General features: G+C 50.7%; 2 protein-coding genes across 2 annotated transcripts; one reads left to right on the top strand and one right to left on the bottom strand.

The window, feature by feature from the left end:
* Nucleotides 1-7,442: 7,442 nt before the first annotated feature.
* Nucleotides 7,443-82,220, top strand: ADAMTS14 (ADAM metallopeptidase with thrombospondin type 1 motif 14). The gene is made up of 22 exons (XM_087824367.1): nt 7,443-7,749; nt 9,379-9,821; nt 32,534-32,690; nt 37,524-37,714; nt 51,486-51,569; nt 52,379-52,526; nt 54,590-54,695; nt 56,419-56,562; nt 57,139-57,271; nt 58,347-58,460; nt 60,456-60,604; nt 62,534-62,709; nt 65,010-65,143; nt 65,518-65,641; nt 66,596-66,676; nt 70,954-71,117; nt 72,563-72,728; nt 73,172-73,304; nt 74,907-75,114; nt 77,835-77,964; nt 78,105-78,197; nt 80,212-82,220. The coding sequence occupies exons 1-22, from the start codon at nt 7,443-7,445 to the stop codon at nt 80,706-80,708; spliced, it is 3,882 nt and encodes a 1,293-aa protein (XP_087680493.1). The 3' UTR covers nt 80,709-82,220.
* A 12,097-nt stretch (nt 82,221-94,317) lies between these two features.
* TBATA (thymus, brain and testes associated) lies at nt 94,318-105,905 on the bottom strand. The gene is made up of 9 exons (XM_016221679.2): nt 105,859-105,905; nt 104,112-104,344; nt 102,020-102,175; nt 101,110-101,189; nt 99,572-99,745; nt 97,630-97,711; nt 96,681-96,825; nt 95,059-95,111; nt 94,318-94,412 (listed from the first exon to the last, which is right to left on the bottom strand). The coding sequence occupies exons 1-9, from the start codon at nt 105,903-105,905 to the stop codon at nt 94,318-94,320; spliced, it is 1,065 nt and encodes a 354-aa protein (XP_016077165.2).
* Between the last annotated feature and the right edge of the window lie 15,991 nt (nt 105,906-121,896).

Here is a 121,896-nt window from a genome sequence, read left to right as displayed (position 1 = left end):
CTGTAGAAACAACTCCACTCTACCTGTGTAGCACAACGAACCAGAGATGATGTCAACGGGTGGAGGTGGCTGGTGTCCCGACAAAGCAGGCCGCGGGCTGGGCTTGGCCCTGGGCGTAGTTGGCCCACCGTGGTCCCGATGAAAAGATTCGTCTGAGCTACGTCAGCCAAGTGCAGTGTGTGGACTTTGTTTAGACCCTGATTTGAACAAACCAAATCTTAAAAACTAAACAAAACAAAAATGTTGTTGACAGTTGGCGAAATTTGAACAATGCCTGGATATAAGATCATTTTAGAGATTATGGTTAATTTTGTTAGCGATGACAAAGACGTATGGTTTTCGTTGTCGATGTTTTGTTTTACAGATGAGAGTCTTTACCCATTAGCTACTGATACTAAAGGGGACATGATGTCTGAGATTTGCTTTAAAATTGCGCAGGAGGTGGAGGGGAGGGGGTAAAAGGGAACAGGACTGGCCATGTGCTGAAAACGATTGAAGCTGGTTTATAGGTAAATGAAAGTCTTCATACTATTATGTCTTCTTTTGTGTATGTTTGAAAATTGGCATAATAAAAATTTCCAAAAAGAGGGGACAAGAAAGAACTCCCTCTTCCATTGCCCCTGGTCACTGTTGCATCTGGTGAACGTATGTTGCCTGGTGTTAATGCAGCCATTTTGCGACTAAGAGGGGACAAGCCCGAGGACCAGGCTAACCACCAAACATGGCAGAGTGGGAAGAGAAAGGAACTGGGGTGCTAGATGATTCTGCTGAGTTGCCAAATTAACCAGGCAGGAACAGGCCTGTTTCAGTATTCCATATTATGTGGGGTAATAAATTAAGCCCTATTTAATTTTTTGTTTTGTTTTGTTACATGTAACCCAACTAATCGAGAGAAAGGCAAAGAATGGAGGCCTGGCCCCTCTTTGCTGCAGGATGCCACTCATGGCATCTAAGAGGACACCAGGATAAGAAAGGCTTGTGTGAAACGAGTCTTTGACAAATCCCTCTGAGTCCTGGGAGAGGTCTCTGCTTTCTGCCTAGCTTCATTGAACCCCAAAGAGTGAATGTCAGGGGCTTCCCTGGACTTTGGTTGGAAGGATGCTGATGTTGCAATCATAGACCTACAGTTTCAGAAGAGGAAATGGCAGAAACAGTTCCCGAAGGACAGCTGGCCTTTCTGGCATCCTTCCTTACTAGGACAAGGACACCTCCTCTCCCTGAACCCTTCCATACACAGTAACCACAACCACACAGTGTCTGCACACAGGGCACAAACAGCATTGTTTCTAACTGATCTCATGGTTCAGCTGGTCTCAGGGGTATCAGCTGTTCCGTAATGCATGACAAATCACTGTGGTTAACTTAACCCGTCTGAGTCTCCTAGATACGGGCATTAGACACTTGCCAAAAAATGTGCAGAGGGAATGCTGGGGGGCGGGGGAGAAGGGCCACCAGGCATGGTCTCTGGTTCCTTTGGATGCTTTTGGAGCTCTGCCCAGACTCAGAGTGCAGATGCAGCTCCAGCCCAGGCTTAGGAGACTAGATGGGAGGTGAGAGCAGCAGCCTTTATTTTGGAGCAGGTCACAGATCCTCAGTGAGTTTGTTCTCAGTCCTAATTTGGCCCCAGTTTTAAAGGCTTTCCTCAGAACCATGACTCTTAAATTTGAAGATTTGAAGATTGCAGCAGAATCCCCTGGAGGCTTTAAAACACAGATAACTGGATCCCAGCGCCTGAGTTTCTGATTGAGTGGATCTGGGGCCTGAGAATTGGCAAATGTAACAAACACCCAGGTGATGCTGATTCTGCTGGTCTGGCGGACCCTGATTCGAGAACTACTGGCCTAGAACTTCTTAGCAGGACCTTGGCTCTCAGGTTTCAGGAGAAAGAGATCCAAACTTTTCTTCTTCTTTGGGCAGTGGTGGGAACCAACGATGAATGGCCAAAGGGCCTGTGGTCCTTGGATAAGAGAGACGAAGAGTGGTGATGCTCTAAGATCATCTGACCAGGAAGCAGGAGTCTTGGGGTGTGATCCTGTCCTTGAACAATCTCATTGTGTGGCCTCAAGGGTCACTTCTGCTCTCTGGGCCTCAGTTTACCTCTTTGTAAAATGGGCACTTTTCTATATGTGTTCCAGTTTTCACAACAGAAAAGCTTTTTGAAAATAAAAAGGAAGACAAAATGAAGTGGGTGCCCTCTAGGTGATGAGGGTGGAAGAATCTCATGATGGCACCATCGTGTCCTCAGAAGCTTGGGGGTTTGAATCGGACTTGGGTGTGTCAGTGTGACTCTGATATTAACCAGGTGTGAATACTGGGGCAAATCGCCTAACCTCGCCGAGCCTGTAAATGGGGAGCAGGAGACCGACTTGCAAGGTTTCTGTGAGAACGGAGGTAAGTATGTAAAGTGTCTGGTGGATGAATGGCAGCTAAGTGACTGATTTGTTGTTTATTATTTTTTTGTTAATCTTCACCCAAATATATTTTTTCCATTGATTTTTTTTTTTTTTTTTTTTAGAGAGAGTAGGAAGGGAGGGATGGACGTAGGGGGGAGGGATGGGGAGAGAGAGAGAGAGAGGAACATCGATGTGAGAGAGACACATCAATTGGTTGCCTTCTGCACGCGCCCTGACTGGGTCCAGGGATCGAACATACACCCCAGCATGTGCCCTTGCCCGGGAATTGAACCCATGACCCTTTGATGCGTGGGCCAATGCTCTAACCCTGAGCAGTATCAGCTCAGGCCGATTTTGTTATTTTTCACAGCTTGTCAAGGCTTGGGGGAACACAGAGGCAACCCTTCTCCCCCATCCCTGCCCCACTGTGAAGCCTGTTGACATTCACGTTGATGGTGGAATCTGAACGTGTGTGTCTCTCAAGTTTTCCCCTAGCGTGATGATTCTGGGAAACACTTAACTCCCCCAGTTTTCCATGAGCTGTTCCTTCTCCAATTCCCTTTCCTTTGATGATTAATTTAACTAATATTGACTGAGAGCGCACTAGGTGCCAAACACAGGACAGCCACTGGGGATACAATGAGGAGAAAAATCTGGACACGGTCCCTGCTCCCTGTGGACTCATCGTCTAGTGGGCGGGGCGCATATTAACTTGGAATAGCATAGAATCAGGGGAAACTCAACAGCGACAAGTGCTGTGAGGTAGACAGAGATGGTGCAACAAGGCAGGGATTGGACCTCGCTGGTGGGACTTCAGGAAGTGATGACTGGGAGGATGTCCCCAAAGTGAGAAGGGTGAAGAGGGAGACTAGGGCTTTCAGGGCAGAGGGAACAGTCTCTGCAAAGGCCCCGAGGCAAGGTGAACATGTGTATCAGGAGCTAGCTGGGGGAATGTGGAGGCAGCAGGGCTGGCAGGACTACCCCATGCAGGGCCTCGTGGGCTGGATTAGGGAGTCTAGTCCTTATCCCAAGAGCAGAAGCTTTGCAGGTTTTACAGTGGAGGCAGCTACACGGTCTGAGGTGTGTTTCAGATACCTCCTCTGGATGTATTTGGAGAGGAGGTTTCAGGGCCCAGAGAAGAGTGGGGTGATCTGTTAGGACAAACTTGTGGCAGCGTCCAGAAGGGGCACTGGTGGCCTGGGTGTGGTGGGGAGTGCATTCGAGATGGAAGGAAGTAGCTGTATTTGGGCAGCGGAGGGGTCCTTTAGAGTAGACACTTTAGGGCTTAGAGGTGATTGATGTGGCTTGTGACAGAGGTGTCTAGGGCGGCTCTGGCTGTCTGGCTTCCTCACTGGGTGGATGGTGGTGGCTTTCCCTGAGTTAGGGCAGAACTCCCTTTCTCCTCTCCTGACTATGTCAGAGCCCAGATGGTCACTGGTCACACCAGAGGTTATGAGAAAGGGACACTTTGTGTATATTTCAGGGAAACATGTAAAGTGCTTAGCATGGCAACTGGTACCCAACTAATGACAGTCACCTGCTGGACTCCCTGAGCTGTAACAACTCTGTGACTGCCACTGTGTCACCCATGAACCCATCTCTCAGGGGTTCCTGGCCTCTTGCCACAGACACCAGGCTGACGTTCTTACTTCCTTGGGGAGGGAGGCATCTGTGCCTCCCCCGAGGTGGGGAGATTTTGTTGTGTCAACCTCAAACCACCTCCTCTTCATCCTGGAAGGTAGAGCAAGGGAGGAAGAGCTGGTGCTTGGGGGAGAGGCTGCAGGTGAGAGGGCAGGGGCCTTGGTTTTGAAGCCCGTGGGTCTGGCCCTACTCTAAAGTAGCTATATGACCAGGGGCAAGTTCCTTTCCCTCTCTAGAACCTCAGTTTACCTAATGTGTATAATGCAGGTAAACATTGGATTAGAGACTTGTCAGAGCACCTCTAGTTCCAACTCTCTGGGTTTTGGGCTCAAAGGAAAATCGACTGTAGGTCAGGACTGCCTTCCTCTGCAGGGGGTGCTCACTCAAGGTGGACTGTTCCCCCCTCCATGCCTGTGCTCGAGCAGGAGCACGTCCTCCTCTCCTCTCCAGTGGGCTCAGTTCGGAGCCCTGTCTTCCATGGAACTTCCCCTGAGCCCCTCTCCTTCGGAATCCCCACGCCTGGTGGCCCTGCTCCTTCATCCAGAGCAGGCTTCTCTCTCCCTGTCTTACCCGCTCTTCAGGCTTCCTCATGCACCTGTCATTCCTTCCAATTGATCGCAGACTGTGTGCAGAGCAAACTGCGTCTCTCCCTCTCCTGCCGGGGCTGTGGACCGAAAGAGTGCTGGGAAGTGTTGGATATGGACTGTCAGTAAGAGAAACACCCAAGTCTTCCTCCCCTGTGCAAAATCCCCAGGCAAGAAACTGGGACCCAGAACTTGCCTGTTTAAGAGGGTCGCCGGCCGATGCCAGTAGATTTCTTTGCTTTGGCTGTGTTCATCTCCAGAAAAGGGCTGGCCACCCAGCCATTTTCCCCACCTTCTGGCCCAGACTCTGAGCTATGTCCCTATGCCCCCTCTTCCTAACAAAGGCTTCCTCAGTAGAAAAGAACTTGGACATACAATACTTGCCAACAAAAGCAACCATTGTAGCCCCGGGGAAGGGGGTGGGGGTAGAGAATCAGGGTGAGGTTTTGCTCTCTGCTTGCCAAGACTGGCTCCAGGGAAGGCCCCAGCCCCACTGCTCCTGAGTCAGGCTGCTGGGGCTTACCAGATCTAAGGTAGGAATGCGGTGGAGTCTGGGGACAGGGCTCAGACCCCTGAGTTTTCCAGGCAAGCTTCTCTGGGATGGCCCCGTAGTAGGGAGAAAATCGGCAATCACATGCCATATCTTTTCCCTCTGTCCTCACAGGGTCCCCACTCTGCACCTGGGAAAACTGAGACCCTGAGAAGGGAGGCTGTTTTATCTTGAGCTCTTTTAGTGGGTTCATGGAGGGCCATAATGGAGAGAGTCGCAGGCCTGGTCATCTCACGGCCTCTCCTCCACGTTCCTACTAACACACACACACCCCTCACATTCTTGCTCCATCAGCCTTCACACACAAAACCATAGTCTGGCTCTTGACCTCACAGATCTTAAAGGAACAGAAAATGGAGAAAGAAGAACTCCGTTCTTCCGGAACTAATATAGATCAATTTGGTGGTGCCATTGCCAAATACAGTCAGCTGTTCATAACTGCAGGTTTTACATTCGAGGGTTCAATCAACCACAGATAGAAAATATTTGGGGGGAAAATTCCAGAAAGTTCCAAAAGCAAAAAATGAATTTGCCACGTGCTGACACTATGCTGAATCCATGTGAATGAAATGATGTACAGGCATACTCGGCTGTAGCCTGTGTGCAAATACAGATCATATGCATATACTATGCCATTTTATATAAGACACTTGAGCATCCATGAATTTGGTGTCTGTGAGGCTCCTGGAAACATCCCCCAAGGATACAGAGGGAAGACTGTCACCAGATGCTCTGATGTTGCTTGGAATAGAATACACTCTTTATTTCCACAAGACTCTAGAGTTTGTGTCTGTGACTCCAGTGATCCTCACGATTTTCCCTTCAACAGAGAGAGAGATACTGCAGGCCAAAGGCAAATGAATTGCCTATGGCCTGTACATGCCAAAGGCCGGCCTAGAACAGTCCCCTGACTGCTGATCTTATCTCTCTCTCTCTCTCTCACTCAGCACTGGACTCCTGTGTCCTGATCCCAGCTCTGCTATAAATGAGCTGTGTGACCTGGGACACATCACTTCAGCTCTCTGAACTTGCTTCACAAAGGCACTGGCCCTTCAAAACCTCAATGCCACTTTATTCATTCCACAAGCATTACCTCTCAGGAGTCCCGGAGCCAGGAGCTGGGGCCATGAGGATGAACACACTGGCTCTCTGCCCACAAGGCAGGAGCATATTCAGAGCCAAGCAAGGATGTAGATTGGGACACCTCTTGTGGGGTGAAGAGGGCAGGAACCCAAGTCCTTTCTTAGGGGACTCAGGGGTTTCCAAGAGAAGTGTGGTTAGAGAATTTCCATCCACAAGTTGGCCTCCCAATGTCTGAACTCAAAGGCAGAAAGATTACACAAAGATTACACTTTACACAAAGATTTTTTATTCTACAGTTCTTTAAAAAATCTCCAATTCCCTCCTCTGGAGGCTTGAAATATAGTTCATTTGCAAGTCATTAGGAACACATTTATAGAATAAAGCTGGAGAGCAGAGCAGGAGTTGGCCTGTTTGCCTGACTACTGAACTGGTCTGGGCAACTTTGCAAAACCAGCACCCACTCTCATCTCTCAGACTTTTGCAGTTTCCCACCTTGGGGTGTGTGGCAGGTGCTATTGGTGCCAGGGGTGGAAATAGAGAACAGTTATTTATTGAACACCTACTATGTGCTACAATTAACACCCATTTCATGGATGAGGAAATGGAGGCTCAGAGCTAGGGTTTCTGTCAGGGCTGTCTAACTGTAAAGCTAGGGCTCTCTCCTCACCTTGCTCAGCCCTACTCTTCTTGACTGGGACACTCCTTGGAGTCCAGGGAGCTGCAAAATAGGTAGATCCAAGTGGTCTGAAGGTTTGTGGGAGCATCAAGGAGACTCTCTCTGGGAGATGCTCAGAGTCTCCCCACTCAAATGCAGTCGGACATCCCTTCTGCTCGGTGGCTCTAGAGAGCCGCCCTGCGGCCAAGCAAGGGGAGCAGAGGAGCCAAGTAAATCAGCTACGGGCTCTCGCTCCGGTACTCCCCGGGCAGCTGGTGGGACCCTCGCTCCCGACGCTCTGAGCCGCAGCTGTGGCTCCGCGTGGCACTTCCGATCCGGCGGGGCCGCTCGCCGCCGCAGTCCCCGGCCCCGCGCCCCGCCCCCGCGCGCTGCGCCCCCGGCTCCTGCCCGTGCGGGCCCCGCCCCGCGGGAGTGCCCACCCCCGGCCCGCCCCGCCGGCCGCTCGCCCGGCTCCCGCGCGTCCCGGGGCATCACGGCGCGGGGGAGCCGACCGCCGACAGTTGGCACTGGGGGCCATGGCACGTCGGCTGCTTCGCCCTCCCGCCGGCAGCCTCGGGCGCCCGGAGCCAGCTGTCCCGGCGGCGGCGCCGCGCTGGGGACCCGGAGCGGGCGGGCGGGAGGCGGCGGCCGCGGAGGCCGGCCGGTCGGCGCTCCCGCAGCCCCGGGCGCGCTCTAGCCTCGCCCGCAGCCCGGACCTCGGGGCTCCGGCGCCCGCCCGGCCTGCGTCCCCGCGCGGCCACATGGCTCCGCTCCGCGCGCTGCTGTCCTGCTTGCTGCCCCTGCACTGTGCGCTCTGCGCCGCCGCGGGCAGCCGGACCCCAGGTGCGTGCGGGTGGGGCGCGCAGGGGCGCGTGGGGCCTGGGGTGCACGCGGGTCAGGGTGACCCGACGGTGCCTGAGGAGCTGGGCAGCGTGCTAGCGGGTGGGAGGCGGTGCGCACGCTCGGGCTAAGCTCTCTTTTCTTCCCCTGTGCCATCGACTCTGTCCCACGATTTCTGTAACTTTCTGGCACAAGTTTTGGAGAGAGACCCCAGGAGAGGATTTGGAAATGCGGATTCTCTTCTTAGGGCTTGTACATCTGTCTCTTTGTCTCTGTGGTTTTTTTCTCTCTGTCTCACTCTCTCTCCTGTGCATTTTTCTCTTTCATTGTCTTCTCTCTCCAACTTGTATGCATGTGTGCGCGCGCGTGTGTGTGTACATCTGTGCAGATGTCTGTCACACACATAGAATCAGGCTGGCAGGTGGTTACCCTATACCCCAGTGAACACTCCTGCACAGAAACACATATCCCGCTCCCCAGCATTGTCACGCTCTGTGCAGACACCCTGTCACACACAGATCAAACACACTCCACCCTCACCTTGCAGTGTCAGGTGAGTCCTGGGCTCTGAGCATGGGGAGGTGGCTCCCGTGATTTCCAGGCAGGGTGGTTGCTTGTCTGTGAGCTCTGTTCATGTACCAGTTGGATCCCTCTAGCTGATGTCTTGGGGTTCCTGTGCTGTAAGAGGTAAACCAGAGGAGAGTTGGACATGGGGGATTTTCAGGACACATCATTTCCCAGGTTTTATCAGTGCTGTGATGGGGGCTAGAGAGGCAGGAGATAGAGCTGTGTGGAAATGAAAATTCCTCCTAAACTCATATCCATGAATCACCAGGCCTGGCAGCCAGGGAGCTGTCATTCCTGCCTGGCCTGGCTTGGGCTGTGAGGACGGGGCCGCTGGCATGCAGCCTGGAGCATGGGGCCATGACCTCACACTTAATTCAGTCGGAGTGGGCAGGTCACCCTGTGCGTCTTTTTTTATTTTTGAAGATCTATACTTACCCGGCTTGGGTTGGGCCATGTAGAAGTCTCGGCAGCCACTATGCTGCTTAAAAAAGTTTTCTTTCTAAACTTGGAAAAATATAGAACTTGTATTCCCTCCTTTCCCTTTCCAGCTCCTCCTTTCTCCTTGACACGTGCCCAAGATCCCCAGGGTTTCTAGGTGTGTTTGTTTTGCCAGCTGCGTTCAAGGAGCTTGTGGAGGAGGGCCCTACCCCAGGCTGGTCTGGTGACTTCAGCACATTGGGAATGTTTGGGCAGACCCTCTCTTTGCCCTGGGGGGTTTCGGAGGAATTTCAGTGCTTTCTTCTGCAGTGCCCAAGGTTGGAAAGCTTGTTACTAGAGTGACAGGACTCTGCTTGGCATTATTTGTTTTCTTCTGCTAAGTTGAAAAAGGACCTGGGGACTCCTGGAAACAACTTATGTCCACAAAGTACTTGAACACCATTCATCCCAATGCAGAGATCCAAGGGCTCAGGAAGCAAGAGATAAGAAATGGATGAACTTGGGCTAAGGGATCCCTTCAAGGTGACACTCAGAGTTGCAGATTGCTCCCTGCCCCAGTGGGATTTCTGGCTTTCCTTCATCTTTGTACAGCCTGTACTGAAGTAATTCTTTGTTTACCTCCAGCAGAGCTGCCTCTCTCCCGAAGGCTCAGTGGCTATGGTGTGACAGTGCCCTGCAGCACAGATTTTCAGGGACGCTTCCTCTCCCATGTGGTGTCTGGCCCAGCAGTATCCTCTACAGGGAGTGAGGCAGTGAAGAGACCACCTGCACCACTCTCAAAGTCCAGTCACCTACGGGTGGCCCGCAGCCCCCTGCGCCGCAGAGGAGCCACCCCACAGCCTGACCGAGTGGAGCGCTACTCCCTCTACTTCAATGTCACTGTTTTTGGGGAGGAACTGCACTTGCGCCTGCGGCCCAACCGGCGGCTGTTGGTGCCCGGGGCCTCTGCAGAGTGGCAGGAGGACTTTCAAGAGCTCTTCCGACAGCCCTTGCAGCAAGAGTGTGTCTACACCGGGAGTGTCACAGGCATGCCAGGGGCAGCTGTCGCCATCAGCAACTGTGATGGATTGGTAAGGGACAATCCTTTCCTCAAGCCGCATTTTGCCCTTCCCTCCAGCCCCTGGCTGCCCCAGTCTCTGAGCCTGGCAGACCTGGTTTTCTCCTAAGCTCCCCTATGTTTGGGACTCCTGTGGGTACATTGTGTGGTCTGGGCTGTGCTGCTTTCCAGAGAAAACCCCACAAGCCCTGCTGGCACCAGGTTTATGCTCGCCAGGTGGGTAGTGGCCCAGCTAGCATGATGCCTTATCTTGTTCGTCCCCTCACCATCCGCGGACACAGTGGGGCCACAACTTACCTGGCAGGGATCTCTGAGCCCAGATGCACACGGGGGCTAGGAAGGCGGGCTCTGTTGGGATTGGTTCTTGGCTGTGGCGCTTACTAGCCACAAGGCTTTGGATGAGTTACTTACCCTCCCTGTGATTCTTTCCTGTGTGTAAAGTGAGGCTTTATTCTTTCTGCACATACTGCCTGTGTCCCATACGCCCAGCTCCATTCGGGCTCTGGGGGCTACCGCAGGGCCTGAGGCAGACACAGTCCCTGGACACATGGAGCTGACACGCTGGTGATGATCACATGACCTGCCTTACTGGGCAGCACAGTTGGCAGTCAGCACCTGCCTGGCATGTGGTCCAGCCTCTGGTGGTGTTAGCTGCTCTTACTTTTACCCACTGTCTCTGATCCCTGCAACCAGCCTGCTGTTTCCCAGTGCTTTGCTCGGTGAGTCCCCTCTCTTAGGACCTGCTCCCTCCTCCCAGGCACCACACTGCAAACTAGAAAGCCATGAGCGGCTTCTCTCTTTCTCACGCTCAATTCCTGCTGGCTCTTGGCCCCCTCACTGCTCCTTCCTCAGTGTGTCAGGCCCTCCTGAGTCCCTGTGGCAGCCTCAGAGCAGTGGGCACTCTTTTCATGGTCTCTACTTTGTCAGATATGAGCTGATGTGTCCCAGGAAAGGACCCACTTGCCCTTCTGCCTTTCAGCTTTAAGAGAGTGGTGAGTCATATGGGGGCAGTCTTTCCTCCCTGGCAGGGCTGGGAGCACTTCTCACCATCTCCCCATCCTTCAGAGGGATCTTCCTGCTGAGTGTCATCGCTGCCTTTGTCTAGGCCAGTGCTTCTCAATCTTTTTTCATGAGGCCCCCCCCCGCCAAAGAGCTTTTTTAGACATTCTTCCTAATTGCCACCCCCACGAAATTTTCATACCACAGATATACTGACTATATGTTTATAAACTATGTATATCTGCGCTTTATATATAAAGACTAATTTTTTTGCCTTCCAAAGAACCAGATTTTGCCCATTGGAGGGGATAGGGCTCCCGCTGAGAGACATGGTCTAGGCAGCAGTTGGTTTTCAAAGTTGAGCGTTGGGGTGGAATCGCCTGGAATGCAAGGGTTCCATGGAACGGACTCTGGGAAACCCAGGATGTAAGTACAGCTGCAGAAGGCGAAAACCTTGTCCTGGTGCCAGGTGAGCCTTGGCTGCCGGCCCACCCTGGCTCAGCATTTCTGTGCAGCAGGAGCCCTCAGTCAGCCTGCTGGCTAGCGCTGTGCTGTGGCCACACATTTTGGTAGAAAATCCAAGGTGACAGATGTTTGAAATCACCCAGGGATGCAGAGTCCATGCAGATGGAGAGACAGAAAGCGCTGGTGCATACCGGTGGCTTGGCTGAATGACATGTGAACTCCTTCTATAGTCATCAGCCACGGAGGCTGTCAGCTGTGCAGTGACTGGACTGGGTCTCCTACTTCTTTGACTGCCACTATAATGGCACACTGGGGACCAAACAAAGGTGTCAGTGAATGGTCGTCACTATTAATAAGTAACTGATAAGTAACTGTCCACTCGCTTTGCACCCTGAAAACTTCCCTGTCATTGAACTAGTTGAGCAGCCTGTTGATAAGTGGTCACCGACTGGTAGATTGACACAGGGATCGGGGTCACGAAGGACCTCACCCGGCACCCATGAAGCTAGAGCAGGTGGCCACAGGCTGTGGTGTATGGTGACAAGCTGCACTCTGGTTGTCTGGGGTGGGAGGCTGCTTGGCGGGCCTGGGGCTAGCCATTGCTTGGCAGATGTTGCTGACTTTTGGTGGCCTCTGGGTAAGTGTTCTCATCAGCTGTGTGACCTGAGCAAGTTCCAGCCCATGTCTGGGCTTTATGCTTCTCGTTTGTCCAAAGAGGGGTTGCGTTTGATGCTCTCTGACAGGTGGAAATCAATTCAGAATGATGTTTGCAGAAGCCAGGTCAGGTCTCAGAGGCTGTCCTGTGCATGGGCTTCCAGAGGCCTGTTCTGCAGTGGAACTGAGGCTCGCCTGCGTCCCATTGCCCTTGGTGAGGGGTGGAAATGGATCTCACAGGGCTGAGCCTCAGACTGGGCCCGTGTTTACACCAGGCCACTGCTTGTGCCCTCGACTGTCTCCAGGGGCGAGTCCCTCAGTCTGAATCCCAAGGGCCTCCACATCGAGCTTCCTGACTGGCCACAGCCTGGCACAGAGGCCTCCTTAGGGCAGAACTTTCTTCACTTCTACCCCATTCCAGAGACCTGCGTGTGAGGGTGAGGAACTGTTTACAGTGACCCAGCGGGGCCACCTTTGGACTCAAAGGCTACAGTGCAGCATTTCAATGATAAGGTTTAACTCTGAATCTTCATGTGGTCTCTGGGTTTTAACCTCATTTTCTTCAACATCTCAAATGCCGAAGCCATTCATTCCAAAGAAAATATGAACTGAGCACTGGCCATGAGCAAGGCCCACAGGGAGATGAAAGTGACACAAATAATAACAGTAACAGGAATGAGTCCCGCCCATGGCCCAGACACAGCATGCATATTGTCCCAGCATGCGTACTGCCCCAGAACACATGATGTCGTGTGCATTGATTACCTTCACCATTGTTTAGCTGAGGAAACTGAGCCATGGGAGGAGATCTGAAGATGACGCAGAGAGCTTCCAGTGGCATAGGACTTTATAGTTTGCAAAGCCCTTCAGTGGAATGGCTGTGTAGGCAGATATTGCTATTACCTTGCTTTGCACAGAGTCAGGTCCCTGCCCTCGAGGAACTTGAGTGCCAAGCAGTGAGGACCCCACAAGTAGATTCAACATTACCTTGTTGGTTTATCAGAACACAGTGGGGAGGGTACTCAGTAAATGGGAGCAAATATTATCTGTGCCATCAGAGAAGATGATATTTGAACTGGGCCCTGAAGGATGAGTAGAAGTTTGCTGGGCCCAAAGAGTAACGCAGGCATTCTGGGAGAGGGAAGAGCTTGAGCAAGCAATTGACGGACCACCATGCTGAATGGGGTTAGGGAGGGGATCAGAGAAGACACACTGGGCAGGTGGGCCTTGGTCTGACCGTGAAGGAAGGGCAGAATGGGAGAGGGGGGCCGGGGCAGGAATGCGGCAGTCTGCTACCTGAGAAGAATTTGGGCTGGGAGTTGGGAGATGTGGCTGTGTGACCCTGGGCAAGGTGCCTTCCTTTTCTGGGCTTCACTTGCCTCCCAGGTACATCGCAGAGGTGGAAATGGATGAGCTCAGAGCCCCTTCCAGCTATGGTTTTGGCTCTTGGTTACACAGGGCAGGCCTTGTTGGAGGAATTTGAAGCTAGGCCCTTGTAAACCCATAGTTGGCTCCTCTCTTGCTGGTCAATCCTGGGGCCTACTCCTTGCCAAGCCTGGGCTGGGCTGTAGGGGAGAGAGTAAAGATACCAGTCCTGAGCTTGACCCTCACAGCCGAGCAAACCTGCCTGTTGTAAGATGGTCTGAACAAAGCCCTGTTGCCAGCCTCGCAGCCATTTGGCACCTTAACTGCTCTGGTGAGAAGCACTGTGTCTAAACTGGTGGCTCAATCTTCATTTCAACTGGAACCTGCAGTGTGGGGCAGTGACCATCACCCCTTCCAATTCTGCCATCCATAGCATCACTCACCACTGGGCACCTGGGACAGACCCTGGGAGGATTCTAAGCACTGCGGTTAATTCATGCCTAAAACTGAGCAATGGGCACTTTACCTTACTTCCCACCTCTCTTCTGGAGGGCCTGGTATCACAGCTGGGCGAGGGGGTTGGGAGGGATTCAGGATTGAGGGAGCCAGGATCCAGCCTTGGATGAGTTTGTAGGCTAATGGGGACCCAGATATAAAAGCTGACAAATGACAATCTTGTGTGAGGCAGCAGCAGGAGGACCCATTTGTTTTAGCTACAATATCCAGGAAGACTCCCCAGAGGAGGTGGCATTGGCTCAGGACTGTTTAAACATTGTGAACAAGGAAGAAAGTGTGGGGCCCCTGGCCAGCAGAGAGAGCAACTGACTCAGAGAAGCTTGAGGGCGTTTAGAGGATGAAATAAGGGATGTGGGAAGACCAAGTCCAACCGCAATGCTTCTTCTGGGGTCAGGGGTGGCTGTCAGACCCTAGGGTCCAGATTAAGAATGTGCCCAGGTAGCAGTAGCAACCTATGCTCTTCAGAGCCTCCCTCGGGGAGCCTGGCCAGTTATTACAGCAGCCTCCATGCTCAGCCTCCGAGGGCCTGTGGGCAGGGAGGCCTGGGCAGGACCCCTGACTGGGGCTGGGTGCAGAATAGACCCTCTACTAGTGACTGTGCCTCTGAATTCCTGGGAGGAACATGGAGGCCCGGGGTGGGGGCCAATTCCTTGTGGGTCCTACAGGGCTTCTGAAGTATAGGAATGGGGTGCGCAAAGAGGGGTCCCTGCTTCCTTGTGGGGCCGTGTGCTCCCTGTGCCCATCTAGAACCTGGACTGCCAGACTTCTCTGCCTTCCTGGGTCCTGGCCTTGCTGCCCGGCATTGGGGCGATGGGGCCTGGCTGTGCTGCCTCTGTGAGTCACAGGACTGGTGCGGAAGTGGCTGCACGTGTAAGATTTGTCAACCATCTGGTTTTATTTTCCACTCTCTGCAGATGGTGCATTTTTGTTGTTATTGTTAATCCTCACCAGACGATATTTTTTCCATTGATTTTCAGAGAGACTGGAAGGGAGGGAGGGGGAGAGAGACAGAAAAAGAGAAACATCGATGTGAGGGAGACAAATTGATCAGTTGCCTTCTGCACACGTCCCAACCGGAGTGGGGCTCCTGTAACCCAGGTACGCGCCCTTGACAGGGAATTGAACCTGAGACCCCTTGGTCCATGCACCCATGCTCTAACCACTGAGAAAAACTGGCCAATGCGATGGTGCTTTTTTTTTTTTTAAATTCTCCCCCGGGGATATGTTTTTATTTTTATTTATTATTATTATTATTTTTGGTTTATTTTTGTTTAAAATATTACAGATGTCCCTTTTTCTCCCCCAGTGACCCATTCCACCCCGTCCCATCCCCCTCTCCAGCCCCTCTCCCCACCATTGTCTGTGTCCTTGGGTTGTGCATATATGCATATAAATTCTTTGGTTACTCTCTCCTCCTCCACCCTCTCACTCTCCTCCATCCCTCTAACATTTATCAGTCTGATCTATGCTTCCATGTCATTGAATCTATTCTGTTCATCAGTTTATTAAGTTCTTTAGATTCCACGTATAAGTGAGATCATGTGATGTTTGTCTTTCTCTGCCTGGCTTATTTCACTTAGCATAATTTTCTCCAGGTCCATCCATACTGTCCCAAAGGGTACGAGATCCTTTTTCATAGCTGCGTAGTATTCCACGGTGTAAATGTCCCACAGCTTTTCTATCCACTCATCTACTGATGGGCACTTGGGCTGTTTCCTGATCTTAGCTATTGTAAATTGCACTGCCATGAACATAGGGGTACATATATTCTTTCTGATTAGTGTTTCTGGCTTCTTAGGATATATTCCTAGAAGTGGGATCACTGGGTCAAAAGGCAGCTCTATTTTTAATTTTTTGAGGAACCTCCACACTGTTTTCCATAGTGGTTGCCCCAGTCTGCATTCCCACCAGCAGTGCACTAGGTTCCCCTTCTTCTGCATCCTGGCCAGCACCTGTCATTTGTTGATTTGTTGATGGTGGCCATTCTTACAGGTGTGAAGTGATACCTCATTGTGGTTTTAATTTGCATCTGTCTGATGATTACGAGGATATGTTTTTAGAGAGAGGAAGCGGGGAGGGAAGAGAGAAACAGTGATGTGAGAGAGAAGCATCCATCCATTGCCTCCCGTACACACACTGAACCCGCAACCTTTTGGTGCATGGGAAGGTGCTCCAACCAACCGAGCCGCCTGGCCAGGGCTATAGATGCTGTATTTTTAGCAGGTTACACTGAGTAGGCCCCTGGCCAATGGTGTCAGGAGGGAACAGGGGAGGCTGAGTCCTAGCCCTTCTTTTTACCTCTATATAATGTTGTACAAGTCACAGAAGCTCTCTGAGCCTCAGTCCTTTAGTTTTTAAAATGGTATTACAATGGGAGTGTGGGGTGGGGTTGGGATTGATAGCTAAAAGGTCGGGTATTTTTATGCAGTGTTGAAATGCTCTAACATTGATTGCAGTGGTGGTTGCAATAACTCTATGCCTATAACTAAAAGCCGTTGAATTCTATACTTTAAATGAGTGAATTGTATGGTATGGGAATTATATCTCAATGAAACTGTTACAAAAAGTGCCTGGCCCATAGAAAGGCCAGTGGCAGGCATTGTTAGTAGTAATTAAGAAGCTGCAGTCTAGGGTGGCAGAAAGTGAGGGGTCTCTTTGCTCTGATACAGACTAGCTGTGTGGCCTTGAATAAATTTCTAAGTCTGTCTGTGCTTAGATTCCTCATCTGTAAGGAGGGAGAAGAGCCATCAACTATCAGGTTGTTCAGAGGATCAAATAAGATAGTATAAAAAAGTGGCCGGGCTAGGCATGGCTCAGCGGTTGAGCGTCGACCTAGGATCCAGGCGATCGGGGTTCGATTTCCGGTCAGGGCACATGCCCGGGTTGCGGGCTCGATCCCCAGTCGGGGGTGAGCAGGAGGCAGCCGATCAATGACTCTCTCATCATTGATGTTTCTATCTCTCTCTCTCCCTCTCCCTTCCTCTCTCTGAAATCAATAAAGATATATTTAAAAAAAAAAAAAAAAAAAGTGAGGGATCCGGTATACGGTGGGGCCTTAAGAATGGAGGCTATTATTAATAGTAATATTTATTTTTACAGTAATGACTACAGTAATTACAGTAATTGTTAATGGTGAAAAATACTACAAATATTGTTAGAGTCCCTTGTATCGCAGCAGTACATAGATTATCAGTGTTCTTGATGTGAGTCTGAGGCCACCTGCGGTGCCCAGGCTGGCCAAGGCCTGCTCTCTCTGCCGCAGCAGCTTTCTCTGCTGAGTGGGTCAAATAGCGCAGTACATGGAGTGTGACTTCTACAACTCATCTGTGCTACCCCACTACCTTCCAGGACAGGAGGATACTGAGAGGTGCCAAATGGAGTCTTCCATTAACAACCTGTGGGGCCCTGCCCAGGCGCAGGGCCTTGACTAGGTCCTGGGAGTGCAGGGCTGCAACGGAACCCTCTCTGCCTGTGCTCCAGAAGCCCACAGGTTAAAGAGAAGGTCAACACGCAGTAGGTGATGTGAGACAAGACCGACCACACTATGCTTCGGTGTCTTGTGGAAATGCAGGGAAGCGTAATGCACTCAGTGGGTGGCCTGGAGGTGAGTACTGAGAAGGGAGGTGCTTCCTGAGAAGGAAGGCTTCCCAGGGGAGGGGACATTTGGGCCTGCTTTTTAAGCATCGGTAAGAGCTTTTAAAGCCAAGAGGTAGGAATTATAAGCATTCTGCAGGGAAGGAAATCCTATGTCTTCACAGGATTCAGGGAATGGTAAGGCATCCCAGCTCTCCATGGGAGAAGGGCAGTGGTGAAAATGCAAGTGTGGAAAATCTCTGTCTCACCATGGAGCTTAGACTTGTCCCTGTGGCAGTGGGGAGCATGGGAGGTTTGTAAACCGGAGTCACATTAGTGTTTGGGGAAGTATCTTTTCCTTTGCCTGCTGGTGCAGTGCTGGTGCGGCAGATCTGCCTGTGGCTCATTGGTGTCCTGTGCCAACACCTGTCCTTACTCTGGGGGCTGCTGCTTGTTGGCTGGGGAGTGAATGGGCTGTCCTGGCAGCTCCTTCAGAAGCCCCAGCTGTGCTCTGCCCCACCCTGGAGTTTAAGTGGTGCCCTCACCTAGCTGGCCTGACCTCATATATCTTGGACTATAGGCCACCTGAGCTCACACGTCTGTGCTGAGAACCCTGGGAGGGGCAGGGAGTGTCTGGCCCCACGTTGGCATAGGCCTTGCCTCCTTTCTCCATGTGCATCTCCAACCTGGATGGTGGCACCTGCGCTGCAGACCCCGCCCACACCCCAGCTAGACTAGAGTGTTCATGCCTCCCTTTGCAGCCCCTCTGACTTTGTTCTCTCTACTTTCACTTCCCATGGTGCTTTCCCCTTCTCTCTGCTTGATCCACCCCCCCACCCCCAGTCTTGGCCATTTGGTTCTCAGAAATCAGAGACTGTCTTACATTTCTGCATTTCTCTGGGTGCGAAAGAAGAGTCGAGTACTTAAAGTGCTGCCACAGTGCCTAGATAAATATGGAAACTGAGGCAGGGCCCACAGTAGGTTCACTTCCAGATCTCTGTTCTCCCAGTCCAGTGCTCTTCTTGTTTCCAAAAAGCCCCGTGCTGTCTGGGCCTGTCTGAATGGACTGGCTGGTTTTCCAGTCCTCAAGGTGGTCTGATCCTGCAGATTTTCAGCTCCCCAGTCTCCCGACAGCTGTGTCTCGCTGGATTAATAATTTATTTATGATATGGAATAAAAGCCAGACATCACCTCACTGCCACTCCTCCCGAGCAGAGCCGGCCTCCTGTTCCAGCAAGGGCTGATCTGGGGACATGTTTTATTTTTCTTCCCTGGCATCTTTGGGCTGGCTGGAGCGCTGGTGAGTGTGGTGGAGGCTGCACTTGCCTCCCATCTGCCTCCCAGTGTCAGTGTGGTAGAGGCCCAGGGTGGGGCCTGGGTGAGGACCCAGGGAGTCTCTGCATTCCCCGACCCTGCAGTGGGGAGTTCCCAAACCACCTGCCAGGGCCAGCATTCCATTTGCAGCATGTGGGCCTTGCCCTGCCTTCAAAGACAACAATAATAGTAATACTTGCAGGCCCCTGACTGCTCCAAGGAGCTCCACATCGGCACAAATAACGCTCGTGTTATGATAACCTCCCGTGGCGAATCCCAGGTCAGCATCGTTTCCACAGTTCACCCCGACTTTGGCCTGAGTGTGCACAACTGTGGCTGGAAGAGGCGTGGAAGCCTCTTGGTCCCCTCTTCACTTTCCAGACTAGAAAGCAGAGGCTCAGGGAAGGGATGAGACTCACCCAGGGCCATGCAGTGGGTGATTGTCAAGGTCGATGGAGTCAGGGGGCGTGACTCCCAGTCCAGTGCTCCCCCCACGATGCCATGTGCCTCTCGAGTCAGTGGAAAAAGCTGAGTAAATGTGAATAGTGACTCAGGGTCGTAAACCTTGTGATGGCCAGTGATGCGATGACCCAGCAACAGCTTGAGAGCTGGAAGGCTAAAGAGATTGGTCCAGAGGTTGCCCTGTGGGGGTGTCCTGGGACTCCTTGGGCCTGGGTCCCAGGTAGAGGTGTTTATAAGACTCCTGCTGTGAGGGTCATTGTTTTCCTAAAACTGGGTGGGCAACTCAGAAAAAACAAATGTCAACAGCCCAGTTAAAGGGATTGGAAGCTCAAGGGGAACCTGATGTTTCTTAGCCCCAAGTCAGCATTGCTGATGTTTTATCCATTTTGAAAATATTGGAGGGCAGTGGGCTACTATTCTGTACACATGGCTTGTGGTGGAACACGACAAACCCTGCAGTCTCGTTTTCTTCTGCTTCTGCGATGCAGCTGAACAGGCCCCTTTTAGAGAAAACCCCGAAGGTGGGGACGCTCGTCAGGACATGCTCGTCTGAATGCAAACCCTGTTCCCAGCGGGCCTCCTGAAGCCCTTTGTCAGCTTTTGCTCCTAAGCCAACCAAACACTTCTACCTTTGATCTGTCCAGAAAACACCGGTCCCCCGGGCCACTCCGGCCCGCAGCTTCATTTCCGCCCCTTGAGGCTGGCAGGAGCTCACACTCGGAATTAGCTCCTCCGGCCACAGAGGCCTTGTGTTCCGTATCCCAGCAGGCTGCTGGCCCCGGTGCGCTGAGTGCTTAAGGCTTTGTCACCTCATAATTTACAGGCCCTGGATGGGGAGACTCTAGGTAAAACACGATCCCCTAAGCCATGGCCACGGTTTGTGGGAAAGCAGATCTCTCATTAAGGGCCGTATGCCCCCGGGGAGTTTGTTTTGGAGGTTTGGCGCCAGGGATGCTTATTTAATGTGGTTTTGTCCCGAAGTTGGTCACGTGGCATGGGTCAGGACTTGTCCTCCTAAAGCTTGCGTCTAGAAGAGGAACAGACGGACACACCTGGATGGGGGTAGAGTGCCCTCCAAGAGCCACTGGGGGCACAGAGGAGGGAGAGATGATGGGGTGACGTTTGAGCTGGGCTGGAGGGCATTACTGGCAGAACTCAAAGCAGAGGCATGGCCTGGGGCCACGTGAACACCTGTGGTTCAGGGTACGGAACAGACCCGGTGCGGCTATGGGGTGTGTGTGTGTGTGTGTGTGTGTGTGTGTGTGTGTATTTTTGTTGCTATTAACTCCCAAAGAGAAACAAACAGGACTTGACAAGAATAACAAGTGCTGGGGTGGTCGAAACCACCCTGCTGTCTCTCGGGGTGATGGTCGTGGCCTCCCTAACTGATCTCCCTACTTCCATCCTTGCATCTGTTCACCAAGACCTCCCCTAACACTCCTTGGGGAGCAGCCCCTCGGCCCTGGGAGTCGTCCCTCCTCCCGGTCCTCCTGTGATCTCCTCTGCTCCTCCCTCCCCGCTCCTGGTGCCCTCCTGGCTGAGACACTCCTTCCCAGAAACTTCCAGCACCTAACCCTCATCTTCCTCAGGACTTTGCTCAGATGTCACTTTCTTAGTGCCATCTTCCCTGACTCCCTTATTTAAAATTTCAACGCCCAGTTTTCTCCTCTGCTTGATTTTTCTCCGTGGCTATTTCCATGTGGTGTGCCGTATTTTACCTAGTTCACCGCTTGGTACTGTATTAGCTCAAGTGAGGAGGAGTTTTTGGCTGTGTCCTCAGCACCTAAAACAGGGCCTGCTCGGTGCATATCTGATGAATGAATGAAGACTAGATAAATAGTATTGCAGACAGAGGCTTAGGAGAGGTAGAATTGCAAAGATGTGTATGAACATGTAAAGAGAGTTGAGGACCTGGTGAGTGGCAGAGTGGCTGGGATGTGGGCATTGTGTTGCTAGGAACTGAGGGCGTAACACAGACAAGCTTTGATGAAGTGTCCAAGTTCTAAGAAATCAGGAAAACATGCTACTGGTGCTGGGCCCTGAGCAAGATTAAGGACAGTAGATGCCTAATTTGATGGTGATTTCCAGCTCTCCGTGGGCTCCTCCCACTGTGCAGAGGATGTGGTGACGCCTGAAGGGGATGTGTTATCAGGAGTTATTCTGTAGAGCTGGGTCTGGCACGGGAATCCAGGCAGCCAGGTCTACTCCTTCCCATCCTCCTGTGCTTACCCACCTTCTGTAGGGAACCTTCACCACCCCCCACCACATCCCTCATTTACGACTCACTGCAGACCTGCCTCGTGTCAGACTAAGTGGGAAACATTTTACATGCATGATCTCGTGTGGGGGAGGCATGGTTTAAAACCAAGTCAGCACCCCTCTGGGCCAGACTGATGGATCAGAGGGGAGGCCTGGCTGGATCAATGACCTGGGACAAGTGACTTCAGCCTTGGGAGGGACTGGCTGCATCTTTTATCTAGAGCTGCCCACCATCCTCTCGCTTGCTCCTGAGCCATAGGGTTCAGACTGCAGGGCCTCAGTGCAAGGGGCCACTTCTCAGCTCAGGGCCTGGCAGCCACCCGCCGTCTGGCATGTGAGGGCTGCTTCCTGTCTCCTCCTGAAGCTACCGCCACTGCTGCCAGGACTCTGGGCCAAGCAGGGGGCCAGGCAGAGCTCCCAGCCCGAGCTTGGTGGGCGGTGGTGGTGACAGAGGGGAAAGCCTCAGAGCCACGTGGCTCCTGGGCACAGGGAATGGAAACTGGGGGTGGCTGCCAGCCTGGCAAAGTCTGCCCTTGACTCTGGTTGGGCTCCAGGGTGGGGGTTTGCAGCAGAAGGGGAGTCTCGGACACCTGCAGTGTGAGGCCCTGCCCTGCCCCTGGGCCAGTCCTCCTGACACTGGGGGTGAGGTCATAAAAAGTGAGCACCTTTCTTTTAAGAACTTTTATCAAGCTTTTGAAGACCTAAGCAACTGTGTTTTCCACGGGCCAGAGGACAGAATCAATCACTACCTTCATCTTCAGCCGCAGCAACAGCATGAGAGAGGTGCTGATGTGGAGACTCCCCAGTTGGGGTGGCCAGAACGTCATTGATTTGCCACTGGCCACCCAGCAGATCACAGACCCTCTCCCCCACCTTCCAGACCCCCCCTGCTCAGGGAAATTTTAGTGAATTCTTCACTTACAGTGGACTCGCACCTGGAGGGGAGGAGATGGTTAAGTTCTAAGACAGCACCTAAGGCACAGCTCACATGTGGTCCAGGTGGCTCCTGGTCATGCTCCGCATGGGGAGATGCTCGCAGCGGAAAGGTGCGCAGGAAGCCAGCCTGTCCAGACTCCCTGCCCAAGCTCCCTCAGCCAGGGCATGTGCCCATTGCCCTCTCCTTCCCTCTGTATTTTTCTTGTCCATTTCCTGCATTTTGACAAACTCTTCTGGCCCAACACTCCATGCTGCTACTGCTCTCTTTGTGAAACACGGATGATCAGTTCTTTGAGCACCATTCCATATTTTGGAGGCTTCCAGAGTCTAGATCATTGGTTCTGGCCCTGGCTGCAGATTAGAATCACCAGGGCAGCTTTGAGGAAATCCTGATGCCCCCTGCTGAGATTTGATTCATTGGTCTTGGGTGTGGCCTGGGTGTCAGTAGTTCTGCAAATTCCCCAGGCGATTCTACTGGGCATCTAAGGGTGAGATCCACTGCCGTAGCCTCCTGGGTTTGACGGAAATGTTGGGATCACATAGGGAACCAGGAGAGGCAGGTTGAAGAATGAAGGAAAGGAGAAGGCTGCCACCCTGCTGTGGGCCAGGCCTCAGGAGGGGCATTCCTCTTCATTGTTTTATCCCAGCCTCCCAGCAACCCTTTGGCTTCAGTGTGGAAACTGAGGCTTGGAGAGGGCCTGTCACTGGCTGGAAAGGACAGGCTGGGGTGGAGCTCCGGGTGCTTCACTCTCAAGCAGCCTCTACACCACTTTGCAGGGAAGTTGGATGACAGAAGGAGAGTTACACGTTGTTTCCTTTTTAAAATTTTGCTTTAAAATAATTGTTATACAATTACGACTTGCTCATTGCAGCAGGCAGACATTCCATGCAGGATGGACTTTTCCTTTTCAGGTAGGGGACTTTTAGAAAAGTTAGAAAAGACTTAAAAGTTCAAAGAGAAGGAATTGCCCACAGTTTTGCCACCCAGAGACAACTCTCCAAAAACTGGGTGTTTCCACCAACCTTTTATCTGTGCATGTTCTTTCTTTTAAAATTACCCTGCACCAGCCTGTTCTCTTGGTAAGGACTTCTCCCCTTAAGGATGCTCAACCACTGGTATTTTTCCTCAGATATTTTTTTCCCTGTTTACAGGTAGGGGATTTGAGCAGGTCAAAGCCAGGTCATAGTGGAGCCAAGAGTTAGAGACAAACCATTTTGTGGTTCTAGAATGCTGCTCCTGGCATTCCCTTTATGAGCCACTGCGGCTCCCAGGCACACTTTGAACAATAGTTATGATAACCATGCAGAAAACTCGAACACGTGCATGGTTCTTGCTGCCACGTGGGACCCTTCTAGGTGCTCTATTAATATTTCTCAGAGCAACCCCACAAGATAGGTGTGTTGTAATCCTGAAGCATAGGGATGTTAAGCGACTTGCCAAGATGACGTGGCCTGAGAGGAGCAGAGTCCAGATTCTGGTTCTAGGGTCTCTGCATTTACCCACCACACCCACCACATCACTTCTCCCCCTAAGAAAGAGTCTGGCTGCCAATGGACAGGGCGGCCCAGCAAGACCTCAGTAGCCTTTCACCCAGCACCTCCCAGGGTGTGGGGCCTGCAAAGGTCATGACCCTAGAAGTGAGGCCAAGCAGTCATCCCAGATAACTTCCTCTGGCTGGTGGAGGCGCTCCGCTTCCTGCTGTTCCTTCCGACCTTTTGGCCTGTCCTGGGAGCTCCAACGCTGCCTGCGTGAGGCAGGGCAGGGTGTGCCAGGACAAGCCTGGCGATTCTCGGCTCCATGCTCTGAGGGCTCGTCCTCCTGCCTGCCCCCAAGGCTGCAGCTTGGAATGAATCGGCTTTCAGACTTTCCTTGGCGCGGGCCCAGGCCTTGGCAGCCCAGCCTCCAGCAGGGCTCTTGTGGCTTGGGGCTTCCACATCAGGTTTGAATTATATGAATCTCAGCATCCCCAGGCCTTCATTCCAGCTCTGCTGACTCATGCTTTCGTGGTAGTAGGCAGCCCGTGTGTCTTGTGTGTGTGTGTGTCATCTGCTTGCACATGTGTTGTCTCTGTGTGTATTTTGTCTCCGTGCATGCGTGTGTGTCATCGTGGTGCATGTGTGGCATCTCCCTGCATGTGTGTCATCTTTTTTTCATAGTTTTATTGAGATATAATTCACATGCCGTGCAATTCATCCATTTAAAGCGTGTGATTCAGTGGATTTTTATCATATGCACATAATTATTACCACATTCAATTTGGGAACATTCCCACTATCTCAAAAAGAAGCCCTGTACCCTTTAGCTATAACACCCTAATCTATTACCGCAGCCCCCAGCAATCACTAACCTACTTTCTGTGCCTATAGATTTCCTCCTGTTCCGAACATTTCATATAAATGGAATCATATAATATGTGCCTTTTGGTGACCGGCTTCTTTCTTTCCACATAATGTTTTCAAGATTCACCATGTTATAGCAGATATCAGTACTTCATTCCTTTTTATGGCTGAATAATATTCCATCGTGTGATATACCACATTTTGTTTATCCATCAGTTGGACATTTGGGTTGCTTCTACTTTTTGGCTCTTCTGAGTAGTGCTGCAGTGAACATTTGTGTAAAAGTTTTTGTGTGGACATATATTTTCATTTCTCTTGATTATATACCAAGGAGTGGAATTGCCCGGCCATATGTTGACTCTGTTTAATATGTGAGGAACTGCCAGACTGTTTTCCAAAGTGGCTGCATCACTTTGCATTCCCACCAGCAACATATAAGTTCCTATTTCTCCACAATGCTGGCAACACTTATTATGGGACTTTTTGATTCTAGCCATCCTAGTGGGTGCAAAGGGGTATCTCACTGCGGTTTTGACTTGCATTTCTCTAACGACAAATGATGTGGAGCACCTTTTTACGTGCTTACTGGTCATTTGAATGTATTCCTTGGAGAAATGTTTACTGAGATCTTTTTTCTATTTTTAAATTGGGTTGTTTGTCTTTTTATGATTGAGTTGTATGAGTTCTTTATATGTTCTAGATACAAGTCCCTCATCAGGAGAGCAGAGGTTGGTCTCTCATGTCCTTATGCACACCCCAGCTCCATCATTCTAGCTTGCAGTAGATGCTTCATGAAGACATAAGGACATATTGAGGGAGGAATGGATCTGGGCCACCTTGAAGAGTCCTGGCAGGAGTGCTGTTCTCAGGGTGTGTGGGTGTGTGGGGTGGGGCTGGCCCCCTCTCACTTGTCATGACTCAGAGGCAATGGCCCAGGATGACCCATCAGAGGGTCTGTTACCTGCAGGTTACGTTGGGTGCAGCTTTCAGCTGTACTGACTTCAACAGAACAATGGATGGTGGGAGAGATGGGGGAAGGATTTGAAAAGCTCCAATCCTGGAACCCACCCCTCCTCTTGATTTTTAGCTTGAGTGCAGGGAACATGATGGTTCCATTTCCTGTGATGAGGGATGGCAAAGGAGGAGTAGATCTGCTTTAAAGTTTGAGGTGCCCACTGGAGGCCCAGGGTCTCTATCATGGAGGCTGTTGGACAATCTTACATAGAATTCTGGGAGGGGTCAGGGCTGAGGGTATAATTTAGGACTCCTCCAAAAGTGCATGGTATTTAAAGCCATGGATCCGGGGAAATTCCCAGGAGAAATGTGGGGCTGGAGGAGCTGAGTGAGACCAGAACAAAGAGCTGATTGCTGGTCATGGCCGCTGAGGTCACAGGTGGCCCTAACAAGAGCAGTTTTCAGGAAGCAGTGGCTTTAGAAGCCCCTGGGGGGGGGGGGCGGGTAGAGGAGAAGCCTGAGACCTGGAGGTGGAGGCAGTGAGTGTAGGTACCACTTTCTGCTTTGGAGGGAAGCAGAGACCTAGCAGTAGCTGGACTGGGCTGGGCGGGAGAGAGTTTCACAGGTGGGAGATCCCTGGATGCACCTGTGTGTCACTGAGAATGGTTAGGAGAGGGAGCATGAGACTGTCAGTAGAGGGAGCACGGTGATGTCAGAAAAAGGGGTACTAAGCTGCCAGAGCTAAGTCCTTGAGGAGGTGACGGGGGGTGATCCTGAGCACAGGGTGGTGGAAGGACAGGGGAGGGCCTGCCCGATGGTGTCTGCCTTCTGCTTGAAAACAGGAGAGGGTAAGGGTGGGGGCAGAGTTGCAAGTTGAAGACGCTGGAAGAACTAGAATGCAGACATATCAGGGAGGGGCAGCAGAATCCCCAGCCAGCATCGTGCTCACAGGAGAGCTGTGGTTGCTGATTTCAAGTGAGACCAGTGGGCACCATGTGCACCTGCTCCATCAGTGTGCATGGGGTGTGTGACTGGTTGGGTTGAACCGGCGCAGAGACTTCTCTGGGAAGGTAGGACAGAAGGGAAGGTGGGGAGAGTTATGCGTGTTTGCAGGGGAATTGTTATGTATCTAGACCAAGAAGTCCAAGGTGGTGAGAAGGGATGTGAGGACTGATAAAGTGGTGGGGTCACACATTGGAGGTCTTCATGAAGTTTAATAATAGCTGGAGCCAGCATGCTAGAGAGTTAAGTGAGCAGGACGGTGGAAGGGAAGGAGACTGTTGAAGTTTCTGAAGTTGGAGCAGGTGCTGCAGTCTAAGGACTGGTCTTGGGAGGGCGCAGGGCTGGCAGTGGCTGGGATAGAAGTAGGTTTCTGGGTTGGAGTGAAGCTGGGGAGCCATTTCTGATTTTCACACCACTCCCAGTTGTGTGCATCACTGCAGACTTCACTTGCGGGGTTTTCTTTCATTTCCTACAGTGGAACAGTTTCAAGCTGAATTTCTGGAAGCCTAGAACCTGAGACAGCACAGCTGGCAGTAAAACTCTCATAATGGAATTTCCAGAACAAGTTGGGGCCTGAGAATACACTCTCCTTGGGAGGTGGTGGGATAGCTGGGTTGAAGGAGACCTGCTCTGCTTCTTTCTCTTTTGGGAGGCCCCACAGAGGCCGGTCTTGGCAGAAGGACAAGCAGATGTCTCCACTGGAGCTGCCATCTTGAAATGCTCCCTCTTTCTGGGCATTCCACAAAGGCTGGCGAAGTCTGAGGGTGCCACATGTGGGTTCAGGATCCCCCTGTTCCAGAGCCAAGCTGCCTTCTCCGAGCCAAGCCACTTGCCCTGTCTGGACCCCAGGCCAGATCCTTGCCTGTTGTCTCCACTTGACTCAGCACAGATGGAGCCCTGCCCTTGTCCAGGCCTGGACTTCTGCACCATCTAAGGACAAGTATTCCAGTCTTCGGGGATCTCTTCCTGGAACCTCCCTGAAGATCTCTTTGTTGGCTTTTTGTACCCTTGCCTCCCAATTTACACGAAAGTACATGCAATTAGAATAAATATGTTTATACACACATGCACACAGACATGCTAATTCCAAAACAATATGGCTTCAGTTGTCTGCTAAAATATTTGGGACCTCACCTGGTGACAGCTACCGGTGACAACTGAACTTGCTTAGTTATGACCCACGGCAGGGTACAAGGAGTTTCTAAGCCGGCACTCATGGCCCTGGTCACCATGTGACCCTGTTTCCTTCATTTGCTGTGGAATTACTCTGGAGTTGGGGGCTTCCCCTGAGGGGAAGCAGGCCTGGGAAACCTCAGTTAGTGTGGCATCTGCATGAAGAGGCAGCAGAAGGCATCACCACTGCAACCAAAACAATGTCACAGTGATGCTGGAAAAGTCAAACAGGTCTCCGCCATCAGCCAGTCACCTCCTAGGAAAGGTCCCTCGGAAAGTTATATTAAGGGGTCTTGAGCTTGGCTGAGGGGGGCCAGGGCTGCCCATTGGAGTTTCCATTCAGAGACATTGCCCGAGGGCCTGAATAGTATGTTGCTCAGTTGGGCGGGAAGGGCTCTTTTCTGTCGCTTTTATTGCATGAAGAACCTCTCTGGTATATCGTTCTTGCTTATTTATTGTTTCCAAGGAATAAAGTCAAGGTGAAGACACCACAGCCAGCCTTCCTTTCCCAACCTACCAGAGCTTATTCCCCACCTTTTTCGTATAGAGAAATCTGATTTGACTTTAGAGCTTTAAAATTAGCCACCACTTCTCAGAAAATAAACATCTCATAAATTGAGAGGCTGGAGTAATTTGGAGAGGAGGCAGAGAGCCAGGAAGGTCTTGTTGCCAGTCTGTCTGCCCTGCGTGGGGCCTGCTTTCCTGGCCAGGACGGAGCTGGAGGGGATCGTGGGCCAAACCCCTCGTGGTGTAGATGGGGAAACCGAGGGCCTCGTGGAGGGACTGGCCCAGCCTGCCGCCTGCTCTGGGGGCCGAGCTTCCCTTCCCATCCCCTCTCTCGGAAGAGGGTCTCAGAGGCCGAGGGGGCGCCCAGGCCTGGACAAGAACTGCCTGTCAGGACCAGACCCGAGGCACAGAATGGACAGGAAATTGCCGGGGAAGTTCTGCCCTTGATCGGGGTGGAACTGGTGGGACCCACAATCACAAAGACGCTTGAAATTTATTTTCCAAGTTGCATGTTACAGGGCTGCCTTTGCCCTAAACAGTTAAACCGGGGTGGGGAAATGGGGGTTGCTGATCTCTTCCCTGGGGTGAGGCCTGTGGGCGGTGTGGGGGCTGGGCCAGACTTGGGAATCCTGGACTTACTGGAGTGCTTAGGGTGTGGAGGATGGTGTGTGGGATGAAAATCCTCCTCCACTGGGGCAGGTCACCTGGGGAGTGCAAGGGCTCTGCTCCTTTTAAGGCTACGTGTTGAAATTTCTCCCCATTCTCACTCCATGGTGGGAAGCCCTGCAAGGTCCAACTAGACCAGAGGCCCAGGGATTTGCAAAATGAGACTATGAAAGAAAAGTTTCTTTGTTCCAAGTGGCCCCCAAGGGCAGAAGCAGGGCCCAAGGGTGGCCTGAGGTAATATAGCCTACTAGTTAAGAGCTGGGCTCTTGTTCTAGTCCTATCACTTGCTGGGTGACTTTGGGCAAGTTACTTAACCATTCTGAGCCTCTGTTTCCTCATCCATGAAATGGGTTTAATGTTTGTGGCATCCTTATAGGATTGTTGTAAAGATGAAATAAGATTTGTAAATATAAGTGGCAGATCCTATTATTATGATAAGATTGTCTATAAAGGGTAGGATATAGGTAATTGTGTTTTAGCTCAATAAAACTTTGAGTGTCCCTACATAAAAAAGATTATATCTTGAGGGAGGGAGCTCTCTGTCACTAGAGGCATCCAAGTAAAAGTTAGAGGTCCCCTAACTTGGGTGTTGTTGAAGGTTTGAAGATCTGGTGTCCAAATCAAGTCCCCAGGTGATGAGGGAATGTCAGATTTTGAAGAATCCTCCTTGTGCAATTGGTTAACCAAGTCTCAGAACGGGGATGGGCCATGCTAGGTGGCCCAGTGTGCGGGGTGGCTGCGTGGGGTCTTCTGCCCCCTGATCTGGAGAATTCTACTGCCAGGCCGCTTCCAGAGGTGCAATGGGCAGAGCCAGCAAAGGCCGCAGCCCTCAGTGAGCTTGGGTTTATATGACTTTCAGGCCTTCTGACTTGTGCTGTGAGGGTCTCTTGCTTTGCTTGGCCTTGAACGGGGCAGGCACAATCCCCTTGGGTATCAGAGAAGGGTATAGAAAGAGGGCTGGGGTGAGTGTGGGGCTCATAAGCCCTTGTGGCAGCAGAGCTGCAGGAGCTTTGTAGGGAATGCCCTGGGCCCTCCCACCCCACAGCCCTTGTGTTCCCTGGAAGACAGTCTTCCTTTGGGAATTCTGCTGGGCTGCAGTGGCCGAGGCCCTTCGCTTTAGCCACACTTGTCCAGGTTCCAGCTCAGCCTCTGACCATGAGCCTGAATGCCTTCGGGGTCCCCACACTGCCCTTCATGCTTCCACACCCTTGCCCAGGCCCCTACCTGGCGTGCCCTTTCCAGCTCAGGTGGGCTTCTTCTGCCCCCCTAACAGCTTCTCTCTTCTGATGCAGTCATCTCCCTTCCGCTGGCCATGGAGGTCTAGCAGGGACTGCGAGTTCTAGGGTGACCATGTGACTCCTGCTGGACCAACCACAGTCTCCCTTGGGCTGTTACAGATGGGACTATGAGAGGACAGTCTCCTTGTCTCTGGTAGCAGGGCGGAGGTGCGTCTGCAAGAATGGGCTACGTAGCCTTGTCTGGGAGAACAGAGCTGATGCAGAGGGTGCTGAGAGGAGGGCTGGAGAGGGAGCGAGGGCATTGGGTCCCTTCCTTCCACTGCCTGCCCCTGCCCTGGTTTGTCATGGGGCCAGTACACTCCACTTGGGACCAAGAGGGTTCAAGTTGAATGTCTGCCCCTTGCAACTGAGAGCCTGATGGATACTTGCCCTTCAGGTATACCCACCACGGCACCAAGCACAGCATGTGGCCGTGCTCTGCTCCTCTGCGGGCCTTTCCCTCCAGGCGGTGAACAGCTCACAGCCAAAAGCTGGGCCTTATTATCAGTTTCTCCCTGCCCTTGGCACATAGCAGGTGCAAAAGTGAAAAAGTAGAAGTGCTCTGAATGAAAGGAAGCATGCACAGTGTAAGGTTTGATGTTGACATTTTAATAAGCAGACCCAAACTTTTGCAGACAATTGAGTATTGCCTCATACAGTGGTTACCTTGGGAAGCCCCAGACTTGTTCCAGTACGATGCTGCTATTTTCCCCGGGATGGTTTTGGCCTCCTGGTTGGGTCTGTTTATGACACAGAAGGCAGCCATCATGGTTTTGCTCCAAAATGGTGTTTTCAGCTTGATCAACAGATGTAGCTGGAAGGGACATGAAAAAGATTGGCTGCTGCTGGGAGGCTCCATGGTGAGTGCTCCGTAGGCCTTGGAGGGGTTCCCTGAGAAGCAATCTCAAAACAGCCTGAGGTGGGAAAACTGGAAAATTGGCTTTAGTTTCATAAAGTGGCTGCTTGAAAAAGAGGCGCTGCTATTCTGACGGGGAGGATCCAACAGATTTATAAAAACAATTCCTTCAGCCCAGCCAACTTGGCTCGGCTGTTGAGCATTGACCTAGGATCCAGGAGATCGAGGTTCGATTCCCAGTGAGGGCACATGCCCGGGTTGCGGGCTCGATCGCCAGGAGGGGGCGTGCAGGAGGCAGCCGATCAATGACTCTCTCATCATTGATGTTTCTCTCTCTCCCTCCCCCTCCCTTCCTCTCTCTGAAATCAACAAAGACATATTTAAAAAAACAAAAACAACAACAAAAAACAGATTTCCTTCAGTAACTGCGTCATGTTCACAGCTGTATTCCCAGTGTCCAAAGTAGTGCTGGTATGCAGTAGGCACTCAATAGATATTTGTTGAAGGAGTGAAGGAATTCAACAAATATATATTTATTAAGGATTGCCTACTATTTTCCAGCACTGTGGTAGGTAGGCTGCTCTTAGTTGTTTTATAGAGCTGACATGTATGTGTGTGTGTGAGTGTGTGTGTGTTGGGGTGAGGGCCCTGCAGCTACACATACATTCACATACATCTAGTTACCGGTTCCATTGCCCCTGGGATCATTGCCTTCATCAGGGCCTAATAACATATTGGCTGGGCTTGGCCAAGGTTATATGTTTTTATTTCCAAGGCCAATACCTGACTTTTTAAAGAGAATATTTTGATGCAGGCAAAAAATTAGATTAAAAACAGAGCACACACTCCTGGGGCACTGCTCTGGCTGGTTTATTGTCAGCAGACAGCTGCTTTCCCTGGCTTGCATACAACATGCTTTAAATCTGAAATAATAGCACTTTGTAATGGAGTGGGGAGCCAGCTCCCACCTTTGAGATAATGAAGCTTTACCCATGGGATTTCTCCTCTGTCTGCCTGCAGGTAAAAGCAAATCCACATGATAGTGGTAGTACTTTGGGGTGGAGTGCGGTGCCCTGGTGTGTGTGCATACCCCTCATGGCAGTAGCCCTCCCCCTTTAAGCACTGGAACCCTTTGATTACGTGAAATGTTATGTAGAACTCCGTGAGTGCATAACACAGTAAAAGCAGGTCTGCTTCTCTTGAAGTTGGCATGGACCCCCTTGCACAGCCTCCTTACAACCCCTCCCAGTTGCCCCTGGACCCCAGACCTCCCCAAGGCCCTGGAAGAAGAGCCCGCATACGTGTGTTCGCATACGTGTGCAGTCACAAATGCTCACTTGTACTGTGCCATGTATTCATGCCTCTTCTCTCTCCCCATTTCTTCTGCTCGTTTCGTTCCCGGTTCAGGCGGGCCTCATCCGCACAGATGTCACTGACTACTTCATTGAGCCCCTGGAGCGAGGGCAGCAGGAGAAGGAGGCCAGCGGGAGGACGCACGTGGTGTACCGCCGGGAAGTCGTCCAGCAGGAGTGGGCAGAGCCTGGAGGGGACCTTCACAATGAAGGTAGGCTGTGCGCGGGGCCCCAAGCTCTGCTCTGTTCATACCTCTGGGGTGTTTTTAGGTAACATCAGGCCTTAAGTCTCTCAATGCCTGGCCTTAGTCTTCTCATCTGTAGAATGGGACTGGGCAGTGTAGACCTACTGCACCTACTGCACCCAGTGGGTCTTAGAGGCTATTATAACTGGCTGCCATTGGGGGCCAGAGGAGCTACTTGAGACCCCAGAACTGTGGGACTTGGGACTCCAGAGGTCTCTGAGGGGCTCAGTGTCGCTTTGCAAGGCTAATTCTGTGCCCAAGTAGCAGGCAAATGGCTGCAGTCCGCTCTTTCCCCTTATACTCAACTCCACCCCCAGGAGCCACAAGAAGGAAGTTCTCAGGGCGCTTGGAGGGACTCTGCTTGGTGTCAGGGCATCGGGGGCAGCTTGGTGTCCACTAGACCATTTTAAAATCCTATCTCTATTGCTGTCTACTTTGTGACCCTAAGCAAGTTACTTAACACCTCTGAGCCTCATTTCCAAATCTATAAACTAGGGATGATCGTTGTTCACCTCTGAGATTGTGTATGAAAATCCCAGCATGGAGCTTGGCACATAGTAGGTGCTTGATGAAGGGTGGTTCTTATTCTAGTATTGTTATTAGGCTGACTACAGACACGTTAGGGCATCCCTGCACCCTAATGTCCTGGTGACCAGAGTAGTACCCAGGACCCATGGCTGAGCGAATGAAGCAGTGGATTTGATGTGTGCTGGTCATGGGCCTGTGGCCAACATCATAGTCCAACTTAGCCTTGTCATGAAGGTTTTGGCCAAGAGGACAGGAGGAGGCCCTGGGTGGAATCCAGCCATCAGCACCACGCCCTCCAGCCAGGGACTGGCGGGTTGAGCACAGCGTGAAGGAATGCCTGAAAACCAGTTGTCCCCACATACAGTGCCTCCTTTGAAGCTCCAGCTGCTCTCCATGTCCTCATAAGAGAAGCCGCAGCACCGGGACTAGCCAAGAGGAGGAGGGCTCTGCAGGCCTGGAGTGGAGGGTGGATGGGCAGAGCCTTAGGGGCTGGGGTGGATTGCAGGGGCAGGGTGGTGACAGTCACGGGTCCCTCCACCAGGGCTGGGAAGAACGACAAGGCTCAGTGGGCTCCGTTTTATTTGAGGCCAGTTCTGAATCAAAAGATCCCAAGTCCCCTTTTGGGGAGAGACCCTGGGGAAGTCCTGCTCGCAGCTCTGAGCCTGGAACCAACCCCATTGCCTGACACATTCTGTGGCTGGGAAGCCGAGACCGCTGAGCTGGCGGAGCTGTTCAGGCCTGGGATCGGGTGTGATTCCCTCTCACCAGGCTGCCCCCTGGAACTCCTGTGGGCCTGTGGGCGATGGGCCTGTGGGCAATGGGCCTGTGGGCAGTGCCATGCCCTGGGCCCATCTGGGTTTTTCCTTAGAAAGATGGGGCAATGGAAGACTTTCTTAGAAACCTGTGACTCTTACTCCATTATTGTAAGACCAGTAGAGAGTCTGAGCCGGCGTGTGGAGCAGTTTCTGGATGCGCCTGTCTCCATTTAACATTCCTGTTGAAGACAAAATGTTTTATCCTATGTCTTTGAGTATACTTGGCACACAGAGAAAGGCCTCAGAGGCCTGAGCCAGCTGATCAGCGCCTGCTTAGCTGCAGTAACCAGACTTTTGAGGAATCTCCCCCAGACTAAGCACCTGCCCCCATCTCTGTCTGTCCCCATCCTGACCAGGTGTCAGCCCAGCTCAGAAGTCCCCTCTCCTGGATCCCCCAGCCCCCTGGATTTCTCCTGGGACTGTCCCCTTCTTCCAAACAGGCCAGGGTAGGGGTGTCCTAGAGGACAGATACCAAGTCTTAATGATGTTTGTGTCACTCACATGAGCTGTGCTTTTCCATGGGGTGTGTCTAGCTCTCCTCAAGGAAGGAAAGGAGACACCAGAGGATCCATCAGATGGACTTTCTAGCTGCCCCACAGTAGAGGTGGCTGAGCTGCACCAGTGAGCTTGGGAGGTGGAGAGACTCTTCCTGGTGGCACTCAGGGTGTGGCCTTGGCTGCTGCTTCCTGAAGAGAGCATGCACACACCCCCCACACTGACACACTCACCTACACACATTTGCTCACTCACCTACAACACACACCAGTCACATACCTCACACTCACACTCATTCACACACTTAACGTTCACTCACACTCATTCACACACTCATCCCCCTCGACACACACACACACACACACACACACCCTTGATGGCCTCCAAAGAAGAGTTAAGTGATTTTTCTCAAGGGCTCTGGTGAGAAATCTAAACTGTTCCAAGTCCTGGGTAGAAATTCCCTTGGCCTCACCCCAGCCCCTCAGGGACTTCCCTGTGGACCCTGCCTTGGCCTTGGAAGGTGTGCCCTGGATGCTTCCCATACTCCTAATGCTGCCCTTTCCTCCCTTAACCCGCAGTCCTGCTCTGTGTCACCTCCTTCCCACCCTCCCTTTCCGTCCTGAATGTCAATAGGCCATGTGTGCCTGTGGCCAGAGTTCCCGATTCTGGGCTGGAGGCTGGGGCTGCCAGAAGCCAGGGCAGCCAGCCAGGCTGGGGTTTAGGGCTGCTCTTTTTTTTCTTTTAATTGAGATGAAATCCACCACTTTAACCATTTTAAAGTATACAATTCAGTGGTTTCTTACTATATTCACAATGTTGTGCAACCATCACCACTATGTAATTCCAGAACATTTCCATAATTCCCATAAAAGCCTCTGTACCTATTAATTAGCATTCACTCCCGTTCCCCTCTCCCCCACCCCCTGGCAATCGCTCATCTACCTCCTACCTATACCAGTTTGCCCATTCTGGACATCTCACGTAAGGGACTCTGCAGCATGTGGCCTTTGGTGACTGGCTCCTCTCATGTAGCATGGAAGCCTCATCCTGCTGGAGCCTTAGCAGGGCTCCACTCCTCTTGACGGCGGGGTAATATTCCATGGCAGGACGCACCACGTTTCGTTTAGTCGCCTGCTGATAGACATTCGGGTTGTTTCCATACTTTTCTATTATGATCATGCTGCTGTGAACATTCACGTACAAGTTTTTGTGGAACATATGTTTTCAATTCTTTGGGGCATATACCTAGGAGTGGAATTTCTCGGTCCTATGCTAATTCTATGTTTAACTTTTTGGGGAATTGCCAAATTGTTTTTCAGAGCAGCTGCATCATTTTATCTTCTCTTGAGGCTTCTTGGGTGGGCTCACTGAAAGCCTCCTAGTGGCCTCTGAGCCCACCCCTCCACAGTTTGAGGGTTATCTACTTTGGCCTGAAGGAAGAGAGAGAAACATAGACAAGGGTGGGGTGTGGTTGGGACATCTCCAGGGTCTACGACTGATGTCCGCAGGCCCTCCCCAAACTCCCCTCGATGTTTTTGTTGAGAGAGAAATCAGGTGAGCCCTGATAGGGTGTGATAATGGGAGAGCGGCAGATCTGAGTTTACATTCTGGGCTTCTGCCGTTAACTTGCTGTGTGACCAAGATGAGTCAGGTAACGTCTCTGAGCCTCGTTTGACAGACCAGCAGGGAGAACTGTGAAGGTCACGTTGCACATTTCACTTGCAGTATGTGAACCTTCGGGCCCCGCTCGCAGGTTGGAAGTGACTGTTACTTGTTCTACTCACTCCAAGGGTGAGCCCGAGTACCTTCTCCTCCCCCCCCGGGGGTCCTCCCTCCTCCTTCCCAGGACTTTGTCTCTGGGTTGCTGTACACATGGTTGAGCTCAGGCACCAGGGCTGCCAGGAGCCCTTGTGCAATGTGACTTGCAGAGAAACACATTGACTTCAGGGGCAAGTGAAGGCGACACTGGCCTGAGCCCTGCTCACCAGGCTGGGATAACCCAGACGACTGGCTGCCCGTTTCTGGTGTCCCCCGTAAGCCAGTGGCCACACATTTATTCGGCCCTTAAGCCTAGTGCTCTTTTTCCTTGGCATGATAGCTCCCTAGCCAAAGGGACAGTAAAAAGACAATAACACTAGTCCCGTAGTTCCTATTGCCCTGTCCTCAGGGCCCATGGGCCAAATATGGCCCATCACTTGTTTTTATCAATAAAGTTTTATTGCAACACAGACACACTCATTTGTTTACATATTATTGTGACTACTTTTATGCTTCAACAGCCGAATTGAATGGCTGAGACAGAGGCTATATGACCCACAAAGCCTATCTAGTTTTATACAGAAAAAGTTTTACAACTCCTAGATTATATAATACAAGTTAATAAATCCTAGTTATATAAATAGTTCATTTTTAGCCAAAAAGCCAAAGCTGTGATGGTGAAATTTTGGGTCACTGGCAGTGATTAGAGGGTTTTGAGAGGCTTGGGGCATACTCCAGGGGTCCCTAAAATGTCCTGCATCAGCTACAGTAATATTAGTTTTTTCCTTTATCAAGATGTTTCCACTCACTGCCACTTTTGATTTTTATAGCAATCTTGTGGGGCAAAAGATCAACAATTATCCATCTGTATGTTACAGGAGGGGAGATGGAAGTCCAGAGAAGTGAAGGGACAGGGCTTGGGCCGGGGTATTCAGTGAGATAGGACCGGGTAGGAACTGGAACCCAGGTCAGCTTTCATTTCTCTGCTTCTCATTGTCAAGACCAGCCATGCCCTTGTGCCAGGAAAGGGGCTCATGCTCATGAATTACCTGGGGAGCAAACCCTCATGCTACTTAGGTTTACAGTTTACAGAAGCAGGAAAAGGGACTCATGTGACAGGGGGCAGGGGTGGGTTGGTGGGCAGTGTCACAGTGACAGCCCCTAATGTGGCTTTAACCTTGGTCTCTTCCCATCCTGGTTCCAGCCTTTGGCCTGGGTGACCTTCCCAACCTGCTGGGCCTGGTGGGGGGCCAGCTGGGAGAAGCGGAGCGGAAGCGGCGACATGCCAAGCCTGGCAGCTACAGCATTGAGGTGCTGCTGGCGGTGGATGACTCAGTGGTGCGCTTCCACGGCAAGGAGCATGTGCAGAACTACGTCCTGACCCTCATGAACATCGTGAGTGTCCCTGAGTCTTGGGACTGGGGGGTTGTGCAGGAGGTGGGGTGGGACCACCAAAATTGGCCTGAATGCCCCGTTTCTCTCGGGCCTGGTGTTTTCAGGGTGGACATGGGAGTCTCTGCTCCTTAGTCCAGCTGGACAGTGGGTTCCATGGTGAAATGGACCTGAGCTGGCCTGACATCCACCCCAGGCTGCAGCCTGACCTCCGCTGTATATGCCTGTGCTGGGTGCCCACAGGCCATCCACGCTAGTCCCTGGCCAGCTGGAGCATTCGGACAGTGGGTTCTGGGCTTGGACATGTTCAGAGTCTAGGTCAGGGGTGGCCAGGACTTTCCTGAGACACCTCATCTGGAGAAATGGGCAACACCAGGCTGGGATCCTGGCCAGGCGCTGTCAATCTGCTGGGGGAAGGAGGGTCCCAGCTCCCAGTGTGGGCCTTGGGTGTTCACAGAGACCTGACAGGCAAGGAAAATGCGGGTCACAGGCACACTGAAGACTGCCGAAGCAGAGAGCTGTGCCCTGTTCCAGGTGTGCGGTGGCTACTCAGCTGCTGCTGGTGGCTCTCATACAGGCATGCAGGGCTCTGGTCATAGGAAGACGTGTTCCAAGAAAATTCAGAAATACAGTTGTTTTAAGTGCTTTTAAAAAACCTCTTACAGAAAATTTAAATCCAGTTATCTATGTGAAACTGCCAATTTTTAAATGTTGAAATAAAAAAAAACTATTGTGGATGTTGAACAGAATATATCTACACACCACATTTGGCTTGTGACCTACAGGTGGGCACCTCTGAGTTAAAGGGGCAGAGATGACAGAGACCAGAAAGGGAAGGATGGTGAATGCATCAGAGGTGGGCCCCACGCAGTTTCTCTCTGGCAAGACGTGCCTGTGGCTATGGCTCTGGGAAGGATGGGGACTGATGTAGGTGAAAGTGGGATCTGTGGTGGACATTGTGCTGGCCACAGCCGGATGGTGGAAAGGTGGGCAGGACCCCAGGTTCTCTCCTATGGAGCTGGGTAGAGGGGGTGACACTTTGGGGCCAGGCCCCACTCAGCATGCTGGGGCACTGTGCAGTCCAGGCAAGAGGAGGCAAGCAGCAGAGGGGCAGGCAAATGCCACATCAACAGGAGACAACAGGGCGGGGCCTTCACCTCTGAGTCTGCAGGTGACTCAGCTTAAAGGCTCATCATAAACGTTCATCCGGAACACAAGAGCTGAGAAAGAAGATACATGGTGGGTCCTGAAGAATTCGAGGAGAGCCTCTTTTGAAAGCCAAAGGTTCCTGTATGTGCCTCTACTGGCCTTAAGGTTAGGGTCCTCTGACCTGAGGCTTGTGGGGAAGTTGGCTCGCTGCATTCTCAAGACCAAAAGATGACTGCCCGTGGGCCAGGGCTGGGATAGAATCACCTTCCACCGAGTCTAACATGGACAGTTCTTGGAGGCTATGAGGGACATGCAGCTGATCACAGCACTGCAAGGAGAGGAACATGAGTGAATTGGCCAAGAGCATGGGCTTTGGGGTCACACTGTCTGGCTCTTCCTGTCTTTTGACCTAAGGGGCAAGTTACTGACCTTCTCAAGTGTTCCTTTCCCCACTTTTAAAACAGCATTAACAATACTTACCATGTAAGGTTTTGGGGAATATTAAACAGCATGTAGCATAGAACCTTGCGTAGCATAAGCTCTCAATAAGTGGTTTGTGATAATAACGGTATGACTTTCATGAGGGGAGTGGTAACACATTCCTGGGAGCTCAACAGTTGCAGAAGTGTCAACCCTATGGTCATGCCAGTCCCCCTGGAAACATCTGTAGGAGAATAAAACAGCACAGCACTGCCTGTGCTGTCCGGGGTCCATAATCTGGCCATAGCTGGTAAGAGAGGTGGCTGCTAGGAGGCACGCAGCAGCCCCTTGTTAGCTGTGTGACCATGCACAGGTACCTGCCTTGCTTAGGACTCTGTAGGTAGTCCTAAGGCTGATGGAAAATCTACTCAGACTAGATTAAGAAAAATGGTAATTTATTGGCTCATGGGCCAAACTGTGGGAGAGACAGGGTGGAGCTGGTTGTAAGTGTAGAGGCTTGTGTGGACTCTGTTTTTAGGTTCCCTTCTCCCTGTGCCATTCTAGTTCTCTCTGATTAACTTTTCTATGCGACGGATTCTGGCCATTAACAACATCAGGCTGACTCCTATCTTCATGGTTCCTTGGCCAGAGACAAAAGAAGTTTCCTCTCCAGTTCCCAGGTAAAAATTCCCAGGGCCAGACTCTGATTGGTCTGACTTTGGGTCACATGACCACTCTTTAGACCAATCATATTTGGACAAGGAGATAGAGTTACTCATAGGAAGAAAAGGGCTAGACACAGGATGGCCACTGGAGAAATTGTTCTGGGCTGGCCAGACACCCCAGTTTGTGTCAGCTACAATATTTAACTTCGGAGAGCCTCTATATTTTGCTAATAGAATCTGCTCCTGCGCTTTTTTGTGAGGGTTAAATACAGGGTGTCCCCCCAAAACGTATACACACTTTAACAGCTGATACCTCAATTGATGTTTCTTTCCTTTTCATATTTAATCCATTGGAATGAATAATTATCAAAATGTGTTTGCATTTTGGGGGACACCCTGTATGTATAAAGCATTTAGCACATGCCTGGCACATAGTGAACACTCAGGGAATGTGTTCTGTCATTCTTCTAGCCATATTAATTGTCTCAGTGTGTATGTATAAGCAGTTCTTTGTCTAAGTCTCTGAAGGTGAGGTCCTTGAGGGTGGGGGACTTTTCTTCTACTTATTTGAACCCCAAGAGCACACAGCACAGTGCCCAACACCTGACAGATGATCAGTAAGTGTGGAAGCTGATGGTGTCCATGGGAGAAGCAGGGGGTCAGCATCCACTGAGATGGGAAAGAGGGAAGACAGCAGATTTCTGTCTGAAATGCCGGCGTTAGGAAAAGGGCAGGGGTAGAAATCAGCTCCAATTACAGGAGCCCCAGGGACGGGAGGGGCTTCCAGGAAGTCTGCCCCTTGCCCCCTCTTTGGTTATTAATTCTTTTATTCCTTACAAAGCATGTGGCTTTGGACTCAAAAAGCAAAGACTACCATGTGAGGCTGTTTGAGAAAGAGAGAGAGGGAGAGAGGATGACTATGCTAGGAACCTCCCCACCCCCCACTGGAGCTCTGGACCACCCACCCACGCTCTATAAATAACTGGCCCAACCTAAGACCACACAGCTGACCACACAGCTGAGTACTGATCCCACTAGCGGGAGAGCCAGGTTGGCCGCTGGAGCCAGCAGGTGGGAAGGGGGAGGAAGCGCAGAGGGGAAGGGGCTAAGGAGGCCCTCTAGTGCCGGGAGCCTCCGTCCAAAGCTGGGGCTGAAGACCCTAAGATAAAAATAAAATAAAATTGGGTGTGGAAGCAGACGGATGCTATTACCCGTTCAAAAGAGAACACAAAGAACAGAAACATTCATAGATCAGAAATGTTGAAATGGATGTGCAAATAGACAATATTGGTGTTTTCTACAGAGTGGAAGGGGGACAGAATTTGCATGTCTGTAGATGAGAATTTTGCATCGCCCTTGCTGTTAGTCATCAGCAGTGCTCTCAGTTGTAAAGAAGTTTCTTAGAATCAGATTCAGGTGAGGCTGAAGTGTGCTGTTCACAAGGCACAGTTTCCATGGAAGTCCACATTTTTATTCTCGGAGTGCTAGGCCTGGACTGGGTCCCAGGTAGAGAGCCCTTTTCATGGGTGGGCATCTGGCTGCCCATCTGACTCACAGGCTCCATTCTGCTCCTGGTGCTAGAGGGGTGGCAGCCTCACTCAGGCCACACTCTGGGTTCTGGCTGCATGATAATCCTAAGCAACTAAATGATGGGCCCTCCCCCCCTTCTCGCTGGGGAGTAGCGGTGTGGAGGGAAGCCCGAGGGTTGGGATGGTTGAGGGTGGACCATCTGAGGAAGACCAAACTCTCTTGGACCATGTGCTCCATTCTTTCTCATATCTTTTAGAGAAACCCTCCTGTCTGAGCACTCCCATTCTGTTGCTCAGCTTCTCCTTAAATGTCTGCTGGTTGGTGGGAGCAGGTCGGCACATTCTGGAAGGTGGAATAGGCTTCCTGGAGCCCCTTCAGTTTGCCTCAACCCCCAGTCTTGGCTCTAATTTACTCATTTGTTCAAAGCCAGGCACTGCTGCCTCCATGGGCTCCCCCCAGTGCGAGGCATTGGGCAGGATGGGGCGATTGTTAGTTAGGGATCTGTGTTTGCAAGTGACAGAGACCCAACTCACACTAGCTTAGGCCAAAGAGGTGATCAATTGGAAGGAAGCCCCGGCAGTGCCCATAGGGTCATATAAGAGCTGCAGGACAGGGCAGCTTTAGGGACCACAGGGACGAGGGTTTCAGGCGTATTAGGACACTCCTTTTCCCCAGTCCCTTGTATGTGCTTAGCGATGTAAACTGGCAGGGACCAGGCTTTCTCCCCACGGTGGGAAGTGGGGCTCCTGGCAACCCCAGATTTGAACGCTTCTGCTCTTAGGACCCAAAGCCTTTCCTAAGGAGGAGTGGGTCATGTGGCCATCCTGGACTAATTGCTGTGACTGGAGGGTTGGCTGGAGGCCCTGGTGGAGCCTACTGATGTATGTGGGGTGAGGTGGAGCAGGATCTGTTCCTGGAGAGCAGGAAAAAATATCCAAACCTGCAGGAATTTTTATGAGCTTATTTGTGTTCAAGTGATGACAATTGCTGGGAGGCAAAATCTCAATGGGTCGAGAAAATGCCCTGGAGAATGGCAGTTTTTCAGCTTATTTTATACATTACAATCAAAGGAGGGGACGTAAAGAGGGTTCCATGAAGTCCACTGGTGGTCGATTAAGGCGGCAGGAGAAGGCAAAGTGGGGAAATCTCTGGGACTGGATAAAAAGTAAAACAGAGAGACACCTCTTTTATAATGGTGGGTACAGGATAGTTAACAATTAACATTCACAGCATGTAGACGGTATTCTGGAAGCAAGATAACAATAGGGGAAAAGATGGAGAGAAAGGCTTTTATGAGAAGGACAAATAAGTTTCTTTAGGAAAGACACATGGGCTTTTAGGAGAACAAACGGGAAATAAGAAAGTTTGCGATAGTGTTTGTTTGCACTGGTGCAAGTGTCTCTCTGTCTTTTTTGAGGCCGTGAAGCTCCCTTGGGAAGAGAATTTATGGTAGCTCATTTCCCAGAAGTTGCAGCCTTGTCAGATAAGGGAATTTCTGAGAAAACCCCTTTCTGCATCTGTGGAATCTCACATGACCTCAGCTTAAGATAGTCTTTATACTGCTCTGTGCTTCTTAGTGATTCCTCAGACAGGCCAGGGGCAGGACTTTGGGAGCAACCCAGGAGATGAGGTATTGTATGTATGCGTGTCCCAGGAGGGGTCACAACCCTGTGCCAGTCCCTGAAGTCCCTGCTTGTGGTGAAAACCCACGTGCTGTGCGTTCTGGGCCACTGAGTGCCCTGAGCAAGGCCCCCGCCAGACCCACTGACTGGTCTAGTCTGAGCCCCTCTAGAGAGGGTTCTGAGAGAGTGACCTGGAGAGTGATCAGCGCAGGTGACTGGAGGTTAGAAGGGCCGCTCTTTGGGGTTTTGGAAAAACCCCACTCCTGAGACGCAGGGTTGAAGGCAGTGAAGTTAGGAAGGTAATGGGGAGAGTCAACAAGATCTTGCTCCCCAGGCAGAATATGGGGCCTTCCTTTGGAAACTGGAAGAGGTATCTTGATGGATCACACAAGGAGACATTTAATTCTGGAGAAATAAGTGTACTTTGGGAGCTGGGGATTCCACTGCCTTGCCTAGATTGAAATGTGGTTAATTCAGAGGCTCTAGTTAAATCCCTCAGATCTGGAGCTGTAAGACACAATGTGGATGGTGGTGGGGAGCAGAAGGGAATTTCTGCCAAGTTCTGAGGTTCAAGATGTGGAGGTCAGTCGCCCTCCAGTCCCTGATGTCCCTCCTCATGTCACCGGAAATTTACTGTAGGAGGAGGGTAAGCCCGTGACCTGTTCCAGCCCTCTTGGCCAAATTAATGTGTTCTAACTTCTGACCCTTGACCTCTGACCCATGACTCACAGTCTTGGCCAGGGAGTTCTTCCACTGCGTCCTCACCAAAGACTGTGCCAGGCGGGGCTGCCTTGGGGACCACTGTTTCCACAGTATTGTTGCCACCTCCCTTCCTCTCACAGCCTATCAGAAAGTAGGTGAGAAGAGAGTCAGTGTCTTCTCAGAGGTTCCAGGAGTGTGTTTGAGGCTGGTTGTGCTCGCTATTGGCTTGCCCTTGTGAAAGTGAGAACAGCCTGCGGGGTGCAGCTGAGATAGGGCTTCCCATGGGGGCCCTGTGCCTCTGGGGGAGGGAGGCTCAGGCGCTGAGCCGGCCACACTTAGGGGGCTGTTGCCCTGGGCGTCTGCTGCTGTCACCCTCCCAGGGTTCAGAGGACAGCCAGCCCGAGTTCCGGCCACCGGGGTGAGCGGATGGGCTGCCGACAGCCGCTCCCTCCCAGGGGCCCTCGGCTCGTCCTGAGCATTGTCTGGGAACTTTTATTTGGCTGGGATGTTTAAAGCATAATTCCCCTCGGGATTTCATGAAGCCAGTGAAAGGGTTTCCCTTCGCTCTCCCCTCGAGTGCCTGCCTGTGACCATTTCTGATCCTGATTTCCAGGGCCAGGGCTGACCTGGCGATATCAGAGAAAGGAGATCCGGTTCCCAGGATGGATAGTCCCATTGTGCTCACCCAGGGGAGGGGGGCAGAAGCCGTTAGTGAGAGACTCAAAAAGACTGCAGGCCTCGTCACTGCAGCTCTCGGGGTTCTCGGGGTGTCCTGCTTCTCATTCTCCTTCTGCGTTAACCTGGGATTTGCTATAAATATTCATGGAGCTCCCGATGGTGGGAAGTACTCCCTCCTCAGCTCTCCCTCACATGCTGGTGGGCTCTGCATGGACTTGTCTTTCTCTGTGCCTCAGTTTACCCAGGTGTAACGGGTTACTTTCCTTAAGGCTTCTTCAAATCCCAGGACTAGGGAACCATTTGAGAGCTTTGGAATGTAAGGGCAGTGTGTCCAGCATTTAGCGAGTGCCTGGTGTGCTTATATGACAGACAGACTCCTGTTCTAGAAGCTTTGGTCTGGTTGCAAAAACAAGCCTCAGCCCCGTGGAATAATTTGGGAACCGTTGAAAACAACACTGAAGGGGTTTAGAAGGGGCTGCTGTCCCTGTGGACTGGGGGAGAGAGGGAAGCTTTCTGATGGGGGTTGGAGCTGAGCCAGCCTTGGTGGGAGGGGTAGGTGGGGAGGTGAAGAGCAGGCAGGGGGAGTGTGGTGCTGGGGAGGGGCGTGGCAGGGTTGTGGAAGCAGGAATGGGAAGGTTGTCCTGGGTGTGCAGGAAGGTGATGGGTGTGCAGAGAGGTCTCAGGGAGAGAGCTGTGGCAGGACATTCCATCAGGCAGCAGTTTGGGCTCTTGTGTGGAGAAAATGTATGAGGAACAGTGCCTGAGGGTGGCATTTTGGGGAGGAGAGGATGGACATCAGAAGCCAGCTGAAGCTGTGATGGGCCAGGAAGCAGGGACTCTCGGAGCTCTCTTGGGTGTCTCAAATATCACAGCATCATTCTGGTACCTACTGCATGTCAGGGCTGACACCTTTATAGATGGACCCCTTGAATCCTCACTACAGCCTATGCTGGTGACGTTCCTTGGACCTGTGGCCCTGAGAAGCCAAGTGACTTGCTCAGAATCTGCACAGCTAATAGGTGGAGGAGCCAGGATTTGAACCTGTATCTGTCCAGTTCCGAAGTCTGTGCTTTCCCTCCATGGCTGCTGTGGCAGAACTTGGGTTAAGCAACCTTGGGAAGCAGGAGAGAAGGTCCCTGGGCTCCCGGCCTGGGAGGTGGGAGGAGTGCTGCCCCTTAATAGAGGACTCTCTTCCTGAGATGGGTCTCCCTGTCAGAGTCAGGGTCCTGAAGCTTCACACCCTTCACCTGTTGGCTGGGCCTGCCAGTGGGGTCATGGCAAGAATCCTCTCCTTGCTTGGGCGTGACGCACTGAGTCACTGGAGCGAGGACTCCTTTGGATGTGTGGATAGGGGGAGCCTCTCAAGGCCTGGAGCTGGAATAGAAGAGGGGTGAGAAGAGACAAAGAGGCCTTTCATCGGTCCTCATGGAGCCAGTCTGCAGCCTGACCCCTCTTGGCAGCCCATGTGTCTGGGTGGTGGGCTCCCTGCCTCCCCTACTCCTCACCCCACCCAGCCAGGCTGACACTACAAAGGGGTTGGGCTGGGCTGTGGGGGAGACATTGGCTGGTGCCTCTGCAGGGGCCCTACCAGCTCTGACCCACCTCAGGGCCCCTTTCGGAGCACTGAGGCTTCCCAGGTGCCCTGCCTGGAAAAGCTTGGTGCCCCTTCTAGACCTGGGAGGTTTGGGTGCAAATGGCTGTCAGGCCAGGACCTTGGGAGGGCGGCGTTCTGTTGGCACATAACACGTATTATATATGCCTCATAGAAGCTACTTGGAGTATCACAGAAACTGCTTTCCTCTCTCAGAAAATGCTGCTTTTCCAAACCACTTCCTTTTGGGGCACGTGAGCCTCCAGAGCAGCTCATCCTCCCTCTCTTTTTGGTCCCCTCTCTCTTGTTTTTCCCTAAAAAGCTCTCTGCTGCTTTTAGGGCACTCAGAGACCCCCAAACAAAGCAAAAATTCACTTATTTTAAGGCAGTGGTTCTTAATTGAGGGCAATTTTGCTACGAAGGGGATATGGGGGGGCGAGTTGGAGATATATTTTGGTTATCACAGCTGGAGAGGGTGGCTGCTACTGACATCAAATAGGAGGAGGCCAGGGATGCTGCTAAACATCTACCCTGTACAGGACGGCCCTCAAACAGATCACCAGTGTCAAAGTGTCCCTCATGGCCAGGCTGAGAACCCTGCCCTGAGGTGTTAGCTCCAGTTGCCACACAGAGGTAGTTAGATTTTCACAGCAAGCCCATGGGCAGATAACAATGTCTAACACAGAAGGATGCGTGCTGGGGTTCCTGGCAGGAGAGACATCATAATGTGCACCCTTCGTGTGTGAAGGGAGCTTTACAGTTCACAAAGCACTTTGTAAAGCCAGCGTCACAACAGAAATATTAGTTCGTCTCCCCAAATCCTGTTCCCAGGGCCACTCCTCAGCTCCCGGGAAGCGGCAGTTCCAAGGTGATGGATGCCCCTGATGGACATGTGCTCACCTTCCATTCTCAGGCTCCTGCAAGGCTGGTGTGTCCACACCCACGAGAGGAGAGCTGGGCTCAAGGGGGTGAGATTACATGGCAGAGCTGGCGTCTTTCCAGGCCTCCACGCTGCCTCTTTACACACAGGCAGGCTGACCTGGGGTATCAAGGCCGCTGCCTTTTGGAAATTCTCTCCTTCCCCGTCCCTGACTTAGAAGGTACCCCCCTGCTCCCTGCCTCTCCATAGCCTGCCCTGCTTAAGGTTCACCAGCCCCGACTCCTTCAGCCCGCTCTAATCGTACCTCCACGGAACCTCTTCGATCTCACAGTACAGCTCATAGCTGCTTAGTAAGGCTGTAAATTACTTGAGGACAAGGCCTCTTTCATATTCCCACCCTAACAAGGGGGGCGGCATTTTCTGAAGTAAGGGTAAGGAAATATATGGATCGAAGGGCACAAGTGTGCTGATGGAGATGGAGTGTCTACAATCAGGGTAGCCTGGCAAACCCCAGGCCCCCTGGAGCTCAGTTTCTGCCTGTGGCTCACTGATGCCCTGGTCAGCTGAGGCAGGCTTATGGGCTCAGGTAACCAGGGCGCCTGAAGGCCTGCCTTCCTCCACTGAGTTGTAAATTCATCTTCTCTCCCAGAGAGAGAAAGTCCACCCCAGCCAGCTGGCCACAGAAGCTGGTTCTGGAGAGGAGCCGCATCTAGTGATTAAGAGTCACAGAGATCTGAGTTCAAATTCTGGTCCTTCCACTTCCTAGCTGGCTGGCCTCAGGCAAATTACTTAACCTCTCTGAGCCTCGGATATCTCACCTATGAAAAGGGAATCATTCCTATCTCCAAAAGGTTGTCCGGAGAGCGTATTCGAAGCCCTTAGCACTGCAAAACCTGGCACAGAGTACGTGTTCAGTGAATAGTAGCGCATCCCTCCAACGCCAGCACTCTGGCCATATACTTTCTCTTCTGGTTTTATCTCCCTTGGGACAGAGAGTCCTGACCTTTGCTTGTTTTTCTGGTGCACACCTAGTGGTGCACATCCCAGGCCAATATGTGAAGCCGAGCTCTAACCTGGGGGCCTTGGCAGACCACCTTGAACTTGGCTGAGGCATGGTGGCAAGGAGACCAGACACACTGTTCTTTTCTGGCCTGTGGGTGTGTCTTGGGGCTGTCATGCTTGTGCCCACTGCCATGCAAAGCAATTCCTATCCTCCTGAGCTGCCTCACTGGCCTCACCTCCTGCCATTGGGAAGCTGATGAAGCCAGGCCTTTGGTGCACAGCCGGGCTGGAGCCTGTCAGGGAGCTGCCTGTGTGTGTTCACAGTGGGGGGGCTTGGGCCTCTCAGGTAGCCTCATTTCTTGGCTATGGCTCCGGCACCAGCTTGGCACTGTGGGTGGAACTCATGTGCCAGGCGGCTTCCTTAGATCTGGCTGGACATGGTAGCCCTGACCCACCTCCTCTTTGGCTTATTCAAGGCCTCATGGCAGGTCCAGCTGAATCTAAGCCCTGAGGTCCCTACTGAAGGCTCACAATGGTGTGTGCAGATAAGTGTGCCAGGGTCCCAGAGACAGACTGGACCAGGGGACTTGGCAGGGCCAACCCCACCTTCATTTTAAATGGGGGAATAGGAGAGTAAAATAGAACGACTTTATTTTTATTACCCTTATTTAGTATAAGAAAAGAACAGACTAGCTCATTGCTGAACCTGCTCCTATCACAACCTCAAGACTATTTATCCATTCTTGTACCTTAGGCCACCTTTTGGGGTTATTTTCCATCTTCCTGTTCTGCAGATCTTTTAGTGGGGTCTGTGTAACTATTCCAGTATTTTTAATTTTATTTGATAATGCCTTCCTTTCATCATGGCTCTTAGAGATGGTTTGCTGGCCCAGCGTTCTAGGTTGAGTTTCTTTATCTCAGTGCTTTGATGTTGTCACTTCAGTGTCTCCCTGTGTCACTATTAAAAACCTGTTCTCAAGCCCATGATCATTCCTTGGTGAGTCATCTGCCTTCCTTCTTGCTGATTATAAGATTTTCTCTCTGACTGATGTGAACTTGGAGAGAAGTCCCCGAGAGACTGGTCACCTTCTATCCCCAGGAATGGAACACATGTGCTCAATGAAACTTCACGAGGGAGACTGAGGCTGCTGGAGGAGGTCATTGGGAAGGCTGAATGGGGCACAGAGCATCCATTACTGGAAGTGTGTGAGCATGGGCTGGGGAGAAATTCCCTGTCACATGAGGTCCGCCACAGTTACCTTGATTGCCAATGACCCTGGAGCTCTTTCAGTGGCTTCTGCCTTCCTCTCCCTGCACCAGGCCTCTGCCCATCTCCTTTGAAGGGTCCATGACCTTCCCAATCCAGGTGATTCTGGCTCCTCTGGCCACACACCACCGTCTTTTGCTGTCCCAGCTCCTGGAGTGTGGTATAGGGCCTGTGCCCCAGAGCTCAGCACACTAGTCCCCAGAAGCCTTTGGTCCCCAGGTTATTTCAGAGTGCCGATGGTCTCTGTAGGTGGCATGGTCTTTTCTGCTTGCTCAGGATTTACATTTAGTCTAGATACCTAGGAGCGGGAGGTGGAGTCAGGAGGCCCCATTCAACCTGCTGCCAGTGTTGGACACTCATATTCTGATTCTGCCTCCTGCTCAGAGTGCAGCTGCCCCCTCTTCAATCCCACAGTGAGGACCTGCCACTGTCCCGGGGGGGTTGTGGAGATGGCAACCATTGGAGCAGGGTCACTGGAGGCCTTGAAGGGATTTGGTCTGCTGAGTGTGGGGACAGAAGTGAATGACTTGGCAGTGTTCTGGCAGCAAGTTGCCTGGCCAATTTGAAAAGACATGAAGGCAGGAAGGCAATGGCCCTGGGTACTTCCAAACACCAGAGGCCCTGCAGACGTGCCTCTCACACCCAAATTATCCCAGTGACCACTCTCTTCCCTTGCACCTGGGCAACTGGTGGGTTTACATGTGTATATGTGGGGCACAGATGTGGCTGGGTAGGGTGTGTGTTGCCCATGACCCCATCCTTGGTCTGCATGCCTATTAGGCATGTCAGGGAGGTCCAAGACACTGACCCCACCCCGTGTAGAAGGAAGGTCATGTTCCAGTGTTGGAGGGCCTGAGATGTCAGGGTTATTTTGTTGGGGGGCCTGAGATGTCAGGGTTATTTAAGAGTTATTCTGTTGCAGACCAATGATCATTTCTGTATGTTAGCGAAGAATCTTGGGTTGGAATTGTGCTAGGGAGAAAATGTGTGTGTGGCTGGTTGTATCCTACACTTTCTACCTGGCAGTTCTAAGATAAGTCAGGAGCATGTGGGTTGAGAAGGACACCATCTCTTCATGCATTTGAGCACTTTGCTTCCATGATGACTTTGCTCCTGCTGGGGAAGAGAGGAGGGTGGAAGGCAACACCGCCACCCATTGGACTCCCTGTCATTCCCTGTGGTGGGGTTTTGTGGGGAACTGCTGTCCCACAGTGGGCAGGGGTCTTTGACCTCAGTTGGGTCCAGACATGGATGCCAGCAGACCCTGGTGGGAGCCTCATGCTCACAGCTCTCAAGTCTACATGCTCATGAGTTGGGGCAGCTGCCAGCTCTGGGCACTGGGAGAGTGGGCAGGGCTCTATGATGCCTGCAGCTTTTGCTGCCACAGCCCTGCATCCACAGCCTAGCTGTGTCCTTGGCTGTCCCAGGAGGGGTGTGTTAGCACAGGAGCAGGCCTCCGGTCCCCCTCCCTGCTTCCCCTCCCCGAGGGACTCTCACATGTAGGGTTGGCCTCACTGTACCTCTCCACTTGGTGGACAACAGTCCCTTTGTGGCTTATAGGCTGATTACTTTGCTCATGAGCTGAAGGGCACGGAGAGACAGAGTGGTGAGAACAGGGGAATGGAGAGGACTTCCCTATAGTTCCTGGGCTATGGAACAATGGAGCTACCCGATGCAGTACTCCTTGAACTTGACGGTGCCTGAGAAGCACCGGGGAACATGTTCAAATGCAGACTTTGACTTGGGAGGTTGGCCTGAGACTCTGCATTTCTAACAAGTTCCCATGTGATGCTGCTGCTGCTGGTCCAAAGTCCTAGAGTGCTCCCCACTGGACTTGCCCTGGAGGAGTGCCCAGGCACTACAGTGGCAGTTGGAAAGGTACACAAGGAAGTGAGAATGAACGACCTGACCCAGATGGCATTTCCAGAAGGGCTCTTCAGAGATGTGGAAAGATGAATCTTCATCAGAGTGGCTGAGTTGGAGACTGGACCCCTCACACTTTTGCTCCCAGGAGAGAGCTCACAGTGGAATTAGAATTTGAATCCCAGCTCTGTGGCCCGTTTGCCGCATGGCCTTAGACAGGTCATTTTGCCTCTCTCTGCCTCAGTTTCTTCATCAGTAAAGTAGGGGTAAGAATGCCTGCCCAAAAGGCCATGGTGAGGCTGAAATGGGATAAGGTATGTCAGGTACCTGGCCCAGTACCTGGTACATAGCAGGCTCTTAATGAACGTTTGCATCCCCTAAGACTGCAGTCCTCTCTCCTTGCAGGTGAATGAAATTTACCATGACGAGTCCCTGGGGACCCACATTAACATTGCCCTTGTCCGCCTGATCATGGTTGGCTATCGACAGGTAAACCCCCTTGTCAGCGGGCAGGCTGTGGAGGGGGAAGGGGCCTGGGGCCAGTGCATCATCCCAGCTGCAGTGTTGCGGAGGGGACAGTACCTAGGGAACATTTGTCTTCAGAATCAGAACCTGGGGCCATTAACATTGAGGCTTCAGTGGCAGAGGCATTGGGGATGGTAAGCAGGGACTTCTGGGTTCCCTCCAATCTGATATATGGACAATCCTATATCCTTACAGCTGAGGCCCCTCTCCTTGAGGAATTGATGGGGAAAGTGGGGCTTAGAGAGTGGCAGTGACCAAGGCAAGTCCTGCTGTGGTTGGGCCCAGGGGCCTTGGACTGCCATCAGTTGCTATTCTCCCCCAGATGAGGGTAACAACCGAATTTTCCTTCAGGAGCTGTTGCAAAGATCAAATAAGACAATGAATATGTTAAGAGGAAGAGCTCAGAATCACTCTGCCTTGTGGGTTAGCTGAGGGATTAGATAATGTGTCGGGTTCTTAGCAGACAGGTGTCCCTGCACAGGGCTTGGCACAGGAACATTCCCTAAAGTAGGAGGGCTGTGTGCCAGCAGCAGCCAGAGTCAGTGACCTCGGGACAGCTAGTGACCTTGGGACAGGCACTGCAGTTCCTAGGGCTGCATGAAATGTCTGTGACAGAGTGTGACTGTAAGCGCTCTGCAAGCACAGGAAGCTTTGGCTACCCCCAGTTTCCCACATGGGCACACTGAGGCAGAGTTCTCCTCTGCCCGTGGGATTGCTGCTGTCTGAGGGCTCCGAGCAACCTCTGTAACTGTTGACATCTCTGGCCCCCGCAGTCCCTGAGCCTAATTGAGCGCGGGAACCCCTCCCGTAGCCTGGAGCAGGTGTGTCGCTGGGCGCACTCTCAGCAGCGCCAGGACCCCAGCCACGCGGAGCACCACGACCACGTGATCTTCCTCACCCGGCAGGACTTCGGGCCCTCAGGTATGCAAGGTACTGTATTCGCCTTGGCCAGGTGCGTGCAGCTGCGGGGCAGAGGCTGAGGCTCGGGGCTGTGCTCGCCCTGGGGCCACCCCCAGCGGGTTCAGGGGCCAGGTTTCCTGTCAGCGAAGAGGTCTGTGGGACTTTAGAGACAGGACCAGATGGACGGGTGGACAAGCTTTGCAATGATTTCTTGGGGACCAGGAGAAGCGAGGGAGTCCCTACACTGGTCCCCGCTGTCTTGATGAGCCTGCAGGTGGCTCTGTGTTTGCCATCCCAGAGCCCGGCTGTTTGAAGACCCTCAGAGGTCTTCAAGATGCTTCTGCTCACATTGTACGCATCTGTCCTCATCACAGGTCGTGGGTACCTAGTGGGGCTCGTGTGGAATTTGGAAAGGAAGTCCATGCTCTACCCGCAGCTGCGCGCCTCTCTAGTGTAGTGATCCAAGCTCACTTCATCTCCCTGGGTTCTCCTAACTGCCAAATGGGAAAATTAATAGGATTTTCCTTCCTCTGTTCCAGCTGCTGAAAGGGCCGAGGGGTGCATGAAATGTCTGTGACAGAGTGCGACTGTAAGCACTCTGCAAACACATGAAGCTTTCACTACCCCAGTTTTCCGCATGGGCACACTGAGGCGCCAAGTGGTGAAGAGGCTTGCCCGTGTCCCACTGTAGAGAGGAGGTGGATCTGAGCCTCAGTTTGGATGTCTTGGCTCTGAGTTGAGGGCTTTCTAGTTTTTTCTGGTTTGATGCTAGAAGTGAGTTGACCAGCCATGCCTCTGGCCCAGAGGCCTCCTTGTCTGAATCCCTGAAGCCCCAAATGTGGGCCTGCATGCACACATACAGATACAACACACGTATAAACACACAGACATACAAGTACATGCAAACAACACAGATACACATGCATAGACACATTAACACACACGCATACTCAGACACACACTGCATGTACACGTATACACAGACACCTGTACATGTGTGTATCTGCACCCCATGTAGAGAATAGCTCAGACCTTCAGGACAATAGAGGCCCCAGGAGCCTCCTTCCCTCCGTAGCCTCTCATTATTTATTATTAGCCCCCAAGCCATCTCAAATAAAAGGACACTTCGGCAGTTCTAAAGACAGGGCCTAGCTGTCGGGTAGCTGCAGGCCCAGGCAGGGAGCACTCTGTCCCCTCACCTCCTCCTCGGACGCCTTCCCCAGACAAGTCTGTACCCCAGGCCATGACTAGGCCCCAGGGGAGGCTGGGAAGCAGGCCCCTTACAGAACAGGCCTCGCCCACAATTGCTGCTTAGCAAATGTTGGCCCGGTTGTTGCTAGTACATCCCAGCCCTGCTGCGCTGCCTATGGCTCCCTGAGGCCTGCTCAGCTGTGCCTGCACCCTTGCTCATGTTCTCCCTACCGTGTGCCCTCTCCTGCACCGCTGGAGAGTTGTCTCACCTGTCCTCCAGGCCCAGCTCTGTACCACCTGAGTCATTCCTGGTGACCCTCAAGCCCTTCAGTAGAATCCATTCCCTTCCTCCAGATACCCCCTGCACCGCCCCCTATGCTCCTCGAACTCTGGCCCTGCAGGCCACACCTAAGCGAACCTCTAACCCCAAGTCTGCCTGCTAAGCCACCTGTTCCTGAATGTGTGGGTGTGTGGCAGGGAGGGGGTTGGGGGCTTGAACCTGTTTCCTCTGCTTCCCCCATAGAATCTAACGCAGTACCACCCCTAATCCCACATTAAAAAAACAAACAACTTATTTGTTGATTGGCCAACTGAGGGCCGTGGAAGTTGGGCATGAACAGTTTTGGTCCTGTCTGGAAACCCCACTGCCTGGTTTGGAGGAGTGGCCGGCAGGTGCAGGGAGAGTGCAGGCCAAGAAAGAAGCCGTATAGCCTTTTGTTACGGGGCAGCTTGGCCCAGGTTGCTCTACTGCAGGTGGGACTTATTACAAAGATGCTTCTTACTCCAGGGACCCTCTAACAGTGGACCGGTCATGATGTCCCTGTGGCATAGACCTTGCCTGTCTTATCTCACTGTGCATCACTTCTCTCTCTGTCCTCTCCCTCTCCCCACAGGGTATGCACCTGTCACTGGCATGTGCCACCCCCTGAGAAGCTGTGCCCTTAACCATGAGGATGGCTTCTCTTCCGCCTTCGTGGTGGCCCATGAGACTGGTCACGTGTAAGTAGCACTGAGAGGGTGGGCTGTGCTGTGAGCTCTGAGGAGGTCTGTGGGTGTGGGAGGCTTTGCCCCATATCGGGCTCTAGTCCCAGTGTTTCGGGGGATGCCAGAGGAGCTGCCCTCAGAGAGAGCCCAGGGTCCCAGGCAGCAATTCTAGGCCTGCCTTGGGCCCAGCCCCCAAATCCTGGGGTGATGGGGGGCCAGATGTGGCTCTGTCTTTGGACAGGTCAGTGGCAGTGTCCTATCAATAGGCAGTGGTCAGTGTCCTGGGCAGTCTCTATCCCTCTGTCCCATCCACACCTAGAGGCCCTTCTGAGACCTGTTCCACACTGGTCCTTAGTGCACACCAAGCGCTGGCCTGAGCCCATAAACAGGCACACTCAAACTCAGGCCACCAGCCAGCTTGATCTTTGAGCCTGGATTTGTACTGGGCATAGTCATTCATTCATTCACCCAGTATTTCTTGAGTAGCTACCATGTGCCAGGCGCAGTTCTAGGAATGGGGCCTAAGTGGAGAACAGGACAGGGAAGCACATAAGAAGCTACATGCTGGGAGAAAGCCTCTATCCGATGTGTCAGATGGTGACATGTGCTACCATCATGCCTCCAGCCTTGTCTCTCCATAGGGACACGCTCTCCAGCCCACACACAGAATGAGGGCTGTTCGCTGCAGTCTGAAGGACATGGGAAGGAGACGGGGGGGGGGGCACAGCCCTGGGGGGGGCACCCTAGAAAGTGGGTATTCCATTCACAGTCTCTGTGCTCCTCTCCGCATCAACCCTGTCAGCACAGGAGGCCCATGCAGATTTCATCCCAGCTCTGTCCCTCATTGAGCAGGTGGCACCTACTCTCTGGGCCTTGGTTTCCTCACCTAAACATGGAGGCTGACACCAGGGCCACTTCTGAGGTCCCTTCCTGCCCTGGAAGCTGATAGTTCTGCACATTCTGGAGCCAGGAGTCTGTCTTCCTTCTTTGGGGGGGTGGGGTGGGGGGAGGAAGGGAATGTCCACTCTTCACTGGACAGAGGCCCCTCCATCTGGAGAGATAAGTTCAAGCTTAGAGGACCATGTGTCTGTCTAGTGGTCAAGGCCACATACAGCCATTTGGAAGTATTTAAGAATTTAGAACCTTTGGGCTTTGACATTAAATATTAAGTATAAAGAGCAGACTTTAACATTTAAACTATCCTATGGTAGGTGCATACCATATGCAAAGCTCTGTGCTAAGTACTGCGGGGTCCTGGAGAGGCTCTGAGTCCCACAGAGGGACTCAGTAAATGAGATTGAACCCTCGAAGGCCTTGGGCGTGGTCAGAAGATAGCTCATGGCCTGCGAACTGTTCATGGTGGTACAGGTGGCTTCTGCTGTGGAAGGTCAGCCATGGGCTGGGTGTCCTGGGGGCAGGAGTGGGGTTTGAGCTGACCTTGGAAACTGAGACGATATAGGTGGGGTTTGAGGAGGGACCGAGTGTCTGGGAGTAGAGAACAGCAGGGGCAAGGCTTTCAGGGAAGCATGAGTCTGGCCCTATTGAGGGACAGCGGGGCCTCAGCCTCCATCCAGAGAGGTGGTCCTCCCCACTGCATGGTTGGGAAACTGAGGCCAGGAGGCACGGTCTGAAGCCTGGTCAGGGCAGGCTTTCCCATTGTTGGCCCAGCTGCCTGTCTTCCCAGGGATGGGCTCCCTGGCATGACTCGAGGCTCCCCCTGTCTCCCCACACCCTCTAGGCTCGGCATGGAGCATGACGGTCAGGGGAACGGCTGTGCCGACGAGACCAGCCTGGGCAGCGTCATGGCGCCCCTGGTGCAGGCTGCCTTCCACCGCTTCCACTGGTCCCGCTGCAGCAGGCTGGAGCTCAGCCGCTACCTCCCGTAGGGCACCTCCACCTTTGGGGCCTGGGGTGGGGGAGCACGCAGCCCGCCGCTTCCTCTCCCCCAAGCCATCTCCCTTCCCAATACCATGCTGCCTCTGAAACACACTCAGTTCAAAGCTTTGCTGGTCAGACAAGTGTTAGACTTGAGTGCAATGCCGAGAATGGGCACAGAGTGGGTTTGGGTGGGGCAGGTGCAGGCAGAGACACTGTCACTAACGTCACACGGCAGCTGACCAGGGCCCAGCATCCTGCGTCCTGTGTGGCAGTCTGAGTTTTTTTTTTACCCTCAGTGCAGTGAGCCCTCCAGTTGTCCATGAACCAACCCTAACCTCGGCCATGATGTTCCTCTAACATGGGCAAAACTGGCCTGTCAGATAGCTACAAGCTGAACTCCTAACCCCAGCCCTGGGTGCCCTTGCCCTGGAGCCCCCCAGACAGTTGTTGGTGGACATGAGGCCCTGTGTGAGATGAGACACAGCACAGGGCAGCAGCCGGATTTCTGCCAGCCTTCCTGCTCCATAAACCCTGAGAATTCCTGCCTCAGCCTGGTTTACCTCCCTGTCTTCACCGGCAGCTCCTACGACTGCCTCCTTGACGACCCCTTTGCGCCCACCTGGCCCCAGCCCCCGGAGCTGCCTGGCGTTGACTACTCAATGGATGAGCAGTGCCGCTTTGACTTTGGCACAGGGTACCACACATGCTCTGCGGTGAGTTCCCACCAGCCAGGTTCTCTGCCATCTGGGTTGCCGAGACCATGTCCTTCTGTGACCTGGACTGGTCATTCACAGAGCATCTTCTGCCCAGGGGGGCTGGTGGTCTGGAGATGGGCCCAAAGGCTAGATTCCATCAGGGAGATTCAGGGTGACCAGGGCCCAGCCCTGCCACCTTCTGCTACATGCCCGCCCTGCCCAGTCCCAGTAGGAGTGGGTGTGTGCAGTGGCTGGAGAATGCTTTAGCCCTGGGAAAGATGGGAACAATTGCTAACCAGGCAGAGCTCAGAGAAGGGGACATCCCAAGGCAGGGGGCTTTCTGAGGGGTCAGGCCTTGGTGACTCACTGCACTGAGGGCCTTAAACCCCCATCTAGTAATGCAGCCCCCTTCTCAGCTCTGCAGGACCAAGAGGCCCTATGCATGGTCACCTTCCCCACAGCCCAGGCCACACTGTAGCATGTGTTCTCTGCTTTGAGGGTGGACAAACAGCCTGGGATATGGGCTTTTAATGCCCAAATGCCATATTTGTAAGGACAGTTGTCTGGATGGCAGGGGGTGAAAGGAGAGAAAAAGTAATTGGGGCCTTTCTGGACGACCTGAAACATAGTTACCAACCCGTGGCATGGCTGGGTGAGGCTGGAGGGAGGTGACAGTCCCAACCTTGTCTGGGTGCTGCGGGGTCTGGGCTGGACTAGTAGCAGCCCCCTTGATGGCCCCCCACATGCACATGGGACATCGCTGGGCCCAGTCTCCCTAGAGTCTAAAGCCCTAGTCCCAACTCAGTGACAAAGTACCCTCTGCAAAGGCAGGGAGGGAGGCCTGGGGAGGGAGACAGAGGAGTGTGGATTGTGGCTGGCCCCTTCATGGTACCCTGTTGGAGAAAGGAGGGGTTGCTGGAGGCCACTGGCATTTGGGGAACGGTTGAGCTTGAGGGTGTGTGGGGCTTTGGCTGGACAGGCTCTTCCTGCTCCCAGCTTTCACCACTCCCTCCTCTCTGTCACTGTCCTTTGCGCCCTTGTCAGAGTTGGAGAGCCAGTCCAGCCCGATAACCTCGTTTTCCTTGCCACACAGTTCACGACCTTTGAGCCCTGCAAGCAGCTGTGGTGCAGCCACCCTGACAACCCATACTTCTGCAAGACCAAGAAGGGCCCTCCCCTGGACGGAACCGAGTGTGCGCCAGGCAAGGTACCTGCAGCAGGAGCGAACTTCCTGGGGTCAAGCCTCCTCACCAAGTGTGTAATGAGTGTGTGGCGTGGTGGTGCTAGGGAACAGATGGGAGCCTGTGCACATGGAGGCCCCACACCAACTCTCACACACACATCCTTTCTTCTCTCCCACATCGCAGCCTTTGCTCCTATAGTAGGCAGAATTTGGCATCACCTCATAGCCCATCCAGCAGAAATGCTTACTCCCATTTCACAGATGAGGAGAGTGAGGCCCAGGCAGGTTAAGGAGCTTGTGGAGGTCTCATAGGGAGTGATTAGCAGAGAAAGGATGAAGAGAGGACTCCAGGTATCCTGCCTACAGCCCCCCCAAGGCTGTTTCTCCCACACACATTCTCCCCCCGCAAACCTGACCTTTCATGTATTTTCCTGGTGTGTGTTTGCTCCTGCATGCATATGTGCGGGCCAGGGCTTCCTTTGTCAGGTTTGAGAGCCCTGAGCTGGGTTCTGAAACCCACCTCTGCTCTATTGTTGGCCCTGCTCGAATCGCTGTGTAGTGACCTTGGGCCATTTATTGAACTTCTCCAGGACCTGCTGACCCCTGACCACACACACTGCCAACCCCTCATGTGTTTCTGAAGTCACTGAGTTGTCTCAAAACAAATGAGAGAGCTCAGAAGCAGAGCATTAACAGAGGTGTGATGATTACTCAGCCTCAGCTATGATCCCAGGCCCTGGGGACCCACCCCCACCAGCCTGTCCTCCGGCCTCTGTCCTCACCAGGCTCCTCCCACTCACATCCTGGGCCCCCCATAGCCTTGTGCAGACCCAGTAGTCTCTAGACCTGGCAGGCTGTTATTCTGGAGACTGAATGTGGCTGCTCCACACGTTATCACAGTTCCAGACCCTCTCCTGTCACTATTTCACATAACAGCTCATCAGTGGTTCTCAGTTTTGGCCACATACTGGGACCATCTGGGGAGCTTTAAAAGTCCCCACCCTCACATCAGGGAGTGACAGCATGTGGGGACGAGTTATCTCTTTGGGGTGATGGAAATGCTCTAAAATTGGATTGTGGCGACCGTTGCATAACACTGCAAATTTATGAAAAATCATTGAATTGTACACTTGAAATGAGTGAATTTTATGGTATGTAAAGTATATATTTGTTATGGTTTCTTTAAAAAAAAGATCTCTTCCCCTAGAGATTCTGATTCAGTGGGTCTGGGGTGAAGCCAAGGCATCTGAGGTTTTGATGGTTCCCCAGATGACTCCAAGGTTTGAGAATCACTGAGTTCTCCCTTGAAAAAGACCTGGAGAACTTTGCTGTATTTTTTCCAGTTGCCTTAGAGGAGAAGGGCAGGGAGGTAGTTTCAGTGGAGCCCTTTGTGCTTGGCCCTGCGCTAAGGCCTTTGTAGGTGTAACTGCCTTTGGTTCTTAGAACAGCCTCATCTAGCAGGTGAGTAAATGGGCTCGGCAAGGTGAAATTATTCCAAAACCACACACAGCTAGTCATGGCTGAGCTGAGATTCAAACCCAGGCCTCTTAGACTCATGCACACACTCCCTCCCCTGCATGAATGGGCCTCCCTGTGGGGCAGGCCTGCCTCCCGTGAACACACCTGCCTTTGGCCTCTGGATGGGGATTTTGAGGTGCAGAGCCAAGATCTACTCTAGATAATCTAGTGTAGGAAGACTGTGTCTTCTCACCCCTAGCAGCCCTGTATTTCTCCTGGGTTGGTGAACAGATTGCATAGTTATCATCAGTAGTGCTACCTGCCATTTCTGGAGGGCTGCGTGTGCCAGGCGTTATCTCACTGAATGCCCACAGCAGCCCCATGGGCAGGCACTGTTACCCACATGGTACAGTTGAGGAAGGCGCTCAGAAAGGGGAGCCCTTTTGCTGAAGGTCCCTCAGCTCATTGCAGGGTGAGATTCTGTGTAACCTGAGGCTTGTGCTCTTAATGACCCTTCCTCTGGGTTTCCCCGTGGTGCCCACGCCCTTTTCTCCATCCCAGTGGTGCTTCAAAGGTCACTGCATCTGGAAGTCACCAGAACAGACTTACGGCCAGGATGGTGGCTGGAGCTCCTGGACCAACTTCGGGTCATGTTCACGGTCATGCGGGGGCGGAGTGCGATCCCGTAGCAGAAGCTGTGACAATCCTTTGTGAGTATGCTTGGCTGGGGTGGACACAGCAAGGACCCCTCTCCTCAGGCCTGAGGCGCTTGGAGGGGAAGGAACTGGGGGGCAGGACACAAGCAAGAAGGACCCCTGCAGGTTGTGTATTCTAATGGTTGAGGACCTGAAATTGTCAGGCAGAGGAGTGGGGAGGATCACTCCCACCTGGGTCTGACATCTCCCACTGGGTCTGACATCTGAGAATGGGTTTGAACCAGTGATTTTCAACCTTGAGTGCAGTAGTTTTTCCTGGAGAGTCTGGGGTACCCAGGCCTCTGCCAGTTTAACAAGCCCTCCTGTGACCCTGATCCTCTGGCGAAACTTTGAGAAAAAACTGATCTAAATTGCTTAGTAGTCATGTCTTGGGAGAATAAATACCCCAATTTTGTTTTCTACTATATGAAACGAAACTTTCTTTAATTTTTCTTAACTTAATTTTCCTTTCTTTAATTTTTCTAACCTCTTTCTAATATCAAGTGCCTCCTCTGACCTCCACCCAACTTTCAGCATTCTGGGGGAGCATTCTGTTTCTCCCTTATTACCCCCTCTATGGGGACCCCTGCCATGGTTTTGAACTTCTGAGCGCCAGGTCTGCATGGACTCCATCTCCCAGGCTGAAGCAGCCTGCTTACAACAGCCTAATGAGATTGGGGCTGGCCGGGGCTGGCATGTGGGCTGGCTGGCATGTGGGCCTGCTGTGCCCAGGAACCAGGGGCTCTGAACCACCTCAGGGCAGGGTCTGCCCACCCCTCATGCAATGAGTGATGGGCTGAGGACTGCAGGATGTCAGGGTCCTAGCACTGCACTGGCTCAGTAGCAGTCATCCCCCCTCTAGCATCCTCAGAATAGGTCTTACGTACTCTGCTGTTTATCTCCAGGGATGGGAAGCTCACTACCTCCTGGAGCAGCCTGTTCCTGCAGATGGCTGTACTGACCTTCCACACACATGAGCCAAAATGAACTGCCTTATAACTTCCACCTTTTGGAGGTGTGGAAGCTGGGGTTAGAGCAAGGCCCAGTCACGGTGTCCACTCTGAGTAAACCACCTTCCGGTCCTGGTGGATAGTTTTCCCCTTGATCAAAGCCACCAGTTATTGACTTCTCTGTAATAATAACTGTTTTTATTTTATGAGGCTTAAATGAAAGAGTATGTGTACTCTCAGCACCATATTCAGTACAGATGAAGCCCTAATAAATGACAGCTGCTGTTATAATTATCAATCTATGGAGCGCTTTCTCTGTGCCAAGTGGGATGCTGAGCACTTCCCTGCATAAACCCATGTAATTCTCCCAGAACTTCTGAATAGAGCATCAGTCACCTGGTGCACTCAAATACTTCGTATTAATAATCCTACCTAATCCTCTGAATTTAATGGAGAAGAGAATACAGACTGCTTTAAATACCTGGTGTGCTCCAGACACACCAGGAGGTAGGTAAAATAAGAGGTATTATGGTCCCTCCTTTAAAGGGGAAATTAAGGCATAGCAAACAAAACTCATTGACTTACCCAGGATTGCACAGTCAGGACTTGTGGTTATAGGAATAGTTGAGTCACCGACTGAATCCATACTGTAAGCCAGACCTGTGCAATGGTTGAAAGAATATAGAGCTAAGATGCGTAAGACTGATTTTCCTTCCAGCCAGCTGGGAGGGTTAATCATTCCCATCTTCTCCACCCCCCGCCCCCCCCCCCCCCCCCCCCGCCCAGGGGAATAGGTGGCATGTGCTTGAATGATGGAGCCAGTGATCCAGGCTTTGAGCTCAGCAGCCGCCACAGTGGGGGACCCTCTATAGTTTATCAGTTAGTAGGGCCCCTTTTTAAGCTAGCCTAAAGGGCTGAGTGCCATGTCGGAAGCCCAGCCCCGCCCAGCCTGCCCAGCCAGCAGGGTCACTGGATCTCCCTGTGCCTGCCCTAGCCCAGCCTACGGAGGCCGCCTGTGCTCAGGGCCCATGTTCCAGTACCAGGTCTGCAACAGCGAGGAGTGCCCGGGGCCCTACGAGGACTTCCGCGCCCAGCAGTGTGCCAAGCGGAACTCCTACTACATACATCAGAACGCTAAGCACAGCTGGGTCCCGCACGAGCCCGATGACGGTGAGTGGGCCCTGCTCCCCTCCCCTCCTACCCCCCGTAGCCTTGAGCATCTGCTGCGTCCATGTCTTGCCAGGCAGGGCCTCCCAGGCCTGGGCCCACCAGTGAAGGTAGAGGGACAGTGGGGGTCACCAGAAGGGACACTGCATTCGGCAGGCTTGCCATGAACACCTGTGCAGACCTTCCCGTTGTGCGCCTCAGGGGGCCATCGTCCTCATATAGTTACCCCTGATTTATATGCTTACGATGACTATTCTATGGAGATGCAAGGAGAGTGTCTCGAGCACGGGCACTTCACCCAGAGGGGCTGTGAGGCTGGCAGCCGTGCTGGCTGTTGGGGTTGGTGTCTTTCACACATGCCCTTACCTGTCCAGGTAGGCCTAGTACAGGTGCAGGCACCCCTTGCTTTGCAAAACAAACGTCTTGAGAAGCTTGGTCCTATCACATACCATGGTTTTAGGTTTTACTGATTGTGCCACCATTTCAGCACTTAATGAAAATGATATGAAAGGCAGACTGATGAGAACCTGTGGGATCCTCATGCAGACACCCTCCAGGCTGCTCTAGGACAGACACAGGCCTCGGGACTCGCAGAGGGGACCAAGACAGTGCTAGTGCATCTGCTGGGGAGCACTTCTGGTGATGGCTCTTGTAGTGGCAGAGGGAAGCAGTGAAGGGCTGGATTTATGGTGCCGTAGAGCCTTCAGGCTGAAAGGGCCCTTAACAGTTCTTTGAGCCCAGCTCCCCCTGCTACCCTCTCCATGGCCCTTCCACAGACTAATGCCCACTCCTAGCACTCAGCCCTCAGCCTCAGACCATGCCGATTAGAACAGCTTTTCCTCTCCAGGCCCTGGCCACCTTTTTGTAGCCCTGGTTCCAGAGTATCAATGGCAGGACCCTCAGCTGTTCAGCTCACATTTAGAATGACAGTCTTCAAGTTGAAAGGGACCTCAGAGGCCTCTCCATTGCCCCCCGGTACCCATACCCCTCAGGAACATGTTTATAGGGAGTGTCTTCCCTCTGCTTGTATTCCTTGTGCTCTGGGGAGCTCACCACTCCCTTGCCACTGTAGGTTGGCTTCCATGGCAGCCCTGAGACCCACCCACCTGGGGCATGGTGGTCAGGGTACCTGTCTTTGGGACGGTTGGAGCGCCCACCCTTTGGCCCCACCAGGTCCCACCAGGAATCTGGCTCCTGTGTGTGAAATCCAAATTGGTATTGGATGTTGTGGCTCTGGACTCGAGTCCTGAGTGCTGGGGCAAGACGTCACTAGGTATCCTGGGAACCCAGGGCCCAGAACAGGAGCCCAATGTTTCCTTAGCAATTTGGCTGAGTGAGCGGCTTGCTTTGAAAGCCTTGCAGATCCTGTCAGAATCCAAACAACCACTGCAGCACAGGGTGGGGAAGGGCTTTGAGGGGTGGGGAGGCTGATGGGGCAGCTGCACTTTGGGTTTTCCCAGGACTTTGAGACAAATTCCAGGAAATTAGCTAAGCCTCAATCTCCCATTTTCTAAGAAACACAGTGAGTGTTTATATGTTCTCTGGGACCTCCTTTTTAGGACATCAATAGCCCAAATAGAGAATAGAACATTTAATTGTTAGAACTAGAAAGGACCCCTCCCCTCCTCACTGCTGCTCCATTTACAAACCCACACACAGACCATTGTTCTGCCTGCCTTTTACACAGCCTTCTAACATTTCCAAGCATGTTGAGATACACCATCATATGTGTGACTGGTGACATGTACGTAGAGATTAGAGCAGGACCCAACCAGACTGCCTGGGCTAGTATCCTGGCTCTTCCACTTACTGTGTGGCCTTGTACAAATTCTTCAACCTTTCCAGTCCTTGGTTTCCTCCTCTGTACTGTTAGAACCTACTTCCTTGGGGGTATAGAGAGTTTAAATGAAGTAATTCACCAAAAGCATTTAAAGGCTTCCATCAAGAGTGTGTAATGGTGTGGAGGTATCTGGCACATAGTCAGCATTCTCTACGTGTTGGCTTATTATTGTCGTCATTATTATTTTATCACCTGATTTTTCTCAACAATCTGATGTGGCATTTTACTGATCAAGAATAATAAATAAGAAACTGAGGCTTGAAGGGGTCAGATATAATTTGCCCAAGGTCACATGGCTAATGAATAAGTGACACAGCATGAGTTTGAAGCCCCAGCCCCAGCTCTCCCTACTGTCCAGAGCTGGCCCTGGAGCTTCCAGTTTGGCCCTGTGCTGATGTTGCCCTTGTCCAGCCCACTTTCTCCGAGCCCAGCTGGGGGCTCAGCATCGCCCCTCTCCCCACAGACACCCAGAAGTGTGAGCTGATCTGTCGATCGGAGGATACGGGGGATGTGGTCTTCATGAACCAGGTGGTCCATGATGGGACACGCTGCAGCTACCGGGATCCCTACAGCGTCTGTGCCCGCGGCGAGTGTGTGGTAGGTGACCCCCTCCAGGCCACCCACTCTGCCAGCCCTGGGAGGCCAGAGAGGTCCACCCCTTGCCCCTTCTGCCCCCTACAAAGACCTGCGTTGCCTCACTGTCCCCACCCTTGACATCCCTTGGTCCTCAACATAGCCTGGGTATGCTAGAAGGGGGTTATAGCCTAGCCCCATTCAAGACGAGAGGAGTAGCCAGTTTTGCCCATGTCACATGCAAGTTTGTGACAGAGTCCTGTCCAGGAATGTCTTTTGGTTCAGGGTCCTCTCGTGTCTGGGGCCTGGGGACCAGGGAAGGGGCCACAGACTGCTGACCCAAGGATGGTGATAGGGGCATGGGAACCTCCTCTCACTGACCCCACCTCTGGCCTCAGCCCGTCGGCTGTGACAAAGAGGTGGGGTCCATGAAGGCAGACGACAAGTGTGGGGTCTGTGGCGGTGACAACTCCCATTGCCGGACTGTGAAAGGGACTCTGGGCAAGGCCTCCAAGCAGTCAGGTAAGCAGGCTGGGGCTGGAGGGATGACCAGGAATGACTGGGGTGCCCTTCCTCCTGAAGCTGGGCCATAGCTTATGGTGGGGAGAAGGGGCCTTGAAGCCTGTCTCCAGACCATCCCAGACTGCCCAGGGCTGGTGAGCCAGAAGCTATAGCTGGTCACCGCATTTACTAGGCAATCTGCTACCTGTGTTTGGGGCCAGGAGCTCAGAAGCGGTTTCCTGCTAAGCAGTGTGTGGTAATAAGAGTCAGCCATCTCTCGGCTCAGGGGCTGTTGGTGGGAGTGAGGTGCCAGACAGGTCTGAAAGTGTGGCCCAGGCTGAACTGGTAGTGCTTTTCCTCTCTCCTCTCTCACTTTAAAAACACATGTGGTGCCTCATGCTTTGAACTCCTGGTACTTTTGAGTTCCTTGACTTTCCTTCCCACTTCAATCTTGCCAAACTTGCTATTGAAAAGACCAGATATTAGTCCTTTACATTTTAGTATGAACTAGATCCATTTCCCCTTGGGGGATGTTACAGCTCTACCCCGCCTCTCTTTACTGAGAGAAGAGTGGTGGCTCTGGGAAAGGTCTGTTACCAGGCCTCGGACTGGGAGGGCCGTGAGGGCCCAGGGCAGCCATGCTGGATCTTCATGGTCTGCTTTGTCTAAATCCCTGCAGTGGCTTAAAGGGTGAGAAGAAAGGGGGGAGGGAAAATCCAGAGAGAAGAGGAGGGTCAAGAAAGTGGGAAATAACAGCAACTAACACACACAGCCGCCTAGAGTTCATAGAGCATCTTTAGCTACAGCAGCTCATTTGCTTCTGTCAACACCTTGTGGGGAGGGGCCCATGCCTATTTTACAGATCAGGAAACTGAGGTTCCTGGGTACCTATGGGGGAGGGCGCAACAGGGCATGCTGGGTGGTGGGACCACCAGCTCACGATGCTCATGGCTTTTCTGGGTCCTTCTCTGGCAGGAGCTCTCAAACTGGTACAGATCCCAGCGGGTGCCAGGCACATCCAGATTGAGGAGCTGGAGAAGGCTCCCTACCGCATTGGTGAGTGCCAGGGTGCTGGGAGAGGGGCTGCTAGGCCCAGGAGCTGCCCGCAGGTTTGGGGATCTGGGAGAGTACAGGAGAGGATTCTAATGCAGGGAGGAGTTCACAAATTTGAGTAATATCAGAAAATCCCTTTTTATTTTATTTTTCTGTGCTTCAGCCATTTGGACTGGGCTCCCCTCAGTCCTGCTTCTACCTCATTGCCTGGACTCACTCATGCAAATGCAGTCACCTGGTGGGTCTGTAGGGACCTGGCTGGTACTCGCTGTCAGCTGGGGTTGTGGGGCTGACAGGGCTAGGTCCTCAGAAGGCTAGCCCAAGGTTATATATGTGGTCTCTGTCACATGTGGATCCTCAGGAGTGGTGAGAGCAGGCAAGCCCAGGGTAGAAGCACTTTTTGTTGCTGTTAATTCTCACTTGAGGATATTTTTCCATTGATTTTCAGAGAGAGTGGAAGAGAGGGAGGGAATGGGGAGAGAGAGAGAGAAAAAAACATCAATGTGAGAGAGACACATCGATTGGTTGCTTTCCACACCCACCCCGATCAGGGCCGAGGATTGAACCTGCAACCCAGGTACCTGCCCTTGACTGGTAATCGAACCTGTGACCCTTTGGTCCACAGGTCGGCGCTCTAACCACTGAGCAAACTGGCCAGGGCTGGAAGCACTTTTTAAGTCTATTTGTGTCATGCTTTCTTTTCTAAAAAAAATTTATTTATTTATTTTAGAGAGAGGAAGGGGGAGAGAGAAGCAGTGATTTGCTGTTCCACTTATTTATGCATTCATTGGCTGATTCTTGTATGTGCCCTGATGGGAGATCCAACCCACAACCTTGGTGTATCAGGACGACACACTAACCAAATGACATACCTTGGCCTAAAAAGTCATGCGGCCAAGCCCAGACTCAAGGTGTAGAAACAGACCATCTCTTGGTGGGAAACATGATAAAATCACAGCACAAAGGGGCCTGCATACAGGAAGAGGAGGAATTTGTAGCCAGTTTTGGAGTCTACCACGTGGACCCTTAAATTATTCTCATTATAATGACAAACATAGCCACTAAACTAGATGCTTCCTCTTTATATTTGTAACAGTTGTACAACTGCATAGTCAAGGCAGACTAAAAGTTAGGGCCTCCAAATGAATCAGTAAAATTCAAATTAGAAACATTAATGTCATGAGAGGGGTTTTTTGTTGGTTTCTTTGCTTCCTTCTGTTTTTGTTGAAACTATGTTGGCAGTCAAACAATGAACACGTCCAAGGGAGGCAAATCCATAGAGAGGGAAAATAGATTAGTGATTGTCAGGGGATGGGGCGGGCGGTGAGGGAGTAGGGGGGATGGGGAGTGACTGCTAATGGGTCTCAGATTTCTTTTGGGATGATGGAAATGTTCTGGAATTAGATTGCACAACCTTGTAAATATACTAAAAATCACCCGAATTGCACACTTAAAAGGTTGGTTTGTGTGGTATGTGAGTTATATCTGAATTTAAAAAACATGAACATGGTGGAGAGCGAGGTCCTGGCAGGGAGGTGGGCAGCAGGCTGTCGCCTACACTTGGGGCAGCGCATGGCTCTCTCGTACTTGTCTGTGTTCAACCCCTTACAGAGGGCACGTGGCTACACTGTCACCTAGGCACCTCTTACATAAGTCACACTGCTTGGCCCCAACTTGTCATAAACGCAAACATGAAACATAACATCTCTTGGCAGGTTCATGTATCACAAAAATGCTGACATTTATATTTTTAGATTATCATCAAAGTTATGCAAACTTTTTAAAAAAGTCTCCTGGGAACTTGTCTTCCCTGGAAAATACACCCACATTAGCATAACTGTAATTGATCTGGAAGGCACCTAGAGGGATGATCCAAACAGGCAATAGGCCCAAGGGGAGACTGAGGTCCAAAGTGGATTGTGTGCCCTCTGTGTGCCCTGATGCACCTACAGGGTGAGCCAGTCTGGGCCTGGGTCTCCTGTCTCCTGCCCCATGCACATGGCAGCCACATCACTGCACAGGGAGTGCAGGTTTGGAGGGCTCTGGCTCAGCCAACTCCCTGCCCACTTGCCTGGGGAATCCTGCTGGAACAAGGCGAAGGGAAGAGGGGGGCAAGGAAAGAAGGGTCGTTTACTCCAGAAACAGGATGGAGCTCACAGGCTGCTGCTGCGCCCCTACAAATGATTCCATAACGTTAGTAGCCCCTCGGGCCTCCTTGGCCAGCTCCTTCTCCCCCCGTCTCCAGGAGTCTAGCGTCTGGATGCCTTGTAGGTAGGGAGTGATCGGGTAGCTCCTGCAGAGGTGGGGCAGAGGCTCCTCGCTCTGGGCAGGCTCTGTGCGTGCTCATTCCCGGGTGTTTCCCGGCTGAGTTCCCTGAGGGCTGGAGATCTGCTGGAGCCAGGACAGGGAGGGGATGGAGCTCAGCACTGGCACAGTTTATGTAATTATACATGTGTGAGGTACACGGCGGGCCCTCAGCACAAATGTGTAGACTGTGTGTGTGTGTGTGTGTGTGTGTGTGTGTGTGTGTGTGTATGTGTGCACATGTGCCCTGTGTATGCCTGACAGGGTATGTGTTCTCTGGGGAAGCGTGGGACAGGTGGCAGCCTTGGCAATGAAGGTGGAGGCCCTGTCCAAACTCATTAGCCTCCTGGAATCTGGGGACTTGGACTCTTTAAAATGAAGAGAAGTCACGCTGTTATAATGTCTACACATGCTGCGCCTTGAGCTGGTACTTTTCATACATATCTTGTCTAAGCCTCAAGACAATCCGTGAAGGCTCTTGTTATATCCCGTTCTGTGGTTGGGCGAAGAGACGCTGGGAGGTTAAGATAGTTGCCCAGGGTACAGAGGGGTCAGTGGGAGGGCCAGGACTCGGAGCTAAGCCTTGATGGTAGAGTCCATGCTGAGTCCAGCCCACCCCCCTTGGAACAAGCATTGTACAGTAGGGGTGGGGGCGGTGTGAGGTGTGGGAGCAGACAAGGGCCCAGCCTGGGGAGCTGCCCTGCTCTAGCCTAGACATTCTGGCCACTCTGAAGGCTGAGAGATATCAGAGATGACGGGGCATCTGTCTCCTCCTGCTCAGCAGGGAGGCTGGTCCTCCAGGGAGCTGGGCCAGCAGCCCACTGCCCCTCAGAGCCTCTGATTCCCCATCTGGATTAATAATAGCACCGGCTTCAGGGTGTGTGCGAGGATTGCACTGAGGCAGTTAGCGGAGCGGCCAGCAGGTGGTTGGTGTTCTACGTTGTTAGCTCTTCTGGTAAAGTTTCTCTGGACGGTTTGAATCTGCATGAGGAGGGGCCACCCCAGGGCTCTGCAGCCTTTGCTGACCGCACCTGGCTGAGGGGCACAGGCCCAGGCTGCAGCCCTTCCCCACCCCTGCTGATTCCAGGGCAGCTGAGGCTGCAACTCAGGACTCTGCAGGGGCGTCTGCACCTGCACACCTCCCACCCAGCACCTTTTAGTAACAAGTTGTGAATTACTCACTGACTGGGACTTTAAAGGGTAGAAATTTACAGATATTTTAAAAACTCCCACTCCATGCCAGGCTATGTGCCTGACCAAGGACACCAAGAAAGAGGAGGTGAGCTGACAGGCTGCAGGAGACACCAGACAATATAATCACAACGGTGCTAAAAGGCACTTTTCTGATGATTTTACAGTAGTGCCTACTGTTTATTATCTGCCTACTGCATGCCATGCTCTCTGCCTAGTTCTTTACATATACAGACTCTTTTAATTGTCCCAAGGACCCCATGGAGTGTGGGTGGGGGTAGGGTACTGTGATTTTCCCCATGGGGCAGCAGCCTTGTGAGCTTGGTACAGCTATCATTCCCATTTTACAAATAGTGAAACTGAGGCAGCACAGGGAGGCTAAGGAACTTCCCCACGATTGATCTGACTTCAGAACCTGTATTCTTAACCTCTGTGCTCTGTTATAGAAGTTCTAGGGAGGGTAAATCCCTGAGGACTGGGCAGTCAAAGAGGGCTTCCTGGAGGAGGGGGAAACTGTGCTGGTCTGAAATGTGGGTGGAGATTAGGCAGGAGGAAGGGAAGACAGTGGGGGTGGAAGGAATGGTGTGCATCAGTGTCCTGAGGCAGGGACACTGTGGGGGCCCTGTGGTGACTTGTTTGACTGGGGAGAGGCTCTGGTGGGAAGGAGTAACGGGTCGACAGGGAGCCTCGAGGGGCACGCTGACAAGGTCGAAGCCCCTGGTGAGGTCTGGCTTGTGCTCCTGTGGAGGGGAACAGAAATCTCTTGTCCCTCTTTCCCTGGCCAGCGGTGAAGAACCAGGTCACAGGCAGCTTCATCTTCAACCCCAAGGGCAAGGAAGCCACTAGCAAGACCTTCACCGCAATGGGCCTGGAGTGGGAGTATGCAGTGGAGGATGCCAAGGAAAGCCTCAAGACTAGCGGGCCCCTGCCTGAAGCCATCGCGGTCCTGGTGAGCCCCGCCCCACACTGGGGCCCTGCTCACCCGCCTGGTGCCCCAGCCCTGTCCTCCTAGCTCACTGTCGCTGCTGCTGAGCCAGCCCAGGCCTGGTGGAAATCCTCCTGCTCCACCTCTTCAGGAGCCTGAGCAAGGCCAAGGTGCCTCCATCCCAGGCCAGCTCCTCATTTGTGCTTAAAGGCTGGCGGAATGGCAAGAGCGGAGGGAAAAAGAAACAGTTGTCTCACTGTCAGACCAGAGACGCCGCCACACACAGGGAGTTTGTTCTCCTTAATGTAGGGTTAGAAATGGAGCCTGGAAGGAGCGGGAGGGACCTGGGTTTGTTCCTGTGTTGCACTGGCATCATCCAGCGTCAGCATGCATTCTGGCATTGCCAACGAGTTGGCAACTGACCCTGGGGTGCTGTCTGGCACTGCAGGCTTCCTGAGGAGGAAACAGGGCCACTGTCCTGGCTGGGGCCTCTCTGTCCAGCCCTTCTTCCTAGACCATAGGCCAGAGCTTAAGGAGCAGGGATTGTTAACCCAGGAGACCAGGAGGGGCTCTGTCCACAGTGCCGTTGGCTTCGGCTGGTTGCAAGGGATATTGGGCAGGCTTTGTTCCTGGTGCTACCCTCACTAGTCAGGGAGGTTCTGGAGGGCAAGGTTGAAGGCCTACTTACTGATGTCAGCATATTAATTTAATCCAACACGTATTTTCTATTCACCCTATATTTATTGATCACCCATATGTCTATGGCCAATTGATTTTCAACAAAGGTACCAGGACCATTCAGTGGGGAAAGGATAATCTCTTAACTAATGGTGCCGAAACAACTGGATACCCACAGGAAAAAGAATGAAGTTGGACACCTACCTGACATCATGTACAAAAATTAGCTCAAAATAGGTTAAAGACCTAAATGCAATACCTCAAACCATAGAACTCTAATAGAGAATGGATACATCTCATGCGGTTGGATTCTTAGGGGTGATACTGAGAGCGTGAGCAACAAAAGAAAAAATAGATAAATTGGTTTTCATGGAAATTAAAAACTTTTATACATCAAAGGACATTATCAAGAAAGTGAAAAGACAGCCTATAGAACAGGAGAAAATATTTGTGGTCATATATCTGGTAAAGTCTAGTATCCAGTCTATATTTATTGACTATCTACCAGAGCCGGGCACTATGGGTGCTCTGGTGAGCAGGACAGACTGACAGACATTGTGGGAGGGGAAAGACACAGGCTGTGCTCGGGCCTGGCACACAGTAGGTGCTTAGCCTGAGTTTGCTGCATAGCTGCTGGTCTGGTTGGCCTCCCCAGGCCACACTCGGTGGTCTCCTCCTGTCTTTCACCAGTTCTGATTCCCACCTCACAGTCTTCCCTTTGACACCTCCCCACATGCTGGCTTTGCTTCTCTGCTCTCCAGTCCTGTGCCATCTCTCCCACCTCCCCTCAGGTACTCCCCCCAGCTGAGGGTGGCCCCCGCAGCAGCCTGGCCTACAAGTATGTCATCCACGAGGACCTGCTGCCCCTTATCGGGAGCAACAGCGTTCTCCTGGAGAAGGACACCTACGAGTGGGCGCTCAAGAGCTGGGCCCCCTGCACCAAGGCCTGCGGAGGAGGTACTGGTCCCCTTGGGCCCAGCTGCCCCAACCTTCCAGCTGCCTTGTGGGGCAGCCCAGCGCCAGAAGGCTGACATTGTCTCCACCTGACGTGTCCCCAGTTCATGACTCAGTTTCTCCTTGAAGATCTCCAGGGTGTGGAAGCCTGTCTGGGTAGGGTCTCTGGGATGGGGCTGGGGTGCTAGAGCAGTATCCAAGGCAGGGCCTCTGTGCAGAGGGGCAGCCGTCCGAGTGGACTCCCCATCCACATCATACCTGGGACAGAGAGATAGGCTGATAAGGAAGGCTTCCTTAGAAAGGGACATGGGCAAGAGGGAGTGCAAAGGCACAGAGGGAGGTGGGATTGCCCTCCAGGCTCTCCAGAGCTCACTGTCCCCGAGGCCCCAGGCAAGGCAGTGGGGGCCTGGCAGGACCAGTCCCTTGGCAGCCTGCCCTCCCCGCAGGTATCCAGTTCACCAAATACGGCTGTCGGCGCCGACGAGACCACCACATGGTCCAGCGGCACCTGTGCGACCACAAGAAGAGGCCCAAGCCCATCCGCAGGCGCTGCAACCAGCACCAGTGTCCCCAGCCTGAGTGAGTGACCCTGGGAGGGACGAGGCGCCTGATCCCACACCTGAGGTATTGCAGACCTCTCGGCCCTGGTCTTGGAGCAGGGGCTGCAGAGCCTGCTTCCTCCAGCCCTGCAGCCTGGACACTCGGCCCCTGCAGGCAGGGCTCCCTGAACAGAGCAGCCCAGCCCAGGCTCTGCCCACGGCCAGCGCTGCCCCCCTCTCCATCTGTCCCCTCTGGGTTTCTGGATTAACTTCCACTTCCAGAAGGAAGATGATTCCTTTGTACTGTCACTCCCGGCATTTTTTACAGATGGGGAAACTGAGGCCCAGTTTGGGGGCATAGCTTTCCCTCAATGATCTGGGAGGTCCATGGAGGTGACGCAGTACTCCCAGGCTCCAAGCCCCAGGCCAGGGTCCTGTCCACCAGCTCTTCTCAGCTTGATCGTCTGGGCCATGGACTCAGCCTGGCCTTCTAGCCCTAGCCATGGTCTAGCCCAGTTGGGGTTCCCCAGCCTGAGGATACAGACTCTTTTGAGCACAGAGTCATGTTCTTCAGGTTATTTGGAGAGAGCTATGGGGAGGAGAAAAGCTGTGACTTGTGGAGGATTCAAGGTCAGGCCTCTGAATCTGTTGCAGAGCCAACCCAGCGCTTCCTTAACCCCCAGGCAGGGCTGAGGGTAGCTGGCTGGTAGGAAACCTCAGAGAGTCAAATCCAATCTCCTGCCTTCCCAGGAGTCCTCCCAGGATGGGGGGCAGGTGCCAACTGGCCTCGCTGATTCACAGCAGCTCCTGCTTCCTCAGACTAGGGGAGCTCCAGGGCCAGGGCTGGAGCTGGTCACCAGCACTAGAGCCCGCCACAGCCTCCCTGTGCTCAGGCCAGGCTGTGACGCCCAGCACCTCAACCACTTTCCCCACAAATGTCTATGATCAAAGAGCATATAAGGCTAACAGGTCACCACCTGGCTTGTCTGTAAAATTGCCTATTGACGTCCTGGGGCTTTTTGGTTTTTAAAGGAAGGGGTTGGCTGACAGAGCCCTGGTTTACCACCAGCTTATCTGATCAGTGCCAAAGCTCTGCAGGCGATGATGGTGATAGTAATAGTGCCTGCATTTATTACATCCCTACTGTATGCCATATGCCCTGCCAAGAGCTTTACGTATATCAAGTCCTTTTATTGTTCCAAGAGCCTCATGGGAGGGGCTTCTATTGTACAAGCTGTGACTCATCTCTTTTGTGCATGGCCATACCTCAGCACCTGGGACAGTACCTGCACCTAGTAGACACTCTAGTAAATATTTACGAGGTGCTGAAAGGCTCCTGATGTAAAGATGGGGTAACTGAGGCTTGGACGGGTTAAAAACTTGCCCAAGGATTTGCAGGATGCCTGGATTTTGATATGCCTTATACCCATTTTTCAGATGAGAGATTAAGTGACTTTCTTGAGGCCACATGGCCTGGCAGCTGCAGAGCCGGATGGACAGTTGTCCTGGCCCCCAAGCATTCTGAAGCCCAAACCCACTCTCTGGCTTCTGCTTGCAGTAGTTCAGTGGGTGGAAACAACCCTGGGAGGAAATGTCCCCATGGTCCCACCACCCCTCCACCTTCTTCTGTGTCTGTCCTCAGGTGGGTGATGGAGGAATGGAGCACCTGCAGCCAGAGCTGTGGGAAGCTAGGGGTGCAGACTCGGGGAGTGCAGTGTCTGCTGCCCCTCTCCAATGGTACCCACAAGGCCATGCCAGCCAAAGCCTGTCCTGGGGACCGGCCCGAGGCCCGGCGGCCCTGCCTCCGAGTGCCTTGCCCAGCCCAGTGGCGGACAGGAGCCTGGTCCCAGGTAAGTTGTCCTCAGAGGCTGGGAGTGGCTAGGCCAATGGGCACCTTCTCTGGGGAGTCAGGGAGGAGGTAGGTCTGGATGGGGGAACTACTGCGATCTGGTGCTCACCGCAGGCAGAGTTTCTGGCTGTTTCCTCCCCTTATCTGTTTTGGTTTTTCTCAAAACGAAATGGAACAGCTCCCATGGCTCTGGACTAGGCCTTCACATTCATTCACTATTTGCCTTGACCTTCATGCAGCACCAGGAGACGCCGGCTGATATCCCCATGTTACAGATGAGCAAACTGAAGAAATATTTACTAAGTGCCAGTTACATGCCAGGCCCACTGAACTAGGAGTGCAGGAATCCAGCATTAGCCAGACATCTGATTCTTGTGCTTATAAAGCTTATGGTCCAGTGAGGGAGACATAGGGACAAGCGAACCCATAACAAAAGCATTTGCAGCGCTGTGCAGGAAGTGAATGGATTAATGTATCTGGGAGGGCCTCTCTGAGGAGGTGATCTTTGAGCTGAGACCTGAGAGATGATAAGCTGCAGGAAGCCCCTGTGGCAGAGACAACCCTGCCACATTCCAGAAACTGAAAGGACATTGGGACTGGAGCTTAATGAAAGGGGCGGGGGCTGCAGGAGGACATTGGAAAGGTGGTCAGGGCTTTATGGAGAGTTAGGACGCATTCTCAGAGCCGTGGGAAACTGCTGAAGAGCTTCCACATGGGTGTTACAAGCTCTGATTTCAGGTTTTTAAGGCTCACTCTGGCAACTCAACAGAAAGTTAATTGTTGGGGGCAGGGTAGAAAAGGGAAACAGTAAGAAGGTTGTAGAGGAGTCCAGGTGCTCGTGGCCAGGCCCTGGACGTGGCCATAGGATCTTTTTTTGATGTCTTGGGTTTTCTCTTAAAAATTCATTTGTCATGAACCTTGAAGACATTATGCTAAGTGAAATAAACCAGCCACCAAATGACAAATACTGTATGATCCCACTTATATGAGGCGCCTAGAATAGACGGATTCATAAAGACAGAAGGTAGAATGGTGGTGCCCAGCATGGGGAGGGAGGGCTAAGGAGTTAGTGGTCAACAGGGATGGAGTGTCAGTTTGGAAAGATGAGAGTCCCTGAGATGGACAGTGTGAGGATTGCACCACAATGTGAATGTGCTTAATGCCGCAGAATTGTACACTTAAAAATAGTTAAAATGGTAAATTTTATGTGATGTATATTGGACCACAATTTAAAAATCTCATTTAATCAAGGAGATAAGCACGATGATGCTTATTGTAATAGCAAAAAATTAGGAAATGTCCTAAATGTTTATGTATAGGAGATTGGGGGGGAAATCATGGTCTGTTCATATAATATAGTACCGTATAGCAAGAAAAACAAATAAGCTTGAACTATACATATCAACATACACCTCAGAAAAATAAATTTAGGTGAGAAAAAGCACTTCCAACTTAGAGTTTTAAAAGGCACAACGCACTATTTGCAGATATGTCAGAACGCTGGTGTGTTACAGTTACTGGTGGTATTAGAACAGGTTTTCACGACCAACTTCTTCATATTTTTCTGCTTAAAATATTGCAGAATAAAGAGTATTTTGAAATAACCAAAATTCCACACACAACTCATGAAGATTTTATGTTCATCTCCATAATATGTAGATTTGTCTGTTTTAATATAAAACACCAAGATGGCTGGTCCCAAAAAAGACCCCATAGATAAACCTAACAGAGAAGTGGCAGGTGGTGGGCGGTAGTTGCCCCTTGTAAGACTGACAGGCGCCTGAGGGCAGTTGCTTGTAAGTATTTACCCCAGGAGGATGCACCATCTTAATCCCATGGTTCTGTGTGGCCTGTGACCCTCGTGATGTCTCTCTCGGGTTGTCCCATGCCCAGTATGAGAAGTGGACCTCTGCAAGTTCTTCCCCATCCCACTAGGAGAGGCTGACTCAGTGCCTAAAACCTAGCGATCTGGCCGCATTGGGCCGTGTTGCTTCTCCAGGGGGCCTCAGCCACCACCAGACATTTGTCAGGGGAAGACGTGTGTAAGGTTTGGGGATGCTGTGTGTGGCAGCCCTTGCACGTGGTTGTCGCTTTCTGCTTTTTGTACCCATGCCTTTTACCTTGGGGAAGAAGACACTTTTGAACAAGCCTCTGCAAGTTGAGTTTTGGTCATTTGAACCACAGAGTCATTGAATGTCAGAGCTAGAAGGGTCTATGGCAACCCTGTTACCCAGCTGTCTGTTTAGCAGATGCCACCATCCAGGTTCCTTCATCCTGTTACCAAGATGTCATCAAGTAGATAGACCTGCCCCAGGTCCCCAAGGGCTGGTGGATCAAACAGGGGAGTTTGTCAGGGTGATACACAAAATATTTAAGGACCCAGGCACAGACTAGACAGTGGACACAGGGAGTGTTGCCAGAATGGGGTCCTGAGCCAGGGTTCACTATCTCAATGGTGGAAGGCCTCATGGGGTTCTGAGCTCAGTGGCTGTCTACCACCCAGGACAGGAATATTTGGCAACTGCTGTGCTGTCCTGGTGAAGCTATTTAGAAGCAGTCCTTGCTCATCCCTTTGGTCAGGTGGGGACTTCCCACCTTTCTCTGTACTCTTTCTGTCCTGGGCATTGGCTGGATTGGAGCTCACCACCTCCTTCCTCTGTCTCTCCACCTGCTCCTCCCTGGCCACTGTGGCCTGGCCTGGACCTGGCTGGCTCATGGCAGTGCTCTGCCACCTGTGGAGAGGGCATCCAGCAGCGGCAGGTGGTGTGCCGGCCTAATGCCAACAGTCTCGGGCAGTGTGAGGGGGACAAGCCAGACACCATCCAGGCCTGCAGCCTGCCTGCCTGCAGAGGTGAGCCGGGTAGGATGGGGGGAGGGGGAATGGAGGACAGGCAGGCCCAGCTCCTCTGGCCTAGGCCTGAGACCCAGCCCAGCCTGTATTCTGGCCCCCTAGAAATTCCAAATATTAGAGGTGCTTCTCCCTGCTCATAGGAAATGTCCAGAACTCTACAGTGACAGCTGATGTCCGGGAACTTGTGACCCCACAATCTGGGTCTCTACATCTTATTAACAAGATATCATCAAGTAAGTGTATTTCTGAGCCCCACCCCCTCCCCCAACCCTCCAGTGGTCAGTGTCACAGGCACAGCCATGCAGTGGAGCAGACCCAACTTCCAGTCTGTCCATGTGAGGCCTCAGATTCCTCAGCTGTGAGGTGGGGATAATGCTTGTCCTGATCCATGATCCCTTACCTGTAATTCTAAAATGCTGAAAGCTGCAAATGTTTCCCTAAACTTGATGCAGACTCATTTGGCAGCAAAATCTGACCTGAACTAACAAGAGATCAGTTATTCTGCTATAAAAACATTGCCATATTTGGTTATAAGATGATGTCCCAATCTCCACTGGGGATGTTATATAATATGAATACAGTGCATATTACTTTTCTAACCTCAAAAGTTCTGAATTATGAATCATATCTGGTTCCAAGATTTTTGGATAAGCAATTGTAGATCTGAGCTGCCTTCAGAGGGCTGCTGAGAGAATTAAACGAGATAATGCATGCACTCCTGTCCAGCTGTCAGCTAACAACAACCAAAATAGTAGTTTCTCTCTGCCTCATGATCAGTTATTCCTCCCATCCATCCACCCACCCATCCACCCACCCATCTATCCAACCACCCAGCCATCAACAAATATTGACTAAGCACCTGCTATGTACCAGAATCAATGCTCTATGTGCCCTTCCTAGATTCCTTCTCTCTTTTCCTTCCTCACCTTCCCAAGGATAAGGGTCTGAGAAGATGGGTAGCAGAAAGATCACAGACCCTAACTCCTAGTTCAAGGACCAATTGTCCATGTGCCCTTGTGCAAATCCCTGAACCTCTCTGAACTCAGTGACCTCATCTGTAAAATAAAGGGATCTGACTAAATGTTCTCAGAGGATTTTCTGGTTCTAGCTTTGCTGCTTCTCTGCTCCTGTGCTGAGGCTCAGGCTGTGCAAGCGCCTGGGTTTCCTTCGCTTTTCTTCCTAAGAGCAAAGTATGGGCCCCTAATTCTGCTTTTAGAATTCTGCCGCCATCTAGAGGCCACAAAGCTTCTTCACATTCTGTTAGCGGAACATGAAAACATTTTTAGATGGTATTTTAACCAAAGCAAACAAACTAGTATAGTGAGCACTCCTCTATGCCAGGGGTTTTATAAATGTTATTTATAATGTTATTACTCATGGGTGAATGTCAGCATCATCCCCATTTTACAGGTGAGAAACAGGGTTGGAGAAATTGACTTGCCTAAGGCCTCACAGCTTTTAAGTGGTGGAGCCTTGATTGGAGCCTAGGTCGACTTGATTTCAAATTTACTGGTGGAGGGCTTAGTGTTCCAACTGTGCTGCCTGTGGTAGGATGTTTGATCAGCCTGTCACAAGTGTGACTTACCTGGGCGTTTGCCTGGTCCTAAGTGGAGTGGACCAGACTCCTTTGGGTTGTTTGGGAGGAGGCTAGGGTTCCCACTTCCATCTAGAGCAGGGTTCCCAAGCTCTGCTACAGATTACGGTCACCCAATGCCCACAGCCAGACTGACCAGGCTCCCTGGTGTAGGAGCTAGGCAGTGGCCGTTTGTAAAGCTCCCCAGGTGATTCCAGTTGGCAGCCAAGCCTGACAATTATTGATGTAGGGCTGTGGTTCTCAGAGCTTCCCCATGTATTGGCATCACCTTGTAGGTTTTGTTAAAACACAGAGCTGGACCCCACCCCCAGAGTTTCTGATTCGGGAGAGCTGGATGAGGCCTGAGAATGTGCATTTCCAACAAGCTTCGGGTGATGCTGATGCCGCAGGTGTGGGGACCCCACTTTGAGAACCACTGATCTAGGGGAGTTTAGTCCCTCTGCCACATAATAAGAGCTGTCCCTCAGTCCTGTCTCTCCTCTCAGGCAGCCCTGTGTCTCCATCTTGGAAAAAGCTTTATAGTGAGTCCAGCCAGAGCAGGAGAAGAGAGGCCTGCAGCTGGTGGGCTGAGGGGGAGGGGGAGGCTGTGTCCTGCTGTCTGTCACCTGGCTGATGGATGTCCTCCCGTCATCGTCCTTGTGCTGTGTGCACAGCAGAGCCCTGCGTGGGGGACAGGTCCATCATCTGCCAGATGGAAATGCACGACCGCTACTGCTCCATCCCCGGCTACCACCGGCTGTGCTGTGAGTCCTGTACCCAGAAGGCTCCGGGCCCTGACGCCAGCCTGGATCCCGGCCTGACACCACCACCCTTCTCCACCCCCGGGAGCCCCTCACCAGGATCCAAGGCCCGTCCAGATGCTGTGGGGCCCACTGTGGGGCCAACGGGTTCAGATGACCATCCGCATGGCCAATCCACCCAGCTCCCAGGACCTCTGGGAACAAGCCCCCCAGTGACCCAAAGCCCTGGTTTTGCTCCCCAGAAACTGAGCCCTGGAGCATCCCGGGGTACTTCCCCTAGCGCCACCCAGTGGGTGCCTTGGGGCTGGCCCACTGTCCCACCCCTGCCAGCCTCTGAGGATAAAGGGCAACTCAGAGAAGACCTGAAGCATCCAGGCACCAGCCTTCCAGCCACCTCCCCAGTGACATGAGCACCGTCTTGCCCGTCCCACCAGTCGTTTCCACAATGTGGGCCCGAGCCCCTGGCTCAGAGGATGCGCAGTGGGCCAGGGGCAAGCTCAGACTTCCTTTTAAATTATTTGCCCTCTTGTTCTTGTTTTGGGCTGTGATACTTTTCACCCGTGAAGTGGGTGTGTGAGGAAGAAAAAAATCAGGGAAAACCCTAACCTGAGATACCTCAGCAAGCGGCCCAGTGACCGAGTTGAACTTCTCAGGGGCTCCTGTCTGTCTCCCTGGCCAGGCTTGAGGGCCAGCTAATGCCCTGTCCTCACAGACACTGCGTCCCACACTGGATCCGTCTGGCTGCCTGCCTTCACCAGAACTTGTGGGACCCCTGTGCAGGCCCAGAGAGGCAAAGCAGGGCCAGGGAAGGTGAGGGGGTGCCCCCAGGACAGTCATCAGAGAGGGAGGGAACTGGGAGTGAGTGTGGTCCAGCTGCAGGGCTGGGGCAGGTGGGAGGCAGGTTCATCTCAGGCCCAGCTTTTCGTAGCAAGAGCTCCATGGGGCTCTTCCAGCCAAGGCCAAGGAGCAGAGTCCAGCTTGCCTTTGCTGGCTGGAGGGCAGTGTTGGCCATCACCTCTGCCCCAGCAGACAGCACTTTCTGTTACTTCTGGGGCCTCTAGTCTACAGGTAGGCCTCCCAGCCTCACTCCAGCTCACCCAAGAAGGGGGCTCCGAAGACTCTAGAAAGTGTCTTCTTTATCCAGGGGTCTCCCAACTGGTGCTAGAGCCCTGGCTAGACCAGAAATGGCAACTATGTCATCACTCCAGGGCATGAAGGGAGACAACCTGGAAGGGGACTTGTAGGACACAGAGGGAGACGTGAATTCTCAGGCTGTGCCCCATCAGTCACTGACTTTTGCCAGAGACCACTCCTGCTGGCTCTAGAGGTTTGTGGTGCTGATTAGGGGGGCGGAGGGTCAGGCCTCAGAGCTGAGGACCAGAGTCCACTCATAGCCGGGCCCTGGAGATGACAGGGGCCACCCAGGGCAGGCTATGAGCCTTTGTCCCATGCTGGGGTGGAGAGTAGACACTGACCCACAGTGTTGTGGTGCTTCATCTGCCCTGCCCCCCCTTACCTCCAAGGGCAGGTAACTTCCCTAGACTCCTTGGCTCTCTGGAAGCCACCCTAGTCCTCAAGATCCCCCCCAGGGCTCCTGACTCTGAGTCATGTGGAGAGTCTCCCAGACCCCAGCAGGTGCTGAGGTGCTTGCTAGTTCTTCACCCCCCCACCCCCACCCCCGGGAGAGCTGTTCTGAGCCAGGCTAGAGGCATAGGAGCAGTGGGCCGGCCTGTAGGTGCCTGGAGAAGAGAGCCCTGTCCCCCTCTGCCTGCCCCTCCCTGGATGCTGGGCACACACTGAATCATTCCTGTGACCCAGCCTGCCTGCGTTAAGGGCTGTAATCTCTGCCTTTGAGATCCAGATCTTTAAATTTTTATGTATTTATTAACATTATCCTTGGTGTTTTGTTTTGGACTCCAAAACGTTGTTGTGTTTTTTCTCTGTTTTAGAGGACAGGGACCTTGAAGGTAGAGCTCTAATGTGATGGTGGGCTGGGCTGTAGCAAGATGATGGGGGTGGGGGCTGGACGGAGAGATGCTGGAGGCACGAGACGACTTAACCCTCAGCCTCCCTGTCAGCCTCACTGGCCCTGGGGCACCTCTGGGCATCAACTCAGGGTGCTCTTGAGAGGTAAGGACAGGGCTGGGGGCCCTACTCAGGCTTCACCACTGAGTAGCTGTGTGGCCTTGGGCAAGTCACCGTCCAAAATTCAATCCAAAGGGTAGAAGTGCCTGGGAGGTGGTCTTGGGGTGTGCACAGCGAAGAAGGTTCTAATTGGCAAAGCTGTTCAGACCTGCAAGGGGACTCCCTTGGAAGGTGGTGAGCAGTCTCCCCCTGCAGAAGTCCCAGTGGAACGTGGGTGCTGGACAGGGGGTGGAGGAATGTGCTGCATCTTACTGGGCAGGGAGGGCTGACCTGAAACGTGAGCTGTACAATTTAGAAGCGCCGATCCACACTGACGCCCCGCTGTGTCAGACACTTGCTAATCCACCGCCGAGTGCATGGGTTAGTGCTTCACGGGCCCCTCCCTAACACTGTGGGGCCCCGGACAAGGGCACAGAGAACCCCTCGGAAGACCTCATACGCCGGGGGGCATTCGGGCCCTCAAGTTTAAGCTCCATTTACATTTCCCTGCAAACAGCCCCCGCTTGGAAACCACCCCTTTTAAACAGCTACCACTTGGGCCTAGAGATGCACACATGGTAATGCAGTCACACCTTAGGGGGACTGACCTAGAGAGATGCTAGCACAGTCCCTAGAATTGCACTCGGGACTGTCCAGGCGGGGAATTCTGATGGGCCCAGGTACCTAGAAGGTAGCCCACAAAGGGGGGGATTGTGGGCCCCAGGTGGACATACGCCCTTGGTGCAGTGCAGCCCTTGCCATGGTTGGTAGTGTGGGCAGAGCAGCCCTCTAAGAGCCTCAGCACCCGGCTCTGATGGCAGTTTGGCACATTGCTTGGGGCAGGAATGGCACATGGAAACACGTGCTTATGTCCTCCCCCACTGCCCCGGCAACAATATACTAGAAACAGTATTTCCGTCCTAAAATCTGTCAAGCTACATCTTCATTTTTAATGGCACACAGTACCCATTGTCTGGCTAAATGACCGTTTATTTAACCCAAATCCCCTAGGACTGTGAATATAGGTTGTTTCTAAATTTTGATATCATAAACGTGACGTAAATCTTTTCATTTTCACCTGATTGTTCTTAAGAGAGCTTTCCAGAAGTGAATTGGGATGATAATGAACCAAAACCACATTTTGAAGGCACTTAATATTTATTTCCCAAGTGCCTTCCAGAAAAGGTGTTCAGACTTTAGTGTCTCGATGGGATAATAGTACTACAGCCCAAATCTTAAAAATTTTGGTTTTCTTCATCTTCTCTCAAAACACTTACAGAAGTAGTCTTGTGCAACCAAAAAGATGACATTATCAGCACTTTTGAACTTGCCTTCTGCATGGCAAGCATTGGCATTCATAATGATGTCCCCAAGAGCCTAGGATATTTGAATCAGCTGATCATGTCCTTAAGTAGTCAGCAGGGAGTAGGGGGCAAACATTGGTTGGGAGGCAGAAGATCCAGGTTCTAGCCCAACTCTGTATGTCTTCATATCTGACCATCAGTGCTTCACTTGACCTACCACCTGCAAGACGGGGAAACCATCTTTGACCTGATCTTTTTATGGGGCAGCTGTGAAGATAGTATGGGAGAGTAGTCATGAGACCCATTGGTGTTAGCTTGTCCCTTGTATAGAAAGTTGCCAAGAGCTCTGACTGGTGTTGTCAGTGGTTAGAGCATTAGCCAGCGCTCGGATGGGTCTCGGGTTTGATTCCCAGTCCAGGGCATGTACCTGGGTTGCAGATTCGATCCCCAGCCCTGGTTGGGGCACATGCAGGAGGCAACCAATCGATGTATCTCTTTCACATTGATGTCTCTCTCTCTCTCCCCCCCTTCCCTCCATCTCTCCCTCCCTTCCACTGTTTAAAAAAAAAAAATCAATGGGAAAAATATCCTCTGGTGAGAATTAGCAACAATAAAAAAGAGTTATCAAGAAAGTAGGTGTGGTAACAGTAATGTGGCTTTCATTTTAGATTAATTTCTGGAATGGGTGCTTGAGTTTAGACGAAGATATTGCTAAAGTTTATTGAACACATACCATGTGCCAGGCACTGTGCTATGTCCTTTACCTAATATCTCACTAAATCCTTACAACCCCCATGAAGAAACTGAGGCTCAGAGAGGTTGAGTCACTTGCCTAAAGTCACACCTCTGTCAAAGGGTAGACAGTCTCTCCATAAGCAGCTGAGGGGAGATCACGCAGTTGACAAAACACATGCCTGGAGTTCTGTATGCAGGACAGCCGCTGTTAGCCAGTCAGTGACTGCTTGCAAAAGGAAAAGGGTTTGAGGTTCTTGGCATTGAAATCAGAGCCCAGATAATCCACTTACTGGTTAATCTAGTGCTCTGGCTGGAAAGAATTCTCATACAAAACAGAAGCCGAGGCTCAGAGTAATGAAGTAACTGCAGAAAGTGACACAGGGAGTGGCTGAGCCCGGCTCTAAAGCCACCAAGTCTATCCTCCCACTCCGCCAAGTAGCTAAGGAACTAGAATGTGTTCAAGTCAAGGCACGATAGTCCTGGCCACTAGGTAACACTGAGCCATCAATTAACACCTTTCGCAGTGAATGGAATTGAATTCCCTACTGCTAACATTCTGTGATTTAGAATGCAATAAAACAGACTCCACGAGAACTTTTCCTGATCTGTGAGTGTGGACAAAACCTTTCCCTCTCTAGGGCTCAGCTTCTCCTATAAAATAGGTGATTGAACTAAATGCTCCTTGGGTAATTGTTCCAGCCAAGAGCCAAATTGTCTCAGGGCCTTGAGGCCATTGTTATGGGCATGTGGGGCTTAAAGAAAAGGGTTTGAGGTTCTTACCTTAAGGGGCAAGGAGAGCCAGAGAGCTGATGCAATGCACATGAATAAGCTAGAACGTGCCTCAAATGAACAGCATTGTGTCCAGAGCAGGACTCTCAGACTCCAGGCAAACCTCGTAAATGAGGGTGGGGACTTTAGTGAATGAGAGCTTCTGCTGGGCGGAACCGGATCCAGTGTTTCCATAGCTTCTGATGTTTTAAGAGACATTGTACGTCCTGAATTTTAAGTGTTAACAAAAAATAAATACTCCGAAGCTCAGATGAAACGTATCAACTGGCCATATGCTGCCTGTGGTCTGCTGAGCTGGGCCAAGGTGGGCTGGTCAGGACCTTTCCAGAGCCACCAGCACAAGCATCTTTGCTTGGGGCTCCTCCACTCCTCCTCCTCCCCCTTTCTCTTCAAGTCTGGGGTGTGCAGATCCAGGTCAGGGTGCTTTAAAGGGCCAGGACCCTGCAAGGAGAGCCATCCCTTTGCTCTGGCTAGACCGGTTTGGAGCAGATGTTGCTCGCAGCTCTAGAAAGAGGCCAGTAGAGGGTTCTGGCTGTGTGACTGAGAGGACTCCTATCTATCTCTGTGCCTCAGTTTCTTTTTTTAAAATTTATCTTTATTGTCGAAAGTATTACAGATGTTCCCCTTTTTTTCCCCATTGATCCCCTTCACCCTCCGCCCCAGGCCTTCACCACACTATTGCCTGTGGCCATGGGTTATGCCTATATGCATATAAGTTCTTCGGTTAATCTGTTTCTTTTTTAAAAAAAAAATGGTTTTATTGATTTTTAGGGAGAGAGGAAGGGAGAGGGATGGAGAGATAGAAACATCAATGAGAGAGAAATGTAGATTGGCTGCCTCCTGCACGCCCCCTACTGGGATTGAGCTCAGAACCCAGGCATATGCCCTGACTGGGAATCGAACTAGTGACCCCTTGATTCATGAGTCGACACCCAACCACTGAGCCACACTGGCCGGGCAATTTCCGTTTCTTTTTGATCTCTCCATGATACTTAGTGAAACAGTATGCTGTGCTGATTACATGCATGGTTGCCCCTTACTAGCTATGACAGGCTATTTAATCTCTCTTTGCCTCTGTTTCTTCACCTAAAAAAAAATGGAGATAATAGTAATATTTAATCTTATTATGAGAACTAAATGGGATAATATATATTAAACACTAAGCATAGTGCCAGAGATATCAAAGCCTTTAACAAATGTTGGTGATTTTTATTACTGGGATCCCCACTTAATTCTATAGTATGAACAGACTGTCCAAGTAAGAAGAAGGGGCCTAAGTGAGCTGAAGGGTGACCTGATGCCCAAAGAGAGGAGAGACTTCCCTGAGACGGTCAGCTCACTGAGGGCAGGGCCAAGTGCCACCATGGCTGTTCCCTGGCAGGGTTTGGGGAGAGACCCTGGGATATGCACACTGGTCATTAGCCCTTTACCCAAGTGCTGTCCATGGTTGGGACTGGACGATTGCCCACCTTCCTGCCCATGCGGGGGGCCCACCCAGCCTGAGAAGAGGTGGACAGCCCTGGCTGGCGTGGCTCAGTTTGTTGGAGTGTCATCCCTTGCACCGAAGGGTCACAGGTTTGACTCCCTGTCAGAGCACACCCAGGTTGCAGGTTCGATCCCTGGTCAATCCCCAGTCGGGGAGCATACGGGAGGCAATTGATCCATGTTTCCTCTCTCACATTCATGTTTCTTTCTCTTTCCCTCTCCCTTCCTCTTTTTCTAAAGTCAATGAAACCATATCCTTGGGTGAGGATTTTTAAAAAAAGAGAGAGAGGAGGACAGATCTGGGAGAGCTGCTAATAAGCACTATTTTCCCCCTTTCCTGCTGGCAGGAAGAAAACACCTAAGTAATCATTACCCTAGGTTAATTATCTCTGATGGCAAACAAAAGCTGAGCTGAATGGAAAAAAACAGAGCTGGGCTACATCAATTTAATACCAGCTCTTAAAGGCTAAACAGCCAAAGCCTGCAGAGGACAAGCCTGTGCTTCAACAAAATCAAACTGATTGACCTGGGGGGGCAAGGGGGCAAGGGGTGCCGCTGGACAAGCAGGAGGAGGGTGTCCTTTCTAAGGTTTGGATCTCACTGGAGGGATCAGTTCTGGATTGGTGACTTTCTGAGGCAGGAATTGGGGAAGTGATGATTAACTGGGGTCAGGTGCTGCCAGGAGGCAAGGATGGTTTAGCAATTGGGTGTCCCCAGGAACAAATAAAAAAGCCACAGGGCTCTGGGGGTCTTATTGGTAAGAAAGCAACAGTTACTCAAAGAGGAGGTGATTATGGCATTTTACAACTGCTACAGGGCCTTGGGGAAAACAGCATTTCCTGCTGGCCTTGCAGCCGGCCGTGTCTGTTGCTCAGCCTGCCTGACGGGTGGCAGGGCTCTGTGTGTGTTTTCCCTCTGAGTTGATTGCTGTGCTTGTGTTCACTTCAGGCTTTTACTCTTTCACAACCAAGGCAGCCAAAATTAAAATACAATGACTATTACAGCATCTTTGTTGTTATTTTTATTTCCTTTTGCATTTTTCAGTGACTCAGAGGAAATAAAAATAGCAAGGAATGGGTCACTAACGTAGAAACCTGGGAAGGGTCTCAACTCAAACCACATGCTTCAGGAAGATACACCTAAAGATGCCACATTTGAGGTCAAACCGAACGAAGGCTCCAGGAGTAAACGTGCTTTTTTCCCTGAAAGAAGTACAGTGATAGCAGTTGAGCAAAGAGAAGTCTAGAATCCTCACAGTTCCCCCCAACCTGGTGGAAAAGGGACTGTGGGTTTGTGAGTGCCCAGATGGGCACTGTAACACCTGGCACTCATCTCCCATTAGGGATAAAGAGCACCTCAGATAGAGATGGATGAATTGCTAATATGCACGTTTCCCTCTCTCAGCTGGCAGGAAGAGTGTGTAGGCAAAAATTACTCTATATTAATAATCTCTGATGGCAAACAAAGGCTTAGGTGGATAGAATGAATAGACTGCTGAGCTACACCAAAAGCAAACAAAAAATTTGAGATCCTCAGACCAACATGGGTGGTGGGCTTTTCTTACAGGACATCCCCTGTCGAACTGGGAAAGCTCCCGACAGGACGGGAGTTTTGTTTTGTTTTAAAAATAAAATTATATCTGAATAGACATTTCTTCAAAGCAGATACACAAACGGCCAATAAGCACAGGAAAAGGTGTCCAACACCATATGCCATCCAGGAAAGACACATTAAAACCACAATGAGATACCACTTCACATTCACTAGGATGGCAAAAATTTTAAAGAGACAGATAATAACAAGTGTTGGCAGGATGTGAAGAAATTCAAACCCTCATACACTGCTAATGGGAATGTCAAATTGTGCAGTTGCTTTGGAAAGCAGTTTAGCCATCCCTCAAAAAAAGTTAAACATAGCCCAGCCGGCATGGCTCATCGGTTGAGCATCGACCTGTGATCCAGGAGATCAAGGTTCGATTCCAGGTCAGGGCACATGCCCAGCTTGCTGGATCGATTGCCACCAGGGGGCGCACAGGAGGCAGCTGATCAATGACTCTCTCATCATTGGTGTTTCTCTCTCTCCCTCTCCCTTCCTCTCTCTGAAGTCAATAAAACTATATATTTTTTAAAAAGTTAAACGTACTGTTATCACATGACCCAGCAATTCCACTCTAAGTAGATACCCACAAGAATTGAAAACATGTCCACACAAAAGTTTATACACAGATGTTCATAGCAGCACTATTCACATTAGCCAAAAGGTAGAGACAACCTAAATGCCCATCAGCTGATGAATGGATAAACAAAATTGGTATGTCCATATAATGGAATATTATTTGGCTGTAAAAGGAATGAAATATTGATACATGCTACAACATGAATGAACCTTGAAAACATTTTGCTTAGTGAAAGATGCCAGTCAGAAAGTATACATTCTGGAAGAAGACATTCCTCAGGAATAGAAGAAAATATTACATAAGAAATGTTTTAGATTCTCAAGAAATTAAAGATAACAAACTATCTGAAATAAGTGTTTGAAGTTGAGAATAGAATGAGTTGAAAGGAGGTTATGTGGACTAAGAAGAGAACAAACACACACCACCACTGCAGAGTTATTGAATGTAGTACTTTCAAGGGTATAGTTGACATTACAGGAAACCAAGGCAGTGAAATGGAAGACAGATTTGAGAAAAGTCACACAGCATGCAGAAGAAATTAACCCAATGTGCAGTAGAGGTGTCGTCTAAGACTACCCTATCAGCCCATGAAAAGGATACAGTTGCAAGCTGTTTGAGCTTGGACTGATCACTTAACCTCTCTTCTGAACTCTCATCTATAAAATTGTGCTAATAACATCTACCACATGGAGTTATTATGGGGCATACAGGTCCAAGAGGATGGGCTTTGCCACTCAAGCTGCCAAATTTGTATCCTGAATCTGCTTCTTAGTTGTATCACCTTGAGCAAGTTACTTCTGTTTTCAGCTCCTTATCTGCAAAATTGTTCTAATAATAGTAAGTATCTACCTCATAAGGTCCCAGTGTAGATTAAACACTTAAGAATTGGAGGATACTTCTTGAAATAACTTTATAAATATGTGAATATTTCTGTTTATATATATTTAATATATAAACAGAATCAACTTATGCTTAATGGTGAAAAATGAGAGGCATTTCGATGAAAAGTATTTAAATGCCACTATCACTATTAGTTACTTAATATCATTCTCTGAAAGTATTAGCTAATGCAATCAGACAAGAAAAAAAAAAAGTATGAAAGGTTTGAAAGGAGGTGTGGTCTAATTGAGATTTATAGAAGAGTTTTGACATGAGCAAAATTAGATACCCAGGGGAATAAGGAAAGACTTGATCATTGTGGCTCTGGGGACAGAATTTAGGTTTGAACAGCCAGGAAAGGTAGTAAGATCTCTGTTACCATAGATGTCAAAGCTGAAGTTTGACATCATATTGTATGGCACTACAATGGGATTTCCCATGGTCTCAGAAGGGTGCTAGAGATCTTTTGAGGGACGTCCCAACAATGGGATTCTAAGGTTCTGGCAGTGAGGTTACAACCTCCCCACCCCAACCTTTGCTGAAACGGGTCTCCAGCCTATTCTCATTTAAGTGGAATGAGTGGGGCAGGGAGATTGTTGAGCCAGCACACTGGATAGGGACAAGCTGACTTCTACGTGTGTCCTTAAGCCAAGAGTCCTGGAGTAGCAGCTCTCTCATCTTCAAATTGCAATCTGTTCTAGTCACCGTTTCTCATGGTGTGGTAAATATACTCTGGTGGTACAATAGGTGAACTTAGGTGGCACATGGAGGAATGATTTAATATTTGTATTTCATATGTATGAGAAACTTTTACAAATAACACAGTAAAACCATGATTCCATGGATATAATTGAAAGGGGAAATCTGTCCTTACACTTCAGGCAGAGGAGCAGAGGGTAAAAGAGAAACTCTAGGGCCTCGATTTAGGGAAAACTTAAGAGTGACCCAGCAGTGGTCACAGCATCCTGACACCCAGCAGAAGTGAAATGAATGCCAAGCCACTGAGACAGGGAGTACTGCAAAGCAGAGCACAGAGACTCTACAAAGCCAGACAGGCCTACGGGCCACAGCCCAGTCACCAGCTGGCACTGAATCAGAGGGGCACTGATGGCCCAGTGCAGGTGACAAGTCAGGCAGACCCAACATCACCGGCATTTCCAGGATAACCAGTGACAACTCTGACCAGTGCTCTTTCAGATGTCTGGAATATTGAAATCCCCCCAGCTAGTTGTCCCCCTGGGGTTTAGCAATGACTCCCTTCAAGCATGGAAGAAGGAGGTAGCCTTGTTGGGAGACTTTGAAGAGGGCCAGGGAGTCAGAGCCAACTGTGCCTTGCTCCATGTCCAGGGGGCAGAAGAGGAACCAAGAGAAAGCGGGGGTGACATGGCTGGAAATGAGAGAAGAGTCCACTTTTTTGTCTGGAGACAGTAGATTTTGGGGTGAGGCCTACAAGGTAACAGTGTATCAGAAAGAGCACTGACTGAGGAACCCCACAACCCTGGGCTTGAATCCACTATTTATTGGCTGTGTAAACTAAAATGTGGATAATTACACCTACCTTGTGGGTTGTCGTGAGCATTGAATTAAGTCAGGTTATCCCACACAACCATAGTTTGGCCATATGTTTTTTTGCAATATAGTGGTTTCCCATTTGCATATCACAGCATTTATTTCCACAGTGTTTTTAATGTGTACAAGGTCCAGCTCAGTCCCCTCTTTCTTTCTTTCTTTCTTTCTCCTGATAGACTGCAGGGTTGCTGAGAAAGATCTGCACAATCTACGCTCAAAATATATGGGTAAGAAGCCAGGCCCTAGAATGGCTGCTCTTTAAGTGCAATGACAATGGGTGGGAAGGCCAGGCAGTGACACAAGCATTTTGCACAGAGTTGCAAAAGCAAACGAGATGGAGAATGCAAAACAGATAAATAAATTTGAAGGATGGACTAGGCAACTTTGATGAGAGGTACACTCCATGGAATAAAAAACTATGAGAAGCTGCAATGGCAAATATTAATCTCTTAGCAATATTTCCTGAAAAAATAAAGGTGAGGTAGAAGGATTACCCAAAGAGCCAGGGGTTTTGTGCAAACAAGTATGGTTTATTTTGGAAGTACATAACTTACAGAATATTTTTGCTGTGTGTATTCTTAAAAATCATTTGTAGTGGAGGAGGGGTATATTCTCATAACCACAACTGCCAAGGGGCAGGGACCCTACGCCATGAACAGACCTGTTCAGCTCACCCTCTTGATGAGGTTGGATGGGCCAAGGTGGAGATGGCAAGTTTGGGAAGAGAGGTTGGAGGAAGCTAAACTGCTGCATTGATTAAAAAAAAAAAAGTGGGAGGAAGGTTTGACATGTTACAATATGGATGACCCTTGAGGACCTTATGTTAACTGAAATAAGCCAGACACAAAAGGACAAATAAGATTGTATGATTCCACTTACAGGAGGTACCTGGAGTAGTCAGATTTACAGAGACAGAAAGTAGAATGGTGGTTGCCAGGAGCTGGGGGAGGGGAGAGGAGAACGGGGAGTTATTGATTAATGGGAAGAGAGTTTCAGTTTTGCAAGATGAAGAATTCTGCAGATGGATGGTAGTGATGGTTGTACAGCAACGCGAATGTACTTAATACCACTAAACTGTGCACTTAAAAATGGTTAAAATGGTAAGTTTTATGTGATACATATTTTTTGCTGCAAATAAAAAATAGGGGGAAAAAATAATAAATGTGGGCTTTCTAGGAGAAAACTGCTGTCAGAGGGCAGGGCAGGGCAAAGGAAAGCCAGTGATATAGCAAGAGGCTGCCACCAAGAAAATATCCCCAGTGGAAGAGTGGCCAAGGACTTTTAAAAACAAAGCTATTTAATATTGACCATGAATGGAGCTTTGCTGGATTCACAGCAAATCCCCATCCAGCCCCTGATCTCCATTGAAGTCTACTGCACACAAAAGCTTAGTGTGAATGGGGTGTTTGGGAAAACCCTGAGGGACTTAATCCACCAGGATTGATGCGAGGTGGAGCAGCACTGCAAGTGTGGAATGGGGCCACAATCCATGGACTGAACTCCGTAGAAGTAGGAGCTCAGAGCCACGGGAGACCTTGACATTGTAAATCCCCAGTGCCTTTCTCCCCTCACCTTTCAGGGAATTGGCAGAAATCTCAAGGATGACATTGGATTTCCCAGAGGGTCAAGGTCATCTTCTCTAGATCTTAAAAGACAAAGCAGCCCCGGGTACATCTGAACCACATTTATATTATGATGTCCCTCTCCCCCTTGATCTTGCCAACCACCATTTGGATAACCTTTCTGCTTTTCAGGAATTAACCACCACTTTTGGTGAGGGTTGTTGTTTGTAAGGCAGTAGAGTACAGTGGCTATTCTAGAACCAGACATGTTGGGTTTGTATCTGGGCTCTGCCACTTACTATGTGGCCTCAGATGAGTTATTTCACCATTCTGAGCCTCAGTTTATTCACCTATAAAATGGGAATTATAATATATTAATACTTTTGGAAGAATCAAATATAAGTACCACATAGTGTTTGAGGAACAGAGTGAAGAAATAAAATGGAGTCATTACAGTCCAGCTGCTAAATTACTAAACTTAAGTGGGCAGAAGCATAAGGAAACAATTATTCTTGTTTCAGCTGACTCTGGGAGCTTAAAAGTTTTGAATTTTCCAGTCCTGTGTCAGTACCTGGAGGTATGTCTGTGCATTGTGCGTTAATGCCCAGACTTACATCAAGTCTTCAGTAAACCATCTGAAAATGCTCCGTTGTCTAGACCACCAGACATCTGACAGATACCATCTTAGACCAATTCAGGGCCTGAGAATGCAGAAGCTGGATGTACACTTTACTATCTACAACCCTCAGCTTTTCTTTCTCCTTTGGATCACACTGGGTATTGCCCAGTTGTGTTCCCTCAGAACACACTGGGTATTGCCTTAGTTGCAAAACCTAAGGCCCTTGAGTAAGTCTGTGTTATTTATATCTAGCCAAAGCTTCCTGACTCTTTTGGGTCAGTTAACAGTATTCATGAGCTATTCCTGAAGTTCCTGCCTCAGTGCCCGGTAGGAATTCAATAATTGGTATCAATGATTATTTTAAGGAGGCCTGTGGGTTCCTGACCTCTGCTCTAACCTACCCAGAGCCTTGTGTGTCTTAGTTCAAAGAGGGGCAGAGCTTTTTTCTCAGGCCACCCTAGCCACCATCTGCCCTTTAGTTCCCTGGAACATAAAAGAACCAGGTAAACCCCACATGGGCAGTGGCACTGGGGCGCTCTCCGAGGGGCGGTGAACGGTGGTGGGGGTGGTTCCACGCAGCTCGCCCCTGCTCCAGGAATAAACAATCCAAAGCACAGACCGACTGCCCGTGACAGAGCGAACTGTCCTCCTAAAGGGAAGGTGGCATTTTAATAGACTCTATGTGATAGGAAAGTACGTATTGCTGGTGAGGTGGCAGCAGCTGGGTGGGGAAGCTTTCACTCCGGGCGGGCTTCAGGCCGGGCCGAGCAGGGCGGCTCAGGCTCCTCGCCACTCTGCCTTTGGCTCTGACGCTGTCTCCTCTGAGCTCTGGCTTGAATGCACCCGGAGAACCTGTGCTTTCCCGATGTACTCTGGGGGAGGGGAGACACGGCCGGCAGGAGAGGATGAGGAGGGGCCAGGCCCACCTGGGAGCTGCCCCTCTGCCCACAGGCCCGGGGCAGATGTGGGAGAGCCGAGGGCGATGCATGAGCGCCAGCTAACCCAGCTTCTGCTCTGGGCTCTGCTGGCGACTTGGAGGAGCTGACTGCCTTCTCCGAGCCCCACTACATCCAGGTAACAAATGTCTATGAATGCCTACTCTATGCAGGCACTCCACCAGCACTCAGGACCCTTTACAGTCTAGTTAGTGGGAGAGAATATAGTATATGGCAGATACCGGTCTTCTCTCCCCTCCCACCCCCGCTCCCCTCCCCCTGCTTTGGTCTAAGGCACCAGGGTGACCGCAGCAGCCTCCTCCCTCATCTCCCTCATCCCCTCTTGCCCCCAAGAGTCCCAGTGATCCCGAGAGCCTGGCACATAGGTGCTAAATAAGTTTCTGTTGGATGGATGGATGGATGGATGGATGGATGGATGGATGGATGGATGGATGGGATGAATGGATAAAATGAGCAGCTTCCTTGGGCAGAGACCCATCTCCAAGGAAGCTTAAATCCCCCAAGGAAGCCAGCCAGGGTGGGTCTCAGTGAGCCTGCAGTGACCCGCTGCATGGAATCTTACCCGGTTTTTCGCTTTTTGGTAGAGGTGGTGTCTTCAGTTTCTTTGGTGATAGGCTATAACCAACACAAAGGAAAGAAGGTCGGGGAAGGTCAGGCTGGACCTCACCATAGCAGGGGGGTAGGGTGGGCGGGGAAGTGAGGAAGATGCTCCAGGAAGAGGCAGGAGCCAACCCTCCCTAAGAACCAGCAAGCAGAACCCTGACAACTGTGACTCCATTGCCTGCTGAAGTCACAGGGAACCAAGGCCCCCCATCCCAAGAACTGTAAGGGAGGCTACTATACAGCCCTCCCCCAGGCCCTCTCTTGGCCTCTTGCTTCCTTGCAGACAGGAAGCCTTCCCCTATGAGTGGAGAAGACGAGAACCTGCTTCCCGAATGAATTGTTTACAAACATGAATAATGCTCTTATATTATCTTGTATCGGCATTCCACTTCAGCAGGCCTTTTAATGCACCTGATGTAATTTTCCCTCTCTACAGCTCTGGGAGAGGGGCCTTCAAGAGGTAAAACTGAGGCTCACAGATGGGAGGTGTCTTGACCAAGGTTGCAGTGAAGCCTGCCTTTCTCCTGTGCCTCCTCTGGCCTCCCAAACTGGCAAAGCAAACCAAGTGCAGGCCCAGAGCAAGCACCCACACCTTTAACAAATCTAAGTGAGCACAAGCACCTGCCCCCTTCTCCCCAAGCCTACCACACTCCAACCACCCCCAAACTTAGCATCCCCTAAAATGTGCCCATTACTGACCTCCACACCTGACACTCCCTACCCTCTCCTTTACCTGTTCAGATCCTAGTCACCAAGCAGTGCTCTCCAAGCTCTATCAGAAATACTTGGGTGATGTTAAAAATACACAGCCCCTGTGTACCCCCTGCCACCTGCTGTTAGACTCTAGAAATTTTCACTTTTAACAAGCTCCCGTGAATCTGAGCGCTGTTGGGCATATAAGCCAGGCGTGCCCAAGTCTGACGCCAACTCTTCTGCCGACCAGACAGGTGACTTTGGGTCATTCAACTGTTTCTGAGCCAGTTTTCTCATCAATAAAATGGAGGTGATAGAGCCTCCATGGGCGGTTGTATGGACTAGAAATATTTAAAACACCCAGCGATGTCAAGCAGATATAATGGGCATTCAATATTGCAGGCTCCAGTGCTGACTGTCAGGCCCTACTCACCTGCTTTGTGAGGCTTTCCTTCACCTTCCCTTTCCCCAAGTTGGAATTAATTGTCTCTCTCCAGCCATCCAGGGTGCTTAATACCGACATAAAGGTACTGCTGCCTGCCTGTATTAGTGATCCTTCTCTACTATGTCTTCCCAAAGACCAAGAGCTTCTGGAAGGCTAGCTGCGGCTTCTCCATCCCTGTCCTGCTACAACTGATACTCGTCACCTCCCCCCAGGCATCCCCACAGCCGGCAGCTGGAGTCTGGTCTGGCAGAGTGGGCCTCAGCTGGAGGGGCCCATGGGAGGGGCTGACCTCTTCCTCCAGGACTGGCTCAGTCACCCCAGGCTCTGGCCAGTGCCAGGCTCCATTCTCTGGTCCCCACTAGCCTCACCTGGGAGGACAGGTGCTGAACTTGAGGAAGCGGTTCTGGGAACAGAGGGGGCCAGTGAGGGAGTGTGAAGCCCACCTGCCGGATGGCTCTTGCCTCTCTTGAGGTGATTCTTGAACTTTTTGGAGCTGGTTCAGGAGTTTTTCTGTTGGGATGGAGACTAAAGCCTTGGGAAGGAGCTGAGCCACTGCTGTCTGCAGGAGCCTCAGTGCCAAGTCCTTTTCTGTAAGCACAGCCAGGGAGCAGAGTCCTCAGGGGCATGATCCCAGCCCCCATCCTGTAGTTAGAGGGGACATGCAGGAAGCAGGGCCCCCAGCTCTTCTGCTCAACCCTGGCTCAGGGCAGCTTTTTCAGTCATCTCACATTCTGCCCATAGGACCCCATGGGCAGCTCCTACTTCTCCCTGGCCCCTGTGTGTGCTGTGTGCTCAGTCTTTCCACACCTCCCATGTTCTTGGCCTACCTGCCCACGACACCCCCCTGGCCCACTCTGGGAAACCTATAGGGGCCTGCCCTCTCCCCCTCCCCTTTCACTCTCCCCATCAGGAAGCCTTCTCCAACCAGTTCTCCAGCTTTCATCATTCCTCACCTTCCCACTTAGACATACCTTCTATCCCTGCCCCAGTGTGTACATAGACGTCCATTCATGTGTTCATGTACATATACGTATGTGTTCTTATGTGCATGCATTTGCATCTGTGTGTGAGCTTTCCACAGTGGTGGGTAAGGGGCTGTGTCTGCTAAGTCTGGTCTTTGGATTTTTCCCTCCCGGGTGCTGAGGCTTGCGGTCAGCATGGAGGAGGGGTCCCTTCTGAGGATTGGAGCATGCAAATCCTGCTGGGGAATGGAAGAAGGGACCAGGAATGTCTAACCAGAAAAAGTTAGTCTGAGGCTCTAAAAAGGAGAAGAGGCTCAGGGAGAAAGTCCTGGGGTGGGAGCCGAGTGACATGACATCTGAGTACTTCAGAACCAGAGGACAAGGCCGTCAGCATGCTCCACTCAGACCCGGGTATGGGGCTGTGCCTCACCCTTGGGAGGAGCGTAGACTAGCCAGAACTGGATAGCACTCAAGGAATCTGTTTGCAGAATCTGACAAAGGAGCTCCAAGATCTGTGGGCAGGAGGACAGGCCTGGGTTAATGTGCTGGACGGCATGTTCCAGCTGCCAACACAGGCGCCTGCCCCAGAAGTGGGATCCCAGAGCCACATGGTTGGCTGAAGTCCCCGCAATTGTCCTTGCAGCCCCTCTACGTGGGACTTTGCTCGCTACTGCGGGCTTGCTCTCCCAAAGGCCCTGCAGGAAGATTCTCAACCTCTGGAAGCTGAGGCCATGAGAGAGGGGGACATCCAGCAGAGACTGAGGCAGCACTAACCCTGAGTCAGATATGTGGACCCTCATCTCTCAGCCTTGCTTGGGCTGGTCATACCACAGAGTCCCTCCCTGGGAAGGCAAAGTCAGAGCTGGACAGTCAGCTCCTCAGAGACGCACCGAGTCTGGAATGGAGTCCTTGGTGTGGGGATTTCAAGGACCCCATGAGCCTCCCCTCCCTGAAGTTCCCAAATTCAGAGACTGGAGATGTTAGCAAAGAGGTGGGGCGATCCCAGTGGGCAGCCTGAAGACTGGGGCTGGCGGGTTGTGCAAACTGCTTGGCTTGGGGCTTCTTCCCGCCCAGCAGCGCACCCGCTCTGCTCTTAGCTGTGTCTTCAGCCTTTGCCACCTCTGCTGCTTCACGGCCCTTTCCCCCCTGCGTTCTCCAGTCAAGGATCATTTGGAAAAGATCCAGCTCTGTCTTCAATGGGCTATGGGAGCACGCTAGGCCCGGGTGTTGATGGTGGCTGTAGCTATGCTTGCCTGGAGTTTGAGCCCCAGATGGTAAGTGGAGCACCTGGCGCCCTAGGAAAGTGGAGTTCTCTCTTTCAGGAGAGCCCACTTGAACCAGTGGTGGTCAGAGGGGAACCTGGGATTGCCTCTCCCCAGGCCTATGCCTGCTAGGGTGTCCACCCTTGCCCCCAGGTACCCACCCCAGATGGTGACCCCACCCCCACTCTACCCCAGCTCCTTCTCAATTCCCCACATCCAACTTACCTGCCCTTCGCACCCTCCCCAAGGAACCTGAGAACCTACTTCCAGGCAAGGTGAGGCTGCCCTATGGTGGAGAAAGTACTGTGTTCCAGTCCCAACTATGCCGCTCCTTCTCTGGGACCTGGGCCACAGAATGTCACCTGGCAAGGCCTCAGTCTCCCCATCTGGAATGGGGATCCCAGGCCCTGTCTGCTCTGTTCACTTCTCTGGACTGTTTGAAAGCACTGGTCACAGGAATGGGGTCGAGATGCTGGCTCACTGTCTGGCCTTTTCTGGGGAACATGTGTGCATTTCAACAGGGACTTTCAATGCCTTAACCCACCGGAACCAATCATGGACTCGTCTCAGGCCTTGATGGAAAACTTGAATGCTGAGGAGGCGGGCTTTGCACTTTGTCGTGGCAGACAAGACACCTCTCAGAGTATGGGGAGACTAGGCTGGGACCGGCCTTGCCGGCTGCAGGGTACCACACACCGGGGTGTGGTTTGAGGCCATACTAGGCAGGACCTTCATCTCAGTGCTTCTCATTCCACCACTGAAGCTCCCTTCATTAACCTGCCAAGTGCCAAAGCTGGAACAGACTTTACGATGACATGTCTATGCTCCCAGTTTGGCTGGATCATGGAACCAAGGCCCCCAGGAGGGGAAAGAACTTAAAGAGGGAAAGGCTTACACTGAAACCTGGAAGCAGCAGGGGATTAGAATGCAGGCTCTTGACTCCCAGGTCTTACAATCTTAGGTGCAAATATGGCTGAGAGAGGGCACACTTCCCAGCAGTTTGGAAGAGTCCCAGTTGGGATCACTGTAGGCCTGGGAATGATCCCATCCTGTCCTCCCTTAGACTAGGGCCTCTGTAGGGCCACAGCCCCAGCCTTCCCAGGGTCTCACCAGCAGCTCCTGATCCTGCAGGACACAGGTCTGGACTCCTGCATTTCTGCCTGAAGGGCAGTTCCCTCGGCCTTGGCGGGAGTGGCCGCGGCTGAGGGCTCTGGAAGAAGCAGGGATGAGCCTCCCAGTCTCTGCCGAGTACTTTGCACCCTGTTCCCGCTGAGGTGCCTCCTCCTGGAAGGAAAGTGGCCAGAGACTCGGGGGGTATTGGGGGTGGCGGGGGGGGGGGGAGAGAGAGAGAGAGAGAGAATGGATAATAGATGGCAGATAGATGATGATAGATAGATAGATAGATAGATAGATAGATAGATAGATAGATAGATGATAGATAGATAAATGATAGATAGGATAGAGAAGACAGAGGGGAAGAAAAAAGAATAGGAGGAGGCTGGGTCACATCTCCAGGGTGCCCTCAGCATCACAGCACTGCAGGGACCCAGGATGTAGACCAGGCCAGCCCCACCCTGTCCTAGACCCCTTTCCCCAGCAGGTGGCTCTTCCATCATAGCCAAAGCTCTTCCTCCTGGAACTTCATTGAATGCTGGCCACCCACCTACTGCCCCCACCCCTCCCCACCCACCGTGGTCCCGGGCTTGTCCTCTCTGCTACCCTTCCCCCCAGCCCAGCAGAAATTTGAAAACAGTATTCTTTGCCAAGCCCCGCCCCCGCTTCCCCACCTACCTTAATTCCTAGCTCAGCTGCCCCAAGCCTGTCTCCCACAGCTTGGCAACCTTTCTTAGCCCTGGGAAACCCTCTTAAGCCAGGTCTGTGGGCACAAGGCTTGGGCCTCTAGACCCTGCAACTCCAGTTAAGACTGATAGTATCCTTTTTCCCATTTTAAAGACAAAGCTGAGACCCAGGCCGTTTAGCCGAGTTGCTCTGAGAGCCACAGTGAGTTAGCTACAGAAGGATGAGAATTCCACTGCCCAACACAAGTGCAGGGTGAGACTCACCCACGAAGGGCCAAGCCTGTCCTAGGACCAATTCCAACTACCTTCAAGCTGCCTCCTACTTGTCTTTACTAATCAGCAAATAGCACCCACGAGGTTCCCCCAGTCCTGTTTGGAAACCTCCAGGGACTCTCCACTCCTTATGAAATTAGACACTACACTAAGTTCAGAACTGACAACAAGCTGGCCTTGTCCACATTCTAGGTCAGCCCCTTCCCGCCTTCTCCCGCACTGCTGCTCACTATGTCCTGCACTTCAGCTTCCTGCTCTCTGAAGATGTCCTGCGTTTTCCCGCTTCTGGGCTTTTGTGCTGCACGCCTCCACTAGGATGCCTCCCTTGTCCACTTCTGAACCAGGAACCCTTCTTGGACCTCTCCACCGGGGCAGGCTCTCGCTCCTCGAGCCCTCACTGTGGCCCTCTCCCTTCGGTTTGTATTTGTCGGCCCCTCCTCCCCAGTACCAACAGCAGCGCCGCAAGGAACGCTCGCTCTTCTGCTGGTCAGGTTGACCGGACTTGGGAGGGATTTCCTACCAAAGGGATGGATCCATTTCATCTCTTCCCAGACAGCTCCTCTGTTCTGCACCCACCTCTTTGTTCTTCAGCTCATTCTCCCTGGTAAAGGCGACCACCTGGGCAGCCAGGTCCTTCAACTCCTTCTTCCAGGCCTCTGGAAGGAGAGGACAAGATCCTGGCAACTGATGTCTGGGGCCCTCTTCCTTGCCCTCCCTGTGGCACCAGGTGTTGGGGGAGCTGTAGGTGGAAGAGCTGCCTCTCCTCCCAGCCTTTCACCTGCATCTTAAAGGGAAGGGGAGGCAGTGCCCTTGGGGGAAGGATTAGGAATCACACCGTTGGTGGGTGGGAGGGTGGGTGTGGAGGAGGCTACTGATGTCCTAGCCTGTGGCTTTACTGGGAGACACTGGAGAGCATTTGTTTCTTTGTGCCAAGATGTGAGTGGTTTAATTTAGCTTTGCCTCTTTTAGGAAACTGAAGCCATATTGAGATTCAGCCAGGTACTAAAATATTAGACTATTCCTGGAGAGGGTGGTACAGAGCATGGACCAAGCCTTCCGAACCTCTGCTCTGCAGGTTGACTCAGCTGCTTCTCGGCCTCCCCACCCCCCAACAGAAAGGGCAAAGCCTGGCAGAGCAGAGGCCTCCAGAGGGCGGCAACAGTGCTGTCTATGGCTGACTGTTCTGATGGCTGGTGCCTGAATACAGGTACTAAATATCTCCAGTGTCATTCCAGTCTATAGCTGTAAGTCATATGACTTGCCCAAGTCTGCTTGTCCTCTGCTTGTAGTTACTCCTCAATCACCCCAAATCCAAGCAGGAGCGCATTTCTGAGGACCTCAGGGGTGGGGAGCAATGCAGCTGCAGATGCCGTAGGAAATGAGGGGGAAAATGGGGTATCTGAGGGGATCCCACTTCCTTCACAGGCACCCGGCCTTGGAGAGTGGTGTAACCCCAAAGTAAAGCCTCTGTGGCCCAAGTACCCACCAGAAGGAAGCTGAGGGTTCCGATTGGACTTCGGGTCTCCAACAGGGGCAGAGGTGATGGGCATCCCCATCAGACAGTGGGACAGTAGTTCAGTTTGAGGCAAGGGAGTCAGAGAGAACTTGTCCCTGACGACACAGATGGATTTCCCGGTGAGATCTGTGAAGGGGTAGAGGCTGTGGGAATGGGGGACTGGGTGGACCCCCAGAGCTCTAGGAGGCTGGGAAGGGAGAGCACAGGCCCCCTTCTTCGGGTAGCTATAGCCCATAGATCATCAAAGCCCAGAGGGCCTCTGCAGCCACCCAGACCTTACTCCCAGGGGCGCTGAGGATAAACAGCACAGGGATGTGCTCAGGGTCACACAGGCTTCCCACGCCCCTAGTCCTGAGGTCCTGTTGGCTTTCTGACAGAGCAATGACTGCAGGTGTGAGCATTCAGAGGTGAGCAGCCTAAAGAGGGACACCTGAGCGTGGAGGCAGTGAGCCATAGCCGCGGAGAGAGGGACCTGGGCTCAAACCACAGGGAGTGGATTTAGCTAAACTCTCTGGATGAATCATCTTGCCATCTGTCAGCCTGTGCAGGGCTGAGTACAGGGCAGCCCGGAGATGGTGGCAGGCAGTTTACACATAAGGACACTTCGGCCCAAGGGCTGTGTGATATTATATTACTACTGACAGGCTTTGAGGACCAGACTGGTTAGGACAGAATTGCTGTCCTAACACTTTCCTTTTGGACCCCTTACTCTTCTGGTTCGTCCTAGCTCACCAGCTACTACTCATTTCCTGTGCAGCCTACGCCTCCTCTCAATCTCTTAGCCTTGGGGTCCCTGGGGCTCAACCCCCAGGTTCTCCTCTCTTACGTCTACACGGTCTCCTGGATGATCCCATCCAGGCACGTCACTTCAAACGCCATCCGCACTTGAATCGCCCTCCTGTTTGCATCTCTCCCCTGACCTCCATACCCAACTGCCTCCTCTGTGCCTCCAGCTGGATGTCTAAAAGAGTCTCACATTTAGCATCTCTCAGGTCCCACCCAGACCAAACTCCCCCTCCTCTCCTATCCTCCAAGGACCCCTTCTGAGCCTTTGTGTCCCGGCCAATGCAACTCCAGTTTTCCAGTTACTCAAACCAAAAACCTAGGAGTCAGCCTTGACCTCTCTCTTCTTCTCACACTCTGTTTCTAATCAATCAGCAAATTCTGTTGGCTTTACCTTCTGTATATCTCTAGAGTGGGACCACTAACTCTTCCACTACTATCTCCCTGGTCCAAGCTACCATCCAGACAGAGGCCAATAATTCACTCCTGACACTTCTTGGCTCTCAGCTTTCCAGTGGTTCTCATCTGACTCAGTGAGATGGCTTAGTGATGACTGCAGTGGCCTCCAAGGCCCATATGGTCTGGGCCCCCATTGCCTCTCGACTGCATCTCTGTCTTCCCTCCTTACTCTGCTCCAGCCACATTGGCCTCCTTGCTGTTGGGCCTTTGTGCTTATTGTCCCCTCTGCCTGGAACATTCCCCTCCTCCCTCACCCTGATAGCCACATGATTGATTCATGTCCTCTCTTCTTTTAGTTCTTTGCTCTAAAGTCGTGCTCCTGATCAGGTCTCGCCTCTATAGCCTTGGCACTTACCATGCTCTGACACCTTATCTATATCCTAGCCTTCCCTGCCAGAGAGTCAGCTCCATGAGGACAGAGACTTCATTGTCAGGGTCCCAGGATCTAAAAAGTTGCCTGACTCATACCCAGTTCATACTTCATAGCTGCTTGATGGATGCAATGGCCTGCGTTAATGACCAGAGTGCAGCTCGGCGGCAGAACATTCCTGCCTTTCTCTGATTTGTAGGGTCGGCTAATCGGCAATGGAAATTCTGCAGGGACATTTAGTCTGACGTTGGAGCCTGCCCCCAAGGCAAGTCTTGGGTTGGCCAAGTGCTTACAAGTGGCCAAGCAGTTCTGTGGCCCTGGCCAAGTCTCCATCCTCTCTGGGCCTCAGCCTAGAAATAGGGTCTGGGTCCTCCCTTTCCAGGTTTTAAGACTACCCTCCCTCCACCCCCGGCCAGGCCCTGGCATACCCCAGCCACATCCCAGCCCTACCTTGGATGTGAGTCACTTGCTGGGGATGGGGGTGATGCCGGGAGAAGAAGGAGTGGTGGCTAAGGCGGCCGAAGCGGTAGGTGCCAGGGGTTGGGGGCTCGGGGGCCCTCAGTTCATCTCGGATCACCTTGAAATCCACGATCCCTGGGACAATCAGTTCTTTCTGTGGCCTGTTGACCTCGTGGCTTCCTGGCCTGTGCTCTGACTTCTCAGCCTTCGGCTCAGCCTTTGGACTGAAGAAGAGGGTGAAGGAGAAGCTAATGAAGACTCCTCGCAGCAGTGCCTGTCTGAGCTCAGGGCTCAGGCCTCAGGCCTCAGGCCTCAGGGCTCAGGGCTCAGGGCTCAGGGCTCAGGGCCCATGGCTCAGCGCTCAGGGCTCAGGGCTCAGGGCCCATGGCTCAGCGCTCAGGGCTCAGGGCTCAGGGCTCAGGGCTCAGGGCTCAGGGCTCAGGGCCCAGGGCTCAGGGCTCAGCGCCCAGCGCTTAGTGCTCAGGGCTTTTCACGAGTCCATTCCTGAGGTACTCTGAAAAGTGGTTTCCAGGATTTGTCTACCATCCCCCTGGCTTCAAAGCTGGGCTTCCCTCAGGGTCTTCTCCTCCCAATTGAGACAATCCAGTCTCAGGGAGGCTTCTGGCTTCTTAAGGTGCCTTAGCAGGGAGCTAGGATCCATTTGAGAAAACTCAGATGGAATTCCCCAGGACCCCAGTTTTCTCTCAGAAACATCTCTAAAGCCAGAAAGAGAAGCTGTAGACCCACCTACTCATCCAAATACCTGGATTGGAGCAAAGGCACATTATATACACCTCCAGAGCCAGAGGGCTGATCCCATCAAGGGTCTCTCCCCAAGCCAAACTGTTGGCCGCCCAGGAGAAGCCAGCTGTAGACTGTCACCTTCCCCCATGCCATCAGCGGCAGTTTTGGCTTAGACTCAGCACTGGGGGCCAAAGCTGGCCCCAAAACCAGACTATACCAGCAAGTCCTTTTCTCTGGGGGGCCCCTCCCTGGAGATGCCGAGCTGATGTGGCAGCTCTCAGAGCTGCGACGCTGCAGGGAAGCTTCAAGCTCTTGCTTCGCGTCACTGGAAAAAAGCCGTTTCAGGTTCTCTATTCTCCCCCCTGCGCCCCCCTTCCCTCTCCTGAGGGTGCTGTGCCCCTGCTCCTGGAGGGAGAGGTCGGAGTCGGTCCAGCAAGGATCCAAAGGTGGGCTGCTCTCTGCCTGGTGTCTGGTGGGACCACCTGCCTGCTTGCTGTCTGCTTTCCCTTCTCCTGGTGCCCCTGGCTGGAGGGAGTCCCTCTGTGGTATAGATGGACTCTTGATATGCTAAGAAAGGTGTTCTGCCTCTGGACCCTCTCAGGATTTTGCTGACCAGGCCCCTGAGTATCCTGTTCCGTCCTCTGTTCGCCTCTAAGAGATCTGGGACTTAAAGAAATAAAGAATAATTTCTCTGAAAGTCACAGTTAGCTGGCCTCTCCTAACCCCAACTAACAGAGAAAGTCACCCCCTAGAAATCCCTGGAATTTCTGCGCTCAGTGCTCCTGGCTCCTGCCACCATACCCTCCCCCCATCCGGAGAGGGGTCCCTCCTGTGACCTGTGGTATCTCAGGCCCGAGAACCCATTGGGGACCTAGCTGATGGCAGTGGAAGGTGAGGAAGGACTTCCTCTCTTGGACCCTCAGTCTGTAGAGTTCCCCTGAGGCCACCTTTGTCCCATCACCTTGGTCAACAGGGTAGGCATTTGGGGTCTCACCTCATCAGTGGTTGTTCAGACAATTGGGTCTTCACCTCTGCAGCCATTGTACAGTTTCTAGCAATAAAGATCAGTGCACTTAATACTAGTGTTGAAGATGGGTATTAGGACCTCTCATAGACTGGTAGTGGGAATATAGGCTGGAACAGACATTTTGGGAGAAAACGATTGGCAATATCTTGCAAAACTGAACATTTGCATACCTTATCACCCAGCAATTCCTCTCCCAAGTATACACCCAAGAGCGACACTGGTAGATGCACAACTGGGGCTATTTGCAAAAATAGTCAAACTAAGATGATTTAGATTATTAAAAACCTGGGGACAATCCAAGTGTCCAATGGCAGAAGAGTGGATAAATAAGCTGTGGCACATTCAGACAACTGAACATTATATTGCAATTAAAATGGATGAACCACAACTACATGCAGCTACATAGATGAATTTTACATATACTACACTAAGACAAGGAAAGCAAGTGGCAGAAGACCATACAGCCTGAGATCCTTATCCAAAGTAAAGTTCAAAAGCAAGTAAAATTATCATAAATTTGTGATGAAACAAAAGAAAAGCAGGAAATGTTAAACACAAAATTCAGCTAGTGGCTATTTCTGAGAGCAGGGCGGGGGAGGGCTGGGAGAGGAGCACATAAGATGTATTAGTGGTGATATTCTAGTTCTTGGTTTGGGACGTGCATTTACTGCTGTCCGTTATATTATTAAATAAGCTAATTAAATGACATGGCTGAAAAATGATAGGTGTCCAAGCCAAGAATGGTGATTAATCTAAATCTATGGACCTGAATGTATACACATATACCTTTAGCCAAAATGCTGGGGGGTTCAGGTGTCAGGAGTGGGGTTGGAAAAGGCAGTCAGTGCATTCTGAGAATTAACCCCCAGAATTACAGACCCTGCAAGGGAGCCCAGGGACCTCCCCAAGGCTAGCCTTTCATCAGGTTAGGGTGGAGAATGCAATATTGCCTGAGATCAGGGGAGGGGAGAGACTTTGAGGTTGCAAAGCAACCCGACTCAAAGACTCCTAATCTTTTCTCTAAAAAGAAAACCAGTTGGCAGAGCTTCCTTTGAAGGAAGCTTTGGACATCCCGGGTGAGGGGGCTGCTCTCTAGAGCACTTAGAGGCTGCAGGCTTGAGAACAGGACGTTTGGAGGCCCCCAATGCACCTCCCAACAGGAAAAGGTAGCCTTTAGAACAGAGACTTTCAAATGCTCTTGACTGTGACCACAGTAAGCAACTCATGGTTACATCATGACCCAATTCACATACATGGGCACATGCTGTATGTGAAACCGACACAAGAATATCCTGGAGCAGCACTTTCCCTGCTACATATGATTCGCACGGGTATTTTCATTCTATATGTTCGCATTTTGTAAATGGTAGACGTGAACCATTAAACTAATTTTGTAAGACACTAATGGGTCGCACCCCGCAGCAGCTGGAGAGAGGTCAGGCCTGTCTCTTCCCCACTTTCCTCTCTCCTGGGCCCCCAGCCAGCCAGGCACATGGATTCTGAACACTCGCATCAATCCTGGGACAGAACTTTCCCCATCTTGCCTCTCTGGGCTCTCCCCTGAACCCTAGTCCATTTCCTCCCCCATAGAAAGATCCCAGGACTCACCAAGGCAAGTGCCCACTACAGCACGTGGGTGAGGAGCCCCTGTTGCCCAAGCAGGAAGGAGCAAGAGGACAGTTAAAGGGGAGGCTGTGTGTTCTGCGGACAAGACTGTCTGCTTTGTGACTGCATAAGCCAGTGGTTGCTAGGTTACCCCTTCCCCACAACTCCAGAACCACTCCCCAGCACCCCTCTCCTCACCCTCAGGGCTCACTGAAGACCCAGTCTCCCTCCAAGCTCCCTCCACCTCCCATTCAGTGCTTTCAATGGAGCCCAAAGGAGAGAATGAGAGTCGGGGCTGAGTTCAGCCAGTGAGCAGCAGGCAGAGAGGGAAAAACTGGCACAGAAGCTTGGCTGGGCTGAGTCCCAGCTTTGTGATGTCACCGTAGAGGGCTCTGCCTCCATGCATCCCATTTCTGGTGATTGCTTGGCAGAAAGCTGTCTCTTAGATGGAGAGACATGATCCAGAGTATCCCTCTAACCCCACCCGAGGCAGGATTGCTGGATGGGAAGATCCTGGACTTTCAGTAGGGCAGGGGTTTCAAATAGATTCTGACACTCTCTAGATGTGTCACTTGGGTAAGTGGCCTGTACTGCCAGATGTGAAACAGTGGTAAGAATGCTTGGTTCAAACTCCAGTTCTGTACTTCCTAGTTGTGTGGCCTCAGACAATATACCTGATGTCTCTGAGCCTCAGTTTCTGTGTCTCTGAAGTGGAGATGATATTCTTCTTCTTCTCACAGGATTGTTGGGAAGATTGGGTGATTTAATGTACAATAAAGTGTTTAGAACAGTGCCTGGCACCAAGTATGCGCTCTCATTGCTCTATCTTCTCTGAGCCTGTAAAATGGGGTACTCTCCTAGTTCTGGGGTCTCCCAGAAGAACAATGAACTAATGGAAGTGAAGCACCTATGACTATATGCCTGGCACATCAGAGATGCTAAAAAATGGTAATTCATGATATCTTTACTGCTGCTATCTATCTTGAGGGAGGCAGGACTATAAAGTGGGATAGGTCTGGAGCCTGAGAACTACTTTGGGTAAGTAGTTCTCTAAGCTCAGCTTGGACACCTGTAAAATGGGGGTAAGGACAGTGCTCAGTCTGCAGGGCTTGGTGAGACCAGGGCTGGGAGGGTGCAGACAGGTTCTGGAAACCACAGAAGGGTTTGTGCATAGTGCGTGATGGGGTCCTAGCCATGAGGCCTGTGGCCCTCAGAACTGACGGGGGCGGGCCTATTCAAGGGTCTTTGTTCTCACTACCCTTGGCCTCATTAGTGGCCTTGTGCTTCTAGACTCTGTGCCCTCCTCCTGGGGAGGAGTAAAAGGACAGAAGACAGCTAGAGGCAAACCCGTCATCCTGCCGAGGGGTGGGAATTCATTCCACTGTCGGGGCACAGTGCAGAGTGGCCTCTGATCTTCTCCATCCACGCAGGTCAGAATGTTCCCCAATTAAGTTCTGGAAGGAGGTGACCCCTTTGAAACCAGCCTGAGGGCCCCCTCTCCCATGCTTCTGGGAATCCTGGTGACTGTGATGATGAATAACAATATGTTTGAAAGAAGAGAAGGCTTTCTTCTCTCCTGACCAGCCCCTCCCTGTTGCTTTGAGCTCACTTGGGGATCCCTCACAGGGAGCTGACACAGCCACTTTCACCCTCCCCGTTGCACCTCCTAACCCTTCTATGGTATTACTTAGAGCTGGACACCTGATCTGCATGCGGATTGCAGCTGGGGGGACAAGGGGACACCTCAGGGATTGCCCTCAACACTGGTTTGTAAGGATTGTGAAGGGATTATTGAGGAAACCCTTCTGACATCTTTCTTTGTGGAGTGTCAAAAACAGGAGAGAGATTCTGTCTGCCTAGAAATGGTTTGAAGTACAATCCTCCTGCCTGGATGCCTCAGTTATAAGAGGAGCAATATAAAATTTTATGGAGCACTTCCTGCATGCCAGGCACTGTGCTATACTATCTCATTTAACCCTACAAATGAAGGAACTGATGATTGAAGAAATCCTTAGTTATATGTGTTGCTTGCTCTTCTGTCTCCAAAAGCAGTCTTTTGATGGAGATGTTGGCAGCGGGAGAACGGCACCAGGTGTTAGACTGGTGGAGTCAGACCCGACCTTGGTTCAGCAACCTTGGTATTGAGTTCTGGCTAGGAAAGAATTCAGGGCCAAGATTCAAACTATAAGAGAAAGTTTATTTTGAAAGTCACAGAAGAAGAAGAAGTCAGTGGTAGAAGAAATGGGCTCAGGAAACAAGTTACAGAGGCAAAAGAAGGGCCCTTGGAGCTTAGGAGAAAGAGAGAGGCAAGGAAAATGGACCCCGGGGAAAGGCATTAGAGTGCTTCCTTATTTGGAGGTCTCAGGGGAGGATCCTAATAGAATATTCATCAGCTTTCCAGGTGTGTCCTTTCAGGGTTGTGGTCTCTACTGATTAGTCAGTACCAGGGCAGGGGGTCATTAGTCAGTGCAGCTGGTCCTGAGGTCAGCCGTAGCATTGCTTGTCTGGTTTTGCTGCTTTTCTGGGCCTGGAGCTGAAACACAACTGAGGCCTAGATGTATTTGATGTGGGTCAGAACCTTATTGTCCTGGGGGCTTAATGCTTAAAGGCTATTCTCTGGCCCCCTTGTTCATTCCCCCTCTAAGGGGGTCTAACAAAACGCCAGGGGAGGAAAGGTCAGGGGAGGGCCTAAACAGCATGACCAATGATGTGAAAGGTCAGGGGGTCTAAATCGCATGACTAGAGATACTATTGCTTTTCAGAGTGGAAGGGGGTGGGGGGGGGAAGAGAGAAACATCGATGTGTGAGAGAAGCACATCTATTAGTTGCCTCCCCCATGCACCCCGGCCTGGGCCAGGGATTGAGCTTGCAACAGAGGTACGTGCCCTTGGTCATAATCGAACCCGGAACCCTTCAGCCCAAAGGCTGACTGACGCTCTAACCACTGAGCCAAACTGGCTAGGGCCTTGTTTTCCCAGTTTTGACCTTTGCTAGGCACCCTGGGCTTTCCACCCTGGTGACCTTCTGTACCTGGCCCCCTGCCCTGGCTCTGCTCATGTCTGTCTAACTGCCTGCCAAAGAAAGAAATTCCTAATTTTAACAGGGCCCGATTTATTAATCTTGTCCTTAAAGATTGGTGGTGTTTGTGTCCTATTTAAAAGATCTTTGTCCACTCAAGGTTATCTCTTGTACTACTTTCTAGAAGATTTGTTTTACCTTTCACATTTAGATATCAATCTGGGTTTGATTTTTCTATGTGGTGTAAGATAGGGGTCAAGAGCCATATTTTTTCCATAAAAATATTCTTTTGATCCAGCACCATTATTAAAAACACTGTTCATATCCTGCTTCTCTACAGTATCATCCTTATCAAAATCCAAGTGTCCATATAGTTATGGGCCTGTCTCTGGATTCTGTACTTTTCCATTGTTCTTTGTTCACCATTCCACCAATACTACAGTCTCTCAATAACTGTCATTTTAAACATGTCTTGATATCTAATGCTGTCAGACTTTGCCAGGGAAAACTCATTTTCTCCTCCACTCTCAATACTTCTAACACCAAATATATAGGAGTTTTTCCCACATCCAGCAATTCTCCATTTCAGCAGACACCAGCTGGGTGTTCTACAAATTTAACTCAATTCTGACACTACCTACCTGGAGACAGCATTAAACCCCTTAGGTTAAGGGCTCAGTCCCACAAGACTGCCCCCATTTCAAACACCAGTTGCAAGCTCAGGCTGACACTTGTACTTTTGACTGACCAGTTGTAAATTGGGTTCCCACGATTCCCTCCTTGGTTTTGATAATTTGCAGTGGCTTGTAAAGTTCAGGGAAATATTTGCTTATGTTTCTCAGATTATTATAAAGGCTATTATAAAAGATACAGATGAAGAGATACATAGGGCAAGGTCCAGAAAGGTCCTGAGTGCAGTAGCTTCTGTCCCTGTGGAACTGAGGTACACCCCTCTCCCAGCATGTGGATGCATTCACCACTCTGGAGGCTATCCAAACCCCATCCCTTTGAGTTTTTATGGAGGCTTCATCACGTAGATGATGGATTAAATCATTGGCCATGGGTAATTGATTCAACCTCCAGTCCCTTTCCCCTCCCCAGATGTGGGGAAGGGACTGAAAGGTTCTCCTGGCAACCAAAAGTCATCTCATTGACATAAACCCAGATGTAGTTGAAAGGGGCTTGTTATGAATAACAGAAGAGACCTTTCTCTCTCTAATGACTTAGAAAATTCTAAGGGTTTTGGGAGTTCTGTGCTAGGAATGGCGATGAAGACCAGACATATATTTCTTTTTTTTTTTTTTTTAATATATCTTTATTGATTTCAGAGAGAGGAAAGGAGAGGGAGAGAGAGAGACAGAATCATCAATGATGAGAGAGTCATTGATCGAGCCCGCAACCTGGGCATGTGCCCTGACAGGGAATTGAACCCCGATCTCCTGGATCCTAGGTTGACGCTCAACTGCTGAGCCACGCCCCGCCGGGCAGACATATATTTCTTATTATAAATCACAGTACCACAAATTTCCAGCTTTGTTTCTTAAGATTGTCTATGTTATTATAATTCCTTTGCCTTTCCATATATATTTTAGAATAATCTTCATATCTACAAAAATTTTTGCTGGGATTTTAAAAGGAATCAATTTAAATCTGGATATCTATTTGAGTAGAATTTACATTTTTACTATATTGAGTCCTCCAGTCCATGAATATGGTATGTCTTTCTATATTTTTAAATCATCTTTGATTTCTTTCATTAGCCTTGTATAGTTTTTAGCATGCAAACCTTGTAAATGGTATTATGCTTTTAATTTCAATGTTGATGTGTGCATTGCTAATCTATAGATTTTTGTACATTAGTTTTTTATTCTGCTACCTTGATGAACTCACTAATTAGTTCTGGAATGTATGTTGTAGATTTCTTGGGATTTTCTATGTAGAAAATAATATCATCTGCAAATAGGGAGAGTTTTATTTCTTTCTAGCCCATATGCTTTTTATTTCCTTTTCTTGACTTATTACACTAGCTAGAACTTCTAATACTATGTTGAATATAGAGTGACAAGAGTGGACATTCTTACCCTGTTCCTGATCTTAGGGGACAAACATTCAGTCTAACCATTAAATATAATGTTAATTGTAGGGTTTTTGTAGATCCCCTTTATCAAGTTGAGGAACTTCACCTTTATTCTTATTTTTCTGAGAGTCTTTATTATGAATAGGTATTAAATTTTGTCAAGTAATTCTTTTTTGCATCAATTGATATAGTAATTTTTTCCTTTAGCTTGCTAACATGGTAGATTACATTGATTAATTTTTGAACATTGAAACAACCTTGCATTTCTAGAATAAATGTCACTTGGTCATAGTGTATAATTCTTTTTATGTATTGCAAAATTCTAATAATTTGTCATGGATTATTGCTTTTATATTGATAAGTCATATTGGTCTGTAGTTTCTGTTTTTGTACTGTCATTGTTTGGTTTTGACATCAAGTTGCTGCTAGCTTCATAAAATGAATTGGGAAGTGTTCTTTTCTTTTTTCAGAAGAGATTATATAAAATGTATGTAATTTTTCTTTAAATGTTTGCTAGACTTTTCCAATGAAACCATCTGGACCACGAGATTTATTTTTTGGGAGTTTCTAAGTTATGAAGACAATTTCCTTAATAGTTATAGGACAATTCAAGTGATCTATTTTATATTGGGTGAATTGTAGTGGTTTGTGTTTTTTCAAGAAATTGGTTAATTTTCCTAAATTGTCAAATTTATGTATGTAGAGTTTTTCTCTATTTACTTCAAATGTGTTCCTAATTGCTCATTGAAGCATTTTCTAAAAATTATGGCTGCTATAACATCTTTGTCAGATAATTCTAACATCTCTGTCATTTCAGTGTTGGTATCTATTGTGTTTTTCTGGGAAATTTTCCATATCATTTACATTTACAAGTGTATAACATAGGCCATATCTTTCCCTTGTCTCTAGGTACTATAGTGATATTTTCCTTTTCATTCCTGATATTGGACTAAATTCATCATTTTCTCTCTCTCCTTCCTTGATCAATCCTGCCAAGTTTCGTTTTGTTTTTCCCCCCAAAGAACCAATTTTTAGGTTTTTTTGCTCCTCTCGTTTCCTTTCTTTCACTTTCTTTGGGATTAATTTGCTATTCTTTTTATAAATTCTTGAAATGGATACTTAAATCATTGGCTTCCAATTTTCTTATATTCAAATATATTGTATATTTAATGCCATAATAGCTACATCCCATACATTTTTCAAGTTTATAAGAGATGAATGCTACCTTTGTTTAGTTTTAATTTGCATTTCTTTAGTGAGTGGGGTTGAACATCTTTTCATATGTTTAAGTGCTGTTTGTATGTATTTCTTGTGATCTCTGTTCATATCTTTTGCCCATTTTTCTGTCTGTTAGTTCTTCTTATATGGGCATATAAATTATATAGTAGGTTATCCTTTTGTAATATGAGTAATAAAAAGTTTTTTTTTCTACTTTATTGTTTTTCTTTTGACTTTGCCTATGCTGTGAACTCAGGTTTTAGATTCCTCTCCTGCTAAAATGCTGAGGGCTCCTTCACCTACCTTTGGTGTTCAGAGAGGGTAGCTCTGACCCTCTGAAGACACTCAGGCCTGCCATTCTTTTAGATATATGACCCTAGGTAAGTTACGATAATTTCTAAGCTTCACTTTTCTCATCTGTAAAATAGGAATAATAATTCTGCCATCCTTATGGGGCTGCTTGATGGTTTAATATGACAATGCATATATAATCATCTAGCACAGTGTCTGGCCCATAGTCAAGCCTCAATGCATGGTAGTTGTTTTTTTGTTTATAAAAATCAAGCAAACATTTTTTTTTTAATCCTCACCTGAGGATACTTTTTCCATTGCTTTTCAGAGAGAGTGGAAGGGAGGGAGAGAGAGAAACATCATTGTGACAGAGACACATCCATTGGTTGCCTCCTACCCTCACCTCAACCAGGGCCAGGGATTGAGCCTGCAACTGAAGTATGTGACCTTGGCTGGAATTGAACCCAGGACCCTTCAGTCCACGATTTGATGCTTTAACCACTGAGCCAAACCAGCTAGGGCAAGCAAACATTTCTGAATGGCTGCTGTATTATCCTGGGCTATTCCCCATCAGTGGTAAAGGAGAAAATCCTGTGATCACATGCCCCTTGGCTCACTTGCTCATGTGCTTTGTACATGGAGTTCTGAATTGTGGCCAGTACTTCTGGGTGCTTTGATAAGGGTTAGCGCTCTGAGTTTGAGTCTCTGCCAAGCTCCTGGGTATACTTACCATGGCATTGCTTGTCCTTCTATTGTTCCAAAGTCTGTGTGACTAGTCTTCTGATGGTCTTTCAGAGAAGAAGGAAGAAAGAAAGGGGTGTGACTAAAGACCCCATGTGGTCAACCACCTGTCTCCCCCAGGATGATCAAAGTTACCTAGTTACCTGTCATCTGAGAAAGACTCTCAGCTCTGGAGCTGACAGGTATGGACTGGTCTAGGCAGGTTGTCCAACTGGAAGAGCAGGCATCAGATAAGAGAAAAGAAGCCTGCACTCTCCAGAAAGGTCTAAGGTCATGAAATCAAAAGAACTTCCTACATTCATGCCTTTTCAACCTAAATGTCTCTTCTCCAACCCTCACCCCAATTTCTGTCCTCACATTCTCTTTACTACCCAATAATTTTTAAAATTACTTGTATCTCTCCTGCAAGCCTGTAAGCTCCAAGAGGTCAGAGGCTACTTCTGTCTCGTTCATTACCAAGCATAAGGCCTTGCTCTGCATGGCGGTTACATGGGTGTGTTTGTTTTATGCCAATTCATGGAGCTCCTGGTGCAATGCGTGGTGCCCAGTAAATACTCACTGAATGAATGAATGAATGAGTCTTAGGTAGTTATCTAGGCCACTCACCCACTACATGCCTGAATCCTTACCTCAAAATTCTTACCAAGTGTATGCCAGTCAACAAAACATCTCTAGTGGCAAAGACCTCTCTGCTGCCTAAAGCTGCCTGTTTGTTTTCTGTATAGTCTTGTTGGCTAGAAAGCTCTTCATAATATAGAGCTAAAATATATCTCCTTGAGGCTCCCAATGAATATTCTTGTTCTATCCTTAAGGTCACATAAATCAAGCCTGGATCTTCTTTGTGATGACAACCTTTTAGACATTTGAAGTTAGTTTTCACACCCACCTCTTCTCTAAGCTAATCACAAAATCACTGATTAGACACATACTTGTTGAGTATCTATATGCAAGGGTGGGGAAACTTTTTTCTGCCAAGGACCATTTGGATATTTATAACATCATTTGTGGGCAATACAAAATTATCAACTTAACAACTAGCCTACTATATTTGGTCAAACATTTCATTAACTCAACCCTAATGTGATGACTGGAACTGCTTCTCTTTGGTGAGGCCTTGGCAGGGCCAGAGCAAATGGTATCATGGGCCATATACGGCCCATGGGCAGGACGTTCCCCACTACTGATCTATAGCATAAACACAAAGATGAAAAAAATATAATTCCTGTCCTCAAGGGGTTACTGGTCTTGTGGGGAGCTAGAATGTCGTCAGTGCTAGGGACAGTGGAGGCACAGGGGAAGGAGAGCCTTAGCCCACCTATGAGTCTTGGGGAAGGATTCACAAAGGAGTGGACTATAGAGTGTGTTCTAAGTAGACCAGGTAGGAGAAGATGGTCCAAGAAGAAGGGAAAATATATATAAAAGTCTGGGAATATAAGAGCCAATGCATGTTATGGGAACTTAAGTAGTTCCACATGACCAGAAGTCCCAGGTTGCTCAGAACAGTCCAGTTTATGCCTGATATTCCAGAAAACTTATGTCTTCAGTCTCAAAAGTGCCCCAGATTGGATAGGAAATTACATGATCACTCTAAGTATGTCTGGGGCATAAAGTCTTAGGGTGAGGTGAACATGGGGAGATGAAGATGGAGAGAGGCAGGGGCTGGGTGATCATTAGAGGCCTTGTGGGTCAAGTTCAAGAAGAGCAGTTTAACTGGGCTTTGTATGGTGTCTTCCCTTTGAGGTCATCTTCTCCATATATAACATAATTCAAAGATCAATACATCTACTGATAGATGATTGGTGCTATGGGTTATCATTTATGGAAGACCTACCAGGTAAGTACTTTCCACATAGCCTGGGGTACGGCGCCCAGACAATCTCTGTGAATCCTTATTTGTGCGTGTCCTATAACTGATTGTCTGCTACTAGGCCTTGAATTGACTTGTTTTTGTGGTTGTGAGGTTGTGTCCTGAGACAACATTGAACAATCCCCTTGGTCCTTCTATTCCCAACTAGAAACTTTGTGAGGTTTCCCTGGAGGGAAATAACTGGGGTCAGCAGTAGGCCTATACTAGCTATAAACAACTTGCTTTACAGGACTGGAATGACTTGTGTATTGGAGGGACTTATAGGAGTATTCAAATGAAATGAGTTTAATTGACTCTAAGATAATGCAATAATTGGGGAGTGTTGAGTTAGATGTTTGAATGGGCAGCCAGTGGAAATGGTTTAAATATTTGAAATACGTGAATAAGTGGAAAGTGGATAGTAAGAGTAAGCATTTAAAATATGTCTGAGTAAATGGTTCTTCTTCAGTGCCCCCTGCAACATCTGTCCCTAAGTGGTAGGTGTTGGTTTGCACTCCAAAACTGAATGGAGCAGTCCCCTCAAACAGATCCCCAAGGACTACTAGCTTCTGCTTTTGCCCATGAGGAAGCAGTTGGCAGCACAACCCATGGATTCTGGAGGCTCCCCTGCCCCAACCACTACTCTGACACTTGAATGCTCAGAGGGGACATGAGGCTGCTCAGGAATGGTCATGTCACCCTGCTCTTCCCATTTCACCTTCATCAGCCTACTGAAGTTTGGGGCTAGTTTGGGGATCTAGGTGTATTAGTTTTCTAGGGCTGTTGTAAAAAGTACCATAAATTAAGTGGCTTGAACAACAGAAATATCTCACAGTTCTGGAGACGAGAAGTCTGAGAACAAGATGTTGGCAGAACTGGATCCTTTGAGGGCTGAGAGGGAGAATCTGTTCATGCCTCTCCCCTTGCTGGTGGTTTCCTGGCAATCTTTGATATTCTTTGACTTGTAAATACATCACTCCAATCTCTGCCTTCATATTTGTATGACATTTTCTCTGTTTGCATGTCTGTGTCCAAATTTCTCCTTTTTATAAAGACACTAGGTGTATTGGGTTAGGAGTCTACCGTAATCCTGTACGACCTCATCCTAATCAATTGTATCTTCAATGACCCCATTTCCAAATAAGATCACATTCTGAGGTACTGGGGGTTAGCACTTCAACATATGAATTGTTGGGGGACACGATTTAAGCCATAACATGAGGGTAGACAGAAATAACATCACCACTCATGCAACCACTCTATTGATTAGTAGTGTAACCAACTCTACTTTTGGGGAAATCAAGTCAGAAAGAATGCCATAGTTAAGGGAGAGTTACAGTCCCAATCCTGTTGTAACATGTTAAAGGTATAGCGCACTAGATGTGGGTTAATTTGCCTTGAGCTATGAATGTATGACTTCTCCCCTGAGGCTCCTAGCTTGGAGGCACACATGGAAGCCTGCTAGTCAAGGCATAGGGTAGCCCGTAGCTCTGGAAATCTTGCTTTAACCTGTTATCTCACTTTCTAAGAGTTCATCTTCTAAGCTTATTCTACCCTAGAGCCAACTATCTTAATTCTTTGCCTAGATGAAAGCAAAAGCCTTGTAACTACTCTGCCCATTTGGATCTTCTCCCAGCCATTCTCCATACTATACAGAGGGATTGTTTTAAAACACAGATGTGATACAGTTGGCTCCTTGATGAAAACAACCTCAATGGCTGTTTGCTGCTCTTTGAATACAGATCAAAGTAATATATCCTACAAGGCCCTGAGGGTTCAGACAGGCGGCTTATCATCTGCATTTGTTTAAAAAAACAACTGAGCCCTGCTGGGGTAGTTCAGTTGGTTACAAGTTCAATCCTGGGTCAGGGCACATACAAGAAGCAACCACTGAATGCATAAATAAGTGGAACAACAAGTAGATCTCTCTCTCTCTCAAAAAAAAAAAATCAATAAATAATAAAAATTAAAAAATTAATGAAAGATAAGTGAACTGGTGATTCTGATTTTTGATTTGGATGCTGAACACTGACGTTCACTCTGTGAATATTCATGAAACGCCACTCTGATTGGTGGACTTGTCTGTAAATATGGTGTATTTCAATTAAAAAATAAAACTTCAAAACCATTGAATGGATTGTCCAAAGTTCTGGGAGTACCTTAGTCATATTCCCCTTTACAACCTTCTAGATCTCTTGACAATCATACAAGTAGAGATCCCCCCCTTCTATCGTGGGGGGAAAAAGATGGAATTAACAAGGGTGTGTGTGTGATTCAGCAAGTTACATCAGAGTCACAAGATAAATTATGCAGACTGCAACAAGAAAAACATGATCATACTTTTTTGTTGCTTTTTGTCTAGAAATTATGCTGGCTTGCTGTTTCCTATTGCTAATTAAGAATAAAGCATGACCTGCATGTTGCTTCTGACTCTCAGTGCCCAGAGGAGATCAGGTGTGACTGTCAACCTTCTGCATCATTTCCGCTCCAGGGAGAGCTTTGTTCCTTCCTGAAGCAATAGCCCTGTCTTCCCAACAGAGCTTGGGCAAACGGGGCTGTAGGTAACCCCTCTGTGTCTGCCCTCAGAAAACAGGAATTCTGAACAGCTTGGGCATTGAAAAGAAGGAAGGGAGGGAGGGAGGGAGGGAGCTCTCTGCAGATGGCTGTAAGTGTTGTTAATATCCGAAGGTTGCTTCTATGGGGCAGTGACAAACTCTTTAACTGGGCTCTGCTGCCTCTTGGGGTGCCCAAACTGTTCCCATTGTTTAACATAAAGAACTAAAGTAGCCCTAGCAAAGAGAGTGAAAGTAATCCCTGACTCTGCCAAGCTCCATCACAATTTTAAAATTGAGAGATTTTTACCAAATAGTCTGGATTTCTGACTCTGTTTGGAAAATTTAAGTGCAGAGCCTCCCCTATCATTTAAATTTCTTTTTAATTGCAGCACTTACGACATTCTGCCCCAGGCCTCACACTTTCTATTTCTCATACTCAGCTTTGCCCTCTTCCATAGCCCTTGGCACCTTCTAACTTAACATATAGTTTATTTAATATGTTTATTTGTCTGTCTCCTTCCACTAGAATGTAAGCTGTACGACAAAAGGATCTTGTTTGCCCTATAATATATCCCCCATCCCCAGGATATTGCAACCTAGCATTTAATAGTTGAATGACTGAATGAATGAATGAGCCTGAGGCTTACATTCCCAAATGGCAGCACTTTACTTGCCGGTGACCCTGAAGGCATGTGCATTTGCACACCTGCCCTACACAGTTGTCCCTACTGACCTGCACACCAGCTTCTCCCTCCCCTCCTCCTTACCCTCGCTCTCAGGCCCCACTCACCTTCCTGCGGGCCTTGGCATATAGTGTTCCTTCAGCCAAAATATTCATCTAGCCCCTCTCTTCCTGGTTAACTCCTGCTTGTCCTGTGCACTCAGCTCAAACTGTCCTTGAGTCCTCTGCCTAGGTCAATCCCCATGGGCATGGAGTTAATTCTTGCAAAACGTTCTAGAGAAAGTTTCTTTAATTACAGTTTAAGGACATAAAAGGTATTCATCCCCTTGTACAGATGGATGCCCGCTCCTCCTACCCTGACCCCTGAGCTCAGGATACAGGTGTGCTCAGCTGTCCAATGTTCTGCCCCTCTGAGTGAGTCACCCCTGGAAACCGGTTCTGCAGGGCCAGACAAGGAGTAGTCATGGCCAATGTTTGTAATTACCCCCTTGGTCCTCTGTTTACTCAGGACTCATTAAGCTAGGTCTCTCTATTGCATCCCATCTGTGTCAACACTGGTGGGGGAGGGAGCAAGGGGGCCTGGCCTCCCAGGGCATTCTGGCAACATCGCTCACCCTCCAAACAGAACCAGGATGACACCCTGTTCAGCCAGATAACCACATGATTGAGGGCCCTTCCTGAGAACCTGGGGACAGAGAGGTGGAGTTTCCAAACAGAGGCTTCTGAAAAGTGTAACCCAAGGGGCGCATAGAGAATTCTAAAATGATAAAGCTGGAGAGCTGGTGAGGAAATTGAGACCCAGAGAAGGTAAAGGGTGCATCCCAAACTGCACAGCACATGAGTCCCAAAACCAGCACAAGAACCCACAGGTTTCACTGTTTTCTGGGCCTGGGGTTCTAAGGCTGGAATATCAGGAATTCTTGGTTCATTGTGCACTAGCTGTGGGACTAAAGCATAGAAATTGATGCGAATGGATATGGAATTTAGCAGTTCTTATCTTGGGGTGCCCAAAATACAGCTGTATGGGCCCACTCCTCATTCACTAGGTCTGCAGGAGAGCCCTGACATGCGGATTTGGAAAAGCTTCATGAGAAATTTTGATGCTCTATGCTAAATGCTAAATGGGAAGTATGGGCCCAGATGATGCTTAAATCCCTTCTAGTCTGAGAGATACTCAGCTGTAGACAGTAAAATGAGTCTTGTGCTAGAGCACATTCCTATGACCAGTCCACAGTGGCAGGCAGGTCTCCATGGGACAGTTCGGCACCCTAGGAGGCATCCTGAAAAATTTTTAAGTTTTAGTTGTCAAAATGAAGGGGGTAGTTCGTTTGGCATTCAGTGAGGCAGGCCAGATGTCTTGCAGTGCAAACATCACAAGGACAGGCCTCACAATGAGGAATTGTCCTGAATGCTGCATATTTTTCAAACATCCTGCCAGAATATTCATGTAGGTGAAAGGTCAGTTCATAGTTACATGAGCTAAAAATTCCATTTCAGTTTACATACGAGAAGTAGATTTCTTATCCACTGTACGTTTATGCATCTGCCAACTTCATGTATGATTTTATTATCATGGCGTTCACTTTTAAAGTTAGGACATTCTATTACATTGTAAAGAATTATGGGTGCAAGTTAGTACATTCCCTGTTTATAAGAAATATATTTTGTAACTGCCATAATGGGAGGTTGAGTCCAGTTGGTTTGGGACTTACTGATCTACAAACACCAAACCCTGCAGGAAAACAGTAGACCTGTAGCTCTCAGGCAAGCCTTGAAAAGACCTGGGGTGCCTTAGATGGGGCAGGGGACAGGTTGGAAGGAAGAATCAACTTCTCAGGATCAGGTCCTATTGAGGAATGAAACCAGACCTAGAGCAGCAAGGTGAGAGGACTGGGCTTGGGCGAGCAGGTCCCAGAGCCCAGCTTGGTGTCTTATCTGAACTCACCCTTGACTGGGTGAGGAGGGGGTTAGA

The sequence above is a fragment of the Miniopterus natalensis genome, chromosome 14 (genome assembly GCF_054644295.1).
Source record: "Miniopterus natalensis isolate mMinNat1 chromosome 14, mMinNat1.hap1, whole genome shotgun sequence".
Taxonomy (NCBI): Eukaryota; Metazoa; Chordata; class Mammalia; order Chiroptera; family Miniopteridae; genus Miniopterus; species Miniopterus natalensis.
This window is presented reverse-complemented; position numbering and strand designations above follow the sequence as displayed.

Bases quoted from the DNA above. Each gene is read 5' to 3' on its own strand.
- ADAMTS14 (XM_087824367.1), top strand. From the start codon at position 7,443: ATGGCACGTCGGCTGCTTCGCCCTCCCGCCGGCAGCCTCGGGCGCCCG. The intron at 37,715-51,485 runs GTGAGTGTCCCT...CTCTCCTTGCAG, and splicing joins TCCTGACCCTCATGAACATC to GTGAATGAAATTTACCATGA. The intron at 52,527-54,589 runs GTATGCAAGGTA...CTCTCCCCACAG, and splicing joins GCAGGACTTCGGGCCCTCAG to GGTATGCACCTGTCACTGGC.
- TBATA (XM_016221679.2), bottom strand. From the start codon at position 105,905: ATGGCTGCAGAGGTGAAGACCCAATTGTCTGAACAACCACTGATGAG. The intron at 97,712-99,571 runs GTGAGACCCTGG...TCCTGCCCACAG, and splicing joins TGCAGGATCAGGAGCTGCTG to ATCTTGGAGCTCCTTTGTCA. The intron at 94,413-95,058 runs GTAAGATTCCAT...CCCCTCCCCCAG, and splicing joins ACCAAAAAGCGAAAAACCGG to AGTACATCGGGAAAGCACAG.